The following is a 135,553-nucleotide window of genomic DNA, read 5'->3' on the forward strand; positions in this document are numbered from 1 at the left end:
CAACTGACTTTTTGTAACCTGCTAAGAGTGAACACTGGCACAAACATGGCGCATGAGTCAGTAGTAGAAACACAACAGGGTTGTGACACCCTTCATTTAAAACAGAAACACAACGCCATCTAGTGAGTATTTGTTGTAACACCACCTTGGCGCTCACATTTTTCATATAGCGGTATGATCTACTTCCGCCCTCTGCTGGTAAGACATGATATCACATGCCTTTTCAGCACCTTGGACAGCAATACTCTAAGACGTTGGGGCGTTTTCATCAATTTAAATATTAAAATAAATATAAAATTGAATTAAATGTAACATTCCTATTTGTTTTCAAGAATTTAAATCTAAACTATTAATCAATTACAAACAAAAAATAATTATTGTTTTAAAAATAATTATTGTTTTAAAATATATTTCAAAACAACATAAAACACACTATGAATACAAAATGTTAAATCATAACAAACCTAAAACAACACATTATTTGTATTGCGGTATATTATGGAATATGTCCCTTTTGGGACTAATAAAGACATATCTTATATATACAGTGGTGTGAAGTGTTTTCCCCTTCCTGATTTCTTTTTTATTTTGCATGTTTGTCACACTTAAATGTTTCAGATCATCAAACAATTTTAAATATTAGTCAATGACAACAAAACAAAACACTTCTTATTATTAAGGGAGAAAAATCCAAACCTACTGTACATGGTCTTATGTGAAAAAGAGATTTGAGACTCCAGCAAACCACAGTGAGAGCCAAGACCCCACAACATCATTCAAAGAACTGCAGACTTCACTTGCCTCAGTCAAGGAAGTGAGTATATATATAAATACATATAGACACACACACACACACACACACACACACACACACACACACACACACACACACACACAGACACTAGGGTCAGAAAACTAGAAAAATCATGTTGAATTATTCATTGAATATTAAATATTTCTGAAAAATCAGAGTTCATTCTGGGGTTTCCAAGAAAAAAATGTTTTGACTCACGGGCCGCATTGCTTTAATAAAATTTATGGAAGGCTAGACTATATATTTTACATGTAACAGTCCACCCGGAAGTTTTATATCGTAAAAGTGTGTGTGTTGTGTCCCTTTTTTCCAGGAGCACTTTGTAAACAGCAGACCACATCAAATAACAAAAGTGATAAAAAAGCTACGTAAACCATCAAAAGGTTGGCTCAAGCCATGATGCCAGGTTATATGTTAAGTTTAAATTAAATACTTTGGCTGTGATTGGCTGGCGACCAGACCAGATGGGATAGGCTCCAGCAACCCCCGCGACCCTCGTGAGGATAAGCGCTAGAAAATGAATGAATGAATGAATAACTACTTTGGAAAGAACTGACGGGCTGTATGGCCCCTGAGCCATAGTTTGTTCACCCCTGATGTAGACTAAGCTTTTTGTGCTACGTCAAAGCTAGGTACACTGACACAATCTAATAGGATCCAGTCTAAAAACAATAATGTCGCTAAAAAAGGTGACCAAACATCCTTCCATCCATCCATCGACTTTCGATGCCACTAACTCAGGTGACCCAACATCATTGTGCATCAAATTTGCTGTGCTTGAAGTTGATGTCAAATGTGTCAGTGTGGTCGTCATACACTCACTTACCTGTTTGTCCCTCAAAAACAAGAAGAAACAAACACACCCTCTAGGCAACAGGGTGGTTTCCCCTCTCTTTTTATTTGGATTGCACACTTCAGTAAACAGATCTTCACAGTAACAATGCAATAGCGGGAAAACAAGCAAATCACTGTGGCGTGCTGCTTGTTAGGTCAACAAAGTACTTCTCTGTATTTACACTACAATAAAAATCTAATAAAACATCAGCCCCCGGTTAGCGGGACCTACCATGTGTTTACGGTATGTCCCTTTAATTGTATTTCTTTGACTAGCATCCCTCCTTAGCATTCAAGTACTCATCACTGGCATTGCACACGTCAGCCGTGACTCTTAAAATGCAACACTTTGAAATTTAGATGTAAAAACAACACAAAATAAAATAAAAACAGCATCCATCTTAGTGACTGACTAATAAATACTCTTTTTTTTTTGTATGGAATGGATTTCAAGTGCAAATAATAAAGCTCATACTGTATGACTGCTTTCCCGTTGGGAGTATTTTTGGTTCATTTAAAGTGAATTAACATTTGAATAGTAGGGGACATACTGTATGTACTAATAAGGCAACGTCAAGTAATGTTTCAGCAGTAGAACTGTAAGTATACTGTAAGTGGTACCATATTATTTATACCGTAAATGCTCCAATTAACGCCTCTATTTAATAAACCTCCGATGCTGCTCTATAGTGGCAAAACAACAACTGGGGTCTCTAATTAGCATTAAAAGCTGTTCATGAACTCAACAGGATGACAGTATGTATTTGAAGTACATACAAGTAGCTTTATGTACCTCTGCATGCGCTATAAAATGTTGGCTGTTGGTGTGAAAGCATGAGTTTTTTTTACAATGAACTAATCAGCGGTTTTAATCCTGGCTGAGCAGTTTGATGCTAACCTCTTACAACATTGGTTTCAATGCCACTTTCTCATGCACTCCAAATCATTATTAAGTCGAAAAATGAATTCCAGAAATACCAGAAAATGGAAGGCCCCGGCTATAATGAGAGCATTTACGGTATTTGGTGTAAAGTGGGAATAGACACTAGTTCCTAAAGTTGGGATAAAACATTGAAGTTTTTCCCAACATGAATTAATTTAGTACATTTAAGAACATCACACAACATTTCCCATAAATGCGCGTGTACTGATAAAAGCTTATTTTCTGAGCCGCCCCGCTGTGCATTTGCTATGTACTGATATAATCAAACATTTATGACGTCTCTTTTATCTCTTCTGCAACACAAAATGTCAAAGTCTGGCTGTATGCGTAGATCTGTGTCTTATATAAACACACTTCCACAGAGGCATGGGTGTTTACAGTCTCGGAATTCACTGAATTCAGCGTGATATGAAAAGTGGGATTCATCCCAGCTGTCCCCCACACATCACTTTGTTCCTGTTGACCTTGCCCCTCGCTCACTACCTGTGATCGGAGCCCCTGTGGGTACTGGATTCGCCTTCCAGGTCTTCCTCCACCACACTGGTATAGCCTTCTTTCGCCATGCAGTCGGCCAGGACCTGCAGCACCAGGCCCAGACGGCGATCCATGGCCTGAAGGTGAGGCTGGATGAGGATTGGGGACAGGCGGTCCTGGAGGAGCGACTCCTCCATCAGAGAGCTCAGCTGGTACTCTTCCTTCGACAGCAGCTGGAGACGGAGATAGGTAGACTTCCTCACCCTAGAAACAGAGCATTTTTTTTATCATGTAAAGACAAGATACAGTACATTGGTACCATATGCAGATACTATACATCGGGGGAGTGCAAAGTCTGGTCAAGGGGCCATTTGTTGTCCATGGTTGTTTTTTTTTTGTTCGCATGCAACATAAAGAAAGAAAACTAAAAAAACAAAACAACTGCAGAAATGGAAAAAAACAGGAACAATATTACAAGAGGGGCTACACGGCGGTCCAGTGGTTAGCGTGCAGACCTCACAGCTAGGAGACCAGGGTTCAATTCCACCCTCAGCCATCTCTGTGTGGAGTTTGCATGTTCTCCCCGTGCATGCGTGGGTTTTCTCCGAGTACTCCGGTTTCCTCCCACATTCCAAAAACATGCTAGGTTAATTGGCGACTCCAAATTGTCCATAGGTATGAATGTGAGTGTGAATGGTTGTTTGTCTATATGTGCCCTGTGATTGGCTGGTGACCAGTCCAGGGTGTACCCCGCTGGGATAGGCTCCAGCACCCCCCGTGACCCTCGTGAGGAAAAGCGGTAGAAAATGAATGAATGAATGAATGAATATTACAAGAATGAAAAAATGGTGTAATCTAACAAGACTAAGGCCGGCTCTGGTCCTGATCCAAGTGCCACCCATGCTGACTCCGGCTGTGGATATGTTCACGCCAAAAGTTCTCGTAAACAATAGCAGTATTTGCTAGCTGAGCCGCGGTGTCATCGATTTTTGTGTGGGTCCTTTGGTGCCTTTTGACTTTATATAAGCCGTCTCATTTTTCAAATTAATTCCTATTGTGGCCAGCTGTCCCAACACTTTTGTTCATATAGTGAATAACAAGAAAAAAAATGTTCATATTAAAGAAAAGTATCGTCTTCTGACCTGCAACACTGACTGAGAGGCACCAGGATGGACATCTCATCATGGGAGTGTTTTCCAAACCTGCATGGTGATATACATACAAACATATATTACACATAATAATACATACATGCACTCCATAAGGCTACATATTGTATTGACTGTGGGTGTTCGGTAATGCTGCCAAATACAATGCAATTGTGCCCATTAGGGACTGTAAACATCACAACATAGTCATTTTGTTGCTAATCTGTCCATGAACTCACCCATAATCAAGTGAATAGGGTCCCCATATACTTTATATATTCATATACTGTAGATACAGTAGCAATCAAAATGTTTTTATTCCATATTCACTACGGGTGTCACAAGATCTCCTGCCACAAGATTTCTCATTCCGGAAAAAAAAAGTCTCATGGTTCACTAGGCCGGACAATAATAAATAAATGAATTCATCACATTTTGCCGCCTCCAAATAGGCAGGGGGAGAGTTCACTTTGTGCATTGGTTTCAGCACCATAACAGGTTAATTGCATAGAACAACAGCATGAATGGAGTGAGCCCATTTGTCAGTCAATGGGGTCGCTGGCATACACCCACAGTGCAAAAGAGCATAAAGTAGTAGAAATTAAATTAGTAGATGGCCATACATTGTCATATATTTTTTCATTGTAGTTTTAAAATCCAAGTCTCATGTAGACTCAGTCTCATGTAACATCTCGTCTTGTGAACCGAGTGTGTTCTGACACCCAATAACAGAATATATTGCTATTCTCATACTATTATCTTATTCTGCAACAAACCAACGCTCGGTATTCTTAATTATGTAAATGTGAAGATTAGAAAAAGGAATAAGAATGTGAAGACCAAATCTAATTTTTATTCCCATTTGAAGAAGCTTTCACATTACCCTCTTCCGTTGTCAAGGTGAATAATGAAGGTGTCATTTCCAAACTTCTCAAACGTCTCGTAATGATGCCGATCCATGTTACCTGGAGAAGGAAATGGACATCAAAGGTCACACCTGCACGAGTTCACAAGGTCACATTCACACTGCACTACACAACGTTTACACTTTATTCACTTCATCATTCAAAGAATGAATACAGTATATAAATAAATTGAGGGAGCGATTGCATTGATTGTATGATATATCTACTGTGTACCACGTGAATGTGTTTGTGTATGATCAAGTACACTACAGTACTGTGAGCTTTGACTTTGTGAATTACTCTGAATCTTCTTCCTTTTATTATGCAAGGTGGTGGTTATCAATAACAACTGGCAGGATGACTAAAAAGTGTCTCACGTCTGGAAACACAGCACGCAGGATTGCATGGTTTATAGTGCGGTGTTCTGTGTAAACATTGCATGTTACAACATTGACACATGCGGCTTATAGACCTGTGTAGCCTACACATGTACAAAATGTACTTCAATGTTTCACATCATCAACCAAATTTAAATATTAGTCAATGACAACACAGCAAGGCTGCATGGTGGATGAGTGGTTAGCACGCAGGCCACACCGCTAGGAGACCCGAGTTCAATTCCACTCTCGGGCATCTCTGTGTGGAGTTTGCATGTTCTCCCTGTGCATGTGTGGGTTTTCTACGGGTACTCCGGTTTCCTCCCACATTCCAAAAACATGCTAGGTTAATTGGCGACTCCAAATTGTCCATAGGTATGAATGTGAGTGTGAATGGTTGTTTGTCTATATGTGCCCTGTGATTGGCTGGCCACCAGTCCAGGGTGTACCCCGCCTCTCGCCCGAAGACAGCTGGGAGAGGCTCCAGCACCCCCGCAACCCTCGTGAAGATAAGCGGAAGAAAATGAATGAATGAATGACAACACAGCAACAGTGTTTAAATGAAACTATTCATTACTGAGGGAGGAAGCACATCCAAACCTATATGGCCCTGTGTGAAAAAGTGGTTGCTCCCAGGTTAAAACATAATTTAACTGAGATTAATTGAGATCTGTCAGTCTGGAAAAGGTCATAAAGCCATTTGTAAAGCTTTGGGACTCAAGCAAACCACAGTGAGAGTCATTATGCACAAGTGACGAAAACATGGAACAGTGGTGAAGCGGCCGGCCATTCCAAAAGTAACCCAAGAGCGCAGCAACGACTTATCCAAGAGGTCTCAAAAGACCCCACAACAACACAACATCCAATGAACTGCAGGCCTCACTTGCCTCAATTAAGGTCAGTGTTCATGACTCTCACCATGAGAAAGAGACTAGGCAAAAACAATAGAGTTCCAAGACCAAAACCACAGCTGAACAAAAAAAGACTGATCTCAATTTTTCCAGAAAACATATAGATGTTCCCCAAGACCTTTGGGAAAATACTCTGTGGTCTGATGAGACAAAAGTTGAAGAACATCATACCAACAGTAAAATATGGTGGAGGTAGTGTGATGGTCTGGGGCTGTTTTGCTGCCTCATGACGTTGGAAGACTTGTTGACTATTTGTTGATTATTTCTAGTCTTTCCGTTTACTTCTATTATGCAAGGTTGGAGTTACCATTAATAACTGGTGGCAGGAGCAATCACATTCATAATATGACATGTCTACATTATGTATGTGGATGGGCTTGTTTATTAGTGCGTGGGCTTTGACTTTGTAGTTGATTTTGAGTCTTTCTATTCATTTGTATGATGTAAAGTGGTGGTTATCATTAATAATTGACAGGAGGAGCGAACACAATCCCATTCATTTCAATCATATGCAACACAGGTTGCAAAACAAGAGTTACAGGTGTGGGCTCCTACCCATGAGGAAGTCAAAGATGGTCATGTCCATGACATCCAGCAGTCGAGTGCCACGGTCATATGGAGGTGTCTGCTTCACCTCGTCACAGTAATCTGGATCAACCTCCCACCTGGACACATGAACGGCAAACAATAAATAACTAATCGATGAACAGCAGAGCTGTATGTATTGACTGTGCTTCTCACTCTGCCTTCTTGCGTTTGTGGTAGGAGCGTCTCCATGGGTTTCTCCACGTCTTCCGTTTGGCCAAGTTGAGGTCGGGCAGAAAGGCAGCGAGGGAGCCTTCGATCTGGTCGGGTTTACCGCACAGAGCGTGCTCAGTGGAGCAGTAGTAGGAACATTCGCCGTAGAAGCAGACATTGTTGGCTGTGGAAGGACATTGTGTCGTACAATCAGAAAACGACAACAAGATGACCATCTCCATTCCTGATGTTTCTACCTGGCGAGATGAAGAATGTCCTCCAGAGCTTTTTGTCGCGTGTCACGTCTCGTATCTCCCGAGTCATGTTGAGCAGCCGCCCTGCCACTGGGGGAACTCTTCGGAAGTCAAGGATCCTAGAAGGAAGGTAAATACAGGAAGTGATGATTGTAATCATTGTTAAACGTAGTGTATACGTTAAAAGCAAACAACTGGCATCCATGTTTTTGTGTCCAACCAGTTCTCCAAACAACAATGTAGAGGGCATCCCACAGCAGCAATTCATAACTGCCACGTCTGTATTCTTTCAATGTGCTTTTTACGTAAGAACGCTCTCTCTCTTTAGTCTTCCCAGTGACCCGTTTGAGACTAAGCCTCGTGGGAGCAGAAATACACACACACACACACAAGCGAGATTGACGTGTTGATCCGAGCAGCCAAGTTGATGAAACCTAAGCTTACAGGGGACGCCATTGTTGTGGAGCTGCAATCTGCACCGTCATGTTGGGCAATGTTGACAAAGGAGAAACTGTGTGTGTGTGTGTGTGTCTATGTATTTGAATATAGGATTACCTACATTTAGAGCTAAAAACGCTAGAAGTAATGGTACCTCGGTTTTCAAGTATTTAGTGCTAATTCACTGTAAACATCTTGCATGATATCATGTACTATAAATGGTTAAATTCGGGAATTATTATTCTATTTACATCAATTTACATGCAATTTTTAAATAATAACCAGCCAACTTGCCAAATGTTGGATTCATTCATTCATTCATTTTCTACGGCTTATCCTCACAAGGGTCGCGGGGCGTGCTGGAGCCTATCCTAGTTGTCTTCGGGCGAGAATCGGGGTACACCCTGGACTGGTCGCCAGCCAATCACAGGGCACATATAGACAAACAACCATTCACACTCACATTCATACCTATGGACAATTTGGAGTCGCCAATTAACCTAGCATGTTTTTGGAATGTGGGAGGAAACCGGAGTACCCGGAGAAAACCCACGCATGCACGGGGAGAACATGCAAACTCCATACAGAGATGGCCGAGGGTGGGATTGAACTCGGGTCTCCTAGCTGTGAGATCTGCGCGTTAACCACTCCACCGCCGTGCAGCCCCAAATGTTGTAATTTTTTCAAAATTGTATTCTAATTTAATTCTGAAGTCTCAGATTTTATTGGCTGATTTTTCCTTTATGCTAGTTCACTGGGCCGGCGCCAGTTGGTGCCAGTTCGCGCCAATGCAATTTGCTGTGGTGCCTAGTGTCGCCAATAAAGTGCCTAGTGGCGTGCAGTGGCTCAAACTGCCTCCCAACTGCCTCGTGGTGGCCCGTAACGGCGGCAAAAATTTAGTTTAGCGGCAAAAAAAATTCAAAATGTTTAAAATCTTCGTCACTTTGCTTGCATCAAGCAATTGGCACAAAGTGTCCACCAAGTGGAACCAAATGTCACAAACATTCCGCCTATTGGAATCCACTGGAATGTAATGACGCAAATAATCCGTCTATTGGAATCCACTGGAATGTAATGGCAGGAGCCAAGTTGCGCCAATGATGCTAGGAGTCCACTGGGCCGGCGCCAGTTGGTGCCAGTTCGCGCCAATGCAATTTGCTGTGGCGCCTTGTGTTGCCATTAAGGTGCCTATTGGCGTGCAGTAGCTCAAACTGCCTTCCAATTGGCTTGTGGTGGCCCGTAATGGCGGCAAAAATTGAGTTTCGCTGCAAATTTTTTTCAAAATGTTTAGCATCTTCATCACGCTACTTGCATTAAGCAATTGGCACAAAGTGTCCACCAAGTGGAACCACATGTCACAAACAATCCACCTACTGGAATCCACTGGAATGTAATGGGGCGAGCCAAGTTGCGCCAATAGTGTCATTGTGTTTTGAAAAGCGCTAAGGAAATAAAGTTATCCAATACTATTACTACCGCACACTACTACGCACACACACACACACACATACAAATGTGTGTGTTGCCAAACTCACCTGTCCAAGTGAAAAGCGGCAATCTCCGCGTTGTGCCTTTCAAAGTCAGAGAAGTAGAAGAAGTCCGGAGGTGTTTCCTGCTCACGGGTCTGCCTGAAAAATGATGAAGATAAGTTGTCAACACAAGTTGGATTTCAAAAACAGGGCTAGGTTCCCACGGCTATGTTGAATAATAGACTTGTAATATTATGTAGCTGCCTGTCAGTCACTATGTGCTGACTCTGCAGGTTCAAAGCTCTTACATGGGCTCAGACTTTCACCGTGGATGTTGTAGAGATGGAGAACACTGGCAAATGTAAAGGATGCAAATACATGTAAAAACACTAGGATGCATGTTTGCTGGTGCTAAACCCCAGAGGTCAAACTGACTTGAACATTCTCACACAGCTCTACAAAAGGCTGTTGGGGTTGAATTGCCACCAAATTTGGTACACAGACAAGATTGGTTGAAAAACATGGCCGCCATCAAGCAAAACGTCATTCCAGGGGCACGGATGGAACATACTGTAGCAACTAATTGTCTATAAGTCATCGACCATTTGTTGAATGATTATGAAGCATTCAGGATCCCTGTCCCTGCTGAACAGCTAAACCAGCTATCAGCGTGACCAGCATATGTTGCGTTTTCATCCCGGTAGCTGGTCTGAAGACCAGCTCCTATTGGTCTAGAGACCATCTACGAGCATGACCAGCATATTTTGTGTTTTCGTACTAGTATGCTGGTCATAACGTACGCTGGTCTATGCTATTTTTTCACAGCATGCTAGCATACATGCTAGCATAGAATGCTAGCATGGATTTGTGGGAGAAGATGAATTAAAAATACAGTGAATGTATTGATATAATAGAAGTTTGCAATCTTGGTAGACATGATCCTGTACCAGCTCCAAACACCATCTTGTTATGGGTTACCAACTTCAGAGCTACTGGATCTGCATTGAAACAAAAATCAACCTAGCATAGCATGCTAGCATGAATTTGTGGGAGGTGATTAATTCAAAATACAGCGAGTGTATTGATAAAATAGAATAAAGTTAAACTAAACTCACTGTTTTGCTTCTGTTGCCTCTTTTTTTGGTTGTGCTAATAGCAGGGGTGGGCAAACTACGGCCTGGGGGCCACATGTGGCCCACTAAGCGTTTAAATCCGGCCCGCCAGTTGCCATGAACTGGACTGGTGAGCATTGCGCTTTCATTGTGGAAACGTTTATCAAAACAAACAAATCTGGAACTGCAACACAACGAGCGTTCCGTTTGCACTTCGATCTTGGTAGACATGATCTCGTACCAGCTCCAAACACCATCTTGTTATGGGTTACCAACTTCAGAGCTACTGGATCTGCATTGAAACGAAAATCAACCTAGCATAGCATGCTAGCATAGATTTGTGGGAGGAGATTAATTCAAAATACAGCGAGTGTATTGATAAAATAGAATAAAGTTAAACTAAACTGTTTTGCTTCTGTTGCTTTTTTTTTTGATTGTGCTAATAGCAGGGGTGGGCAAACTACGGCCCGGGGGCCACACGCGGCCCACTAAGCGTTGAAATCCGGCCCACCAGTTGCTTTTAAGTATTTCAACTTTTAACATACCAACTGGCAACATGACTTTCAAGTCGGATGTCCTGTTCATTAAAAAAAAAAATTGACAAATAATTCAAGGGGGGGAGTTTGCATGTTCTTCCCGTGCATGCGTGGGTTTTCTCCGGGTACTCCGGTTTCCTCCCACATTCCAAAAACATGCTAGGTTAATTGGCGACTCCAGATTGCCCATAGGTATGAATGTGAGTGTGAATGGTTGTTTTTCTATACGTGCCCTGTGATTGGCTGGCGACCAGTCCAGGGTGTACCCCGCCTCTCGCCCAAAGACAGCTGGGATAGGCTCCAGCACCCCCCACAGCCCTCGTGAGGATGAGTGGTAGAAAAGGAATGAATGAATGAATTCAAGGGGGACTGTTAGAATTATAAGCATAAAATCGTGTGTGTTAAATATATGTTATGGCCCCCCGCACAATTTTGTTAACTCAATGCGGCCCACGAGTCAAAAAGTTTTCCCACCCCTAGCCTATAGTAACGAAAATATGATTCATATTTTTGAAAATGAATAATTTCAGATATTCTTGTCCATCTGACCCCTCCACTGCAAAAGATGCAGGGGGAAAGCGAGGTCTTGAATTTGACTTTGAGAGGGGGGGTAGCGGGCGGGCCTGCAGGCGAGGTCACTATCTATAAGCACCAGAGCCTCCCTGGCAGCCCTTCACAGAGAACACAGTAAATTGTAAGCACAGGGTTGAATCCCGATCAAGAGTCGGAAGGCTGAGAGAAAGCGAAAGAGAGAGAGAGATGCTCTCATCTGGCCAGATGGCTTAGAGTCCTTGTTGGAGGATCAGGCCAAGGCTTAGGGTCTGCAAAGCCCTGCTGCTCTCTAACTACCCTCCTTGTGGACAGTTTATTACACAAGTGGACAAGACGTGATTATAAAAAAAAAAGGTTAGGATTTAGGAGTAAGATGTGCACGCTGAAAAAACTTCCATCCAGAAATATTTGATAAAAAAATGAAGTACTGATTGAAAACCCTGACAAGGATTAGCGGAGATAGAATAGGAACATTAAGTATATTACTTGTACAAAGGGATTTCATAAGATCATTGCAGTGCCTTCACCGGATTTAGCTTCAACCATCATTTTAATGACAATAGCTCCACAAAATTCAGTCTCCACACATCCCGAAGAATCCAATTCCTGTTTTCAATCTAGCTGGTGGTACAGTGGGAAATCACTTTACAATAAACAAGCAAAAGCTTTGACGTACGTATAATTGGGCTGGCGGATGAAGTCCTGATGGCTTTGTTTAGTCCCACATACACACACACAATTGGAATACAACAAGTTTATATACCGTAATAATCCAAATATAAGAAACCCTGTATAAGACAAACACAAAAAGATGAAATCCATGACAAAAAATTGCAAAATCATCATTACCAGAGATTCTGGGGCTTTCTGTCAATGTGATGATGACTGAATATACAGGGTCAGCCAAAATGATCTGACACATTAGTAGGTTAAATAAAAGGCAAATAAAGTAAAGAAACAAAAAAGTGTTTAAATTTTCGAAAAGTACATATAATGCCATTTTTTTCATATAATGGAATTTTGGAAGTTTCTTTATAATGTCATTGTTTTTCGTTTCTTTTTCAGTTGCTGCCATGAATTGGACTGGTGAGCATCACGCTTTCATTGTGGAAACGTTTATCAAAACAAACAAATCTGTAACTGCAACACAACGAGGTTCCATTTGCACTTCAAGCTTGGTAGACATGATCCCGTACCAGCTCCAAACGCCATCTTGTTATGGGTTACCAACTTTCAGAGCTACTGGACCTGCATTGAAACGAAAATCAACCGGCCGACCTCGCACCGCCAGAACTGATTTAATTTTTAAAACATAATGTAGTTTTCAAATATAAGAACACTTTTTTGTTACTTTACTTTATTTGCCTTTTATTTAACCTACAGATGTGTCAGATCAAGTGCACTTTAGTTTTAGTTTTAGGTACAAGTGACAGGAAGAAAAGCTCTGACTCTCTTGAGGAGAACTTGCATGTATAAATCTCTGGATCACAAATATAAAACAACCAAAACGATCTTTTTCAGACTTTTTTGTAGGGAAAAACAAATCCTGTCTTCGGGTCTAGAATATTTGTTTGACGGCCCAACTCTTAAGTGTTTCTGACCTTTTATTTTGGGAGTAATTGCAATTGGGTTTCAACATACACTACATGACCAAAAGTATTTGCTTCACTTGCTGTGACTCACATATGAACTTAAGCGCCATCCCATTCCTAACCCATAGGTTTCAGTATGATGTCGGTCCAACTTTTGCAGCTATTACGGCTTCAACTCTGCTGGGAATGCTGTCCACAAAGATGAGAAGTGTGGTTATAGGAATTATTGACCGTTCTTCCAAAAGCACATTAGTGAGGTCACACACTGATGTTGGTGGAGAAGGTCTGGCTCTAAGTCTCCGCTCTAATTCATTTCTATCAGGTTCAGGTCAGGCCAGTGAAGTTCATCCATACCAGACTCTGTCATCCATGTCTTTATGGACCTTGCTTTGTGCCCTGGTGCATAGTCATGTTGGAAGAGGAAGGAGCTGCTCCAAACTGTTCCCACAGGGTTGGGAGCAGGGAATTGTCCAAAATGTTTTAGTATCCTGGAGCATTCAAAGTTCCTTTCATCGGAACTAAGGGGCCAATCCCAACTCCTGGAAAAACAACCCCACACCATGAATTTCACATTCGGCACAATGCAGTCCCAAATGTACCGTTCAACAAATGTTGATTTTATACACCTGTGGCCAGGCCAAGTCATTAGGATACCTGATTCTCATCATTTGGATGGGTGAGCAAAGACTTTTGGTCATATAGTGTAACTGAAACGGCTTCAATAGTTCCAATAGTTTCCAGATCTTTCCAATCCACTGCTAGATTTCAGGTAGACGAGTTGACTACTTCGAAGAACAGTTTGATCCCTCTTAATAATAAGAAAATAGCCTCTATTTAGAGTGCTGGTTGAACGCAGGACTGGAGGTGCATATTCTGGTCTGCAGAACGACATGCATGTTGTTTGTATGCATTAACTAAAGGGATCAGGAGGTTTTATATCCTTGAATGACAGAACCTGTTTCTCGCATCGCTCCCTCTTTCTTTCCATTCCTCACAACAAACAAACAAAAAAAATCATATTGGTTTATCCTCAACAACCAAGAGTGTTCCAGCAATGCTCATCCACACTTGGTCATATTTACATATCCATCCACAGAGGATTAACTGTTTTCAATAGCGCTGAAGAAATCCTGCGCAGGGAGTTTTTTTTTTTTCCCTCAACCGGCTTTGCATAGAATACCGACCGCGAATTGCATACGGCGTGCTGAGGGTATTGTCGGGTCAGCTGTGATCAGATGTCAAAACACAGCAGATTGGGGATGTTTAGAACAATAAGCTTTCCGGCGCTTATGTTGTTGCTGTACACCGACTCACCAATTTTTGCATGATCCCTTTTTTGCATTCAGAGCGTTTAGCGCCAACTTTGACAGCATATCTAACTGTAAATCCACACGCTGCTGGTTTTTCATTGCTAAATATGAAACTAGAGAGGTGGTAAATTGCTTTGTTCGTCAGTCTTGGGCACGCAATCTAGTCCAGATTCGTCTGTCCCTCAAAACACAAGGATAAAGTTGAAGGTGACTTGAGAATATTACCTTGAAGGACACAAAATGCTGAGATTTGAACAGATGAATGAGGGGGGGAAACAGGAAATGAGTGTGTTGACACGCATGCTCTTAGGTCAGCATATTAAGACACTTGAAAGGCAACGGGAATCAATGAGAGGGGGGGCGGTTTAAAGAGCTTTTCCCTGGGTGTTTTTGTTCCTACCCACGCATGAAATGAGAGGGCATTATCATGAGTCATCACACGCCAGCTGAGTGACGTGGAAAGTGATGAGAGGGGAATAAAATCCTGTCAGTAAACTCTAAGAACTGCCTGGTTGGCAAAAATGGGCTTCAGAGGCTTAAATTGTAATATTACTATTCTGAAGTGCACTGTCGTCATTTCATAGTTTCATTAAGAATGCAAAATATGGTTGCTATTTAGTCATATGTACTCTACAAACCAGTATAGTGCTATTTTGAAATTGCATAGTACGTAAAGTAAACCTCACTACACGACACCTACTTTTAACCGCCTGGCTAGCATGCTTGACACTCATTTAGAGGAGATCTGTGTTCATGGGATTGAGCCTGGGTAGTGTGCAAGGCTGGACTGCACGAGATGACCACTGTTACATAAAGTCAAACTCCATATGTTGGTATGGAAGTCCCAAAATCAGATGTACAGTTTCATTATTTCCAATGGGGGAAAACATGATTCTAAATACAAACAAGTAGGAGGTTGACCCGTCAGAAATAGCTGAAATACCCCATTAAGTAATCACCTGTAAGTGGAATCTCCCCGTCACAAAATGTGGTGGGATTCATACAGAATTAATTTTCCCAAAATAGTATTGGGGAAATAGATTTGGACAGATCTGTTTCCCCAGTCGGGCGGCACGGTGGACGAGTGGTTAGCGCGCAGGCCTCACAGCTAGGAGACCCCAATTCAATTCCACCCTCGCCCATCTCTGTGTGGAATTTGCATGTTCTCCCCGTGCAAGCGTGGGTTTCCTCCCACATTCCAAAAACAAGCTACGTTAATTGGTGACTCCAAATTGTCCATAGGTATGAATGTGAGTGTGAATGGTTGTTTGTCTATATGTGCCCTGTGATTGGCTGGCGACCAGTCCAGGGTGTTCCTCACCTTTGCGACCCTCGTGAGGATAAAGTGGTCGTCTTCCATCCACAGTTAACACAAATCTTACATGCATAATCATAAATTACAGTAGTCCTTGGTCTATGTACACAGAAATGAAAACCTACTTTAATCACACCGTACACATGGAGGACACACTGGCTCAGGCCATTGTGCAATGGGAAGGAGAGATAGCCTTATTGGGAGGAAGACGTATCAATGAGACCACTAGGCTACTAAGTTGTCACCGTCCATTTCAGAGGATAACATCTTTGATGATGGTCAGCATGCAGACAATATCGTTTTGCCTTTTATGAGCATTATATGATGTCTAATGTCACTTTTCTTTTCTTTGGTGCACTACGACCAGAACAGTATGCCTAAAAAAACATTTTTAAAGTACATTTTTAGAGTGCAGCTTCAGAAGGAAGGGACATAGACGAGTGAAGTGGGAGCTTATATCATGTTTTGTGGTGTTATGCAGTGATCTCCGACAGATCTTAAGTAAGTTTGATCAAATGTAGAATTACTACAGCAATATGTTTGGAATACCTGGACCTGAACTACCCACTATCACTATCAGGTTTGGAAAGGCTGGACTACAGAATTTTAGATCAAGCTTAATGGCTTGAGACAAAAATAACACAAAAAGAGCGAGAGAGGCTGACAAAGTGTGTCACAAAGGAATTATACAATTAAATTCAATTGTGATGCTTGTCAATACTTGTGAGTGGTTTTAGTTCCCAGGAGGAAGAGGAGGAGGAGGAAGAGGAGGATGGCTTAATGGCATATAAATGGCATAAATGACTTTTATAGTTGGTTACTAGCCACACGTGTAGTTCAGATTTTCAATCAAAAGTTTAAAAAGTAATTCTGTGTAATTTAAATTTAGTGGGCGTGACTTCCATACTGTACCGGTGCCCTCTATGGTCTGGAAATTTCCGTAGTAGGTAATGGTTTTATTTCATTTGAACATGCATCAGATTACAATTGAATGCATCACATAATCAGTTCACAGTTCCACATGTCCAAAAGGAGTAGGAAGAAGCAAAGCTTATTAAATCCTACCCCTCCATCTGGTACTTTTACAATCAGTAACTGTTACATTTGTTCACTTCCTGCTTTCCATAATACAGTTTAAGGTTTTTTTTATTGTATTTTTTTTAATAATGTACCTGGTGGCACAGCGGTCTAGTGGTTAGCATGCAGACCTCACAGCTAGGAGACTAGGGTTCAATTCCACCCTCGGCCATCTGTGTGGAGTTTGCATGTTCTCCCCGTGCATGCGTGGGTTTTCTCCGGGTACTCCGGTTTCCTCCCACATTCCAAAAACATGCTAGGTTAATTGGCGACTCCAAATTGTCCATAGGTATGAATGTGAGTGTGAATGGTTGTTTGTCTATATGTGCCCTGTGCCCGAAGACAGCTGGGATAGGCTCCAGCACCCCCGCGACCGTTGTGAGGAAAAAGCGGTAGAAAATGAATAAGAATAATGTACCTCTTGTAGTTCTCGCTTTCTTTTTCTACTTTATAACACAAAATGACATAAAACGACGTTTAACGACGTATCTTAACAACATATTTTGGAAAATTCCAGGCTTAAAAATTTGTGGAAACCCTCTGGTTAAATTTTTGTTCTAGCATGACCCAAGTAAGGTCCATGGTCGGATGTGTTTGGTGTGGAAGAACCTGAACTCAACTCCATCTAAGACTACAACAGAGATTGATTTACTATCTTGTTATTTTTCTCCAGTTACTTAACAACAACGTGGATGCAAACCAAAAACTCCACCAGAGCTGGAAGCCGGTCATTACTTTATGTTGATCTTCCAAAAATAACCCACACTCAACTTCTCCTCCAAAAACAACCAAAAGACAATCTAAAGAGTCTTTCCGGCGAGCGAGTGCTGCCAAATGGAGGCAAAGGTGTTTGTGTGCTTGGACTGAGCGCTCCTGTTTGGAACTGTCAAAGTGTTGTGCTCGGCGGCTTGTGGTCGGCTGGCGTTTCCTAAATAGAAACCATCTATCAAGAGGCTAAGTGGTGCTTGAGAGATGTCATTGTGGTCAAGAGTGGGTGACGGCGCTGGAGGGGGAAGTGGTGTGTAAAAAAAAAAAAAAAAAAGTTCAGAGGGTTTGCATTTATGCAGCAGCTTAAGCACCAAGAAAGTCCACTGTAAAGGATGAATTGAATTAATACCCTTAAGAGATCCACGGGGACATTTTGTGCGGTTCATTTTCTCCCACTTTCAAGCCATTTCGGCTTTGCTGAAGGAATGTAAGTGAAACTTGCCAGATGATATTCATTTTTTTCAGAATTGTCATTTACTTACCTTAGCCTAAAATTGAACATTTTGAGGCATTTGTCCAATAGATGGCGCTACTTTTTTCCAAATCAATGCAAAAACAACCTCATATCTTTAACTGTTTTCTGTCTCTACTTAATGTTGATGTACCTCCTTCTTCTTCTTTCTCATTTGGGCTTTTCCCTTCAGGGGTCGCCAGAAGCAAATCAATCTCCTCCATTCTGCATCTGTCTCTCTCACACCAACTACCCTCATGTCCTCCTTCACTACATCCATAAACCTCCTCTTTGGTCTTCCTCTACGCCTCCTACCTGGCAGCTCTAAACACAGCATCCTTCTACCAATATATTCACTATCTCTCCTCTGGACATGTCCCAACCATCTCAGTCTGGCCTCTCTGACTTTATCTTCAAGGCCTCTAACATGTAATGTCCCTCTGATGTACTCCTTCCTGATCCTATCCATCCTGGTCACTCCCAATGAGAACCTCAGCATGCTCATCTCTGCTACCTCCAGGGGCTGCACGGCGGTCGAGTGGTTAGCGCACAGGCCTCGCAGCTAGGAGACTGGAGTTCAATTCCACCCTCGGCCATCTCTGTGTTCTCAAAAAAATGCTAGGTTAATTGGCGACGTATGAATGTGAGTGTGAATGGTTGTTTGTCTGTATGTGCCCTGTGATTGGCTGGTGACCAGTCCAGGGTGTACCCCTGGGATAGGCTCCAGCACCCCTGCAACCTTCGTGAGGATAAGCGGTAGAAAATGAATGAATGCTACCTCCAGTTCTGCTACCTATCTTCTCCTACTTAAAATATCAAGCTTCTGTATCTCTTTTCCCTGTAACCTCGCTCTTCCACTTGGGTCCTTCTCATTCACACACATATTCTCCGTCTTAGTGTGGCTAATCTTCATTCCTCTCCTTTCCACAGCAAACCTAATATAAAGCATTAAAGTCACTGAAAATATAGTAAAGTATCTGTTGCCATAAGGACCTCAGTAAGTGTGTAAAAATCTAACAATGCATAGAAATCACAATCACTGACCCATCTTTTTGAAAGACATTTTATGGAAATTATTTTCGTATTTGTATAGAATCCGATACCATTCCATTCCAGTCTGTAGGTGGTGCTAGTACAAGGTACAATTTCATTACTACATTACCACAATTTCTTCTATCTTCTACTCATTGATTCATTACAGAGTCCCTACTGTGAGCATCACTGCCACCCAGGGCTATAATAAAAGGCTACTAAATGGGCTAGGTGAGGTGAAACCGGGCATGACCCTGGATCAGATTCCGGCCTGGTTGGTGTTGGTGATACCAGACCTGAGCGCTTCCTGCCCTGACACTAGAGAGCTCTACTCCGATGTAATTGATGGACAATGATGACATTCTTCCCTCACACACAGTCCTAATTGTCACCTAGCATGGGACAGACCTACAATACAAGCTGTTGTGCCCAAAACAACCACAAAGATCTCTCTCTTGTTCTGTGTGAGCTGTTGTTTCATTCATCTCCTCTGTGATCCATCTACCTCGGAAAGACTTGAACGCTGGAGTATATGTGGTCCTGTTAATTTGCGCTGTTTTAATTTGTCTAGCCTGTTAACTGCCTTTCAACCCGTCGTCCAATTAAATATAATTGTGCAAATACGCAATGTGTGGTGTTTTGTGAATCACACACGTCCCATAAATCAAATGTTCTGCTTTTCTTACATCTAAAAAAGGACACACTCAATTTGGGTGTCTAGGATTCATCTCCTGGAGGTACATTTTTAGCATTCCAGACAAAAAGCAGCAGCAACATTCCTTGTGGGAAGCCTGGGAAATGACCCAGCCCACATTTGAGACTATATATAATAACATGGATGGGATGTCTGAGTAAGCAAACCATGCAGAGCCGTAACGTAGACATGGTCAGGAGCCACAAAAAAACAAGTGCATTACATAAATATGAATCCTGTTGACACACGTAGGGATTGCAACTCTTGGTGCGATGTAGTATCCCGTTTTAATGTCTTGGATAGTGTCTCTCCCCCACTCCCTCCCTCCTTCACACTGTGCAGGCATGCAGCAGCAAACCCAATATGTCTGCCGTTGTAGCACGTTAAGTGGCCTTAATTAAATTGGCAGGAGTATAGTAAGTTGTCGAGGCTCATGGTCCCGCATCAGTCAAACAGCAGCTAACGCCGTCAGCGCTAGGCAAAACTCGCTTGAATGTGTGTGACAGTCAGAAGTCTAACCAGGATATGAAAATAATTGAATTCATCAGACTAGATGACTAGCTTTTCTCAGCAGGGGAAGACAAAGACGCCGGGCTAGGCCGACTGCTCTCTCATTGGGAGCCCAGATATTTGCTACCTGGAAGTCCTGCCATGAAAATCTTTGTACTCCGGAAGGCTTTTATTATATCTTTTCAAGGGATAATTATAGAAATAGATATAAAGTAGTCCATGATGCTACTTTATCTTGTTGCTCACTTGTGTTGCCAGCTATTTAGCCAAAAAGGTCAGTAAGGATAATTCATAATGCCGCCTACAGAGAACATACTAACTCCTTATTTCTAAAATCACAAATACTTCAACTTGCTGATATAGTTCATCTTCAAACAGCTAAAATAATGCATAAGGCTAAAAATAACCAATTACCTAAAAATGTCATCCAATACTTCTCTACAAGAGAGGAGAAATATGATCTCAGGGAAGAACTACATTTGAAACACTTATATGCTAGGACTACGTTAAAAAGCCATAGCATTTCAGTATGTGGAATCAAACTATGGAATGGATTGAGTAAGAACCTCAAACAATGCACAACGATGAGCCAATTCAAGAAACAATACAAGCAGTTGATGTTTGCTAAATACAAGGATGAAGAGTCTTGAACCAGTCATGATGTGCTATACATATCACTATATTGACACTTACTATGGTACCCATTATGTCATTAACTGACTCTGCTTAACTGACTCTGTACTCTTGCTGCTGTGCAATACAAATTTCCCCACTGAGGGACGAATAAAGGCATATCTTAATCTTAATTGGATGGTCATATCACCTCGGACTTCAGTATGTGACAAAAAAAACTATTAGGAAAGCAGGAAGTGAACAAATGTAACAGTTACTGATTGTAAAAGTACCAGATGGAGGGGTAGGATTTAATAAGCTTTGCTTCTTCCTACTCCTTTTGGACATGTGGAACAGTGAACTGATTATGTGATGCATTCAATTGTAATCTGATGCATGTTCAAATGAAATAAAACCATCACCATTACCAATAATTGCTTTGTGTTGGTGCTGTTCAGTGGATAGTAAGTATATAATATTATACAAGTTGTTTCATTTCTTTAGTATTGCTGCTTGACAATATGTTGGCAACTTTAATATAAACGTCTGCTGAAATGTAAGGTGTATACTCCCTTTAGTCAGACACTATATTTACACCTGCCAGAGAAATGTTACAATTAGTGGAAAATGTAGCTTTTCTCAACATTCCAAAAGTTAAAAGATGCATTATGACACAAAAAAGCTCACCTGAGGTCCGTGTTTTGCTTTTTCTGTAGCTTTTATGCCACATATCATGAAATACTAAGACAAAAAGTTCTACCTTGAATCTGATTAATTCTCTTCTAAATGCTTCCAATGGGGGAAAAAGTGAAACAAATCAGGTCAACCAGCATCTGGAATGCTGCACTCCATCTTTAGGGTGTTAACATAACGAGTAATATAAAATATGTGACAGCTAGGTTTTAATTAGCATAGCACATAGCTTGAACTACATTCATTCTAGTATCATTAGCTTCTACACATCAACCTGACAGTGTATAACGTATTTATGAAGTACGATGACAATGATGAAAGAGCGATGGACGCATAGGAGGAAGAAGGGATGAATGGAAGAGAAAAAAAACACCCTCATCTTCCTCAGGAGTTGACCCAGTAAAACATTCATGAGAGATGTCTCCATGTGAAGTGCGCTAAGGGAGTTGAAAGCTTGGGACTCTAAAATAAGAAAAGTCTCTCTCTCTCTCTGAATCGGGAGTCTGCCTGTCACAAAGCAAGTCATCAGAGATTTGAGATGACACACGCTAAACTGTCGACCCCCCCCCTTAAAAATCAAGAATAGACTGAGCTGAGACGAGGGTGAAGTCGACAAAAGAGAGACAATGACAGAGAAAGACCTCATTTTCTTTTGACAGCTGTAAAATAGAACAGAAGAATGTGTATATATAAAAAAATAATAATGGGATCACACAGGCGTGACTTGGGGTGGGGTCACACATGTTTGTTCATTTGGTCCCCAACTAACAAAACTAACCCTGAAACTCAACTTGATATGGTATGCTGGAGCCTATCCCAGCTGTCTTCCGGCAAGAAGTGGGGTACACCCTGGACTGGTGGCCAGCCAATCACAGGGCACATATAGACAAACAACCATTCACACTCACATTCATACCTATGGACAATTTGGAGTCACCAATTAACCTAGCATGTTTTTGGAATGTGGGAGTAACCCAGCTATTCCTGATTTCCTGACTGTGTGGCCAACATGCTAACCACTCAGCCTGTGTGACAACAGCGCTCTTTAAAAGTATATTTTAGAAGCTTTTTGTAAAATCTAAGCACGCAAATAAAGCACAATATGTAAATAAACTATGTATTCCACCAGTTTTGGAATATTTGAGTTACATCATCTGTCACAAAACCTGCCCAAAAATCAAGTCGTGCGAGAGGTGGGGTACACCCTGGACTGGTCGCCAGCCAATCACAGGGCACATATAGACAAACAACCATTCACACTCACATTCATACCTATGGACAATTTGGAGTCGCCAATTAACCTAGCATGTTTTTGGAATGTGGAAGGAACCCAGGTAGTCCCGATTTCCTGACTGTGTGGCCAACATGCTAACCACTCGGCCTGTGTGACAACAGCACTCTTTAAAAGTATATTTTAGAAGCTTTTCGTAAAATCCAAGCACGCAAATAAAGCACAATATGGAAATAAACTATGTATTCCACCAGTTTTGGAATATTTGAGTTACATCATCTGTCACAAAACCTGCCCAAAAATCAAGTTGTGCGAGAGGCGGGGTACACCCTGGACTGGTCGCCAGCCAATCACAGGGCACATATAGACAAACAACCATTCACACTCACATTCATACCTATGGACAATTTGGAGTCACCAATTAACCTAGCATGTTTTTGGAATGTGGAAGGAACCCAGGTAGTCCCGATTTCCTGACTGTGTGGCCAACATGATAACCACTCGGCCTGTGTGACAACAGCACTCTTTAAAAGTATATTTTAGAAGCTTTTTGTAAAATCCAAGCACGCAAATAAAGCACAATATGGAAATAAACTATGTATTCCACCAGTTTTGGAATATTTGAGTTACATCATCTGTAACAAAACCTGCCCAATCAAGTCGTGCGAGAGGCGGGGTACACCCTGGACTGGTCGCCAGCCAATCACAGGGCACATATAGACAAACAACCATTCATACTCACATTCATACCTATGGACAATTTGGAGTCGCCAATTAACCTAGCATATTTTTGGAATGTGGGAGGAAACCGGAGTACCCGGAGAAAACCCACGCATGCACGGGGAGAACATACAAACTCTACACAGAGATGGCCGAGGGTGGGATTGAACTCGGGTCTCCTAGCTGTGAGGCCTGCACGCTAACCACTCTTCCGCTGTGCAGCCACGTGACCAACATAATATCTGAATATTTCGCCGGATATTCCATAATGATTCTCAGAAGTGATTCCACTTCTCGGTTTGGTGTGTCACATGGTTCCGAGGGCGTATGTGTTCACAGCGCCATACATAGGTTTGCCTTGTGTATTACATCATTTTCACGTAGTTATCGGTTCCCACCTCGATTCAACTATTCCTCCGTGTGGACATCGTAAATGCATACAGTATGTTCTTTGCTGCACAACCTTTAGTCCACTGACCAAAATACTGAGGGACCTGCACCTGGTGCCGACCAAAAAACTTGTCCAGAGTCCCAAACCACAACACAGCAAAGTTTGCCTGCACCACAATGACTACTAACTTTATTCTTTTATGTTTAAAAGAGGCTCTCCAACAAACACACACTCTTCTTCCTTCAAATCTATCCTGATTTCTCTCTCGAGCCACTTGTAAACAAAGCGCACCTGATCTCTAGAGCTTGTCATTGATTTGGACAGGCGGCTCAGACAAATTGCTTGATGTCCTGAGAAGCTAACTTTCACTTTCTCCGTTTGTTTTTCCTTAAGGCGTGTGATTGTTCTTTTGTGTGTCTGTGTGGCACTTGACTGAAGTGAAGAGGACAACGGCCCATAAGAAGGGAAGAAGCGTGTGATGGGGGTGCAAAAACTGTTTTTTATCATCTTACCAGTGATGAAATGAGGACTATAATGTGTTGATTATTAGTTATTCTATAACACTGGTTTATAAATGTTTGGACTCAATCTGCTTCCGAGGTAAAAGCAGCTCAATTTTATTTATTTTTATACCTGAAAATCAATTGATAACTGAGCTGGTTTGCCACCAGCTGCTTATAATTATCTGCATTGTAGTTACATTTGGACTTTTCCAGATTAAAAAATAAAGACAATCCTTAACCAGGATGTAAACTATTGGATAAAATACTGATGAGCCATCAACAAGGACCATGTTGTGAATGCTGTGTGCAGTCTGCAGACTCGCCGTCAACACCTCCTGTGTAATTCATCCTCAATCTATGATTGAGCGGCCACAGCTGTGGCGGCTTCGGCTTGGCTCATTGATGACTCCCAATTCTCCAGCACCACCCACCCCTGAGTGGACAGAGGAGAGTGCTTGAACTCTGTCAACCCTGTAGGACTTTGTGAGACTGGGTGAGACAGCTGTGGTCAACACCTGTCTTCTGTAGCATCCAAGTCACCATACACACTCCAAGGTGAGTGGTGGCATTGTACTGCAGAACTCTGTTAGTACTGTAACTCACTTAGCTATGCTAGTGTTGCTTGATGTTATATTGTTATGTGAAATATGGCATCTAATACGTTGGAAAGTGCAGAGTTGCAGGGTATCTGTAAAACGTAGATGCAGAATATGCACAAAAAATGCACAATAGCACTTCTGGGAGCCACACACTCTGTTGGAGACAGATGTGGACAAACAGCTTGTTAACATAAAACATGTACATATACACAGAACAGTATTTTCCCAGAAGGACTTACTAAAAGCAGTAGTAAACTGTCTAAATTCCAAATTTTACACACTTCCAATACACTAATGTTGGACCTGTAAGACACAAAATTGGGATGCAGCATCCATCCGTAAATATGTAAACATGGTCGTGGGTATGCTGGAGCCTATCCCAGCTGTCCAGCTGGGTACACCCTGGACTGATGGCCAGCCAATCACAGGGCACATATAGACAAACAACCATTCACACTCACATTCATACCTATGGACAATTTGGAGTCACCAATTAACCTAGCATGTTTTTGGAATGTGGGAGGAAACCGGAGTACCCGAAGAAAACCCACGCATGCACGGGGAGAACACGAAACTCTACACAGAGATGCTCAAGTGGAAAATCAAACCCAGGTCTTCCCGATCTTCACGTGCTAACCACTCGTCCATCGTGCAGCCCTGAGATACGGCATATTACTGTAAATTCTGATGTATAAGTCACACCCACTAAACTTAGAGTAAAAAACTGATTTGTGCCTTCATTTCGAGGTAGCAAAGGCAGACTTTGAGCCGCATTAACATGAAATAATTACTGTTGCGGGACATGGCTGGGTGCTGTCATTCTCTCTCTCCCTGTTGCTGAAATAATCCTCTATGAAGTCACGTCACCATTCTAATATACTGCCACGCATTTGACAGTCGTCATAATTAAGAGAAAATAAGCCCTCCGCATGGCAAACGTTATGTTAGTGAGGTATATTAACCTTAATCTCACTCATTTGCACTAGGTTATGTTTACTTTGTTGCAGATCTTCCGCTTCAATCGGGAGGAGATGATGCAAAACGTCCTGCTGTGGTGTATGCAAGTGCTGCGTTACAACAGATACATATCACGGTGTACAACTTGCTGCTTAGCCACACTTATATTGAGCTTTCCATCTCTTTCATTGCCTTGGTGCATTCTCAACTCTCAGATTCCTTCATCGTCTGCGTGTGCGACCTAAGCTTGTTGGTAACGTAAGCTTCGGTCAATTATTTTTTTTAATCAAGGTACTGGAATTATTTGAGGAATCGTTGCACCCCAATTGAACTCATCACACAGCAACTTAACACTCAAAATGTTTACCTAAAAATATACCAACATGTATCAATATGAGTTTGAAATTATTTTTTTTAAATGATTTAATCAGTTGTAATGCTGCCTCTGTCCACCAGAGAGAGTCCGATGAGCCCCAAGGGAGGCGGATGTTATTGCAATACCCTAATGAATGCATTGTTCAGATGGAATTAATAATGGGAAAACTCTAAAAGAGCTGTTTTACCCCCATTTTAAAATCATATTGGCACATTTGTATAATTATTAGGTATAACTTTTGAGTATTAAGTTGCTGTGTGATGAATTTAGCGTAAGTTGTGAGATGACGCCATGAGTCAGACTGTTACATTGTTATACTATGATATACGTATAGTGACATCCTGCAACTTTAATTGAGTTGAAAAGCTAGTTTTGAGTGCAGTGATGGCTCGTGATTGGCTCCTGTATTTTAACAATTTGTAGTAGTTCTGAAGTAAAGGAGATGTCACAAGATTAGACTTTAGCCATACATTTGCTGCACTTTTACAAAAGTAAAAAAATATAAATATAAATAAATATATAAAAACGGCATCGAGAAGCGACAGTTTGATCCTGGAACTATTTCCTTTTCAATTACGCTCCATGGGGAAAAATTGCTATAAGCAACTGATTTTCTTTGATCTCAGAGGTTCCACTGTAATTTTCTCATGGGGGCTCTTTAAGAAAACACTTTTATAAAAGACCTCTATAAGAAGGAGTAAAAAAAAAATCTTGGATATGCTTGGATATGACATAAGCTGCACTACGGTGAAAAATTCCTGAGGGGATTTGTGCATGTGTCTGTGTGGTGCATGCCATGAATGCATACATTTACATGCTATTAATTTACAGTTCACCCATATGTGTGTTATCCATGTAGCCTAACGTTTAGGTTCTTACTGCAGGGATTTTCCGCAGCTCAATGTGATGAATGTGATGCTATTATCTTCCCCTCGCTTTACATTTCATTGCCTTTCAATTTTTTCAGTCAACAAATGTGTGGCACGGCGTAACACTGACAGCTCAATCTGTGACTTTTTTGTGTACCAGCAGATGCTTGTTATTTGTGTCGTAAGTCCCTCACAATGCTGTGGTTGAAGATGATAAAACGGCAATTCTTCTCTTTCGATGTTCGCAAGCAGATGGAATTGAACACGAGTCCCACTTTTGTATTTACATGGAAGCATTTAAACCGCTTTATACAGGATATAATCAGAACTTTGTAGCATGAGAACAGGAATAGGAAGTAATGACAAAGAAATGACAAGACACACTGCATCCATTCAAGAAGTATGCTGGAGCCTATCCCAGCTGACTTCGAGCGAGAGGCGGGGTACACCCTGGACTGGTGGCCAGCCAATCACAGGGCACATATAGACAAAAAACTTTTTACACACACAATTTTACACACTTCCAATACACTAATGTTGGACCTGTAAGACATAAAATTGGGATGCAGCATCCATCCGTAAATATGTTTTCTATGCCGCTTATCCTCACGAGGGACGTGGGTATGTTGGAGCCTATCCCAGCTGTCACTGGGGTGAGAGGCGGGGTACACCCTGGACTGGTCACCAACCAATCACAGGGCACATATAGACAAACAACCATTCACACTCACATTCATACCTATGGACAACATGGAGTCGCCAATTAACCTAGCATGTTTTTGGAAATAATGTTTGACCTGCATTTTCCACACACCACAGACAAACTACAAATAGACTACAAATCCAATGTAATCCTTCCCACATATAAATAATACAACTGTTTAGGTTTTGGCTAGTGCTATAAGAGCCAAGCTTGTACATGCAGATGAGCTCCAACAGGAAGTCAGAATATAATGTCTTGCAGGATGCTGCAGCATGGCCACGGTGTGATGATGTAACATATAATCACTCCAGTTACACAAACACATGAATATTTGATCTTGTGAGCCTTAAATAACATGAAGAAGCAGTCTTGACCCCATAATAATATCCATTTGGCAAGATGTAATATTTGCATGCGGACGCCATACTCAGGATCTTGGCAGGGAGTGTGTAGGATGGGCACTAGGGACATGAGCCAGACAGACATGGAAGTCTGGCATGGAGTCTTTATACTGGGCTTAGAACAAGGATCCAGATGGACGGACTATAGTGCTGCTCCCCAAAAACCTTTTGGACGACTATATCTGCTTCTTCAATTGTATTTTGGATATTCCTGCATCATTTAAGCAACAATAACAAAAGATAATATATATATATCTTTATATAAAAGATATAGGCTGCACGGTAGTCGAGTGGTTAGCACGTAGACCTCACAGCTAGGAAATCCGAGTTCAATCCCACTCTCGGCCATCTCTGTGTGGAGTTTGCATGTTCTCTCCGGGTTTTCTCCGGGTACTCCGGTTTCCTCCCACATTCCAAATTGGAACATTCATAGGTATGAATGTGAGTGTGAATGGTTGTTTGTCTATATGTGCCCTGTGATTGGCTGGTGACCAGTCCAGGGTGTACCCCGCCTCTCGCCCAAAGACAGCTGGGATAGGCTCCAGCACCCCTTGCGACCCTTGTGAGGATCAATGAATGAATAAAAGATATATATTTATATATAAATATATATATACATATATCTTCTATATAGCTTCTCTGTTCATGCACACACACCTACATTACAGACATTGCATATATATGTATATAAGCTATATATTTGAACACTTTTCATGTATTTCTTGTAATTATCATTTGTATACTAAAGAAAATATCATGATACTTTGTTATTCCAAGACGCTTCAGTGTACACGGCAATATGTATTCTAGGCCATATCTCCCATCCATAATGTACAGTATAGGAGAAAGTAGTTTGTCTGCTCAAAGTAGAACTGAAACATCATCCCTCTTTTGGAGCCCTCACTCTGAACTACTATAACCCACGCCGTACGCGTCTCCAATAAAAGTGGGACACACCGACAGTAAAACAAAGGTTATTTTTCATCATGTTCACTGTGATATTTTTATACCAGCGGCGCTCTCTGGGCTGTCTGATTTCTATCTTTTATTGTGGCAGTCAGAGAACCTGATTTCCTTATCATTTCTCAAGCTAAATAAAGACTGATAGTGATAGACATGTCACATTTCAGTAAGCACTTTATGACACTATATTCTCAAGGGGACAAGGCCTTTGACATGAAATGAGTAGTCAGTGTGCAGCTTGTATAGCTGGAGAGGTTGGTACTTGTGTGCATTTCGTGTTACAATGTTTTGGGTTAGGTTTTGTGGTTATGATGCACTCCCATAATTGATTAAACTGTACAATAAACAAAGAAAGAACTGCTTACCGTGTATGCATACAATTAATAAATATGTAGTCACGCGTTGCCAGATGGTGTCTTTGCCATCACAAGAACGGATCTAATACTATGGAACGGAGAGTGATATCTAAGTAGCATATTTGTCTCACGAGGAGACCGTCTCTCCTGCCCTTGCAACACCCCTTCCAGTGTGCAAGACAACAATACGGATACAAGTAAGTAAGAATGCGCCATTTATCATTGATAAATGCCTCGCAATGGCGATCACCTGTGGCTCGAACTATTGCAGCCTGTAGCGGTCCCTTGGGTATCCTCCCTGGCTCCAAACAAACATGTCTGCAGTGTGAAATTTATTTGTGAGAGTGATGTAAAATTAGCATCCGACAGCACATGTCACAAAAATATCTTGCGGGGGTAGCACATTAAAAAGCTTTAATGCAGGGGTCTCAAACTCAATTTACCTGGGGGTCACTGGAGCTAGGGTCTGGGTGAGGCTGGGTGAACATAAAACAAAAAAAAAAGAAAAAAGTGTCTTCAATGCTTTTGCTTCTGCTCTACACTCCACTTTTTCAGTGCTTTGGTTCCGGTTTTCCACAAGAAAAGCTCTGAGAAAAGCAAGAAATCTTCTCAAATATAAATTTTTTTATTTACTACACAAAATAAGATGAAAAAATACATAAATCAAAATAAAGAAAAAAATCAATCAGTAATAAATAAATAAAATAATAATAAAACAGCAAATAAGAAAAACTCAAGAAACCACATATAGTTGGTGGGTAGAGAAATTATTTAAATTATTGAATTAAAAGATGGCTGGATATTCTCCGTCAGCAGAATTCATGCCTCCATTTATCACAGCAAGTCTTCCAGGTCCTGAAGCAGCAAAACAGCCCCAGACCATCACACTACCACCGCCATATTTTACTGTCTATATATGATGTTCTTTTTCTGAAATCTGGCGTTTTTGCCCAGTGTCTTTCTTATGGTGGAGTCATGAACATTAGCCTTAACGGAGCGTAATCTTAATTGGGCAACCACTCCTGGGAAGGTTCTTCACTGTTCCATGTTTTCTATTTGTGGACAATGGCTCTCACTGCAGTGTGCTGGAGTCCCAAAGCTTTATAACCTTCAGGTGTAATAAAACAAGTTATGTTTTTTCACGCCTTTAATAATTAAGTTTAATTTAAAAACTGCATTTTGTATTCAGTTGTATAATATTTTAATTTGGTTGATGATGATTTGACAAACATGCAAAAATAAGAAATCACGGAGGGGGGCAAACACGTTTCCACACCACTGCATGTTCTCTTTAAATGTGTTTATGTCTAAATGAAGGTGATTTCATTGTTCCTTTTTCATATATAGCCAATAGCTAGGGTGCAGCACACTATTTGTCATAGTATTGTCAAAATAGCGAGCAACACAAGGGTGTAGCAACATAATTGCCGTCATTTTAACACTGGTCCAAGTGTTGTGTTCACATTTGAGTTCAAATGTTGAGTTCAAACTGAACCGCACCACAGTTCACTTGCAGGTGGACTAAAACCCATCTATCAAGCGATCTCGGTCCACTTGCTTTTTGTAGCTGAACCAAACACGACACTCTTAAACCATACTCAGCACTACCTTTGCATCACTCCACAGTCAGAGTTGTTAGAAAAACACTATTTGTCTTTAACTCTCCTAGAATCCAACACTCCACACCAGCGAGGCACTCATGTAGAAAACCATTCTGCATTTCACAGCCGTCAAAGGGAGCTTCTGAGCAATTACTTTTGATCACAGCCCAGTTGGCCCGGACGCTGTTTATCCGTGTTGGCGGGGGAATTCAACGGGACAGCAAAGAGAGACAGAGAGAACGGGTATTTCCTTTTCATGCCTTTGCTAGCACATACGTCTCCCCAAAGACAAGCGGTATGATGGCCCACTGCTCATGTTAATTAACACATAAGCCTGTTGAAGTTAATTAAAAAGCAGGCAGACATCAGAAGAAGATCACACAGAGTAGAGCTATCTATTGCGATGCATCAGAAGATGCGGATGAATCCTGTGAGATTTATTTTGAACATTAGAAGTAGTTTCAATGAAGCAAATGTACTTTTTTCTTTGTACGTGCAGTTTCAAAAACGGACATTCATTCATTCATTTTCTACCGCTTATCCTCACGAGGGTTGTGGGGGTGCTGGAGCCTATCCCAGCTGTCTTCGGGCGAGAGGCGGGGTACACCCTGGACTGGTCGCCAGCCAATCACAGGGCACATGTAGACAAACATGTAGACAAACCATTCACACTCACATTCATACCTATGGACAATTTGGAGTCGCCAATAAAGCTAGCATGGATGGGGAAAACTCACATGCAAACATCACACATAGATGCCCAAATGGGGGAATCGAACCCAGGTCTCGTAGCTGTGTGGCCTACGCACTAACCACTCCTCCACTGTGCAGCCGTAACATGTTTATTGTCTTTAAAATCAATGGTGGTTAGTGGTTAGCACGCAGACCTCACAGCTAGGAGACAAGGGTTCAATTCCACCCTCGGCCATCTCTGTGCGGAGTTTGCATGTTCTCCCCATGTATGCGTGGGTTTTCTCCGGGTACTCCGGTTTCCTCCCACATTCCAAAAACATGCTAGGTTAATTGGCGACTCCAAATTGTCCATAGGTATGAATGTGAGTGTGAATGGTTGTTTGTCTATATGTGCCCTGTGATTGGCTGGCGACCAGTCCAGGGTGTACCCCACCTCTCGCCCCAAGACAGCTAGGATAGGCTCCAGCACCCCCGCGACCCTCGTGAGGATAAGCAGTAGAAAATGAATGAATGAAAAATCACCCATGCGTCTGCTTCTACTGCTGCTTGAAGCATTGACATGACACTAACACATATCCATGTTATGTTGGATGATAAACATGAGCTAAAGCCACACAAAAAGCTCAGATTTGCCAATCCACACACCAATGAATCTCTTGTCTGGCCGGAGTTTTCCAAAAAAACTCAAAATAAAAACTTATGCACTTACTTCATAGGTTTGAACAGAGCCTGTCCGTAGTTCTGGAACGTCATGATCAGCTTTAGTTGGGTGCCTCCTGATTTCATAGCTGCAAAAGACAGAATTTATGTACATATGTCAAAAAGCATGCAGATCCACACTCTAAAAAGAGTCTTGCATGAATGTAATCACAAGGCAATCAAATCTGCTGACCACAATGAGCAATCACAGCGTAATTGTCATATATTCTGGAAAAAGTATACTTGCAGCATTATCCATGGGTGGGGAAAAAGACCAAAAAAGCACTATGAGCAATGTTTTGACACAACAAAATAAAGTAGCACAGGCAGACATCTTTGTATTTATGATTAAAAGTGAAAGCGTATTCCTACTTTCCTACTTCTTTTCAGACATGTTGAATTGTGCAACTGTAATCATGTGATGTTGCTTAAACCTGTTAAGTGTGTCCAAAACAAATAAAACCAAGGCCATGACCAAATCACATGAAGGATATCAAATGGCACTGCCAATCACCATTTACACCTGAAGGCACCACAAACAGCAAAAACCAATAAAAACATTGACAAAATGCTCATCATTTTATTATGTTTACCTGCTCAGTTTAATAAAATCCAATACAAATGCTGTTTGATTTTTTAAAATGAATTCAACAATAAAATCAGCTTGAACAGACGAGCCACCTTTGCTTTTGACAAATTAAACATTTAATCACAATCATAGCAATAATAAGCAATCTACTTCAGTCTCAGAAATAAGGTTCTTCTAAATGGCTGCCTATTTGGCTCTTAATGGACAGGCTTTGGGGGATTTGCTCATTTATTACAGCGCATTAACTCGAGCGTCTCACGGCACTGCGCTGCTGGCGAACTCCTGTATCCAAATAAACCCCCCCCCTGCGGAGAACCCACTTACTATCCCACCACCTAGCATGCATGAGCTGTCTTTTATTGTCTCTTCTCTCTCTTGCACACTTGGTTTGCATGCACACTTCAGCCTTTTATTACAACTTCTTGGGTCCCAGAGGTCCAATCGCCACTGTCAATTTTCCCGCTCAGACAGATGTTCGCATTATGCATGTGCAGTTGCAGCCAAAATATTCATACCATAGCCAAATTGTAAGGTATTGGATGGAACGGTGCAACCACATAACATGCTTTTGTTGTACTATGTAACTGTTCATTCACATATAAGACAGTTGAGACAAAGACAATACACAACCTGGTCTGTACCTCTTTGGATAAAACATATAACATACTACATAGATATAAAATCTAACCAGACAGTTTGTGTATTATGTCCAGTTAGCATTTGCTATCAAACATTATCATATTAATTAATTCATTCATTCATTTTCTACAGCTTATCCTCATGAGGGTCGCAGGGGTGCTGGAGCCTATCCCAGCTGTCTTCGGGCGAGAGGCGGGGTACACCCTGGACTGGTCGCCAGCCAATCACAGGGCACATATAGACAAACAACCATTCACACTCACATTCATACCTATGGACAATTTGGAGTCACCAATTAACCTAGCATGTTTTTGGAATGTGGGAGGAAACCGGAGTACTCTGAGAAAACCCACACATGCACGGGGAGAACATGCAAACTCCACACAGAGATGACCGAGAGTGGAATCAAACTCGGGTCTCCTAGTTGTGAGGCCTGCGTGCTAACCACTCATCCGGAATTGAAAATGATTATGCACAAAAACAATGCAGCCAAGTTCAAGGCAACATATTCAAAAGGTTTCGTCAATTTATATGTTTTTATACGTGTCTTTTACGTGATTTTGTGTGAGAGGCACACATAGGTGATGATGTAACTTCACAATAGAAGAAATTATGTTTGGTGCAGTTTAAACGGCCACATCTTGGCAGAAGTGCATTTTATAAGAGCTCAGCATCTCTCATGTAAAAGAGCGCCCCACAGCAACCATGAACTCAAAAAGCATAGAGCCGTGTAGCGTTCAAGAGGTTAAGCATTGAAGAGGAATTTATTTGTGTTTCAAACGCATGCGGGCACAAACACAGTTCAGTTCCAAATGTCCATTTATCCACTATTTTATCTAGTTTCATCTTTGTTCTTGTATGTACCATGTTTATAGCAACAGAACACCATATTCTCAATTTGAAGTCTACATAACAATAATTATGTCTTTGTGATGCAACTGAACTGGCGACCCCGCCTCTTGCTTGAAGTTGGTTCGCTCCTCAACTACCCATTACTTCTGGGTAAGTGTCTCAAGGCAATACATTTGAAAGTCCATCTTCTGAAAGGAGATTTGCAGTTCAAAGCATTCCAGTAAACAGTGCAGCAGACAGCAAACACTGCACATTAGGAATTACTTAAAGGGGACCTATTATGCTTTTTCCACTTTTCTGACCTATAAACGTAGTTAGAAGGTTTTATTGTCGTGTTAAACCATGCCAAAGGTTCAGATAATGAGGTTTGCGCATTTGGAAGTGAGTCCTGATAGAAGTTTGGGATGGCTCAAAACACTCGGTTTCAGAAGGCGTGGTAAAACTGCCCCTTTGTGATGTCACAGAGGGGCGGGCTTCCTTATATGGTTCATAATTAGGAAGCCCTTTGGGGCTTGCCCGGAGGAGGGTCGTGGGCGGAATAATTTAAATTAAATACAGCTGGAATAGGTGCAGATTCTGGAGAACCTAAAAAGTTTACTGTGTCGGTTATTGTGTGTAGCTGCTCTATAGGAGTCCACAAAATGAGCTTCTCAGTAAAAGTACCATTTTATAACCGCACTACAAAACAACAATAACCGGCACCTACAAATATTCTATTTATAGGATGTTGATGCCTCTGGGACCATACAGTCAACTTTGAAGAAAAGCCATGAGGTCAACTCACGAAGCAGATTTATTGAAGTCAGGTCAACTGGGATGATGCTCTTGTGTAGCTTCATTAAGTTTGAAGATTAAGCCCTGCCACAACAATGCATCCATAAACCCTGCCTGAAGTATGTTTGAACAATGCGATTGTAAGCCACGAGTGACCTCAATTCAATGCTCTGTGCTGCTCGCTTTATGTTTTTAATAAAATAAAAAGTACCTCGGCGGTGGAAAAATTTCCCGCAAATCTCTGCTTATTGTTTCCCCGCTCGCATGCAACGACATGACATCAGCATTAGTAAACTTGGACAAGACACTCTCCAACAGCCCATCTGTTTTCATATTAGACAGATAATACATGTGTTTCTCTTGACCCATAATCCATCTTTCGCTACACAAATTAATCATGCCCTTCTGCTTCTTCTTCTCCTCCGAGCATCCCCCTTGCCCGCACCGTCACATCAGATTCACGCTTTACGCCGCAATGATAAATCCACCTGTGTCGCGTCACCAGAAGTGCGTGTATGATTTATGAGCCTCACCCAAGCCTGAACAAAAGGCCGCCTGTGCAGACAGAGACACTCCGGGGCAGAGAAAGCAACATTAACCCCTCCAGCCGGAGGAAATGCTGCAACTTTCTGTCTTTGCTTTACACTTTTGGCGAGACGGATAAGTGGTGCATAGGTGTAAAATTCATGTAAATAATTAGGGGGTGAAGACGCTTTTCGTGCAAGCTTGCAGGCACTCGCTAGACTGCATTTTTACAGGCATGATTCAACACAAATGAATCATTTGTTAATTTTCTATACCGCTTATCTTCACAAGGGTCATGCTGGAACCTATCCCAGCTGTCTTCGAGCGAGAGGCGGGGTACACCCTGGATTAGTCGCCAGTTTGGGATGGCTCAAAATGCTCGGTTTTAGTGGGCGTCGGAAAAGTGTTCTTTTGTGATGTCACACATGCCTAATTTTTAATTAATCGATTATATTGACCATCCACACCACATCCACAACATGTGACTTATGGAAGCAACTCAATCAATAATAGGTGTGTTAATCCCTTGTTTTTTGGTTAATTGGCTCCAGGAATGACCGTAATAAGTGAATTCCTGGTAAGTAAGATTTCTTTCTTTATAAATAACTAGTTTATTTCATTCAAAATGTGGTTTCCTAACATTAGAGCCTGCTACACATGAAATAGCACCCACATATTCACCTGTAAACTGATATTACCCAATACAGTACATAAATCAGACAAAATAACCAAATTAAGACAAAAATAGTGCTTATGTGTGTTGCAATAATGTGTTACGGATGTGTGACTGGGAACTCAGGGGTTCAGAGTTAATCTTACATAATCTAATAATAATGATTAAGTAAGATTACATACTCATTTATTAGTGATGAGTACCTATATATATTATCGTGAAAAATGCATTTTTTAAAAGTGTGAGGCATGTTTAAGAGAGAAAATGATGGTCCTGGAGGTGAAATAAATCTAATAATAACAACACTTTTATCGCAAATGTTGATCCGAAATGAGAGAACATCAAAATCCACCCTTGCAGAATGGTATGGAGGGGGAAGAGAAGCGAGGAGGATGTCAAAAATAAAAAAAACATCAAACTTTAAGACATCAATTCATTATCTACCACCTGAAATGCCAGCATTGCTACATCGTCCAGGGCCCGGGGCTTGTTCCTATTGCCGTGGTTTTTGAAAATAGCAAAATGTTTGGTGTCGATGAACTAAGGGCTAACTAAAAGTGGGGCCCTGTGATTTCCACGTTAATGAAATGGCGGATGGTATTGTAGAAATGACTAATATGGATGGGTGGAGCTCAGTGGCTTTTGCAGCACCAAAATGGAGCACTTGACTCGCTCATGCTAGCCCACCTACAGCACAGTATAGGTAATCTCGCCTCATTGGAGGTTTTTTTTACATTTATATCAGAGCCATGTGTAAATGTTATTGGATTATTGTATGACATCAGAATTATTGTGCACGCCTACAAAAATGTATATATAATTAATTACTTGCATATTTTCATCGGTGGCTACACAGCGGTCAAGTGGTTAGCGCACAGGTCTCACAGGAGACCTGAGTTCAATTCTGCCCTTGGACATCTCTGTGTGTAGTTTGCCTGTTCTCCCCATGCATGTGTGGGTTTTCTCCGGGTACTCCGGTTTCCTCCCACATTCCAAAAACATGCTAGGTTAATTGTCCATAGGTATGAATGTGAGTGTGAATGGTTGTTTGTCTATATGTGCCCTGTGATTGGCTGGCGACCAGTCCAGGGTGTACATCACCTCTCGCCCAAAGACAGCTGGGATAGGCTCCAGCACCCCCCACGACCCTCGTGAGGATAAGCGGTAGAAAATGAATGAATGAATGTTGGTCACGTGACGGCAACAACAAGGCAGTGGTGAGTCAATGACGACATTGATCTCGTAGAGCGTTTTTAGATCAAATTCTGGATATCCCCAAGCTGGGATAGGCTCCAGCACCCCCGTGACCCTTGTGAGGATAAGCGGTAGAAAATGAATGAATGAATTTTCGTTTTCCCGGATGTAAACACCCGTAAAAAGTGGAGATCTATTTTATCTAGAATGTCTGAAGCGCGGCCTGGGGGGCATTTGCAGGCTGTAGTAAATTCTAAATATATAATTGAACAAAAAAACTGCAGTAAATAATGATAAATGTATTGAGAACAATTAACAATGTTGATTCACTAATAATAAAAGTCTTCTATAGCATAACACAGAGCTGAGATGCATGCTTTTTTTCTTGCCATATATTGGATTGCTTTTTAGCTTAAAATAAAATTAACACTTCCAAAATGTGTTTTCCATGATGTGGCCCTCGGTGGGAAAGTTCAGTCACTCCTAAAGACATCCCAAAACTTCACCTCAATCCTTTCCAGCATTGTTCTAACCCAAGACGGATTGCTCATATACCTTTACTCAACAGTCTCCTGTAACTGTAACTTCTACTTCCTCTGACCAACAATGGCGTGACTATCAAGTGATCCTGAGAGACTCACCCACGCTGGTGATCTTCTGGTTCACCAAGTCCTTGAGCAAGGCATCCAGCACTGGATTGTGTCTGGCGTACAGCTCGTAGCGGTTGATCCCGATGTGGAATCGCAGCCAGTTTGGGTACGACTCCGCGGTGGCTTCGGCTACCGGTGAGTTTTCCTCCTCGTCGTCCTCCTCCTGGTCGTTGCCACCTTCATTGGGCCTGGAGGAAAGCGGATGATTGAGAGGAGAAGATACTGTTTGAATGAAGCACAATCTAATAATACAGCAGTATGATGAATCAGAAGTAGCATGACCGGAAAGAGGATGTCATGACAACAGGAGAAATGAATGCGTGCTACTATTACTACACTTTTATGACGCTTTCTTCTATTTTGCCATCAAACATCCTCACTTGCCACAGAGTAGAATTACTCCAAAAGAGTCTCATTTTATGTGTACATTAATACAATATAACCATTTCACCTTTGACCTAATATTTGCAATCCTAACATTTCCTGCTCAGACAAAGAAAATGAAAGACATAAAGATCAACTACCCCCCAGATTAAACCGTTTTTAAATTAAATTTTGACATTTGATAGATGTACAATAGTAATGTAGGTACAGTAGATAGAAAGATATAGTTGATAAATACCATTCTTGGTTGCCAGTTGCTCTGGGATAAAATCTGATGTCAGTGTTGACATTAAATAAAGTGTCCCCGTCCGTAAGACCCGGAAGTCCAATCTTGTACAAAGGATGCTGAAAGAGAGCCGACAGTCGCGATGCAACGGCTCCATTCACCGCCCGACCCCCGTTCGCCTCTCCAATCAGCGGCTTGTGGTCCTCAGCCTTCCCGCCTGACACTCCCAACCTCCGGGGAGCCTCCACTTTGTCCCCGACGGCGGTGCTCTTTTCCGGTGACGTATGGTTCGAGTTGGGCTCGCTACTGAAATCCTGCAGGATTCTGAGCGTGTGTTTGTTGGGCCAAGAACCGGCTTCGGCCCCCGACCTGGCGCGCTGCTTAGCCCATCCTTGCGACTCCGCGCCGGCGTGGTGGGCGCACTGGCAGCCGCTATCCGCGCCGTCCGTTCCCGATGCTCTCTTCTCCAGTTTGGGCAACAAGTCTATCATAATGTGCACGGTGCATGCCACCAAAAACACCATGAGGAGTAAAAGTCTGAATTTACGAAACATGATCATCTTTTTGATGTGTTTTGTGTGTGTGTGCACACAAAAGCTTCACCTTGCAGCAGCTTAAATGTTAAAAAAGTCCAGCGTGTGCTCCTTTTTTTCTTATTTGAACGAAAATAGTCCAAAGAGTTCATGGACATCGTGAATGGTCACATCTTCATCCATTGTGCAAGTTAAAAGTCAAATAATCATTAAAAAAAGAAAATTTATATGTAAATATACCGATATAGTCCACACAATGAAAGCTGGCAGTTGTTTTGGATAAAAAATATTCCTGGTGATAAAGCCAAAAAAATGGTGATCCGTTTGGGTGCCACCTGGCCGGAATCAGCGACGCGGAGCCCGGCCGACAGGTGCGAGCATCCCGGCCATCGCTGGAGGTCTTCCCGCTGCCTTGTCTCTCCTCCAAGTGTGCATCCTCCGTGGGTGTGTGCAATAATACAATCGAAGCCCGGTGGAGTCCAGCCTCGGTGGCGTCATGAGGAAGCGATTGGCTGCACAACATGCAAGCAGCGCTTGTGACATGCACGTCGGAGCTTGCAGACAGGAAACCCTGAAAGGGTGCAACGCCATCATTCGCCACCGGGGAGCGCTAATACTAGGAGTGAATTTACTAGGAGGTGAAGATACAGTACTGTATAGAGTACTGTATATCCGCTTGTTTCCTTTGCAGTGGACAACGGTAAATAGTGCCAAATAATGATTATTTCATCAATGATCTTTTCTCAGTTTACCTTTACTTGCCTATATTTTATATATAGTATTCCATTTTACAGCTGTAAAAATGCAAATTAATAAAAAATAAATACAAATAAATTAATAAATAATAAATAAAAAAGCAAAAATTCAACACGCAAGTTGAATTTTTGTCGGTTGTGCAATTAGTACTTGGAATAGCTCAAAACACTCGGTTTTAGAGGGTGTCGCAAAACTGTTCTTTTGTGATGTCACACATGCCTAATTTTTTTAACAATCACTTAATCGATTATAATGACCATCCACACCACATCCACAACCAGTGACTTATGGAAGCAACTCAATCAATAATAGGTGTGTTAATCCCTTGTTTTTTTGGTTAATTGGCTCCAGGAATGACTGTAATAAGTGAATTCCTGCTAAGTAAGATTTCTTTCTTTATAAATAACCAGTTTATGTCCTTTTAAATGTGGATTCCTAACATTATTAGAGCCTGCTAGACATGAAATAGCACCCACATAGTCATCTGTACACTGATATTACCCAATACAGTACATAAATCAAAGAAAATAAGCAAATAAAAAAGACATAAATAGTGCTTATGTGTGTTGCAGTATGTTTTCATACATGCAAGATGTACTTCATCGCCTTAGTTACACACATGCATTTCTGCATTATTGGTGAATTTGTTGCATCCACCACCCTGATCATTTTCTATGAAAAGGTAGTAGCAATAGGTCCTCATGTCCACTGTGGAAGACGTTGGAAAAGTGTGTTCAATATTTGTTGGCAAGCATAAATAGACACAAGGAAATGTATCATATTGCTAATCTGCAACAGTGACGTTCGGTGAGGGTGATGATTGGTGAGGTAATGACTCCTTTAGAGTCTATTTGGAGAAGTTTTGAGCTTGGATCGATTTTTATCCCTCATTTATCGCTGTTAATTGGTTTTAATTCCTTATTTATAAATTGGATATTTTCGTAGTTAGAGCATAGATAACCTATTCACAGGTTTTTTAACATTAGAGCCCTCTGTAGATGAAATAACACCCCTATAGACACTTTTACACTGGTATTACCCAAAGAAGGTATTATAAAAATAAGACATACTGTAATATAGACTCACAAATGTAGCATCGGCAGAGTTCCTTGTTGCTGTTTCGTGTTTTTACTTCTGGGACTTCTTGGTGGGTAATGTAATATGGCTGACACCCACTGACCAGTGAGGAATACTACATATTAATGTGTCTCAATGCATTTTCTGAAAGTCTTATATTTGTATTTTATTACATTTAGTAATTTTTATGCTTGAAGATGCTTCATGTAGGCCAAAAAGGAGACTTATTATGCTATAAATGTAGTTAGAATGTTGTATTCTTGTGTTAAACCATGTCAAAGTGTCAGATAATGAGGTTTACACATTTGGTAAGTAAGCCGTAAAAGAAGTTTGGAATTGCTCAAAACTTTCAGTTTTAGAGGGCGTGGCAAAACTGTTCTTTTGTGATGTCACAGAGGGGAAAGGCTTCCTTATGGGTGTTTCTGTAGGCGTGATACGCAGTCTGCCGAGTTCCCACAAGCTCTGCTTCTCTGTTTACGAGAACAGGCAGAAGTCATTGGAGTTGGTGAGTCCCAGCAAGAAAAAATATTTTCATCTGTCAACGACATTTCACATGGGACTGTTTTTGTCAACTGTTGCTGGTGCCGGAATCTCTGGCAGAATCTCCCGAAGGAAAGGTGCATTAATGTCAGACATTCTCAGCACCCACGGAGGTGCTCACTGTCTGCAACACGGTAGTCCCACAAAAAACATGTAATGACCACATTTCCACTACCGATGTTGTGCCAAGATTACCTGCAGTTAGAAAACGTGGAACCCTCATGCCTGGCCTCTGAGCTTCAGTGGTATCTCTCACAAAGTGTGTCCGACAATGAGTGCTCCTCCTCGAGCAGCCGAGGTTGGAGGAGCACCAGCGGTGCCTACCCTTTGAGTTCACACACAGTAAGTCAGGGGTCTCTAGCCAGTAGCTCATGAGCTCCTAAACACTTTTCAATTAGCCCTCTCAAGACTTTATTCATTTATTAGAAAGTGTTGTTTACAGTAGTCAGGAAGTAGTTTGGGAGTGTGATCAATCACAGCGGAGTGGACGTGGGGTGGAATAAATTAAAACAGACCATTTTGGCGGGTAGCACAAATCCAAGGAAATAAAGCCGGAATAGGTGCAGATTCTGGAAGATCTAGAATGTTTTCTGTGCGGTTTATTGTGTGTAGCTGCTCTATAGGAGTCCACAACTCAATACAAAGGGTCAAAAAATGACTATAATAGGTCCCCTTTAACATGCATATTTTAGTAATAAGAGCAATAATTTATTAATAGAATTTGAAACACCATGATAAAGCGAAGAATGTTGCAAGCGATGACTGTACAATCCTGCATCTTGGCACTCGGATCCATTTTGCAGAGCATCAAAGTATCTTTATTGCACTTGACCTGTTGCTGACTCTACCTGACACATTGACGCTGGCGCTGCTGTTTGTGCATTTCAATAAAATAAAAAAAAGCTGTTGTCACACTGACACTGAATACCTTTCACAGGTTGCAGATAGTCATGCTGTATGATAAACGATTGCAATCATACCAAAAATATATTAATAACACTACAATTCATGACACCAGCCTATTACCGATTTGCATTAGTCCCATAATAAAGAGTTGCTTTTGGAAATCTGTATTTAATTGGCTATTTATCCTTCAAAAATTGGTTATTTTGATCAAAGTCTCCCTAATCAGGTTATTTATCATCTGTAACTTTAATCTTTCGTGTATTATTAGTGTTCTCTGCGGCTATTTGTGTTGTATTTAGGCAAAACACGCTCTTTAATAAAACCACACAAGGTAAAACACTTGCAGCAATTGGCTAAAGTAGATTACTCTGAGATTTCAAAGAAAAGCAATCATGACTGGCACTAAATCACAATGCTGCGACGGGCTCAGGTGCACAAAGTAATATAATGAACAACAATTGTGTCGTTCTGTTGTGAGTGTGTGTTTGTTAAGCTTGATAGCGTACTGAGACTTGTGCATAAAGATGAAACAATATCATCACGCTAACAAACAACTTCTATTGAAGGTGACTGATTCATATTACAAACGTTCAAATCTGTTGTATACCAGAGCATGGATAATATAATTTGTCTCACTTCAAAGAGTCACAGTTCAAAAAGTAACAATAATATGTTCCAATCGATAGTGCACGCCACTATGCTGCACTCTTAACATTGAGACATCCATGTTCAATCCCAGTAAACAGCTGATGAGACATTCATTCATTCATTCATTCATTTTCTACCGCTTTTTCCTCACGAGGGTCGCAGGGGTGCTGGAGCCTATCCCAGCTGTCTTCGGGGGAGAGGCGGGGTACACCCTGGACTGGTGGCCAGCCAATCACAGGGCATATATAGGAAAACAACCATTCACACTCACATTCATACCTATGGACAATTTGGGAGTCGCCAATTAACCTAGCATGTTTTTGGAATGTGGGAGGAAACCGGAGTACCCGGAGAAAACCCACGCATGCACGGGGAGAACATGCAAACTCCACACAGAGAGGGCAGAATTGAACCCTGGTCTCCTAGCTGTGAGGTCTGCGCGGTAACCACTAGACCGCCGCTGATGAGACAATGTATCAATAATGTGTGCAATGTGTAGTTACGGTTTTGTGTGACTCTTAATGTAGCTGAAGTCCATATTGTACAGCTTCAGGGACATTTGAGATCACATCGTCATCTTATTCCTGAGAGGTTCATTCTTCTGTAATCTCAAAGTGGAACAATTGCCATGGCAACTCATTATTTCAAAGTACCATAATACAATTTCTACTTTTAAAGCACCCAAAGCTGTCTCTCAAAACCACAGGTATTCCATTCACAATTGATGACCTTTGACCATAAACTATCTAAAGTTCCACTGTGCTAAGACAAGTGGAAAAATAATTCCACTCAACTTTCAAGTTTGACTTTACCTTTCGAATCCACAGGGAAATATTTTTGTGTCTGTCAGTAACTGCATATTTCGGCCTGAACCATTTTAATTTCTTTAGTTATTATTTGAACTGAGTATCAAAGTGGTTTGCAATTATGATGGTTCATAAGGCAACAGGACCAAAACACATCTTTAATTGTGGATTAATCACATCCTAAAGGGGACCTCCCACTTTTCTGACCGGTAAATGTTGTTAGAATGTTGTATTATTTTGTTAAATGATGCCAAATTTTCAAAATGAGGTTTGCAAATGAGCTCTGAAAGAAATTTGGGATGACTCTGAACGCTCGGTTTCAGAGAGTTTTTTTCTAACACTGGCTCACTGTGATGTCACAGTGAGCTGGGGATGTCATCATATGGGCGTGCTCAGATACAAGCTGTACAAACAGAAGCAGGCCGTGGTTGGAATAAATTAAAAACAGATTGTTTTAGAAATGGGCTGCACAGTAGTCGAATGGTTAGCACGCAGGCCACACAGCTAGGAGACCCAAGTTTGATTCCACCCTTGGGCATCACTGTGCAGAGTTTGCATTTTGTCTCCGTGCATGCGTAGGTTTTGTCCGGGTACTCCGGTTTCCTCCCACATTCCAACAACATGCTAGGTTAATTGGCGACTCCAAATTGTCCATAGGTATGAATGTGAGTGTGAATGGTTGTTTGTCTATATGTGCCCTGTGATTGGCTGGCGACCAGTCCAGGGTGTACCCCGTCTCCCGCCCAAAGACAACTGGGATAGGCTCCACACCCCCTCGTGAGAATAAGCGGTCGAGAATGAATGAATGTTTTGGAAATCCAAGGACATACAGCTGGGATAGTTGCAGATTCTGGAAGCTCTAGAAAGCCTTCTGTGTAGCTGCTCTATAGGAGTCCACAACCCAATACAAAAGGCCGAAAATTTGCATAATTGGTCCCCTTTAAAGCAAGTATCAGCTGTCACCAGCAGAGGCGTTTTGATTCAGTCTCAAATAGTTTGTAGTATGACGACAAACGCCATAATGTCTTGAAGTAAAGATAGGGTATCTACTATGTGGAAAAACAGATAATTCATGGAATTTTCTGACAATTAATTTAAGATAAAAATAGAATAAACTATATCAACCCAAATATAAAACATCTTCTATTTTTCAAGGCTGGATTTCAAGGCTCAACAAACAATAACAACATAATTGTGGGGAGAAATTGTGGAAAAAACTGTTATTTTTAGAGCTGAATTACACACAATTTTAGAAAGTCAACCCCATCAAAGCCCCATTAGGCAGTTTTACGAGCCGCGTGATTTAGTGTCAGCTAATTCCAAGCTGAGAGGCAATTGGCAGCGTGTGTCAGAAACACAGAAGTTATAATGGGGGAATGATTTGAAACCGAGCAATAAAGATTTTGACGAATGGCCCGTCACTAGGACAGAAGGACTGACGGGGTCGCACAAGTCTGTGACGGAAAAGGAGAAAGTCAATGAGTGTTACGCAATGATTCATTTATTCACTTGACTAATAGGGAGCTAGAAATAGACTTATTTCGATGTGGGTCACATCGAAAGAAAGACAAATACGGTGGAACCTTTGACGGTGCTTTTAATTTGATGTTTTTTCTGTATTTATTCCAAATGAAGTAGCAGCCTCAACAGGATGAAGAAAGCTGTCCCAATACTTTGTTGCTGGACAAAGATACGGTTTAAGATCTTGGTTCTGTTCATGCATTAGAGTAATTGACTGAAGTAACCATTACTATGTGTTACAGGGGAACTATTATGATTTTACCACTAAAATGTAGTTAGAATATTATATTCTCATGCCAAAGTTTCAGATAATGAGGTTTGTGCATTTGGAAGTGAGCCCTGAAAGAAGTTTGGGATGACTCAAAACGCTCGGTTTCAAAAGGCGTGGTAAAACTGCCCCTTTGTGATGTCACAGAGGGACGTAGCTGTAACCCCTCCCTCAAGCTGGGCTTCCCACGCCCTCCCTCTGTTTACGAAACAAGCTCAGGCAGAAGTTATTGGAGTTGGTGATTCCCAGCAACAAAAAAATATATTCATCCGTCAACTGCATTTCACACGTGAACATAAATGTGAAATATCCGCCAAGTAGCCAATGAAATATACTGGAATAGGTGCAGATTCTGCTAAATCCAAATAGTTTTCTGTGCGGGTTATTGTGTGTAGCTGCTCTATAGGAGTCCACGACTCCAACAGAAGTTGAAAAATGAGCATAATAGGTCCCCTTTATTTATACACCTTTTATGTTAGAACCTATAGCCCGGGAGTCATTCATCCAATGGGTCTTTTGATGACTGATCTGGCTCCTAGACATTTGTCAACATAATAAAATGTTATTGTACTGTAATTTTATTTGTAGTTGACATTTTAGGGTAAATCAGGGGTCTCAAACTCAATTTACTTGGGGGCCACTGGAGCTAGGGTCTGGGCGAGACTGGGCCACATCAGGTTTTCCAAAAAAAAAAACAAAAAAAAAACCCTGCATTTAATAAAAACAGAAAAATATACAAACTTTTTCAGTGCTTTGGTTCCGATTTTCTACAAGAAAAGCTCTGATAAAACATTCCACTATTCTCAAATATCTTAATTTTTATTTTTCTGCACAAAATAAATATGAAAAATAAATAAACAAATCAAGAATAAAGAAACTCAACCGATCAGTAATAAATAAATAAATAAATATAATAATAATAATAAAACAGCAAATAATAAAAACTTAAGAAACCACATATAGTTGGTGGGTAGACAAATTATTTTTTTCAGATTCAAATGAACAAAGCATTATTAGAGCCCTGTAGACATGACAAAACACGACTATAGTCACATTTATACTTTTTTTATTTACAACATATTGCGCAACTGCAGGGTCTTGAGACACATGCTAACTCGCAAACTAGAGATCTAGCGACCTAAACGGTAGCCTCCAAGTTATTTCCTTTAAACTTAAAAAAGCCAAAAACTTACCACTTCCACACGGATAGGGAGGATAACTATTAACAGTTATTTAACCTTTAACATGAACATTAATCAAACGTAATAATTTTTTCTGGATACATGATACCATACAGCATCCATATCAAACTTGCGCGGGCCGCACTAACATTAAACTTTAATATCAAGGCGGGGGGCCTCAAACTAGTGTCCTGCGGGCCACATTTGGCCCGCGGGCCGCGTGTTTGGGACCCCTGGAGTAAATGTTAAAAATAAAGCTCAAAATTTAAAACTATAAGACAGAGCTTTGTTTATTGTGTGTTTTTAATATCAACATTTCAGCTTCTTCCCTTTATATTTTGATTTTTTTTTATCTATTTTGTGGTTTAATTTTATTTCTGCAATGTGCTGCGGGCCGTAAATGGACCCCCGGGCCACACTTTGGACACCCCTGCTTTTGATGGTGACAGTTTGACTCCGGAAGAGACAACTTTTGTTTTGAAATACAAACAAGGTAGAAGAGCGTATATAGCGCCACCTCATCAGCTTGTGTTCATGCTGCGACTTCAAATTAAAACCTACAATTGACTAAATTACAATATTTCACTTTCAATTACTGGCTGACAGGATTTAAAATTGGAATCAGCCCCACTATATTAACGCTATGGCCCATAGTCTTTTTAATGTGTAATATGAATTTCAATACAAAGCTGGTACATGAACTGTATTAGTCTTTTCATTTTGCCAATCACAGCGAGACACGATGGCGGGAATAATGAGAGTGGTGTGCGGCACAGTGCAGTGGTCCTGCCGCGTTGATCACTTTATCTCAAACACTCACGGGGTAAATTGAGCTGTGGGATTTGAAATTAGGTGGAAGTAGGGAGTGTGACCTTGAAAGTTGAAGCATGGGCTGGATGCTGGTTTGGAGACTTTCACACTCGTACTTCAACTCATAGAAGGTGAAGATCTTAATTACCTGTACATGAGTGTCGCAGTCTGACAATTGGGTGCTCTCATTCCTGCTCCAACGGCATGCTGGGATGTGAGCCAGCCCCCGCCCCTGCCCTGCCCTGCCGGCTGCCTAAGTGGCAGAAAACAACATGTGATGCCCGAGAGTCACAGTAGATGTTGGAGTTCATGTTTCCCCTCAATGAACTGCTGCTCCCCAGTGTTCATGCAGCCTGAGACCACAATGCCAGCACCACTACACTTGAGTAGTGACACTTGTTTACTGGGTAGTAAATCCATATGGTTATGCAAGCTGTACACTGACTTCTCTAATGTATATCAAGGTTTATTTTGTATAGAATCGTCCAGTGGAACCGTCTGTAGCGTCATTAATGTGTTCCAGAAGGTGTGGCGGAAACGTACACTAACCAAATGCATTTTTCCCATAAGAAATCTGTTTTTTTTTAATAGTTGTACAATTATAGTTTTACAAACATTCATTCATTTTCTAGCGCTTATCCTCACGAGGGTCGTGGGGGTGCTGGAGCCTATCCCAGCTGTCTTTGGGCGACAGGTGGGGTACATTTTGCATTATATTTTGCTTGCTTTGCTATCATATTTTTGATATTTTTGCTCTTTACTGTATTTGCCATTTGTACCTTATTTTATTTTATTAATTTTATTTTATTATACTGGTCGCCAGCTAATCACAGGGCACATATAGACAACCATTCACACTCACATTCATACCTATGGACAATTTGGAGTCGCCAATTAACCTAGCATGTTTTTGGAATGTGGGAGGAAACCGGAGTACCCGGAGAAAACCCACGTATGCACGGGGAGAACATGCAAACTCCACACAGAGATAGCTGAGGGTGGAATTGAACTCGGGTTTCCGAGCTGTGACGCCTGTGTGCTAACCACTCGACTACCATGCAGCCCAGTTTTACAACTGTATACAATTTTATATAAACTAAGGCTGTCAAATGATTAACAAATTTATTCAGATTAATCACAGTTGTTAATTTAATTAAGCATAATTCATCACAACTAGCAACTATGTCTGAACTATGACAGGACAGAATGAAATATATTTGGATGTATTCACGGCTCAAAATGAACTGAATATGTCAAACAAGCTAAAGGATATCACACAAATTAAAAAATCTCTTGTAGACCACAGACGCAATGAGGGGTTGCGGTCAAAGACATCACGTAATTTAAAATGTACTTGTTTTCAGTGTATTTTCCAGCATACTTAAATATAGCAAATTGTTATCCACTTCATGCATTTCTTTATCTTCCTATTTATTCACACACACATGTATAAATAAAAGGGGTGCTCGGCCACAGATCGGTATCGGCCGATATCAGTGTCAAAAGGACGGTATCAACATCGGCCAATAGTAGCTTTAAAACGCCGATCAGGTCCGACCACGCTGCAGCATCCAGAACCTGCAGTGTGCGGGATTTCCTGTTTCAATGTAATAGCAAGCTAATAGGCTGCTAATAAGGACGTTTTGTAATAATAGTAATACAATCGGTCACATGCACTGTATTTACAACATGACAAAATGTGCGTCACATTGTATGCTAACTGGAAAATATAGCAAACAGAAGAAAACTTTTTTTTAACGTTAACCAAAAAAATATGCCAACCCGGGCGTACACTAACCAAGGTTCCACTGTACTTTTTAATGTTAACCAAAAAAACATGCCAACCGGGGAGTACACTAACCAAGGTTCCACTGTACATTTTTAACGTTAACCCAAAAAAACATGCTAACCGGGGCGTACACTAACCAAGGTTCCACTGTACTTTTTTAATGTTAGCCAAAAAAACATGCCAACCGGGGCATACACTAACCAAGGTTCCACTGTACTTTTTTAATGTTAACCAAAAAAACATGCCAACCGGGGCGTACACTAACCAAGGTTCCACTGTACTTTTTTAACGTTAACCAAAAAACATGCCAACCGTAGCGTACGCTAACCAAGGTTCCACTGTACTTTTTAACGTTAACCAAAAAAAACATGCCAACCGGGGCGTACACTAACCAAGGTTCCACTGTACTTTTTTAATGTTAGCCAAAAAAACATGCCAACCGGGGCGTACACTAACCAAGGTTCCACTGTACTGTCATAGAAATGATCGCTGAAATGTGAGGAGTGAAATACTGGTTCTAAGTGTTAATAATGCTAAGAAATTCCACAAAGTCTTTAGGCCTTTATGGTTGAGAAAGACCAGTTCCCGTACAGGAACAACAAAAAAACCAAATTACAAGTATATGACAAAAGATTTACCAGCTTAATACACATGCTGCATAAACACATCCATGAACTTTGCCCGAAGCTTGGGAATAAACTCAGCAAACAAACCTGGAATCCTGCAACAAGGGACAAGAATACAAATAATGAATATAAAACAAATAAGAACTCCAACAGAGATCTTGTTCCTCCCCCGCACCGACCACTTTACTGTTATTAGCCTCCAGTTGGCCACTCACTTTTAATGACACTTGTGAACATATTGGATAGAACTTACCAAAAACTCTACTGTTGGTAGATTTTAAGTCAGGGGTGTCCAAACTTAGTCCACTGAGGGGCGGATATAGTAGAAAGTCATCAAAAACACAGTCTCCTTGCAGTACTACTCAGGGAACCTTTTGATGTCTTCGTATAATTTATATCCTCTTCCTGACTTCTCAACTGGTGACTTTGCACTATGTGACCTGGAAAACATTTTGGGTGCTTGAGGTTGTCGGACAAAGGCGTCGGACAAGCATTTCATTTTCTCAAAAAACGACAAGTTCCAAAATTTGTAAAAATTATATTATGCTACTTTGGTAAGCACTCTGTTTGATTGACGGTCAGACCATTTCCCTCTGGCAGCAATAAACCAATCACAGAACGTGATGTAATATATACAGTATGTACATCGGCAATGAGAAACCAATCAGAGAACAGTACATAATACGTACAGTACGTACGCTTTACATGAAGCAAATTAATTCAGAGCTGGACATGTAAACAAAGCGAAGAGCGATGGATTAAAGACGGCGAACACGGAGGCAGCGTCGGGTGAGCTACGCCACCACATGTGAATGAATTGTGGATGCTTGGGCTAAGGCCTCTGCTTTAATTGGTTGTCCGAGCTTTGGCCGCCTAAAAACGAGACTGAATCCGACAATGATGAGAGGGAACCCAGCATGTTTGATGGCAAAGTTCCCCAGCTGTTCAATTCAGATGCAGAAAATGTGGACTTTGATGGTGGGATCTGTGCCATTTAACGTTCTAATGCGAGCTGTGTTCAATTCTGGACCAGTGGGGGCCAGTAAAAAAAAAAAAAAAACGATCTGTGGGCCGCGAATGCACACACAATCTAAGAGGTACACCACATTTACAGCATCACAACCGGCCGTGTACCATCTATATGGATTACTAACATGACAATAACAATTACTGAAGATGAAATTCAGTGGCGCGGAAAGCTTGAACTATACCACTTTGTTGAAATATACGGCAGCAACAATGAGCTGTGACCGCACACACACTGTAGCAGAAAAACAATCTCCCATTGCCTTACCCAAGGTCATCGGTAAACTAGGGCTGCAGCACTCGTACAGTAATATGCTGTCATATTAGCTTCTCTAGATGCCTGGGGAGGCTACACGGAGCATATTCCCTGCAGTCAGGCTGAAAGTTAGATCACCGCTCATGCCCCTGAAAGTAATTCACACAAATACTGATAAATAAGTTGGTGAGGTGTCACTTCCAATATTGCGTTAGTTGGATATTACCTCCTAAAAAACAAGTCTGGGTTGTCTTTTTTAGGTGTGAATGCCTAAGAAGGGAATACTAGGACTAATGAGGAATCGTATCTTATCATGGCAAACAGCAGATGCAGTGCAAATTGTATGCTTTGATCTTCCGGCAATGCCGTGACATCATTGGTTTTTGTCAGTGATCTCATCTCTGATCCTGCATCTGGTGTTTTTTGACTGAGCAATGAGTAGCTAAAGCATCTTATTGCTTTGCAATATAACATTAGATCAATCCCGGTCTCTCTCCAATGATGAATTGTTCCCAATAGCCGGGTAATCAGATCAATGTTAAAATACGGCATGGAGGTAATTATTGGATTAGAGACGCCTACTCCCTGACTGTGGTCATGATCAAATTAAAAGTCAGAAAGGTCAAGGTGGAGGAAACTTGTTAGGAATATTTTAATAAGACCTTGAGATATGATTAGCACTTTCAATATGTTGCTTTGGCTGCACAGTGGACAAGTGGTTAGTGCACAGACCTCACAGCTAGGAGACTAGGGTTCAATTCCACCTTCTGTGTGGAGTTTGCACGTTCTCCCCGTGTATGCGTGAGTTTTCTCCGGGTACTCCGGTTTCCACCCACATTCCAAAAACATGCTAGGTTAATTGGCGACTCCAAATTGTCCATAGGTATGAATGTGAGTGTGAATGGTTGTTTGTCTATATGTGCACTGTGATTGGCTGGCGACCTGTCCAGGGTGTACCCCGCCTCTCGCCCTAAGACAGCTGGGCTAGGCTCCAGCAACCCAGCAAAAAAGCGGTAGAAAATGAATGAATGAATATGTTGCTTTTATAATATACAATATACAAATGTCTTCAGACATAACTGTATTAGCTGATCTAAGACTAATCTAATAGGGTTCAATACAAGTGATTTTATTTCTACAATATTAGCACACAAGCTAAAATCTTGGTACTTTACAAAAGTACCAGGGGTGTCATTTTGCTGGGAGTTTTAATTTGGTAAACCAACCCATGTAGATACTAACTGGTTATACAGTATATTTACACAGAAACAGCCCATTTTTGTAATTGTAGGCCATACGGTGTTCGAGTGGCCACACGGTCAGGAGATTGGGTTCGATTCTCTGCTTGGGAATGTTCTCCCTGTGCTCCAGGTACTCCGGTTTCCTCCCACATCCACCCTTCATAGGTATGAATCACCAGTCCAGGGTGTACCTCGCCTCTCGCCTGAAGACAGCTGGGATAGGCCAAATACTGCAACTTTATTTTTATGTTGCTATAATTATTTTGGAAATTATTATTATTTATTATTATATATAAATTTTATGCTTTTAAAATATTTTTGGCATAATGTAATAATATTTTTTCTATTAATGTTATGACTTTATTCTAAGAGTTCTACTTTAGTCTTGTAAAAGTACTGCTTTTTGCCATTTTTCTTGTTGTTTTTCTTAGTTGTAATGTTTAATTGTATCTTTTAATTGTACAGAGGGCCGATAAAAAATGTTTTACATCAAGTTAAACTCAATTATTTCAGGCAGAATTATTTAGGCTAATCAAAAATCCTAAAATTGTCCCTCGGTTAGCATGTTTTTCGGTTAACATCAAAAATGTATGTTATAATTTTGCCTCGGTTTGTGTACATTGTCCGGTTAGCGTACAATACGGTGCACGTCTTGTTGTGTTATTAATACACTTTGTAAGTCCAACTGTGTCTTCATGTACATATATTTAATGACAAAACATCCTTGTTAGCAACCTATTAGCTTGCCGCTACATTGAAGCAGGAACGGGAAGTCATAATTCAATAGAGTTTCTTACCTTATTTATAACAATTTTGACTTTCATTGGCTCCATTTTGGGTTATTGAGGTAAGAAATAGAGACGAGAATCCAAGAAATAACTCATGGCAAAACAGGAAGGTGGTGTTGATCATGGTCCACATTCCCACATTCTTTGGGAACAGTAAAGTTAAAAGCCCCCTTAATGTTATGTTTGTGTTATATGTGTTTGTATAATGTTATGTATGTTTGTATAAGCTGCACGGTGGAAGTGGTTAGTGCGCAGACCTCACAGCTAGGAGACCAGGGTTCAATTCCACCCTCGGCCATCTCTGTGTGGAGTTTGCATGTTCTCCCCGTGCATGCGTGGGTCTTCTCCGGGTACTCCGGTTTTCCTCCCACATTCCAAAAACATGCTAGGTTAATTGGTGACTCCAAATTGTCCATAGGTATGAATGTGAGTGTGAATGGTTGTTTGTCTATATGTGCCCTGTGATTGGCTGGCGACCAGTCCAGGGTGTACCCCCTCTCTCGCCCCAGGACAGCTGTGATAGGCTCCAGCACCCCCGCGACCCTTGTGAGGATAAGCAGTAGAAAATTTGGAATTGTTTTATGCAAGTAAAAATAAATGAAAAAACTATAAAAACATGTATTTTGCTAACATTTTTGGCTTTTTGGAAAAATTAATTGGATTTACAGTATTTCTTATGGGAAAATTGATTTGGTTAGCATCCATTTTGGTGACAGGGCTGGGCCGGATTAATGACGCTAACCGAGGTTCCACTGTATTATGGACAAGCTCTTCAGTAATAACTCGTCAACACTGTTGCTGGGTTGCGATAACCCAAACCCGGTGTCTTCATTGTTAGGTTAGCATGACATATTTAGAGGTCATGAGGCAGACATAGTAGTTCCGATGATGTTGCGCATTTAACTTGCCGCACACGTCCGAGTTGTAATTTCACCAATGACCCTCGCTAGCTCCTTGTAGCTTGTGTGCAGACTCCAGTGTTACACAATACTTTTTGGCACAGCTGCTATGTCGCCCCCACGGGCCACATCCTGTTACCACACACACACACACTTGTTGACACACGGGTCATCGGCTGTGCTTCCAAACACACGAAACAATGGCACGGATGGAAGACGCACAAAAACAACAGCGCAACAAGAGGCAGACATTTCTCCCCTCATTCCAGCGTCAGTGTGTGCGTGCTTGTAGGGTGTGTTGTCTTTGGCCATGACTTTTCATCCTGTGCGTCCATAATTAGACAGCTGCTGTATCTGGATGATGCCAAGAACGGATGAGGTTAAGGAGTGGAAGGTTTTTTTTTATTTTTTTTGTTACCCTCACGACTAGGCGAGCGAAGGTTTAATTATAGAGGCGACGCCCCCGCTGGCCCCTGATGAAACATTTCCTGTGATTAGACAAAATGATCACTATTGATTGTACGAGCAAGAGAGTCATGTTTAATTGAACTAGAATAATTGCTTATTGATGGCAGAGCTGCTTGCCGCCTCTGATGAAGGCTGCACGGAGAAGGTAGAAGGGGGTGGAAATCCTTGCCTGGTGGATGGTCAACACATGTGACTGAGGAGAATCCCAATTCCTTCAGAAATTGTGCAAAAATGCTACTATATAGTGCTACTATAATGCTTTATAAAACATCACAGAACATCATATCAATCCTTTATGTCAGTAATCCCTCGTGTTTAATTTGTGGTTGACTGACTTCAGACTTGACCGTAATAACCAAAGTAGGATTTCTTATTTATGAAATATTTTCACAGAGCATAGAAAACCTGTGGGCTGCACAGCGGTCCAGTGGTTAGCACGCAGGCCTCACAGCTAGGAGACCAGAGTTCAATTCCACCCTCAGACATCTTCCGTGTGGAGTTTGCATGTTTGCATGACTGTGCATGCGTGGGTTTTCTCCGGGTACTCCGGTTTCCTCCCACATTCCAAAAACATGCTAGGTTAATTGGTGACTCCAAATTGTCCATAGGTATGAATGTGAGTGTGAATGGTTGTTTGTCTATATGTGCCCTGTGATTGGCTGGTGAACAGTCCAGGGTGTACCCCGCCTCTCCCCTGAAGACAGCTGGGATAGGCTCCAGCTACCCCTGTGATACATACAATGTTTATGTATGTTCTGAATACCTTTTAATTTGTATTTTAGTTAATTTAGCCAATTTGTTGCCAAGTACCACCAAGTGCCCCGTGAATATATTTTGCTTGATGGCGGACATGTTTTTTCAATCAATCTTGCTCAAATTTGGGGTGATGCATCTCAACATCTTAAAGGGGAACTGCACATATTTATTTCCCTTTTCTGTGCATTATAACACAAGAGAACAAGTTAATTTGACTTAGCTTACAATGCTGTCATTGGGATATGCTTATTCCTACGTTATAATGCACAGAAAAGGGAAATAAATTACCACACCCCCAAAACCCCCCTTTAAGCTATAGTTGGTGTTTTGTAGAGCTGCACTTTAAGTTGTGTGAGAAATTTCAAGTTAAGCTCACCTTCATGTTTAAATTTGTTTTTGTATTTGTCCAAAAAATACGAATGAGGGTGCCCTAATTTCTTCACATGACCATGGCTAGTGGCAATAAGCATTACATGGATGCCATCAGAGCTTTGATGAATGCTATGACATCACCGGCATATGCTGCGAAGGCCACAATTATCATTCATACCATGGCCAAATTTTGAGTTAGAGCAGGGATTTTCAAAATAAAGCACATCTAGTGGCTTCCCACCAAACATAGCTCACTAACCCACTAAACTCTCTTCACAGAATACCTCCCAATCATGCCCATGGTTCCACTCAGTGATGGTGTGAATGTTTTGCTGTGTCTTTTGTCAATAAAGTCTTTATTTCTCTTAAAAAAAGGCACATTGAGCCTCCCATCAGAGAATATAATACAGTATTCCCCCTAAAAAGTGATTTTCTGGAGCTTATATTGTGGTGTTTTTCCACTCATACTGTAGTAACAATCTATCCATTTCCCAACAAAACTAAAGTTGCCTTTGCGGTTTGCAAAAAGATGCTTTATTTTTCGCAAGCTGCTGAAGTCATGCACTTGACTTAGAGGGAATTTGCATTTCTTTTAGCTGTAACATACACTGTATGAAGAAAAAGTCATTTTCTTTCCAATCACGTTTACTGTATCCATTACTAGCGTACAGGGCATGATCGATAACTGTATCACCTGGTGACCCGCGGGTCAACTTGGGTAAGCGTCAATATGAGTTCCCTATTGCACTACGAGTACTGTACATCGATCTTGTCTCATTTCGCTCGGGAGAAATAACAGCAAAAGTGCTAACTCCAGCAATCTGTACTGTATATTCTGCTGACTGGGCCGTTACTTACATATTTCATATCAACACTTCTGAACCAAGAGCCTATATAGTCATCATGGAAAATACATAAAAGGTAGACCCTGGATCTGAATGCATATTCACAAGGTTGCAGTGATTTTTTTTTTTTTTTGTATGTCTGTCTCATTGTGTCACACTGCTTGTGTTGTGAGTGAACTCAGACAGCCTTAAAGTTACGCAATAGCCAGTGGTTACAGGGCGGACAAGGCTACAAAAGGTTATCCTGCCCTCATGTCACTGTGGTAGCCAACATGTGATCACTCGGTAAACAAGGTTGTTTTGGGAGTCATGATAGCCACTAAAGTATGGATGGTGCTGACTTAAATGTTCGGATGAGAAAAATAACACCAGGGGTGGAATAATTGCATTAAAAAATCTGGTAAAGAAATTACAAAAAAAATAGTTATTATCTTTGACGCCAGCTTCTGCAATTAAGTTGGACGACCTGATATTAAAAGTAAAACAAATGAAATCGAAGCACGGATCAATCTAAGTCAGTCCGGGGGCCATTTGTGGCCTGTAGCTTTGTTTTAATTAGCCCGTGCCATATTGTGAACATTAAAATAAAATCAACAAAAAAGGCTGAGAGGATTGTTCCCAGTATTCACACTAATAACTATTTGTTTTGGCACTCATTACACAAAGCTCAAATGTGGACTGTTTATACAGTATATACATTCAAATTAAATTGGAGGGGAAAAACTCGAGGATATCAAAGTGGCCCCTGCTTGTGGCCTTGCTGAAAAAGGTTCGGACTCTGATAAGCTACAGCAAGATAGAAAGCTAATAAATAATGATTATCATTCCACGCAATGTAAAATAAAAGTAATAACCGCCACTATTTTTGCAGGATTTTAAAATACGTCATCATTCTTTATGTTGTCATCAGCGGTTTTAAGCTTGGGCAATTAAAACACAACTTTCTTGGGCTTTGATGACATCACCTTCAACTTGTGTTGACATTGATGTTATAGTGTCTCTGTCAAGGAATGGAACCCGCGAGTCTATTCAAATCCGACAGCAATTTGACGCATTTGATGTTATACCATGTTTTGGAAATACATGTGATTATCGTGGCTGGATACGATCCTCGAGATACACACATGATGAAACAACATGGATGATGACATGCTTTCATCCTCTGACAGCTATTCAGGTGCGTTACATCCCATAAAGATCTTCACGTCGGAGAAACTTAATCATCTTCTCCCGCTAATGACAATTTACTTTATCATTTATTTGGAATTATTTAGTTTCCATATGTACACAAATGATCTAATCGGTTTTATTCCTGCATGGGTAAGTACCGCGCCATCTTTGTTTATTGGAATTGGTTTCTGTGTTCTTACCAAATATGTTGCCATCAACTATAATTCGGCATCTGTAGTTGAATTAATTGTCTTTACTTCATGGTTTGCCTCAATGTTAACTTATATTTTTAAGTTACTCCCAGCAATATTTTACAAATGTTTTGCCTCCATTTCTTATCTAAGATGAGTTGATAAAGTGTTGAATCATTTTAAAGTCTTCAGTTGCTTTGTTACTGCATTTTTAGTTGTCATATAAACCAGGTTTACATAAGTTTTTTTGTTGTTGTGAGGGAACGCTTTATGCAGTTTCCATTTCCTATTTTGGACTGTTGCATTGATGCTCTGCACAAATTAAGCTCCTAACAAATATATAAAGTTAGTTAATTTGCATAGTTTTTCGTTGTTTCTTGAACTTTCTTCCCTTTATGATGGACTATTGTGACTATTGTTACCATTTATGTGGCATTTTCCTTATGATTTCACTTGATGTCTCACTATGAGCCACTGGACGGGACATGCGATGAAGAAATAGACGCTGGGATGTTAATCTCAGATAAAAATATTATATATGTTATATTTCTTTCAAATAAATGTAGTGGATGATATCAGTTTTAACAACACATCTTCTAGCACAGTGATTCTCAACTGGTGGGTCGCAGAGCAGTTTTCAGTAGGTTGCCAGTCGTGCCTCCCCAAAAAAAGTGTGCAATGACCCGATGTCCCTGAAGGCATCTCACATCCACAAGGTGTGTGACATGTTGGAAAAACATCAAGTGTGAACATAACATAACTAGATTGCCTTTATATCCGCTGGAGGGGCGCTATAAAGAGGCAAGTGTCTCACCGCTCCAGCACACATTGTGTCACATTGGGAATTCCGTCCACGATGAAGACTCGCAGGTACACTTTCATGCCCAATTTCATCTATTTACCCAGGCACAGAAGAAATTGACCTCCTGTTATTATCAAACGTACCTGCTGAGTTAATCAGAAAAATGTTTCCATTTGTTTATGTTGGATTGTACTTTTTGTTTATATTAGTAGTTGACTCGCAAGGTGGACGAGTGATTAGCACGCTGGCCACACAGCTAGGGGACTTGAGTTCAATTCCACCCTCGGCCATCTCTGTGTGGAGTTTGCATGTTCTCCCCGTGCATGCGTGGGTTTTCTCCGGGTACTCCGGTTTCCTCCCACATTCCAAAAACATGCTAGGTTAATTGGCGACTCCAAATTGTCCATAGGTATGAATGTGAGTGTGAATGGTTGTTTGTCTATATGTGCCCTGTGATTGGCTGGCGACCAGTCCAGGGTGTACCCCATCTTTTGCCGCAAAACAGCTGGGACCCTCGTGAGAATAAGTGGTAGAAAATGAATGAATAATTTAAAAAAATCCGCAATTTGGGTCAGTATTGTTAGGTCCCGCAGTCAAACCAGTTGAGAACCACTGTTGTAGTAGATCATCTTCTAAATCTAGACAAATGTCCCATTGCAGGGACTTAACTGAAGGACATTGAGCTGAATAACAATCACTAAAAGTTGTGCTAAAAGTCTTAAGCATTGTTTATCTTCCAGTATCTCATGTAAAAGTTGTTTCTCTCACTTGTAGAAAACAGAGAAATAACCCCCTGGGTGGAAGATTGCGGTGTGGGGACACTTAGCAGTAATGGCACACCACCAAGTACCAGTGATCGCCAAGATGCAGCAATTGATTGTGGACAGGTTGGAGAGACTAAATGGAAGGCTGATGCAAAGACCTTCACTAAGACGCACAAACTTCATATGTCCGTGAAGGCAGCGCCGACTAAGGGTGCAAGACAGATGGGAACAAAACCACATATTGTCACGTTCAGGGACAGGGACAGAGGTAAAGGTGTGTTGAGGAAGTGGACCAGGAGTAAGTCCACTGGAAAACTGTTTGAGGGATCAAAAAACGCCTCAGAGTCTAGTACAACGAAGCACAATCAGCACCAGAGTAAACCATCAGATGGGTGCTTGACGGTCAAAAAGACAAAGATACTCACAAAGAATCAGAAAGAAGAAACAACTGAAGTGTCAATGAATGCTGTTAGAACTACACGGAGGAGGAGAACGTCCACCACAAAACCAGAGACTCCCACAAAGCGACTGAGGGGTAAACACAATAAGGAGTCTATGAAATCAGCGCCTTCTGAAGGCACCAGGAGCAAGTCCATCACAAAACCAGTGACCCTCAAACAGAAACCAGGAGAGAAACATTCTGGGGGCTCTACGAAGACAAATAGAGAGTCCAACCCAAAATCAGCGACCGTCACACAGAAACCAGGAGCGAAACATTCTGGGGGCTCTATGAAAACAAATAGAAAGTCCTACCCAAAACCAGGACCTATTCAAAAGAAGCAGCATTGTGAACGAACTGAGGGACTTGTGAAAAGTTCTTTAACTAAAGGGATCAAGAGGAAGTCCGACACAAAACCAGAGACAATCTTAAAGAAACAAAGGACTCAATCTATTAAGGTGTCTGAGGAAGGAGACACCAAAATAACAGATACCCTTGTGGACAATCAGACAGAGAGGTGTGTGAAAACTGTGCCAGCAACACTAGAGCCCCTCTCAAGGGACCAGAAGGGAATACCCACTGAGTTATCTGTGTTGTTTTTTGGGGGGAAGAAGACGGACACGTTGAGAGAGACGAGAGGTGACATCCCACCCTGGTTCAAAGGCCAATCAACCTCCCATCAAGCCGCAACCAGTCGAGGTACAACAAAAGCAAGAGTATCATAACTACACAGCCCTTAGCCGAGGATAAGCTTGCTATTAAAATGTCATTGTGTCTGTGCAGACTTGTTTGCCCAGAAATATCAGCAGCTCGATAAGCTCGGTGAAGGAGGCTTTGGATCCGTTTATGCTGGTTACAGGAAGACGGATTATTTCCCAGTAAGCACTATATCATACAAAACAAAACAATTGCTTAATGTGCTAACCGAATATCTATAAATCTCATTTATATCTCATAGGTTGCAATCAAGTACATACCCAAAGAGGTAAAAAGTGTCCCATTGGTGAGTCCTCATGTTGTTGGCTTTGGTAATACTTTTCATTTTGTTACAAGTAACATTGGAATACATACTGTAACTTATTCATTAATTCATTCATTTGCTGGAGCCTATCCTGGACTGGTCGCCAGCCAATCACAGGGCACATATAGACAAACAACCATTCACACTCACATTCATACCTATGGACAATTGACCAAGTGGTCAGTGCTCAGGCCTCACAGCTAGGAGACCCGAGTTCAATTCCACCCTCGGCCATCTCTGTGTGGAGTTTGCATGTTCTCCCCGTGTATGTGTGGGTTTTCTCCGGGTACTCCGGTTTCCTCCCACATTCCAAAAACATGCTAGGTTTTTATTTTGCATATGTAACCTGGCATGTGTTTTTGAGAATGGGGAGAAAAAAAACATGCAAACTCCACAAACATACGTATGCTATAATGGAGAATCTCATGTCTGTGAGGTGGACGTGCTAACCACCCTATATGGAAAAAAAATAGGAAAAATGTATGTTTCATATATTGTGCATCATATGAGCCTTGCATCAATCCCACCCTCGGCCATCTCTGTGTGGAGTTTGAATGTTCTCCCCGTGCATGCGTGGGTTTTCTCCGGGTACTCCGGTTTCCTCCCACATTCCAAAAACATGCTAGGTTAATTGGTGACTCCAAATTGTCCATAGGTATGAATGTGAGTGTGAATGGTTGTTTGTCTATATGTGCCCTGTGATTGGCTGGCGACCAGTCCAGGGTGTACCCCGCCTCTTTCCCCAAAACAGCTGGGATAGGCTCCAGCACTCCCGCGAACCTTGTGAGGATAAGTGGTAGAAAATGAATGAAAGGTTAATATGTCCCTATGAGACGAATTGTATTGTGTTTTTGGGTAGGTTATTGTTTGAATTTAAGTAATTGGGATTTTAGGAATTAAGATTTTGTATGTTTTATATAATTGGCATTATGTATTATCCTAATTGACCTTTTTAGCAGCACAGTTAGTGAGTGAAGTGTGTTTCTATAGTTATTTTCCCATATCACCCCACTATAAGTCAGATATAGTAAAATCAGAGAACAATAGAGAGCGATTTTTCCATTGTTGGCTAAAAGTGTTGTATGGATATTGTGCATCTCGTAGAAAATCAATGGATTGAAGAAGGACATCCCTGTCGAGGCATTACTCATGATACAAGCATCGATTAAAAAGAACTCCAACGGACAGTCTGCAGTTGTGTCATTGTTGAACAAATACGATATGGAACATGAGATTGTATTGGTCATGGAGAGGCCAGTACCATCTGTGGACCTGTTCACGTATGTTACTCGATGTCGGCTCGGCACCCTGCAGGAGAATGAGGCCAAGGTATGAACACACGTGCGGTACAAATTACCTTCCACTATGGAACCATTTTGTTGGGTAATGGTAGTACTAGTACTCTGTATGTACTCTAGTACACTGCATGTCTGTGTATCTTCTTCTCAGAACATCATGAAGCAGCTGGTGGATGCAGCCATTAATATGCACGCTGTGAATGTTTTCCATCGAGATTTAAAACAAGAAAACATTTTGCTGGAGGCCACCTCTGGCGTCCCGCGAGTGCGAATCATTGACTTTGGTTGTAGCTGCTTTGCATCCAATGGTCCTTACCAGGACTACAATGGTAGGATTCCATTTTTGAAAAATCATCTATTGACCTCTCTGTTGATTAAAATTCCCAATACCATGTCTCCATGTATAGGAACCTTATGTTATGCTCCTCCTGAGTATGTTCTAAGACGGACATATAGCGCCGGTCCAACTACTGTGTGGCATCTGGGTGCGCTTCTCTTTGAGTTGATGGCTGGAACAAAACGGTTTGACACCATCATGTTCCTCTCCCAGATGCTACGATTGACTCGGGTTCTATCTGAAGGTAAGATATGCTATGCAGTTCTTCTTCCAGTAAACAATTTCACCTGAACTTAATTTCTTTTGGTTTAGAATGTGAAGATTTCTTGTGGAAGTGCTTAAATTTGGATCCAGAGAAGCGTGCGACCTTGGAGCAGATGCAGGAGCACCCTTGGCTCATATGATACTGCACAAAACCCTTTCCTCAATGCATGTCAACAATGTCACTGGTAATGACAGTTGCTTTGTATGATGCACCCATATGGGAAATACTTCAAAGAATACATTAGAATGAAAGTTCGGTGCATCACATTTAGTGATTAGGGACCAGCTCAACAAGTCACAGAGTTAATATGAAGTTAATATATCCCAGTATTGCTGTCTGGTATGATTCAGGACCAGCCATCATCAATTTGAAGCTTTCACAAAATGCATTTTCTGCATAATCTAATAGTAATTTCCAGGTATTTGTATGTACTATATTTGAGGACTGTATCACACTCTCTCATGCATATTCACTTTTGTATGTTACCAAAAGCACCATGACTAATGACATTGCTATGATTATAAATGAACCTGTAATGCCAGTAGACATTATGATGGTGTATTCGCTGCCAACTGTAGGAAATGCTGCATGGTGCCTTATTTGTATAACGCCACCACAGGTCCAGTTGTTGATTAAGATTACCTCTTGCACCTTATTTTGCCTTTAACTGGAAACTTGGTTTCAAGCATAATTGTGTAGTTGTACATTGTAAATGGTGTTTCATATGTTTAAATAGATCATTCCCTTTTTTCAAAAAAATTTTTTTTGGCTGTCTTTGATTATTGCGTGTGTTTTTGTGCTTTCAGACAAATCTAATCAAAGTAAGAGCGAAGAGCCAGCGGTGTAGCCAAACTACGTTATCACTCACTTCGCCACATTATTTTGACATGACATACAGCCTATTCATTATATGCATGTTTAATATTTCATACCAATACTGCACAGTATACATATTTCATGCAGAACATTCACAGTTTCGGAATTCTGAATAATGAGGAGGAAGTCAAGTATAGCACTTTCTGACAAAGTAGGGGATGACCTCCACCATTGCGCTCAAATGCCCTTTCCTGAGAGCACGTACCTGTCAACATCTGCATTTGAAAATAAGGTACATTTTCCAAAAAAAAGTGTTTTCCATGCACATTTTCCATGTGCAACCCAACAGCTTTACAGGACACTTTTGGTTTGATGGTTTGAAGATAATAGATTGTCCTTGAACCCAAGTAAAACTAAAATCATGTTTGGTAGATGGTGTAATCATAGATGGTTTAGACATTGAAAGGGAGAATGAAAATAAATTTCTGGGGATCACAATAGATGAAAATATGAGCTGGAAACCTCATATTACAAATATACAACATAAGGTGGTCAGAAATATTTCAATATTGAACAAAGCAAATTTTTTTCTCAAACAGAAATCACTCCACACTCTTTATTGCTCTCTGGTTCTACCATATCTTACTTATTGTGTGGAAATATGGGCTAATAACTATAAAAGCAATCTTCACTCGCTAAATGTACTGCAAAAAAGGTCAGTAAGGATAATTCATAATGCCGCCTACAGAGAACATACTAACTCCTTATTTCTAAAATCACAAATACTTAAACTTGCTGATATAGTTCATCTTCAAACAGCTAAAATAATGCATAAGGCTAAAAATAACCAATTAGCTAAAAATGTCATCCAATACTTCTCTACAAGAGAGGAGAAATATGATCTCAGGGAAGAACTACATTTGAAACACTTATATGCTAGGACTACGTTAAAAAGCCATAGCATTTCAGTATGTGGAATCAAACTATGGAATGGATTGAGTAAGACCCTCAAACAATGCACAACGATGAGCCAATTCAAGAAACAATACAAGCAGTTGATGTTTGCTAAATACAAGGATGAAGAGTCTTGAACCAGTCATGATGTGCTATACATATCACTATATTGACACTTACTATGGTACCCATTATGTCATTGGATGCTCATATCACCTCGTACTTTGGTACGTGACAAAAAAAAAAACGAAAAACTTAAACTATATTAGGAAAGCAGGAAGTGAACAAATGTAACAGTTACTGATTGTAAAAGTACCAGATAAAGGGGTAGGATTTAATAAGCTTTGCTTCTTCCTACTCCTTTTGGACATGTGGAACTGTGAACTGATTATGTGATGCATTCAATTGTAATCTGATGCATGTTCAAATGAAATTAAACCATTACCATTACCATTACCAATGGGGGAAAATGCCAAACTCAAGGAGTTTCCTGAGGGAAAAGGTTGACAGGTGTGTGAGAATATAACCTCTAAAAAAGGCCGTTTATGGTTTGTATCCTTTTATGACTTACAACCCCGGAGAGCGAGCTGCACTAACGCTTCCCTAAACCCAGCGGGAGGAAGTGGGATAGATTGAGCAATGAGTCAGCCATTAAGAAATGATGTTCATCTAGGGAAGAGCTTGCTGTGCAGACGTTATCAAATGATGGGGAAGGAGTATAATGAGTCAGTGTCTAGCTAGTCTGACATGGGCAGAGATATTCTTACTCTATAAAACCTGAAGACAAACTGTATCAACGATTTCTCTCAAATTAGGTCATTTTTATTTTTTCTAGATTTTGTATTGAACTGAATAGATGAACCAGAATGGTAGACAACCTCTACTTGACAAGACCCACTTTTGGAAAAAATATTTAAAGGAAAACTGCACTTTTTTGGTGTGTTCTAAAGATATAAAAACTTTTCCATCTGTGAAGCCTTATGAAAAAACCTCCAAAAACCGCCAACAGTGCCCATTTATATAATGTGACCTACATATTAACTAAGCTACACAGAGATTATTGTTATGGCTCTAAATGTTTAAAAAGTATATGTGTGTGAATGAGAGGGACCCAAGTGGAAGAGCGAGGTTACAGGGAGAAGAGATACAGAGGGTGGATAATTTTAAGTGATTAAGGTCAACAGTTCAGAACAATGGAGATTGTGAAAAGGAAGTGAAGAAGCATGGACAAGCAGGATTGAACGGGTGGAGAAAAGTGTCAGGCGTGACGTGTGATAGAAGAGTTTCAATGAAATGAAAGGAAAGGTATACAAAACTGTGGTGAGACCAGCCATGTTGTTTGGTCTAGAGACAGTGCCATCCAGCCATCCATCCATCCATTTTCCTACGCTTATCCGGGTCCGGGTCGCGGGGGCAGCCGGTCCCCGGCCACCTCCCCCAGCGCCACCGAGAGGACACCAAGGCGTTCCCAGGCCAGCTATGAGACATAATCCCTCCAGCGTGTCCTAGGTCTACCCCTTACCCCTCCCGGACGACTGAGCTCCTCACCCTATCTCTTAGGGTGAGTCCAGCTACCCTACGGAGGAAACTCATTTAATCCACCTGTCCGCAATCTCATTCTTTTGGTCATGACCCAAAGCTTCTGACCATAGGTGAGGGTGGAAACATAGATCGACCGATAAATTGAGAGCTTTGCCTTCCGGCTCAGCTCTCTTTTCACCACGACAGTCCGGTACAGCGACCGCATTACTGCCGAGGCTGCACCGATCTATAGAGACAGTGCCACAGAGGAAAAGACAGCTGGATGTAGCAGAGATGAGGATGCTGAGGTTCTCATTGGGAGTGACTAGGATGGATAGGATCAGGAACGAGTACATCAGAGGGACATTACATATTGAAGGCACTTAGAGAGGCCAGACTGAGATGGTTGGGACATGTCCAGAGGAGAGATAGTGAATATATTGGTAGAAGGATGCTGCGTTTAGAGCTGCCAGGTAGGAGGCGTAGAGGAAGACCAAAGAGGAGGTTTATGGATGTAGTGAAGGAGGACATGAGGGTAGTTGGTGTGAGAGAGACAGATGCAGAATGGAGGCGCTTGATTTGCTGTGGCGAACCCTGAAGGGAAAAGCCGAGAGAGAAAGAAGAAGAATATGGGGGTTCACTTTCACTACTAAAGCCATGGGAGTGACCAGGATGGATAGGATCAGGAAGGAGTACATCAGAGGGACATTACATGTTAGAGGCCTTGGAGATAAAGTCAGAGAGGCCAGACTGAGATGGTTGGGACATGTCCAGAGGAGAGATAGTGAATATATTGGTAGAAGGATGCTGCGTTTAGAGCTGCCAGGTAGGAGGCGTAGAGGAAGACCAAAGAGGAGGTTTATGGATGTGAGAGAGACGGGGTTGGATGGAGGAGATTGATTTGCTGTGGCGACCCCTGAAGGGACAAATGAGAACCAAAACCATCCAGCCATACAGCTATCCAATGCATTTCACCCACACAACACATGCTGGATTTTCACAGTCGGGACTTCCCTGAAACCAAAACCCAAACACTTCACTGCCTGAATCTATTTTCAGTAAACCATGACTCACTAATCAGTAACTGAAAGTGCATCAACAAGTTGCAGTAAGTTTGACTTGACTTTTGCTGAGAGTTGCTTATGAGCGATGTCGCTGTCCTACACCTTCTGTTGAGTCGCTGCGAGATGTTTTTGAGATATGTTGCTGTCCTGCACCTTCTGTCGTGGCAGTTAGAAAAAGAAAAGAAAGTGAAAGTGAATGTGGGTGTATGAGAATGAGGGAGAGTGGGATTTACATTGCTGTGTGTTCAGTTCAGTTTGTGTCCTCTTGTCACCGGAATGTCACTAGCGCGTCAGCATCGGCGTGTGCGGCACATCACGCCGCAGATAATGAACACATTAATATGTACATACCCAGTCAGGTTAATGCCCACCTGGCACTGCAATTTCACAGCCAGGTCCGGGAGCCAGCCAGGCGGTGGTTTCTTTCCATCTGACGAAGAAAGAAAAAAATATAGTTGTGAATTATTGAACACATACATGAGTGACAGGCCTGCTGATGAAAGTGAAGGAGATGGAAATAGGGAAAAAATAAAGAACAAAAAATTGCCGCAGTGACGTTGACTGATGCTGATGGTAACTTTAGGCGAGGGACTGATGCTAAAAAATACTGACACAAAAGTGCAGCCATGAGGGTTGTGGCGGTCGACCGAATTGGTGAAATTGCGCCTCTTATGTTGTCTTTCCGACCCTTTCAGAATTCCAATAGCTATTTGTGGATGAGTTGAAATAAGTGACCTTCAAACAAGCTCATGTTATCGATTTGATTATTGTTGTTGCTGCTTAACGGCTTTTTTTTAGGCTAGGACGGGGGTCGGCAACCCACGCCTCCGAAGCCTTGTCTTCATCAAGCTCAATGATTTTTTTGGTGCTTTTTGATTTCATACAAGTACAAAAATGTTTATTATTAATAGCGTCTATGCCGCCTGAAAAAAAAAAGTTACAACCTGAACCGATTCTTTCCGTTTGGTCGACGGTGCTAGTGTGAGCCTACAGCAGCCATTTTAATATCTTCAGGAATGCTTCTGGCGGTCGGGACGGATCCAGTGTGAGTTGGGGCTGACAGCAGCTCCTGTGTGAATGACTGCTCCATCGCAGTAGTATTCTACTACATTGGTTACTATGCTGATGGTAACTTCAGGCGAGGGACTGATGCTATAAAATACTGACACAAAAGTGCAGCCATGAGGATTGTGGCGGTCGACCGAATTGGTGAAATTGCACCTCTTATGTTGTCTTTCCGACCCTTTCAGAATCCCAATAGCTATTTGTGGATGAGTTGAAATAAGTGACCTTCAAACTAGGTCATGATATCGATTTTTATTGTTATGCAGTTTCACTGCATTTTTTAGGCTAGGACGGGGGTCGGCAACCCACGCCTCTGAAGCCTTGTTGCGGCTCCCTTTATCAAGCTCAGCAATTTTTTTTTGGTGCTTTTTGATTTCATACAACAAGTACAAAAACAGATATTTTTTAATGTTTATTATTAATAGCGTCTATGCCGCCTGAAAAAAAAAAGTTACAACTTGAACCGATTCTTTCCGTTCGGTCGACGGTGCTGGTGTGAGCCTACAACAGCCATTTTAATATCTTCAGGAATGCTTCTGGCGGTCGGGACGGATCCAGTGTGAGTTGGGGCTGACAGCAGCTCCTGTGTGAATGACTGCTCTATCGCAGTAGTATTCACTACAACGGTTACTATCAGGAATGTTACATTGATGAGACTATACCCAGCAGGTATCCTGTTCATGCTAACATGTGAGTCTATGTACAATTTTTTTTTCAGGGTTGCCGCCCTTCTGCCCCTCAATGGGGTGTCCTGGCAGACCCCAAAAATGGCAGAAAAAGGCACTTTTCAGAGGGGTCTTTGTTATATTTTGTCATGGCTATCAAATGATGTCATGTTATTCTAGGCTGCTTCCACTGCACCTTTCTGGTCCAGGGATTTGGGGTAACTTCCTGTCCCTCATCAGGGTGTCCAAAAAAAACCTTCCAGAGGTGACAATTTGTGGCATATTAAATCATGTTATTGAGGTTACTGCTTATTAAATCAGGATGTTTGAGAGACCCCGCCCAATACCAAATATTGTCACAATGATGGTAAAAATTACTGACACAAAATACCCACCAGGGTTGTGGAACCAAATTGGTGAAATTGCTCCCTGTTGTGTTGCCTTTTCTCCCCTTTCGAAACCCCCAAAAGCTATTTGTGCCCGAGTTGAATTGAAGTGACTTTGAAACTGGCTCATGATATTGATTTAGTTGAGACTCTTATGTAGCTTGGTAAAACCGTGTCCTACAGAACAAGTCAGTCAATACAGAAAATACTTTATAAAGTTTTCCGACTGTGCCATTGCAAATGTCACTCAGATAAGAGGATTTCAATTGTGAATGCAGGCTGCACGGCGGCCGAGTGGTTAGCGCGCAGACCTGACAGCAAGGACACCCGAGTTCAATCCCACCCTTGTGGAGTTTGCATGCTAGGTCCAAATTGTCCATAGGTATGAATGTGAGTGTGAATGGTTGTTTGTTTATATGTGCCCTGTGATTGGCTGGCGACCAGTCCAGGGTGTATACCCCGCCTCTCACCCGAAGACAGCTGGGATAGGCTCCAGCACCCCCGCGACCCTTAAGCAGTAGAAAATGAATGAATAATTGGGAATGCACCATATGCCTAAACAATGCAGGGAATGTGTATCAAAGCATGTCTCATTCACATGAATGGATCACATCTTGGAGGAAGTCAAAGGGAATTCTCAAGTAAACCATTTTTGGTCACGAATTGCGTGCCAAGTGTGTAAACAGTGCGCAAACATCTTCAACCTTTTCAGCCGTGCCATCTAAATGACACACATTGCCACGGTGAATTCCGAGACAATGAGGAAGCAAATGCTTTATTTACTGTTATTATGTTTGCTATATTGGTATACTTCAAAGGTGACTCTAGGGGTGTTATTCATATCCAGAGAGCACTTCCAACACATTTTCTCATCCACATTTGTCATTTCTGCATGTTTTCTGCTGTCATTTTAACACTGGTCCGCGCCTTTGAGCTGTGTAACATTTACAACATTCACAATTTGAACCAAAGGGCACCAGTTCACATGCAAGCGGACCAAGGTCCATCTCTCAGTCCCAGTCTTCTTGACGAGTGCGCACAAGAGGTTGGACTTGTTGGAATTTTGCCCATCATTCACAATCCTCATGAGAAACATGCATAATTCTTTCCATTTTCTGTGCATTATAACGCTCAAAAACAAGTTAATAGGAGCTAGCTAACAATGCACGTCAATGGGACACCAATTTCGAATATGAAAAAAAACATTTTATTGTTTTATATACATGCTGTATGCATGCAAGAACAAGTATATTGATGATAACATACTTACGTACAATACTTACAATATCTCGATGATTTAATACCGGAACGTAATGCGCATTGATCAGAACTTACGCTACTTCCCTCCAACAGGCAGAGAATACTTTTGCTGTGGGCTAGACAGATTAGGCTATAGTGACACACACACACACACAAAACAGTTACTTACAATGTACGCCGAGGAATGCCGACTGATGGGATAGCTGTATCTTGCAGCACACGACATGTGCCCTCTGTGTTTCTTTGTTTGTTTCTTTTGGCTTTTTCCTGATTTCGGAGTCACCACAGCAGATCTTTTGATACACATACTGATTAAGATGGTAAATTCAAAATAATCCTCATATTTAAAAACAAAAAGCGCAGAAAAAACAAGCATCTTGCTGAGTTTATCCAGTGTATCCAGTGTATCCACTGCATCGGTCTGCAAAAAATGCGGACTCGGATTTGGAGGGCTTCAGTGACTAAGTTTGACTTGGGCCCCCAAATATAAATATAACCCTGGGCACTAATGTTAATTTTAATGGAAGCCAACAGATAAACCCTGGCTTGTTTCTTAGTATCTGTGGCACTATATTGAAAGTGAACCCTGTACTCTGTAGTGCAAACTTTGCAATAGCATGTTAAATGTGGCTGCAGGTAATTTGGTCCATGCCAGAGACAGCCTTGAGTAATAATTTGCACATCTGACACATCTGAATACTGGTTTACTGTTTGTTATGTTTGGGAAAGTCAGAAGAAGTGCAGTGTTGTTGGATAGACTGTGTCTTTTACAGCAAGCAGGTTACAAAGGTGACTATTTCTTTTTTATTCAGACCGCCCAAACAAATCGTATGATCAAAATCAGTGGTCGAACCAACATCTTGCATTAGAAATCAAAGCGAAAAATCAAAAAAGAAGGATATCTCTGTGAGCCATTCAGCAACAGAACAAAGCAGCAGTGTTTATAGTTGTAGAAGCTTTTGGCTCTGACCTTTCACAAAGCTCCTCTCCCACTCATGTATTTTACACTTCAAAGTCAGCGGGTAAATTATTCCAATTAGTCCTGCAGCGCCATCCAGGCAACCTGCTGATGAAAGAACTCGCCAATTGCCAATCACGGCACCTCAAAACAATTATATGCAAGTGGCATGGAGTTCATATTTAATCAATGTTTTGGAAAACGGTCTGGTTTGCATGGTGGTGTAATTGCTTGAACCACTACTATCGCTAAGTCGGTGCACTCGTGCACAGCCCCAGACGTCAATGAAACAACTCGACAGCGTTGAGATTCAACATAAAGATAATACATATTTTTTCCAGAAAAAACAACAAAAAAGTTTTGTTGTTGAATAAGGCCTATTATTAGTAAAATGATGCTTATTTAAGAAATTTCACACATCCCAACATGATCAGCTGTTGCGGCCAGAACCCACACCAAGCTAAAATTCAACTCTGAACCTTTGTACAGCACTTCCTGTTTGAGCAACTGGAACACATCTACAGTAACACAAATATGAGCCTTATTTGTGTTTTCAATGGCTGATTTTCTGTTGTTATGTCAACTAAATTGGCGAAAACGCCAAAAATATCCAATTTACAAAAAATAAATTATACTTCACGGAAAGTAATTTATCACGGCTGGTTCTCGAACCAATTAACTAATTCGATACCAGAGTCATACTTTTACACAACATGAGTAAACACTCCACTGATGGTTTTCACTTCAGAGCAATTTTAAGTCATAAAAACGGCCACAAGGTGGCAGACGTCACAGAAAACACATACATACATGTTGTTGCAAAGGAAGTGAGAGCACATGGAGGAGTATAGCATGCAAAAGGTGACCCACATGCAAGTCAATTTTAACGCATGCGCGCACACACACACACACACACACACACACGCACACACACACGTGCAAACAAACTGTTTCAAATGTGAAAACTATAAGTAGTTTATGTTGTTGTATTGTAAATACATTATTTGATTAAAATTAAAAAATCTGTTTTAGTTATTAACTGATATTTTTCTGAAACTTTACTATGTTTTACTGCTGATTAATAAAGATCAGAAAAAGGGAATGACAAACTATTTTTCTGATGAATGACTGGAGTCTAATCTTTCTTTTGGTAGGTTCCATGTTTATATAGCCATGGAACGCGGTATATCTGTGTGCCTTGAAAGATCAGTCAAAATGAAGGGGTTGTCTTTTGAAAAATGTCTGCCATAAACAACGGACTACTGTATACTCAGACAGGATCATAATTACTTTATAAGGTCAATGGAACAACTGGTTGCTAGGCAGAAACCAGAGAGTAATCCGAACCGCCCAATAGGTAAATAATTAAAAAAAAGGCCACTTGTTGCTATTCAGAGTTCAAAGGGCCCACTCATAAGCCTATGGAAAAAATGGCCAACTGTTGCTAGGCAGAGTTTAGGGCTAAAATTGTAATTGCCCCATAGGTTAATAAAATTGGTTTAGTTCATCAAGCTCAATAATGTGTACCCTGCAGGCCAATTAAAAACAGATGGCCACTTGTTGCTAGGTAGAGGTCATTGGGCTCAGTCATAATTACCCCATAGTCCATTAATGGATAATGTCATTTAGATAGTTTTCCATGCTTGATGGAGGTATATTAATTTCAAATCATTTTCATGGCTGATGGATTTTGAAGCACTGCCACTTAAAAAAGCTTGTAAAGAACACTGGTCAGCAAGAATCTATTCAAGGGTTTTTATTCCTCCCATGGATTTTGGACAACCCTCTGTTGATTTTGTATGCATTGTGCCTCTGCACTCTGGCAGGCCATCTTTTTACTAGCTTTGAGAGAGGACAAGTAGGGGGATTTACACGGGGGGCAAATTGCTATTACGTCTGAAGTAATACCCATTTTCCACACGGTAATGTCAAGAAAGGGATAATGAACAAGAGTGGAGGGGTGTTGCTTCAAATCTGCTCTCTGCAACCTGACTCACTTTTATATGTGCAGTTTTATCTAGTTGCGGCTGCTCCACCAGAAAAGGTGACAGTTATTGTGTGGCCCTCACAGCTTCTTCATTCAGCATGAAAAATGACTATTGCATTGCTTTAAGGACAATTGTGTCTTTTTTTTTTTGCACAGCGTCCCTGCCCATCATTCTCCATCTGTGCTTCTCAGCTCTACAGCAGCAGCAGCAGTAGTACTTCATGGAAGGTTGTAAATAAAATATGAAATACTGAAGAAAACTTCACTCTGAATAGTTGCTGACAGAGTTGCTGCACACACACAGTCGATGTTGACATGCAGTTCACACAGTTGGTTACGAGAATATGGCAATGGTTGAGTTTTATTTGGACATGCATGCAAGCATGATACATTTTGCTGGTTGATTATTGTCCTATTAATTATCTCCCAATATTTGAGTATTTAAAAAAAATATTAACATTATCATTCAAAGATCATTGCGTCATGTCACATTTGAGCCATGAGATGGTATTCAAGTGTAGTGTACCTGTGTGAGCATATACAGGGTCAGGCAAATAAAGTAAATAACATTATTTTTGGAAAAGTACATATAATGCCATTTTGCTTTGTTTCTTTATAATGCCATTGTTTTTTGTTTCTGTTTTTGTTTTCAGTCGCTGCCATGAATTGGGCTGGTGAATATTGCATTTTCATTGTGGAAACGTTTATCAAAACAAACAAATCTGTAACTGCAACACAACGAGGGTTCCGTGATCTTACTACACTTGATCCCGTACAAGCTGGAAACACCATCTTGTTATGGGTTACCAACTTACTGAACCTGCATTGAAACGAAAATCAACCAGGCAACCTCACACCACCAGAACAGATTCAATTTTTAAAACATAATGAAACAAAATGGCATTATATGTACGTTTTGAAAATAAAAACACTTTATTTGCCTTTTATTAAACCTACAAATGTGTCAGATCATGTGTCCTGACCTTGTATATTAGCCATTACACCATTCCGAGTTGTGGTGTCAAAACAACCACACACAGCAACGCAATAGGTGGATAAAACAGATAAGACACTACCAACGTATAATGCAGAATATTAACCAACTACTATGCGTATGTGTGCTTTCCAGCCATTTACAAAAACCTTAAAAAAAGAACAAAACACACAGGGAAACTGAAAGTCCTTTCAGCAACGCCACACTATATAGTGTAACTGGTGTTAAGACTCCCATCAGGGCTGTATATATATATATGTGCAGTTCTTTAACTGACTGTTTTCTGTTCTAAAAATCCCATGCTAAACGCTTTAATTCCCATCCTTTGAGCAGCTCTAAAAGCCCCACTACACGTGAGATTCTGAGTGGGTTTGGACAGCACTTTAGGGTGCCCTGCTGTCTCACCTCTGTGGAGAAGGCGGCACTGTGACATTTAGGCTGCAGTGTTGTGCCGGCTCTGGGCCTGTCTTGTGACAGCGGGGGTAGCGAGTGGAAAGGCCAGCGATCAAGCAGGTGGCATGTCACCATCAGTTAGAGAAGATAACCTCCTACCAAGAAAACATACAGTACATTCACTTTAACTAAGCTGTCTTTAAAGTTGTGCGCTCCTATAGAGCTGCTACACACAATAACCCACACAGAAAGCTTCTATTCCAGCTGTATTTTTAAAACGGGCTGTTTTGATTTATTCTGTCCACAGGTTGCCTTAGAGCAAGCACACCCACTCCGCTGTGATTGGTGATAATTCTAAGCGCTCCCAAGGACTTCCAAACTACTGCCGAAACCTACTTTTCGATATGCAACTCCAACCACTTCTGCTGGCGTCTTTAGGTAAGTTAACTGTCCATCAAATCTGAACAAAAATATTTCCTGGAAGCCATTGTTCCATGCTGACACGGTGAAAGCAGAGCAGGGAAACAGTGCAAGCACAGCGGGGATGGCCTACAGCTTGTATCCAAAAACACCTATCATAAGGAAGTCCCATTTACTGTGACATCACAGTGAGCTGTTGTTTGAAAAAACTCTGAAACCGACTGTTTAGATCATCCCAAAATTCTGCCAGGGCTCATTACCAAATATGTAAACATAATCTGAAACTTTGGCATCGTTTAAAATGAGAATACAACATTGTAACAACATCTATAGGTCAGAGAAGTGGAAAAAGCATAAATATATTATTTTTTTTACTATAGGTCACATTCATCCACAAAATAGGATAGTTTGTGAAGTTTGAAAAACAGTGTTTGAGTGAAGTTATGAAATTCGAACCACAATGTGAACCATATATACCTGGGCTAAAATGGGCACAGTTGAGAATCTTTTTATCTGTCCATCCACTGTCTGGGCAGGGTACACCCTGGACTGGCCGCCAGCCAATCGCAGGGCACATATAGACACAATAATGCACACTCACATTCATACCTATGGACAATTTAAAGTTGCATGTTTTTTGCAGACTGCACGGCGGAAGAGTCGTTAGCATGATGGCCTCAAAGCTAAGAGACCCGAGCTCAATTCCACACTCAGCCATCTCTGTGTGGAGTTTGCATGTTCTCCCCGTGCATGCGTGGGTTTTCTCCGGGTACTCTGGTTTCCTCCCACATTCCAAAAACATGCTAGGTTAATTGGTGACTCCAAATTGTCCATAGGTATGAATGTGAGTGTGAATGGTTGTTTGTCTATATGTGCCCTGTGATTGGCTGGTGACCAGTCCAGGGTAAAACCCACGGGGAAAACCCACGCATGCCCCGGGAGAACATGCAAACGCCCCAAGCGGATATTCAAACCCTATTTGAACCACTGTACTGGAGTAAGTAGTAAGTAAGAATATACTTGTATGCTGTCCATTTTGTTGCATTTTCCTGGTTTCAGTTTCAGTTCAGTACAGTATAGTACATATAAACGAATAGATATGACAAGCTCATCAACATTTCTGTCCCTTATGGGAGCATAACAGAAAATAACCACTACTTTAAGGTAAAACACCACATATTGTTGCTTAAAGTATACGGAAGTTTACATAATTTTGCCTCCGCTGTCACAACCCACAGAGGAAGTAAAGCAACTAGAGCTTTTCTTTCAAGTGCCCAGCGTCTGTGCAGAGCGACAGTAGTGTGTGAACGTCCCACTTTTGACCATCATAAATACAGAGGGGAAAATCCACACTGTACCACAGCTTGACCACACACACCCACACGTCTGAATTCCTCCTCTTTATACTCCAGACCTCTCACATCAACACGGGGCAGACACACATGGCACCGGAGTTGATTTCCCACGTAAGCCACAACGCCTGTTGTGTGTCCATGGATTGTAACATTGTGTTGTTTTCTTCCATGGTTGAAACTTTTTTCAAATGGAATTTTTTTTGTGAAATGTGTCGCCCCCTATGGGTTATAGTCATGCTAGCATACGTGGAATACCAATATCCTCAAAGATTTATAATCATTAGACAAATACTCAATGAATTATGGCCAATTTGATAAGACATTTTGCGTGATGGTGGCCATGTTTTTCAACCAATCTTGTTCAGATTTCCTACACATGTACTCGTCATTCTCCTAAAGATGTGTACCAAATTTGGTGGTGATTAGGCAAAACAACCTGAATTTATAGCAAAGGTTTTGCAGAGATGTGGGAAAGTTTCAAGTCATTTACTCATTACTTATGGGGTTTAATAACAGCAGCACTATGTAGTGTATGAGTCAGCAAAATAGTAGGGGTTCGTGTTTTGACAATTGTTGACCTTTTTTGGTTCAACGGTTCAGAAGTAGAAGCAAATTGGTGTCCCAATTTTTATTTCATTCTTCTTTTGTTGTTGCGAATTAAGACCCCGATTGATGTAACCCCTTGATAAAACCCTTACATTTGTCATCCATCAATATGAGTCATCTCGACATGACTAAATTGACTCATTTGTCGTCTGACTGAGTGACGCTGTTTTCTGCTCATTCATGCACAGCATTTACAATTTTCACACATGCAAGCATTTTTATCTCCAAATAAAAATGACACTTTTGTGATACCAAGTGAGTCGAGCTCTGTGTGGAGTACTACATAATATAATGTCTGTTTTCTGAATTTTTAATGCATTAATCATGATTAATCACCATAACCACTAATTCTGAAATATGCCAATTTTTACTATATTTAATGAATAGAAAGATATATGATGATATATATCATTATGTATTAAGAGCTCCAAATGAATTGAATATGCCAATCAAGCAAATAATCCATTTGTCTAACACTAGTTTTTTGAATTGCTGTAGAATGTTTGAATCCCTCTTACGAAAATGGCCTCTTACTAGTCCAGGCTAGCCATAGCCTCTGAAAGGTACACCACACCATGAGGTTGAGGGCTCTTCAGGTTTATTTTGACAATCCAGCAGTATTTCCCCCAGCACACACAACAGTCCCCCCCCCCCACCTCCTCAACAATTTACCCAGCTCGTTTTACCAGTGAAAGTCCAACCTTAAATCCCCAATTTCTATAAAAGGTACCATAATTTACATTTTAAACACCCTTCCTTTTTGCGATCCAGAGCACGGTGAAATTTTGTGAACTGTCATTGCGGGGAGTCGTGCTGCCGCTAAAGAAACCGAGCGCTTCAGTGTAGCGGCACTTGAATCTCATGAAACTGCTTTTAAGAGTTAGGAAATGAGCGATAAGAATATCCAATTCAAATTGTTTATTTCCACACACACGTGCCTGCGTTATTAAGCCGTGTTTGTGATGTTCGGAGTGTGCCTGAATGCATCTGGCATTCTTGTACTGAGAATATGAACGGAAGAAAGAAGGAAGTGGAATGGAGTGTGTTATGACGACACACCCATCGGACCCGAGACGTGCTTGCTCTGATGCACATGCGTTAATTACGCTGAAAATTTTAACGTTCATGCATTCATTCATTTTCTACCGCTTTTTCCTCACGAGGGTCGCGGGGGGTGCTGGAGCCTATCCCAGCTGTCTTTGGGCGAGAGGCGGGGTACACCCTGGTCTGGTGGCCAGTCAATCACAGGGCACATATAGACAAACAACCATTCACACTCACATTCATACCTATGGAGAAGTTGGAGTCGGCAATTAACCTAGCATGATTTTGGAATGTGGGAGGAAACCGGAGAACCCGGAAAAAAATCCACGCATGCACGGGGAGGCCATTTTTATTTTTTAAATAGCTTGAAACCAACTCATGCCAAAGCTATATACGGTGTAACCTTGGTTAGCGTCATTAATCCGATCCGGAACGTCCGACTTTAAAACAAAAATGTGGAAAACCCTTCGAAAAGCAATTCAATAACAAATGAAAGGGATATTTTAACATTTAGGTTGACTGATTGTTGCCAAAGACAATGTGGCGGCAAGATCAACACAAACATTACCTTTGTGGTTTGCCAAGTCTCTGCTTTTATTTAGAATATAAATTAATATTATAATTAGTATTATAATTAATACAATTGACCTAGCATGTTTTTGGAATGAAACCAGAGTACAAACTCCACACAGAGATGGCCGAGGGTGGAATTGAACCCTGGACTCCTAGCTGTGAGGTCTGCGCGCTAACCACTAGACAGCTGTGCCGCCCAAAAAATTTATTTCTATATATATAAAAAATATATATATATATATATATATATAAATTAATTAGTTAATTAATTAACGCGTTATTTTTGACAGCCCTGATTTTAGCTGATTCATGCATTTTTAAGCTTGGAAATGTTTTATTTTGGTAAAAATACACATAATTTGCTTAAATATGCTTAGTGAATAACTTTAGGTATGAGTAGATTCAGCATTAAGAAGAAAAGACACATCTTTTGCCTTTGTCAGTCCAGAAAATGTGCACGATTCAATCTTTTCAAGAGCTTCTTATGGAATAAAAAAATAAGGTCAAGGGATACAGATGAGCAGTGTGGTGATTGAACCAGCAGGTCATGTGACTGAACATTATCAAAACTGTGCCTTTTTATTTGTCCTCTTCCATCAGACTTATTGGTCCCCACCTCCTCTTCCCGCCACATACTCGTGAGCCCCCATGAGGCATGAAGGTAATTGGTTTTATTTGTGCAACACAAGCAAATTTTCAATCAACTCAAGCTTCTGACCTTTGAAGTGTGAAACACTTAGCTAATTGCATCAGCATCCTAGCAGGGCTGCGTGCAAGCGTGCAGAGGCCTGTTAGTCCTCCACCATCCACACAATTAGGGGTTATCAGCTTAGCCAGCTAAATGAGGTGAAAAATGAAATCACACTCGGCTTGTTTTCGAGATATTTACTCTTATTGCTGAAAAAGAAAGTAGCTGTGTTTGCTTAATGAATCTAAGTTGCTATGTTTACAGTTTTTTTTTTCGAGAATAGAAAAAGAGTTGCTCGCTACTACAAGAAGCAAGTGCACTTTGCATAATGGGATACGTTTGTGCAGAGGGCCTTGCTAAGTGAGCTATTTGCTGAATGTTCTTTTAAAAGTTGAAATCCCTATTGTCATGGATTCTGGACCACCATTAAATATAATCACAATATGGGCTGGATCCTGTAAATATTTCAACAATCTTGTTGAACAATATTATTACTTTATTCTCATATTATGACTTCATTGCCCTAATGTTATAACTTTCCCCCCCACCTGATTTTATCAATATAGCAACATTTAATTTGTTTGTTTTTCTTAATATTATGACAAAATTACATATTTTAGTCTTTAATATTTCAACATTATGCAGTTTTTTTTCCAATATTATGACTTTATTCTCCTAATGTCTTTATTTTTGTAAAATTACTGCTCATTTTTTCCCAGTTTACATTTCTCTTCTTAAATTTTGTTCTTTTAAATGTGCCGATGACCAATTACAAAAAAAAACAGTTGCAGGCTGTAAATGGCCCTCAGCCTCACTTTGGACACCCCTGATTTACGGTATACAGTATAAAACTTTCCAATGTAAGAGGCAATGAATATATTGTAGTGTTTAGTAGAAAAAATATGACGAGATTTCATAGCTTTGAGATGCTTAGTGATGTATTACTGTGTACTTTGTACATGCAAAGCCCTTCACGTCATTCTAATGTATTGGCTTCGGAAGTACAACAAAATAAAAGCATGAAGGCCAGACCTAAAAAGGTACAAACATGGAAAGTGTTTGTGTTCTACGGAAGGTTTTATATTGGTTTACTGGAGTTTCTGGTCAGTATCAAGCCTACGTTTTTACGGTAGGAAGTTAAATGTAAATATCTAAAATATCAAGAAATGATATGACTGCATTTTTAGTTCTTCTGTGTGGAGTTTGCATGTTCTCCCCGTGCATGCGTGGGTTTTCTCCGGGTACTCCGGTTTACTCCCACATTCCAAAAACATGCTAGGTTAATTGGCGACTCCAAATTGTCCATAGGTATGAATGTGAGTGTGAATGGTTGTTTGTCTATACGTATGTGCCCTGTGATTGGCTGGCAACCAGTCCAGGGTGTACCCCGCCTCTTGCCCAAATATTGCTGGGATAGGCTCCAGCGACCCTCGTGAGGATAAGCAGTAGAAAATGAATGAATGAATGAATGAATAATCCTATTAAATTCACTTACCACAGTCTGGTCTGGTACAAATTAACCTCAAAATCAAGTAGGGATTACTCTATTAACAAAATTCTGTAATTTGCACCTACATCTTGTGCTCAAATCGTTTTTATCCAATTTAAAAATGGAATGGTGGACCATTACTAGCCTATTTTATATCCCTAAAGATTGACTAATAAAAATATCAAGCATTTTTAAAGATTCTCATCTAATTTTAACCCCGCTTTAAACTATTCACATCAAAAAGGTCAAGTGATTCTCTAAATATGGTTGTCTCTACCATCCTTTTTTCAACTCATTCCTAATTTCAGTTCATATACAAGGTGACTGCTAATCACCATCCCCTCCTCTCGCCCGAAGACAGCTGGGATAGGCCCCCTGGGACCCTCGTGAGGATAAGCGGTATAGAAAATGGATGGATGGACAAGTTTTTAAAAAAGGCATGAAATTGTATTTCTTGTATGAAAAAAATTATCAAACTGAACTGCAAATTTTCTGCAATGCATTTTCTGCATTGTCATTATTTTGGAATTGAAAGTTTACCACCATTTTTACCACCACGACTATTTTTTTTTTTATTCAATAAAGGCTTTGTCACTTCATTCATTCATTTTCTACCGCTTATCCTCACGAGGGTCGTGGGGGTGCTGGAGCCTATCCCAGCTGTCTTCGGGCGATAGGCGGGGTACACCCTGGACTGGTCGCCAGCCAATCACAGGGCACATATAGACAAACAACCATTCACACTCACATTCATACCTATGGACAATTTGGAGTCGCCAATTAACCTAGCATGTTTTTGGAATGTGGGAGGAAACCGGAGTACCTGGAGAAAACCCACGCATGCACGGGGAGAACATGTAAACTCAACACAGAGATGCCAAAGGGTGGAATCGAACACGGATCTCCTAGCTGTGTGGCCTGAGCGCTAACCACTTGTCCGCCGTGAAGCCTAAAGTATTTTATATCAACACAAAAACATCCCACTTGGCAAGATGTGTAACCAGGAAGATTTTTCAGCTGTGGAATGGGCAGGTTATGCATTTCCCAGCATGCTTTGCTGTAGTGAAAATTATCACGTTTGGACTGTCATGTCTCTTTAAGGTGTTAACTTGTCCAGACAGAGAGTAATAGTTAAAGTACTACTGTTGGTAGTCGTGTACAGCACGGTTACAGCATGGTTACATGAACTGGTGACATGATCACGGGCGGACGAACCCACAATCTTCAGCATAGGAGACTCCACACAGATGGCCAAGGGTGGGATTGCTGTGAGGTCTGCGCTCTAACCACTCAATCGCCGTGCAGCCCCTGCTTTATCACTTATAAACACAAAAGTTAAGATGCCAATGTTTTCTTCAACTCGCTTAGCATATGTTGACCGATTGGTTTTGGCATCAAATGTAGAAAATCTATGAAAGTGACCTGCCGCATCCTCCAATTTGTGTACAATTTGGAAAAAATATGGTTATTATGGAATCTATCAATTGTATATAAATACAAAGTACTACCTGTAATGGGCAAAACAATATCACGGCTTCCCACAACGTCAGCTTTCAGTGGTGGATCACCGCGATGACGGTGTTGTGGCCATCCTGTCATCATGGGTGCCACTTTGTGGTTATGATGTGCTATAAAGCCATTAATTCTATCTGGGTGACTTAATTAGGAACATAATGGATCTACAGCACATCTGACAAGCCTAATTAAGCCCGCCTGAAATGTTTGGGATAATTGGGTTTTCAGTTCAAACATATACCACCCTAACCCTCTGCATGACCCTTGAAGGTCTCCCCCCATGGCGTACGCCACACATAACAGAGTCAGTATATCATTTGTTGCTATAGATACTGTGTGTGGGCTTCACACCCCTCTGATACCCTTTGCTTGGCTGTAGGCAAGACGTTGTTATTTTGGTATTTGTGTTGCCAGTTACTGACACAACAATGGATATGTGTCAATCTATACTGCTATATCAGCTGTACAGTGACTATTCTAAAGTATTTACCCGTTTCATTTTGAAATCTGATGAAATAAGGATGTGAGGGAGCTAGTTTCAAACAAAAAAGAAGACGTGCGAGTCAACGAGGGAACAAACACGACGCAGAGCAGTTACAGTGTGAGATGGATGATTGTGTAACAGGCAGCGACAACAAAAGGAGATAATCACAGCAGCCGGGATGAAAGCACGACAACATTAACTCCGATGACCCAACACTTTATGAGCCTCTCCATAGACAATTAGTCCTCCTCCTACACGCCTCTCTGGGGGCCATGCATGTGGATTTAACCTTCATCTTCCTCGACACCACTCAACCTATTTATTTCTTGCTTTCGTGGTGTTTCATTGTTTCTCTCTGAAAGTAAATCGGTCTGAGAACTTGACGAGTACGTCCGTTATCTGTAAATGTCAGCTTTGTTTTATTCTTTCCTACAGGGTTGGACACACACTTTTTGACCATTTTCTAAAACACTTAAAGGGATAGTTCAGATTTTTTCCACATGCAGTTGTACTATGTGTACTGCAGTGTAGTGCATCAGTGCTGGTCGGATTTCTGTGATGAAGAAAGTAGTTCCGGGTAGTAAACAATAAAATGACATCGCTTCTGTAAAACTGCTTTTGTGTATGCACCACGTGAATCCTAGTTATTGTATTTGGGACCAACGACAATTTACACGAATTTGTATGTAGTTTAATTAATTAATTGATTAATGCATTTTCCACTGCTTATCCTCACGAGGGTCGTGGGGGGTGCTGGAGCCTATCCCAGCTGTCTTTGGGCGAGAGGCGGGGTACACCCTGGACTGGTCGCCAGCCAATCACAGGGCACAGATAGACAAACAACCATTCACACTCACATTCATACCTATGGACAATTTGGAGTCGCAAAATTAGCCTAGCATGTTTTTGGAATGTGGGAGGAAACCGGAGTACCCGGAGAAAACCCATGCATGCACAGGGAGAACATGCAAACTCCACACAGAGATGGCAGAGGGTGGAATTGAACTCTGGTCTCCTAGCTGTGAGGTCTGCACGCTAACCTCTCATCCGCCGTGCAGCCACATAATTGTGAAACATATGGACACTTTTACTGAACCTGTTGGTAACATATGCTCGTCTTAAGCCAATGACATACATCCGCTTTAAATAAATAAACAAACATGTAACAATATAAATGATTCAGTACATTGTTTTTGCGGCTTTTGAAGCACAAAGCGGTGTAATATTTTAATTGTGTAAATTGCGGTTTTATGTAGCAGTTTCAGACAGACTACTTAATAATTTACACACTCCTTAAACTGAATGGACTACAGCAATACAGGCAATTGTCTGATAATTGAAAATGCCGATTAAAGCACATTGGAACACAGGTTGACCTCTTCATTATAATAATCATTTTTCCATTTGGAAATAATGGAAATGTAATTAAACCTGTCCAGGCAATGCTAGTAACATTTAAAAAAAAATTGTGTGTGGTCCTACACGGGTCGTATATTTGATTTTGTTAATACTTGTGTTGTTTATTTTGTTTATTTTTCTATATTGTGTATTTTGCACTGCTTAACTGATTCTGTACTCTTGCTGCTGTGCAATGCAAATTTCCCCACCGAGGGACGAATAAAAGCATATCTTATCTTATCTTATCTTATCTTGCAAACTGTATTTGTATATAATCCTGGGTAGAATTGTTAATTTTTTAATAGCTCATAGGTTGTTTATTTGTATATTGTTTATTTTGTACTGTTTAACTAGTTCTGTCCTCTTTGCTGCTGTGCAATTGAAATTTCCCCACTGAGGGATGAATAAAGGCATATCTTATCTTATCTTAAGTAGTGGGTATGCCTTGGAGGCATGTTTTTTCACAACATAGACACAAAATCTGCTTCTATTAATAATGTCTGCTTATTACTTCTTTATCCAAACATAGAGGTGTGTACTACTACTTTAGCAAATGAGTTGCATTTCCGGTTCTATGGTTATCACACTTTTCCCATCATTGATACCCTGCACCAAAAATAGATTTTTGATGGCAGATGATTTTTAAAAGGCATATTGTGCATGAAAATGTCATGTTAGCTAGTTTGCTGCAGTGCCACGAGAGTTATTCACTATGTTTGTGGGGGTGAAGAACTCAAAGTATGCTCAGAGCACAAAAACAAAACACTTGGTAGCGACTAGCGAGACAACGTGGCTTGGTTGCCATGGTTACAGTAACACTACGACACACACACACACACGTCTTGATGGGAGAGTTCTGTGACAAACAGGTGACTCACACAGTGTAAGAAAAAAAACTAACAACTGTGTCACACATACACGAGTCCACGACTTGAATAACAAACACATGGTGTACCGTCGCTAATCCGTGTATGTCCGAGTCATGACAACACATCTGTCACTCCAATCATTGCAGGCAAACACACCGTGTCAGTGTCTGACTTGTAACAGCATGTAATTAGCAGGGTATTGACTCTCTCCCCGATGGACAGATCGACAAGATGAGGGATGCTTTTCAATTGGGCATACACTCTGTAGATCATGTGTGTCAAACTCAGTGCTTAATTGGCATCATTTTGGCGTGGCATTCACAACTGAGATGGTCGAGCGGTCGTCTTCTATCCTGAAGATTGTGAGTTCGTCTGCCCGTGATCATGTCACCAGTTCAAAATAAAGACCAAGACCAGTTAACCATGCTGTAACCTTTCTGTACACAACTAAACTATTACACTCTGTCTGGACAAGTTAACACCTTAAAGAGACACGACAGTCCAAACATGATCATTTTCACTACAGCAAAGCATGCTGGGAAATGCAAAATCTTCCTGGTTACACATCTTGCCAATTGTGATGTTTTTGTGTTGATATAAAATACATACTTGAGAGGCTGCACGGTGGAAAGTGGTTAGTGATCAGGCTACACAGCTAGGAGACCCGAGTTCGATTCCACCCTCTGGCATCTCTGTGAGGAGTTTGCATGTTCTCCCTGTGCATGTGTGGGTTTTCTTCCTCCCACATTGCAAAAACATGCTAGGTTAATTGGCGACTCCAAATTGTCTATAGGTATGAATGTGAGTGTGAATGGTTGTTTGTCAATATGTGCCCTGTGATTGGCTGGCGACCAATCCAGGGTGTATCCCGCCTCTCTATGTCCACACAAAGACTTATTCACCAGCTGTCCCCACCTGAAAACGCAACCACTGGGGTGCATTATATTGCTATGTTCCAACCCCGGAACTGGTCACGCGGGGAACCGGGATAAAAAAGGTGTGTACGAATGACACATTTTCTCAAAACCTGACCATGCTAAATGAAACTTTTCCAGCCTGAATTATTGGGACATGTGCTGTCATGTTCGCAACTTCAAACAAGCACTGATGATGCGTATGAGTGTGCTTCATTCACCAATTATGTTGGTTAAAAAGGACAAGAAGGTTGGAAGGATTTTAATACTTTCAATATGTATAAAAATACGAGTGTTGAAAGGGGACCTATTATGCTCAGTTTTCGTCCCTTGATGGGTGAGTTGGACTCCTATAGAGCAGTTACACACAATAACCACCACAGAAAGCGTTCTAGTTCTTCCAGAATCTGCACCTATTCAGCTATATTTCTTTGGTTCGTGTTTTCCACAAAAACTGTCTGTTTTAATGTATTCCACCCCCATGCCCACTCTGCAACGGGGTACAAAATTATGGGGTGGGGTGGGGAGTAATATCCAGTTCAGCCCACAACTCAAGTTTTCAGTTTTGGTCCCGATTGACTTTGACACCCCTGCTGTGGACCCTACAGATGGGACCTTGTTTTGCAATCTACCACTATTATTTAGCATTTTACTTCATTCATTTTACTTTATTAATTGGAGTGAGTGTGTATGAGTGTGTATGTTATCAAACGATGAATTCCTTCAGACATGTGTTTTCATTTTTGTCCGTGAATAGAAAAGGAAGTGAGCGAAGAACATAGCAGATTGATCTGCAGCAGGCAGATGCTTAATAATACTGCAAACTAGGTGTCCAACAAAGCCCGGTGGGATCACATGAGAACTCCACAATATACAGTGGAGCTTGTGTCTTTGACATAAACAATAAACTGAATATGTGTGTGTGTGGTCACTCAGGACCAAAAGAATTAATGGCATATTTATCAAGGGTGGACACCAAGGAGAAAGTAACAAGCTCATCTGACCTGAGCATCCTTGGCTGTTATTATAAACAAGTACATCGCCTGCAAGTCTAATGACCACTGGATAAAATATTACTCTGCTAATAACCTTCAAACTTAGTCCCGCATTGATAAAGTGACAAATATGTTCTTTATGGGAAGTATTGAATCATCCATATAGAAAGATATTATGAATACATGTACATGCTTAACATATTACAAATAAAGGCTAAATATCTTCCTATAAAATAAAATCCTGTAAATAAGTGAATAAATAATCATAACAATTAGGGGTGTCAAAGCTGAAGTTTCCTTAGACGGGCGATTAGCATACGCACGTCCTGTTTGAGCTGTTTGAGGAAATAGCAGTGACTGTGGAGCAAATATTGAGCAGATATGGACAAAGAAACTATACGTTTAGTTTTATTGGCAAGTTAAGCTTCAAAGTCCTCTCACAACAAGACCAAAAATGTACATTTGTACTTGCCAGAAAGAAACGGTTGGTACTTATTTTTCACTTGGTACGTTAGCATACAAGTGTCCCAGCTAACAAGTGTTTATTTTAAATGCGAGTCATCTCTCAGCTGATTTTTTTATTTGAACTGTGAGCTAAAATTAGGGTACAACCTGCTCGTTAACGGTAGGCATAACTGAGGACAGCTATTTAGGGGCTTATGTCAATGTGACCATGGCTGAAGAGCTAGCAGTGCTAGCATTAGCAGCGCACTAGCATGTCATCAACACATCTTATTTAATATGTATTGTTTAAAACGATGAAACGTGACAAGATATCAGAAAAAAATAAAAATTTCTCATAAGCAATATATAAATAAAAATAAATAAAATGAAAATAATAATTTTGCCTGATTTTGGCATGTGTGTCTGTTTCCTTTAAACAGGCAGTTTAGTCTTTTCATCACCTTGGCATGTTAGTTCCATAAAACAACTACATGAATGGAGTGAGCCCCTTTGCCAGTCTTTTTGGGTGGAGGTGAGGATACTAGCATACACACCGAGTCTACAAGAATGAAATATATTTCATATTTATTTTTTTCCGTTGTATTCTAATTTTAAAATCTCGTCTCATTCTTTTAGACCAAATTGCGTGTATCATGTGACACCCTTCCTTATCTTAGCTACTCCATTGGGTAATGCAAGTGTAAAGGTGAATATAGGGGTGTTACTTCATGTCTGGATGACTCTAATCACATTAAAAAACATATTTAGAGGGCTGTGAAAATATTTCAATTTAGAAATAATGAATCCTATTAAAAGGTTACACGGCGGTCCATGTGGTTAGCACTCAGGCCTCACAGCTAGGAGACCCGAGTTCGATTCCACCCTCGGCCATCTCTGTGTGGAGTTTTTAGCATGTTCTCTCGTGCATGCGTGGGTTTTCTCCGGGTACTTCAGTTTCCTCCCACATTCCAAAAACATGCTAGGTTAATTGGTGACTCCAAATTGTCCATAGGTATGAATGTGAGTGTGAATGGTTGTTTGTCTATATGTGCCCTGTGATTGGTTGGCCACCAGTCCAGGGTGTACCCTGCCTCTTGCCTGAAGATTGCTGGGATAGGCTCCAGCACCCCCCGCGACCCTCGTGAGGAAAAAGCGGTAGAAAATGAATTAATGCATGAACGTTAAAATTTTCAGTGTAATTAATGCATGTGCACCAGAGCAAGCACGTCTCGGGTCCGATGGGTGTGTCGTCATAACACACTCCATTCCACTTCCACTAGTCGCCAGCACACCCCCACCCGCGACCCTCGTGAGGATTCATAATGAATGAATGAATAATCCTATTAAATTAACTTATCACAGTCTAGTCTGGTACAAATTAACTAGGGATTACTCTATTAACAAAATTCTGTCATTTGCACCTATATCTTTATCTCTAATTTTTATCCAATTTAAAATTGGAATGGTGGACTATTACTAGCCTATTTTATATCCCTAAAGATCGACTAATAAAAATATCAAGCATTTTTAAAGATTCTCATCTAATTTTAACCCCGCTTTAAACTAGTCACATCAAAAAGGTCAAGTGATTCTCTAAATATGGTTGTCTCTACCATCCTTTTTTCAACTCATTCCTAATTTCAGTTCATATACAAGGTGACTGCTAATCACCATCATTAAACACTAGGCTTGGTTTTTAAGACATCATTACATTTTAATGTGTTTATGCATTAGTCTGTTCTCCAGGAGCTGCGCGCATTCTCAGAGCACTATCATCTCTCTAAAATAGAAGCCTGGAGCTAAGTGCTAGGGAAAAAAAACCATATGTAAATGCACAGATCTAGAGGTAGTTCATTGCCAATATATTCTGTCAGTACTCCATAAAGAAGCATTGTGAAATCATTGCAAGCTATGAAGGCAACAATAATGTGTAGAACCTGCAAAATGACTGGAGGGAAAGACAAATCTTCACAGTATGTACTAATATGACCCAGTGGGAACATAGGCGGATTGGAAAAGGTTTGAATGGACAGATATGTTATGTGGACTCAATGCACCCACTGGATCATCTACTGTCTTTACTGCTGCAGAAGGTTATTGACTCATTGAAGAATGCCTTCAAATTAAGGCAAATATTTGTCTCTTTGGGTCTATTAAAGATTTTTCATTTTGAAATGGAAATTTTGATTGTAAGACAAAGTAAAGTCAATTATTTCAAGGCAAGTAATTCCCAGTCACGCACAGTCATTCTGATAGAAAATGCATTTATGAGAGAGTGAATAAGGGAAAAAAGGATAAAAGGCAGTCAGAGTTGATGCCGCAAGCATGGTTGCTCCCTTTCTTACATGGACGGTCCATTCCCCAAAGTCTGAGCGTCGCCATATTAAGAGGCTGTCAGAAGAAGTCAGTTTCCACCAGATGAACTCCTATGTACACCACTTTGGGATCGACATAAATAAACCAGCCTGCCTCTGACAGCCTCCATAAGAGCCACACACACACACACAAGGACACATGCGTTGGTTGAACTGTCACAACTGCTTATTTTTGCAACAACAATCTGACTTTTATCTGATTCCAAAATTGTTTGGCATGACACAGTACTAGTCACGTATACATGGACCCAAATATTCTGCTTGCATTCGGTTTATTTGCTCAAATGGAAAGAATTTAAGCTCATTCCGAAAGAAAATTGCCAATCCCAATGAACATATAATCGGATTCACAGGGGTGGAATATTCCTTTCCCCAATCCGATTGAGTTATCTTGTACCCGCTCAATTGGAAAGTTGTCATGGTGCGTTCTTTCAGCACATGCTCAGCTGTGACGTAACATGTAACCGTGGTAATCACACTCATGTCCGCCATCTTCGATGAATCACGTGATGTTGTTTTACATTTTACTGCGCATGCCCCATTGACTATTCCGTTTATAGTGGTGCAGGAGATTGGAATATTCCTTACCAATTATACACTGTTTTCTGGTACATCATTCGGAAAGATTCCATTCGGAAAGAGGAAAATCTCCTCATGTAAATGTGGCTAGTGTTATGATCTTGAAGTTTGAAAAATTCTGAAAAACATTCATACTAACATTATTAGAGATTATTAGAGAATCGCTGCATTGAGAGGAGCCAGATGATGATTGGTCATCTGGTCAGGATGCCTCCTGGACACCTCCCTGGGGAGGTGTTCAGTGCATGTCCGACCGGTACAAGTCGTCGGGGAAGACCCCGAACACGGGGACACCGTGTCTCTCAACCGGCTTGGGTCACATCCACCCAATGGAGCTTCCCTGCGACACGATGGCGGATAAGCAGTAGGAAACGGATGGAAGGAACTTGTAAGTCAACCAACATCACAAAATTAATTGTATTATTCAATGCCTTACCTTGAGTGCTATACATATTTTGCATTAATATTTAATTCCGCTGATTTTTAGTCAAGGAGAGCGCTGCAAGGACTACACATGAAAGGCCTTTTAGTACAATATGTTTCTTTGCCAATGCACAGTGGATGTTGACTCTCCTGTGACCCACAGTGCATTCTTCTCTTTGACAGCTTATACTAGCAAAAAAAAAAGCTTAAGGCACACCAGTCTAAACCTTTTTCAATAGACTCAAATTGTGAATATATGTATCAAGCAGGTCGCACCATTCCATCTCTTTGTGCTCACACTGAATCTTGCTCGCCCTAAAACATTTACACAGGGGAGCATTTTTTTATTTTTTTGATGCATTAACCACAAAAGGGTTTCTGCCCGAGAGGCTGGTGGCCAGGTCAGACTTCTGTTTCATTTTTATAAGTGCGTGCTTGAGGTTTTAAAATGGCCCTTCCAGCACTGCTGCTGCTGTATGACGTGCACATATACTGTCGGCCTAGTCCTCATTTAATCAGCCTAGCCTGGAATATTGATGATAACTCCTCCATATAATCAGATTAAATCTAAAAGAACATTTGCATATACACTACTTTTCCCTCTTCGATGCATGCATAGCACATTCATTTTGCTGCTACCTCTATTATTATATGGAAATGTCCTTGCAGAATAAGGTAAGATAAAAAGTATGAATATCTACCTTTATTCCAGGCTTTTATTTGACATAACTGTCCTTACAATGAGGGTGTCCAAACATTTTTCACATGGGGCTGCATACTGAAAAACCAAAAGGATATGGTGGCTATTTTCATTCATTCATTCATTTTCTATACCGCTTATCCTCACCAGAGTCTCAGGCATGCTGGAGCCTATCCCAGCTGTCTTTTGGGCGAGAGGCGGGGTACACCCTGGACTGGTGGCCAGCCAATCACAGGGCACATATAGACAAACAACCATTCACACTCACATTCATACCTATGGACAATTTGGAGTCGACAATTAACCTAGCATGTTTTGGAATGTGGGAGGAAACCGGAGTACCCGGAGAAAACCCACGCATGCACGAGGAGGCCATTTTTATCTTTTAAATAGCTTGAAACCAACTCGTGCCAAAGTTATATACGGTGTAACCTTGGTTAGCGTCATTAATCCGATCCGGAACGTCCGACTTAAAAACAAAAACATGGAAAACCCTTCGAAAAGCAATTCAATAACAAATGAAAGGGATACATCAACATTTAGGTTGACTGATTGTTGCCAAAGACAACATGGCGGCAAGATCAACACAAACATTACCTTTGTGGTTTGCCAAGTCTCTGCTTTTATTTAAAATATGGCTGCAAAATAACCAAAAATTAAGCTAAAGAAAGTTGCAAATAAACAAGGAAACACTCCTGAATTCAAGAAGGTGCCGTCCGTGTTGATCTCGCTGCCAGGTCACATCTTCATTGGAGGTGAAAGTAACAGACATTCATTTATGCCTTTCATTCATTGATATCCATTTAGAATTGTGTTCTGTAAAACCAGAACAGTCAACCTCTAATGACATCATAGACGAGTTTGGGTTCCTGGTTGCATGTAGTAGCCTTGGTAGAGATAATTTCTCAAAATCCCCCAAAAGTATAAGCATTTTTGGAGTTGTCATTTTTGTAAAATAGACTAAACTCTCTCCAAAACATGTATAGACAAATTTCATTGAAGCTGATCTCACCTCAGACGGGAAGTTCTGAATATTTCATATAGCAAGTATAATGTTCTACCCGAAAGAAGCATTAATGAGGAACAATTGAAATAATTGCAGCTCCTTTGTGCACAAAGGCTTTTAGCAGCATTTTCTATGTGAAAGAAAAGATGAGGCTGTCTGTGTGATTCAAAGGTGGTCCTTAAAAGCAAGAAGCACTAATGGTTATGCAATGGATTACGAATTTAATTGTATGTAATGATATAGAATATGTCCATTAATTCTGCTTGTTTGAGCTAATTTTGATGCCCTTCTGTCAAGTTCTGTGTTACAAGAAACCCGTCATGAGAAGAAAAAAGTGTTTTGACTAATGTAGTACACCTTGAAAAGCTTATCTGGAGACAGTAAGAACTATATTATGTAGTGTACTGGATAGACTCTTTAACTGGTAGACTAGTATTCTATGTTGGGGATGACAGATACAGTATACTTCACAAACTGACACTCCAGATGTATTGTTTCACATGTCCAGCAGAGAAAGAACTAAGAGTTGCTAGAATGTGATTGGGCTAACATTCTGTCTGTCACTTCCATTAGGGACAATTTCATAAACAAGCAGAAGGGTAACCAACATAGTGTAAAGAAGTACACGGTGTCTAACATTCACCAGCTCCGCCAATGATGTCATCATGACAGAGTGAAAGATGTCCAAGAGGATTAAGGCAGTGCTAAGAGTGCAACTGGATGATGAACTGGACTGGTCTGCCATTCTGGTGTCCTTTAACTGATACTAGAAGCTGCTACAGATCTTCTACCAGACTGTGGTAGCTAGTGCTCTCCTGCAGTGGTGTGCTCAAGAAAATGGATGCCACATCGATGAGGTGGAAAAACCGGCGAGGAAGGCAGATGCTGTCATTGGCTCTGAGCTGGACAGCTTGACATCTGTGTCAGAGCAAAGGACACAGAGGAGGTTCCTTTCCATCATGGACAACCAGCATCATCTCAACAGAAGAGCAGTTACAGTGGCAGATTACTATCACTGTCCTGCTACACCGAAAGACAAAGCACGTCATTCCTCCCCCACGCCAACTTTTCAACACAACAGAAGGGGAGCGATAAAGACACACACGGGACTTTGCTTATTAACTTATTATTTCTTTTCTTATCTCTCCTGTCTTGCCTTGATTGTTTAATTTTGGGATGAAGTGCTTAGGGGCCATCCATAATTTTCAACATTTTCACAAGAGTACAAAGAGTAAAAATGAAAAAATGAAAAATGTTGATAGGTCCATGACCAACTGACCCAATACAGCCAGGAAATTCGAATATGTCCAATCCAATAGTGTTCTCTGGCTGTATTTTGGGACTCTGGTCAATCAGTCACTGCCCATCAACATTGTATTGAACATGAACAAGATAAAAAATTATATCAAATGCCTCTTTTTTGTATTTTTCTTTCAAGAAAATACAAATGTATTACAAATTTGGTCTTTTTGTATTGTTCTTTCTATCAAATGATACATGTAGAAAAGTCCTGATGCAACAACTGTTTTCCACAGGATTTTTTAATCAAGGGAATACTTCTTGTATACACACATGATTACTCAAGGAGCAGAAGAGTTGCCCCCGGTTTCCAAAAGCCTGAGGAGATAAAATCTGCTTTGAAATGATGGACACAACCCTTGAACTCAACTCTATGCGAAGTATGCAATAAAGATGCCACAACTGTTTTGAAAAGGCTTAACAATCACACCTATAGTCTAGTCAGTGTATCACAGGAAGTGAAAACCACAATGATTGTTACTGCACTGTCCACTAAGTCAAATTCACCACCACAGAGTCATTCAGAAAATGGCAATCACAGCCAGGTCCATGCCCAAATATAGAAAATAAACACAGAGCTGGCGAATAGATTCAGGATGGTCGGTTTAGTTTTGATCTTCCCCATTTTCGCAACGGCACTTCGGAACAAATCCGCCCTGCTCGATTCCTGGCCAGCCGCGACAGCGTCCTTCCGCTTTTTTTCCGAACGCACAAAGCAGTAAACATTGATGTATTGTTCGTATGCATTGCTCGGTGAGCGATGAATGGCAGCAATTCTCTTTTTGATGAACGAAAATAGGTAATCGAAATCACCGGGGTCGGCCATTGTCTGATTGCTGTGTTGGAATGCGAAGCACGCAGAGCTATGTGGAGTATCGCGTGGACTGGTACGCTCTCGCGCTAGCATACAACGACAGGTGACCAGTCTATTCGCGCTAAAATTTGACTGCGTCCCGCGGTTCGAACATACAGACATCGACATTTTCTGGTTTTCAAAAAAGCGTACGTTGATGTCTTAACCCCCTCCCCCCCTCGTACGGTTTGTACACTCGTGAAAATGTTGAAAATTATGGATGGCCCCTTGACATTTTTGCGGAGAACATAACATAAATAGGAAAGAAGGATCATGTGCTCATTCATTCATTGCACACGTTTTAACTTGACATTGGTTTGAGGAAAGAGCTGCTGTCAATATCGCTAGTGGTAATGAAGTGCCGGTAAAAATCCAATAGAGGCTCTTTAGTGCTCACTTATGTAAGATAGTCCATGTTCACAAAACAACTGAGGAACTAATAATAATAATAATGTCAGGTCAAATGAAACATCGAGGTATCAGACTTCTTGAGCATTTTACTTTGAAGGCCTTTACGGCGGTATTGTCAATTCCTGGCATGATGCACCTTATTTACTTCAGCATCACCGCACTGTATATAAATAATAAGTGGTGAATGTATGATGTGTATGGGTGGCTTCTTGGAAGATGGGAAATAAAAGGTACCGAACTGGAGATATGAATAAGCGGCGGCCCGGGGGAATCCAAATGTTTTCATCTCGATGTATAGGAAATGTAAATATCTAGTGACATGTTAGTGTTGTATGTGTCACTGCTTTTTGTGCTGATCGGATTGAATGACTAAATGATTGAAAGTACGTACATATATATAGCCCATCATTCACAATCCTGCTGTGAAACATGAATTTCTTTCCCTTTTCTGTGCATTATAACACAAGGAAATTAGTTAATATGAGCTAGCGAACAATGCTGTCGTTGGAACATAATTATTTCGCCCTCTAAAAAAATAATTTTTTTGAGGCGCATTGATACACATACTTATGCTAGTTCTGTCAACAACAACAACAGCATAGATAGAGCGACACCACTTACGATGTCCACTCTCATTGGGATGGCTGTATCTTCCAGCACAAGACATGTCCTCCAGTCCTCAGGTAAAAAATGCTGACGGCAAACCAGCATCTTGTTGAGTCTTTGTTGCGAAATTGAGAGCTAGGTATCCACTCTTCCATCTGTGAATGACCCTGAGACTAGCGCTAAGCGAGGTGTCGTGTTAGTCCGCCAGATAAAAATTGTTTTTCATGTTAGCTGCTACAATAATAATAATAATAATAATAATAATAATAATAATAATAATAATAATAATAATAATAATAATAATAATAATAATAATAATAATAATAATAATAATATCATTGTAGCTTGGTTAATATATAAAAGTCAGTTATGAAAATGGAACACTGTTGGTGTTTTCAGTTTTTTCTGTGAGGGCTAAAAATAGGTATTTCCAAATGATGTGCATTGTTAGCTAGCTCATATTAACTCATTTTCATGCGCTAGAATGCACAGAAAATTGAAGAAAAGGATTGGCAATGATGGGCAAAATTCCGGTTTAGAGCGGATGAAAATGTGAGTAGATTAGTGACCAAAACACAAAAATTATGTGTAAAGTAGCTTTTTGTGGACGACATTAATAATTACAGTAGTGTGAGAAAGTGTTTTCCCCCTTTTCGATTTGTCAAATGATTATTGTATTATTAAAGGAGAAAACAAAATTCCACACACACACATACAGGCCTAGAAGAAAAAAAGGGGGGGGGGGTGAACAGGAGGGTGATAACTCACACACACACATATATTCAAGGAAATGGAGGTAAAAGGGAGGGGCAGTCACATGGTCGTGATTTATGAATTATGAATTATGACTTTTGACCTCGGGGTGATCTCATGATTTCTAGAAGTCCGTTTATGATTTCCGGCCCTTTGGTCTCAGTCACGTGATCTTTATTTATGAGTTCTTACCTATGAAATATGGCCTTATGAAGTATAGAATGTGACCTTTGGGGTCAAGAATCACATTTTATTTTACTAAATCTGGTATTCCCTACCTCTTATCACATTTTGTGTATTAAGAGTGTTTCCATTTGTGAGTGAGTCCATTTATACACATATTTGTGTTCTAATTAATTCCTGCACATGTTTTATCATTGGCTGTATGTATGTTTGTATTTCGGATTCAAACTGCAATCAGTGCTTTGCTAGCTTTTTCTAAGAGTGGTGCATTCAGGCGCTTCACATAACATCTCAGGCACAGACACTTGGAAATGAGAGTAAACACACACAGCCACTTGTTGCTCATAATTGTACAGTGAAGAAAATAAGTATTTGAACACCCTGCTATTTTGCTATTTCTCCCACTTAGAAATCATGGAGGGGTCTGAAATTTTCATCGTAGGTGCATGTCCACTGTGAGAGAGATAAACTAAAAAGAAAAATCCAGAAATCACAATGCATGATTTTTTAACAATTTATTTGTGTGATACAGCTGCAAATAAGTATTTGAACACCTGTGTATCATCTAGAATTCTGACCCTGAAAGACCTGTTAGTCTGCCCATTAGAAGTCCACCTGCACTCCATGTATCATCCTGAATCAGATGCACCTGTTTGAGGTCGTTAGCTGCATAAAGACACCTGTCCACCCCATACAATCAGTAAGACTTTAACTTGTAACATGGCGAAGACCAAAGAGCTGTCCAAAGACACCAGAGACAAAATTGTACACCTCCACAAGGCTGGAAAGGGCTACGGAGCAATTACCAAGCAGCTTGGTGAAAAAAGGTCCACTGTTGGAGCTATCATTAGAAAATGGAAGAAGCTAAACATGACGGTCAATCTCAATCGGAGTGGAGCCCCATGCAAGATATCACCTCGTGGGGTCTCAATGATTCTAAGAAAGGTGAGGAATCAGCCCAGAACTACACGACAGGACTTGGTCAATGACCTGAAAAGAGCTGGGACCACCGTTTCCAAGGTTACTGTAGGTAATACACTAAGACGTCATGATGTGAAATCATGCATGGCACGAAAGGTTCCCCTGCTTAAACCAGCACATGTCAAGGCCCGTCTTAAGTTTGCATATGACCATTTGGATGATACAGAGGAGTCATGGGAGAAAGTTTTATGGTCAGATGAGACCAAAATAGAACTTTTTGGTCATAATTCCAATAAGCGTGTTTGGAGGAAGAAGAATGAAGAGTACAATCCGAAGAACACCATCCCTACTGTGAAGCATGGGGGTGGTAGCATCATGCTTTGGGGGTGTTTTTCTGCACATGGGACAGGACGAGTGCACTGCATTAAAGAGAGGATGACTGGGGCCGTGTATTGTGAGATTTTGGGGAACAACCTCCTTCCCTCTGTCAGAGCATTGAAGATGGGTCGTGGCTGGGTCTTCCAACACGACAACGACCCGAAGCACACAGCCAGGAAAACCAAGGAGTGGCTCCGTAAGAAGCATATCAAGGTTCTAGCATGGCCCAGCCAGTCTCCAGACCTGAACCCAATCGAAAATCTTTGGAGGGAGCTCAAACTCCGTGTTTCTCAGCGACAGCCCAGAAACCTGACTGATCTAGAGAAGATCTGTGTGGAGGAGTGGGCCAAGATCCCTCCTGCAGTGTGTGCAAACCTGGTGAAAAACTACAGGAAACGTTTGACCTCTGTAATAGCAAACAAAGGCTACTGTACCAAATATTAACATTCATTTTCTCAGGTGTTCAAATACTTATTAGCAGCTGTATCACACAAATAAATTGTTAAAAAATCATGCATTGTGATTTCTGGATTTTTCTTTTTAGTTTATCTCTCTCACAGTGGACATGCACCTACGATGAAAATTTCAGACCCCTCCATGATTTCTAAGTGGGAGAAATAGCAAAATAGCAGGGTGTTCAAATACTTATTTTCTTCACTGTAAGACAATGTTAGAAAATGTTCTATTTACTTACTACTTATTGTGCAGCAGTAGGGGGTACATGGCTTCAGTCCAAATGTCTAAAGGGGTACGTGGGCTGTAAAAAGTTTGGGAACTACTGAACTAAAGCATTTTAACCACAAGCCATAGAGCAGGGGTCTCAAACTCAATTTACCTGGGGGTGACTGGAACTAGGGTGTGGGTGAGGCTGGGCCGCATCAAGTTTAAAAAAAAAACAAAAAACAAACATTTATTAAAAACTGAAAAAATGTATGTACAGTTTTAGTCCAAATAATTTTCTGCATTTATTTGTAGCCAGCATCATAAGCCTGTAGCTTCACTGCTAATACAATGTTGGAGTTGTTGTTGAACCAGACTATTTATCGATTTGGACAACAAACACCGTTATACTCACCAGAGACAGGTGGACAGGCACTTAGCAGCTGAAATAAAGCGCCTGTAGTTGGTTTCCTGGCGCTAACCTGAGCTAGCAGGTCCTCAAACTGAGCCTGAAGTACCGCTGGAAGCCGTGTCGACCAGGCGGAGCTCCGGTAAGAAACGTTGGAACCAGGCGAGCTCTGTGCCCCTCCAGAGGGTATCATGTACCCAGAAATGGCAACGGAGCTTCGGACTTTCATAGCAGTACAAGGTGGTGATCTCCGTCATGGATGACGAGAGAAAAAGCAAAACAGGTGTTCTCGCTCACATATGGGCGGGGCCAAATTATTAATGGGGCGGGGCAAAATCATGTCAATTGTGTACACAGTCATTTCTGGGTACATGATACCGTACAGCATCCATATCAAACTCGCGTGGGCCGCACTAAACATTAAAATTTTCGCATTTGGCCCGAGGGCTGCAAGTTTGAAACCGCTGCCAAAGAGGGTCTCTTGGTTTTCAAAACCCAATCACGACTATCAGACTGGTGGCATCCTTCCTCCAACCAATGCTCGGCATTGCACTTTGTGATGCAAGGTTTGCATGCCAACTGGTGCACGGCCATTGAAAATATGAATACTTGTGTAAAAATATTTCAGAATGTTCTGCTTATTCTGTTTCTTAAGATGCTTTTGGAAATGTTTTTCCTTTCATTGCAAGGGAATGATTTACTACAAAAAAATTGAAAGAGGGTGTTCTTGTGCTTCTCAGAGGACAGGCTCAAGGCTAAGTGGTCAGCCAGGAGGACTAAGTCCCTGGAGAACATGCAGGGGGCTTTAAATGGTGAAGGTTGTAAGGCTGGAAAAACAGATTAAAAATTGTTTTCCATAAAAGCAAAGCCATGGCAGGCCTCAACATTTCTTATAAAAATGTCAATAAAACCATAATAACCAACCACGTATTGTTGTGCTTGAACACGTTCATTTTTCTAAGAATGCAAATAAAGAACTTGAACGTCAACCCGTTCAGATGACGTGAGAATCAGCACCACTGTTTAGGTCCGGTTATCACCCAATGAACCGCCCGCATTTTACCAGCGGGTGGCGCTACAGATGAAGTACTCGACTTTATTTACACTGCATTACCCACAAAGCATTGCGCACACTGTAACAATTCAGCAATTCTTACAAAAGGGGCCGTTTATGCTCATTGTTGGCACTTTGTATTGAGTTGTAGACTCCTATAGAGCAGCTACACACAATAACACAGAAAGCTTTCTAGAGCTTCCAGATTTCTGCAGAGTATTTCAATTGATTTTCTGCTTTTGTACCCTGGCCCTCGTCTAGGTACGTCAACTTCACTGTGATTGGTCAGACTCCCGAGGACTTCCGGATACATAACTCCGCGTTTATGAATTGATTTCATGTCATGAAACAACACTTTTCTTTGCTCATTCATTCATTCATTCATTCATTTACTACCGCTTTTTCCTCACGAGGGTCGCGGGGGTGATGGAGCCTATGCCAGCTGTCTTTGGCCGAGAGGCGGGGTACACCCTGGACTGGTCGCCAGCCAATTACAGGGCACATATAAACAACCATTCACACTCACATTCATACCTATGGACAATTTGGAGTCGCCAATTAACCTAGCATGTTTTTGGAATGTGGGAGGAAACCGGAGTACCCGGAGAAAACCCACGCATGCACGGGGAGAACATGCAAACTCCACACAGAGATGGCCGAGGGTGGAATTGAACCCTGGCCTCCTAGCTGTGAGGTCTGTGTTGCTAACCACTCGACCGCTAAAAAGCATAAGTAAAGAAAACCACTTTCTATTCAATATGGTTTTCCAATTCCACTACGACAATATGTAATTGTAAACAGCAATATATTGCTATTTCGTCACATTCCTGATCTTTATACTGTATTGTTAGAATCTGCTGCTACGTCCTGTGTCACTTCCCCATGCTTTATAGATTTTAGTCTATAGCGGCCTGTAATGTCTGAACACAACAGAAGAGGTCATATCCAACTGTACACACATCCCAACCCAAATTGGAGACTCTGTTGAAGCGTCACAGGCTCTGCCTCCATTATCCTCCCAGCAAAAGGTCAAAAACTCTCAGAGGGCCCAGTACGGGTCTATGCAGCATCTCTTGTCAACAGTTAGTCAGTAGCTTGTGTGGTATTTGTCTAGAGCATATGGGCGCTGGTATTTTCCTGCAGCTCCCCTTCCAATGAGAGATGTGTCTCCTAGAAGTCTTTGGAAATGTACAGCCATTGTACACAAACATGCTCAATACAGACATGTCCTTCCAAATACACATTCCTCTGCATTCCCACATCGGCTTGGAGAATGCACTGAATGCTCTGGAGCATCCAGATAAAGTTTCTAATTTCGCGAATCGGTGCACTTTGTGTGTGGCCCACTAATGGCTAATGGAGTAAATAATTATAAAGCTACCCTGCGATGAATCTGATTGGTTTCTCTGTCTCTTCTCTCTGCTTCAAAAAGAGCCTGAGGGGGTTTGAAGCTGCTTTATAGTAATGATTAAGAAAACCTAATGCTAATCCATAGGCTAAACTCACAAACAAACGCGGGGACTCTAGTTCATTATCAGAGTGCTCCAAAAGTACTCAAAGAGCTAAATTCATGTGATGACTGCATAAGTGGATTTATAATTGCCAATGTTATTGTTGCCAAGGATCTTTGCTCTCTGCTGGTTGTTTATTATGAATGGAATTCCTGTTATTGCCATTCAACGATTACTCTGCTTATCCTCACTAGGGTAGCAAGTATGCTGGAGCCTATCCCAGCTGTTTTCAGGCGAGAGGCAGGGTACACCCTGGACTGGTCGCCAGCCAATCACAGGGCACATATAGACAAACAACCATTCACACTCACATTCATACCTATGGACAATTTGGAGTCGCCAATTAACCTAGCATGTTTTTGGAATGTGGAAGGAAACCGGAGTACCCGGCGAAAACCCACACATGCACGGGGAGAACATGCAAACTCCACACAGAGATGGCCGAAGGTGGACTTGACCTCGGGTCTCCTAGTTGTGTGGCCTGCGCGCTAACCACTTTTTTTGCAGAAAAAAAATGGTTGGTCAAAAAGTAGCCCAGTGAAATGTCTTTCATCGCCGTCTTCCTGAGTCGTCTTCAGTGTCGGAATTCCTTCATCACACACTTTGTCGGTCTTTCTTTTGTTGTAGCTGTCAGTGTCACTTTCATCTTGAGGCAACCCTTGAGCTTGTGATGTTCTTTTCATTATGCAGCATTTCGAAACACATCGGTGATAGCGGAGTTTTTGACACTGCTGTGTATCCACTCATCCACCATGCAGCCCGGCCTGGATGTTCATTTATTCATTTATTTTCTACTGCTTAGGCTCACGAGGGTCGCAGGGGTGCTGGAGCCTATTCCAGTTGTGTTCAGGTGAGAAGCGGGGTACACCCTGGACTGGTCGCCAGCCAATCACAGGGCACATATAGACAAACAACCATTCACACTCAAATTCATACCTATGGACAGTTTGGAGTCGCCAATTAACCTGGCATGTTTTTGGAATGTGGGAGGATTTGTCATTATGAAAAAGGACTTTCAGGGTTAAATACTAGCTCTCCCCCGGCCGTCCTCTACAGAAGTGTATGCTCTCCACTTACTTTCTCATCAATGCACCAAACTCCACTGATCGACTCTCCTTAGCAAAGTCAATTGGAGTCTATATTTCAAAGGGTAAAGCTGCATTGTGTTGGAAACAATTACAAACAAGCCTCTCTTTTCTCCCTGAAGATCTGCCAATAAGCTTGGCTTCTGTCAGCACTTTTCCTGTGGCCTACTGGAGAGGAGAAGCAAAGTAACTCCTTACCAGACTGATCTCCCCCAAGTTTGTCTACCTGCCCGAGGGCATGAAAGGGAATGAAGAAAAACTCTCACCAAGTATTTATCCCGTGTAACAATAAAGGATCACATCGCTTGAAAGCTTCAGAGAAGTGTTGAAGTTAGGGGGAAACAACGGAGGCTTCAAAGGCTGCCTGGGCGAAGCGGGAACGCCGCAGCCTAACTCTGGTTGCCCTCAAGCCGGAGAAGAAAGCAGAGGCAGTAGGGAGCCATTATTAATTCACAGTGGTGCATTTCAAGTATTTATCACCTTTTAGTGGGGCTCTTTATACAGCGCCCACATGCAGGGAAACGTTTACTTGTTTTGATGCCCACAATCTCAGGACCCTTATTTATATTAATATATATATATATATATATATATATATATATATAGATAGATTTTTTTAACAGTGTTAAATAATGCCAAACTATTGGAGTGGACAAATAGAGTTGCATTTAAAAACAACGCCTGCATGGTGGAGAGTGGTTACACATCGCAGAGGTCACACATCGATTTGGGGTTCGATTCCTCGCTTGACCATGTGGAGTTTGCATGTTCTCCCCGTGCATGCGTGGGTTTTCTCCGGGTACTCCGGTTTCCTCCCACATTCCAAAAACATGCTAGGTTAATTGGCGACTCCAAATTGTCCATAGGTATGAATGTGAGTGTGAATGGTTGTTTGTCTATATATGCCCTGTGATTGGCTGGCGACCAGTCCAGGGTGAACCCCGCCTCTTGCCCAAATACAGCTGGGATAGGCTCCAGCACCCCCATGACCCTCACGAGGATAAGCGGGATAGAAAAAGGATGGATGGAAACAATTGACCTAAGCATGATACACACTTTTTTTTTACACATTAATATTTACTATATTATTTCTAGAATTAATTTATTACAATATTATTTTCTACACTAAGATTAAAGTCTTTATTTTATAACATTTAATTAAAGTTATTTGTTTGTTTTTTTACACATTAAGTTTTTACTTCCAACTTATTTTTATTTTATATTTGTTTTTTATTGTTATTTTATCTTTTATACTTCTAAGTCAAACCAATGAAATGATTGTTTTTCAAATTTATCAACACATGAATACATTAAACAATAGGAATTTATTTCTGTAATTGCCTTTGTGTACTTTTATGGCGTTCAGGCCAAGAACCAAAATTAAAAAAAAAAAAAAAAAAAAAAAAGACACCTGAGGTGCTCTGAATTGGAAGAAAATGAGCAATTCTCATTAGCATTCTAAATAAAAAGGCACCCTTATTGTTACAGCCGGTGCTGTTGGGCCATTAAGTGGCTCTTAGGAGCCCTGAGATTGCATCTGTGATGTGATGGCAGCCTGGAAGTTCAACCTTAATGCAAACAAATACAGGGAACTAAGACTCTGTGATATAGTTCAGGGTCGAGGTCTGCATGCTTTAAGCTCCAAGAAGCCATAGATTTGGAGCTTTTAGTTCTTTTCCACTCCACTGCTTCAGTCAATTCTTTATTAGCAATTAGACTTTACAATGATCGATTCCAATAAGCGCTTCTGTCCGTAGGAACTATCTGCCCAAAACTGAAGTCAATTAAGTAAGTGTTTTTCTTTATTTTTCTTCAGAAGCTGCACCTGCCCTGAAGTCCTACAGTGCATGGGAAACCAGTTTCACACTTGAAAATATTCCCAATTGGCTTCAGTCGTGTAAGGAATACATAACATTCACTAAAATATGGATATTTTGCGTGATAGGCTGTAGTCACTATAGACCCTTACATTAATATTATTATGTAGTGGATACAATCAGAGAAAATAAGCCTTACATAACTTGTGTTGCAATTAATGTGTGCCTGATGTGTGGACAGGAAGTAAGTTAGTTTAGTTAAGAGTTAAGTTTTAGCTCGGTGTGGATTATGGCCACAACACGTTCATTCATTCATTCATTTTCTACCGCTTATCCTCACGACGGTCGTGGGGGGTGCTGGAGCCTATCCCAGCTGTCTTCAGGCGAGAGGCGGGGTCCACCCTGGACTGGTTGCCAGCCAATCACAGGGCACATATAGACAAACAACCATTCACACTCACATTCATACCTATGGACAATTTGGAGTCAACAATTAACCTAGCATGTTTTTGGAATGTGGGAGGAAACCAGAGTACCTGGAGAAAACCCACGCATGCCATTTTTATTTTTTTAATAACTTGAAACCAGCTCATGCTAAAGTTATATACAGTGTAACCTTGGTTAGCGTCATTAATCCGATCCGGAATGCCCGACTCAAACAAAAACGTGGAAAACCCTTTTTAAAGCAATTAAATAACAAATGAAAGGGAAACATTTAGGTTGACTGATTGTTGCCAAAGATAATGTGGTGGCAAGATCAACACAAACATTACATTTGTGGTTTGCCAAGTCTCTACTTTTCTTAAGAATATGGCTGCAAAATAACCAAAAATTAAGCCAAAGAATGTTGCAAATAAACCAGGTCGGAAACACTCCTGATTTCAAGAAGGTGCTTAGACATTCCCTTTCATTCATTCATATACATTTAGAATTATTGGAATGTGATGGGATGGCGGAGGGTGGAATTGAACTCGGGTCTCCTAGCTGTGAGGCCTGCATACTAACCACTCTTACACCGTGCAGCCACAACATGTTATGATTGTTATTATTGTGCCTGTTGTGAGAGCCCAACCTGTTTTAAACATTCAATAAACATTTGATACTTGTCTCACCAAACAATTACGGACAACTAGTGACCAATGTAAAATATTACATTCACATATAGCAGAACTTGAGGTAGCAGAAATGAGGATGCTGAAGTTCACATTGGGAGTGACCAGGATGGATAGGATCAGGAAGGAGTACATCAGAGGGACATTACATGTTAGAGGCCTTGGAGATAAAGTCAGAGAGGCCAGACTGAGATGGTTGGGACATGTCCAGAGGAGAGATAGTGAATATATTGGTAGAAGGATGCTGCGTTTAGAGCTGCCAGGTAGGAGGCTTAGAGGAAGGAGGACATTGGACAGGAGGAGTTGGTGTGAGAAAGACGAGTATGAATAGAGGACATTGATTTGCTGTGACGACCCCTGAAGGGAAAAGCTGAAAGACTAAAAAAAGAAGAACTGATGTATTTTTTATGCTGGAAAATGCATAATTCTGTCTCCCAAAAAGTGTACAATTTGCATATTTTAACCAAATAGGTTGTATTCATTCATTCATTCATTTTCTACCGCTTTTTCCTCACGAGGGTCGCGGGGTATGCTGGAGCCTATCCCAGCTGTCTTCGGGCGAGAGGCCGGGTACACCCTGGACTGGTCGCCAGCCAATCACAGGGCACATATAGACAAACAACCATTCACACTCACATTCATACCTATGGACATTTTGGAGTGGCCGATTAACCTAGCATGTTTTTGGAATGTGGGAGGAAACGGGAGTACCCAGAGAAAACCCACACATGCATGGGGAGAACATGCAAACTCCACACAGAGGTGGAATTGAACCCTGGTCTCCTAGCTGTGAGGTCTGCGCGCTAACCACTAGACCGCCATGCCACCCAAATAGGTTGTATTCAACTACGAAAATTGATACATTAATAAACGTGATAGATTGAAGAGGTGAAATCCAAACGGCGATGTGGCGAGGCCCGAGTGTACATCAGAGTGCCAAACTGAACCTTCAGCTTTGCTCCATGATTCATGTGGTCCTTCCACTGTGGGAGGTTAACAATGAATTTGGAATGACAGGATGAGTCTTCTCGATTGGCTCATCTTCAATGAGTCCATTTACCTTGGTGTAAACATCCCAGGAACCACCATTGCGTCCGCTACTAATCTGAAGACAATGTGGAAGGGATAGGACATATTTTCAGTAGGCAGCAATGCAAGGACACTCAAATTTAGGCGTTAATGTAGCGTCACCCCCCTAGTGCAAAATGATATTGCGGCAGCAGGCCCTGCCGGCTGTGTCGGCCATTAGGACTCATTTTCCGCTCTGAACCGCCCAGGCACCTTGTTTAATAAGCATGGATTAATGTTCGTAAAGAGTGATGGGGCATGGCCGGCCACAAAGGTTGGGGCAGGGCAAAGGGTGGAACTGCAAAGTTCTTCACCTTATGTTTTCATATCCATAGGAAGATTTATATGGGGGGGGGGGGGGGGGCACCAGTTTGCAGCTTACAATCAGTTCATTCAATTCATGATGCATTTTATGAGGCTTTTCAATTTGCAGCAGCTCATGAAATTAAAACAAATAAAAACATATTGTCCATGAAATATATACAGCACTCGTGAAATAAATTGGTCACTCAATAGGATCAATGCAATTATTAATATAACAGAATAATTGTTGAGATCAAGTTAAGTTGAATAATGAAATAGTCAAAAAATCCTTACATAAAAAATTAAATAAAAATTAAAATAAAAACCCAATAATTCAAAAAATGATGTCACTTTTGTACGTAAAACAACATGTTGAAAATATACTCATCCAGTCTAAGTCACACACACATAGCCACACGAGCATGCTAAACTAAACTAACCCCGGTAGCTTCCATTCACACTCCGTAAGAGGAGTTTCTGCCAACTTTTGCCGGGCGTTTATCGCCATTTCAACAGGTTTAGTGTTTGTTACTTCCCCTCACAATGACAGCATTTCATTTTTAATATGTCGCTTACTGAGAGATTCCACATGTAACATGTACTGTTAACACGCAAAATCAAAAGGGCCCCAACTATTGCTTTTAAATACCATACTTTTTCAAACATTACCTTTAATGATATTAAATAAAAGCGAGTGTTCCACTTAACAGATTATTACTTTAGAGCAGCGGTGTGTGTCAGGGCCAGCAAAGCCTCCTCTGCTGGCCTAAACACTGACCAATATGTACAACTTAGCCTACGTATATTTAAGTATTTGTTCCATGAAATTGTATTAATTTATTCCAACATCAATTCTTTGTGTGTCTCTTGGCCTCACTGCTTCCTGTAGTGCATTTTTGATGCCATACCAATGTAATAGTAATCAGTAGTGTAAGCCCATGTCACATACAGTACACAGTATTAGCAAATGGGCTTTATTTTAGTCAGACAAAAGCCATGTTTAGATGAGGAGTTTTTCTCTTTCCGAATGGAATCTTTGCAAATGACCTTTCCGAAAGCAATGGTATCCATGGAAAGGAATATTCCGATTGCATGTCTACATGTGCCGCTATAATCAACCAGAATAGTCAATGGAGCATGCGCAGTAAAGCGTAAACACCAACATCACGTGATACCGACTTCCTCCAGTTTTTCTTTCACTTGTTGGAATAACTCCGTATTGCCAGTTTTTCCTTCGTCCAGTCTTGAAATTTTGTTTTCCAAAAACAAAAACTTTCCGCAGGAGTCCAGTGCCGATTTTTTATTTTATTTTATTTTTTAAATCAAAGAACGTCTTGAGCTGCGTGTTACGTGATCAGGAAAAGATCAAATTCAATCTTGCTAATATTTTATAATTAAGCTGTTTTATATAGATATGTATTTTCTTTTTTAATAAAACTGGACTTGTGAATGGCGTATAGAAGGGTTTAGATTCTGTTCCACAGATGGCGCTAATGCACACGAAAGCTGCTTGCCAACTGCCAATAAACAACAGAAGAAGAAAAACACCACGAAGAAAAACGCAGTCTGACAACTTTCCGTTTGAGCGGGTACAAGATACCTCAATCGGATTGAAAGGAATATTCCACCCCTGTGAATCCGATTATATAGTCATTCGGATTGGCACTTTTCTTTTGGAATGAGGTGTATACAAAGGATAGATTCTTTCCGTAATTCCGGAATTGGAATATTTGGGTCCATGTATATGTGGGTAATGACATCAGAATTCTGTCCACTGAGCAAAACTGATCAAGTCAAGTTACAGCCACAATGGCTAACTGATCTTTATACGCTTCAGATAATGTTGTAGTGTAGCTGTTTGAATTTGTCAAAATCCGTAATCACTGATTGCTAGTTGAAATTAGTCAGTAATAACATCATTAATTTAAGTCAGCTCTATTGCCGAGTATGTACTTAGAGACAATAGGATTCATTAACTAGCTAGCTAACTGCTAGCATGGATCTTCTCGTTAAAACACCTGAATAGTGCAGTGCTAACAAATGTATTGCTCTGGTTGATTTTTGCCAGAGCATTGTAAGCTACATTTCAGAGTTATTGTATGGAGCGTACTGGTAACAAAGTGTACTGAAGTAGGTCACAACCATCTTTTATGTTGCCATTTTCAAGTAAGTAGCTGACTGCGACTCAGCCTTCTAAACGTCTTTGCTTCTGTTTAGAAGAGAAAAGAATTGATCCCAGCAGAGCGACTTCTATGGCTTAATGCTGACACTCCTATATAATAAAAGTACTCACACATATTCCTGATTGGAGTCTCCAGAGAAAAGGAGACATCAAATAAGTAAAATCCCTCAAAAAAAAAAAAAAAAACTTACTTCTGCCCACGTTTAGTGTGTTCAGCACAAAGTGTTGATCAATGCTGTTAGATTTTCCCGCCTTATCTTCTAATCCCTGGCAGTGCTTCAAATCAGATGAAAGCAATGTGGATTTGCAGGGAATCGGTAATTAGCTACATCCACAACTTTGGCCAATTAGTGGACCTCAAACTTTAGATGTCATTCCAAAATGGAATTTCTTAGTCATTCATTCATTCATTTTCTACCACTTATCCTCACAGGGGTTGCAGGAGTGCTGGAGCCTATCCCAGCTGTCTTCGGGCGAGAGGCGGGGTACACCCTGTACAGTCGCCAACCAATCACAGGGCACATATAGACAAACAACCATTCACACTCACATTCATACCTATGGACAATTTGGAGTCGCCAATTAACCTAGCATGTTTTTGGAATGTGGGAGGAAACCGGAGTACCCGGAGAAAACCCATGCATGCTAACCACTCGACCGCCGTGCAGCCCTATCACATACAGCATGTGGGGTTTTTTTTTGCAGGAAAAAAAAAAAAAAAAGACTACGGTGGTACGGTGGAGTGCGTGCAAAATGGTTGGTTAAACAGTAGCCCACCAAAAATGTCTTTCATCGTCTTCCTGAGTCGTCTTGTCAGAATTCCTTCATCACACACTTTGTCGGTCTCAGCTGTTGTTGTAGCTCTCAGCGTCACTTTCATCTTAAGGCAACCCTTGAGCTTGTGACGTCTTTTTCATTATGCACCCTTTCGAAACACATTGATGATAGTGGATTTTTTTTTCAGAATCCACTGGCACACTTGAGCAAAAGTTGCTTAATTTGAAAGCCACATCATATGCATTTCTTTGGGTGTTTTCCATGATGATGAGATGAGTATGTGACCAAAATTTACCCACATATCACTGGATAAGGAGCAGGGTTCAAAGCGTAAGAAAAAAAGGAGCGATTTATACAGTGGAAATCATGGTATTCCACCCAAAGTAGATACAAATTTTACCAAAAAACGGCAAATTTGTGGGACCAGGACAGGAGTGCGGAATCGTGAATACACTGTCAATCTCATGTGTGTAGAATTTTAGCAAGATTGGTCACCATCATGCGACAATATCTTTGCAGTGGCAACTAAAATGACCATAAGTCAGTGATCATGTGTAATGATCATGAAAATTTGAGGATGCATCTAGTATGCTGCATGTCTTTCAAAGCATTCTGATTACCACGCAAATATAATTATACGACCCCGGTGAGAACACCAGGGCAGGTGATGCCAAGATGCTGATTGGCTTGGTTGAAAGATTGAGGATAGGACAATCTAATTGAAATACAGTAAAGTCTCGTTATATCGATATCGGTTATAACGAATTACTGCTTATTACGATACTATTTTCATTTCCCGGCAAATTTCTAGTCTTTTATGATATAATTAGTTCTGTTAGTACGATACCTGGTTATTATGATAATCCGGTTACTACGATGCCCTTTTCATCTCCCGCCAGCCAATTTGGTCTGCTTATATCGATACAAAAGCAGCTTAAATCAATCTTTGCTTAAGGATTTCAATACCAAAAAAGAACACGGCGAACGGCTGCTTCCAGTCAACTTTATTTTTCACACTTCCACCACCAGAGCACAGCACACACACCGATTCCCGCACTTCCTGCAACAGAAGAACCAACTGACATAGCATACACACCTATTCCAACAAAGACACAAGCGTACTAATACATGTATTTAATTGTGTTGTATTCAGATATCTTTTTATCGCTTGCAATAATCACTGTTTTTCATATGTACATGCTATAGAATCTAAACACATGAGAGAAACCACAAACGCAGTTGGTTCTTCTGTTGCAGGCATGTGTTTGGCCAGCTATGTGGGGCGGGTTGAGCATGACCTGTGAACCAGGAAGTGCGGGAATCGGTGTGTGTGCTGTGCTCTGGTGGTGGAAGTGTGAAAAATAAAGTTGACTGGAAGCAGCCGTTCGCCGTGTTCTTTTTTGGTATTGAAATCCTTTAGCAAAGATTGATTTAAGCTGCTCGACATTGTTCTATACTATAGAACAATGTCGAGTGCATTATTGCCCACTTTTAATGCAGTTCGGCGCAGGATCGGATATATCGACAGTCCGGTTATATCGATATTTTTTCCGACTCCCGACAGTATTGATATAACGAGACTTTACTGTATTTACATTACTTCCTATGGGCAAAAGGATTTCCACGTGGAAGGTTGACCAGCAGATTGAAGCTTTTTATACTGGCATCTTTCTTTGCTCTATACTGTGAAGACCTCTTCTGCCAAGGCTGTGTAGTATTGGTCCTTATTAAGTGCTGCTGAATAAGTAATGCCTGCATATAAATAATGAGTTAAATATGATGAAATGAAGTGCAGGGAAAAAGTCATATTCTTTCATCAATTATTCTATTACATTTCCCGCTCTTCATGGGTTTTTCAGTTTCCAGAGTGCTATTTTGATATTTTACACTTATTACAAGCAGAGTCCATAAAAGTATGGCGCTTGCTAATGGAGCAAACAATGAGAGCTAACACATAAGAAAAGATATTGATATCATGTTCCTCTACCCGCAAGCAGAGCATATTCTAATCAGTCTGGAGCCTGGGGATTCACACAGTGTGCAGAAACAGAGCTGGCGAGTCTGGATGTGTGGGGATCAGACTGACAGGGAGCATAAAACAGTCGGTATTCCCCAGTGGATGAGATGTACTGTATAGAACAAGCTTGCTGAACTCAAGCTGGTAACATACTTCCTGCCCCATATTAAGACATTTTCTCACAGTTGTCAAAGTTTAGGGTATAACTGCATTATGCATCTGCGCTGTGGAAAATGTATGCCATGGATGGATGGATGGAAGCGGGTTCTAGAAAAAGAAAAAAAGACTGGATTGTCAGTGTTGCAGGAACCCCAGGGACCAGCTGCAGAGAAAGCTTTAATGACTTTCCACCATTGAATTAAGCCACATGAACGCTCCTGGGGTTGCACAATAAGGAATTCGACCACAATTGTGTCGATAAACATAGTTTTCAGTTCACCTACCACCTCAACTTAGTTTGTGGGGCTTTAGCTCAGTGAGCGTTGATTGATTAAGGCCCTTTTTATGCAATGCCACCACAAAAAAAGCACCAATGATGGCAAACATGACCAGAACTTGGGCTAATGGTACAGATGTCTGTTTTGGCTGCTCAGTACAATATGGCTACTCTAAAAAGACAGCAAAAGTAGTAATCTTCCCCTAAACTTTTGTTACTGTGTCACTTGTCTTCACTGAAAGACACTGAATTATAATAACTTAAATAAAAAATACAAATAATTATTAAAAAAGGGAAATAGGATATCATAAGTCACAATGTTTCTTTTTAAGGAAATATAATGATGCAGCAGTAAGAGTTTGAACAGTTTGAAGTATTACACAGTATTTGTAGGAAATTATTGCCTGAAGGACAGCATTGATTGCGCCCCGCTCCCTATCTCTACTCAACAATTCCAGCACACTGCTGGAGTGAAAAAAGTTTGAAAGTGGATCCTGTAGCCTGCAGTGATCCCGTCACCTGTGCAATGTGGTGTAAACAAAGAAAAATAGGAGTGTAAAGGTGACTATAGGGGTGTTATGTCAGGTGTACAAGGCTCTAATAATGATTAAAAACTGTATGTAAAACATCATAAACAGTTTTTTTATGCTTTAATCATGAAAATGTTCAGTTTATTAACATTGAATGCAGGAACCAATTAACCGCGATAAAGTACCGTGCCAAAAAATCTGATTACGCATAGACAATGTGTACTGTCAAACCTCCCCTGTTGGTTATCATCACATTTTCCCCCACTACTACCCTTCTGTGGTGGCTCCACAAAAGAGCCAAAAAAAAAAACATAAATTTGTGTCCTTTGCTGAACCACCCTGGAGTCTAAGAAAAATCAACTGAAGCTCACAAAAACTTGTTGTCTTTTTTTTTTTTTTTTTTTAGAAAAGTGATACTTTAAAGCCGAAACGATCGACCACTGCGTACTTGATGACTCATTCTGTTTGCTTTCATCATATTACATTTTACCGACTGTCTGCCTCAGAACAAGTAACACGGCGCCGCAATTCCCTGCTCATATTTTTTAAGTCCAAACAATCAATAGATTCTTATGAGGAGGAGTGTTTGCTGCAAACGTGTACAGTACAACATGTGCGGCCACTCTCATCGGAGACGCTTGAGTATGATTTATCCTTCTATGCTGGGTCATTTCCTGAACGTTCACCTCGGTGCCGCCTGTGTGATCGGAGCCAAAGGGTAGAACAAGGTCAACTAAAGTACACTGTATATCCTCTGCTACGTAAACATGAAAATTCCCCCAGAGGATAGACCCAAGGTGACATCCTTTTTGACTTTGAGGCACTACCAAACACCCCTGGGAGTGGGTCCCAAGGACATGCATCACAGCTCCACTGAATATGGACTTTGATTAGAATACAATACAATCGAAGTGGCCTTTTATTGTGGCCAGCCTAAGGTACACCTGCACAATAATCATGCTGTGGAATCAGCGTCTTGATATGTCACACCTCAGAGTTGTCTCGCCAAACCATAATTGCTGAGATTTTGACTTCGATTTATGAACAATATCTGAGATAAATAGGCCTGTTGTGGATGAAAAAAAAACCCAGAATGACATTTCCTTGTTGATGAGAGGCTAAATGCAACTAGCCATGAGTGTGATTGGTGGATAATGAGGTAGTGTCGTGTTGCTGGTATGGACTGTGATGAAGAAAGGTTTAAAAGTTTAAAAAGCGCCAGACTCTGTGTACATCTGTCGGGATGCTACATAAGAAAATAAGAAAAAGCGGTTGCCTCTTCACCCCAGAAATGTAGGTTCCATGAGATCCTGCAGGTGACCTGAACACCTCATTGAGGTGTTTACGTCATGCAAAAATGTGTTGTTTTTAGCACATGTAAACATATCCTGTAAACATGTTATATGAACATTTTGAAAAAAAGTGGTAATTAACAGTGCAGAACACAACTAGTTAAACAGTGTCGAATTCCTTCATCACACACGTTGTCAGCTCTCTTTGTGTTTTCAGTGTGTCCTTAACTGGCAGTAGTCCTACACAAAGTATATATACTTTATATATATATATGCAGAATATGTATTTTAATATAGGCTGCCCAGCGACCAAGTGGTTAGCGCTGAGGCCTCACAGCTAAGAGACCCGAGTTCGATTCCACCCTCGGCCATCTCTGTGTGGAGTTTGCATTTCTCCCCGTGCATGTGTGGGTTTTCTCCGGGTACTCCGGTTTCCTCCCACATTCCAAAAACATGCTAGGTTAATTGGCAATTCCAAATTGTCCATAGGTATGAATGTGAGTGTGAATGGTTGTTTGTCGATATGTGCCCTGTGATTGGCTGGCGACCAGTCCAGGGTGAACCCCGCCTCTTGCCCAAATACAGCTGGGATAGGCTCCAGCATTTTTTGGAATGTGGGAGGAAATTGGAGTACCCGGAGAAAACCCGCGCATGCACGGGGAGAACATGCAAACTCCACACAGAGATGGCCGAGGGTGGAATCGAACTCCGGTCTTCTCGCTGTGAGGCCTGCGTGCTAATAATAATAACATTTAATCATTTAATTTATATACATGTACCCCGCCTCTCGCCTGAAGACAGCTGGGATAGGCTCCAGCACACCCGCAAACCTTGTGAGGATAAGCGGTAGAAAATGAATGAATATCATAATATATTTGAAATACACATGATCAATATTACCTGTATTCATATTCCAATCATATTAAAAGGGAGGTAGTATAGTACTTAATATTCCGCATACATACTTTAGAAAAGTGCTGATCCCCACAGGTTTGGTTTCCTCCTTTGTCCCCCTTATCTGTCCATTAACTAAATGAAGGAGAGGTGACTCCTGTGTGCAGACAGCCCTTTGAGGTGAATGCACTTTGACGTTTGAATACAAATGCCACCTTTCATCCATTGTAATGCCCCGGGATTATTATAATGATGCCTTTTATACATTCAAACTTGACAAAAGGTCTTGTGAATACATTGCACCTTAGTAAATTATAAGAGACCAGATGAATATTGCAATGCAGGTGATTCTATACAAAAGAGTTTGACAGACCTGGCTGGATTAGTGCAGTATATACACATAATGTGCATCAGGGTATTGATTTCATTCTCTCTTGAAGTATTGGATTATATTGTCCTCTTCCCATTCATACAGCATACACGACATCCATGGCTATTAAGCATGACTGTTGGGTTTCTGTACTCAGTCTGTGGCTAAAAGCAGTTCCATTTATCAACAAACTCAAACAAAAAAAAATATAGTGTTTTATTTCTGTCAATGAGAGAGTAAACGTGCTCTGTGGTGAGCAGTACACAAAATATGCTCTAGGAATATAGATATGTATTTTCTTTTTTAATAAAACTGGACTTGTGAATGGCGTATAGAAGGGTTTAGATTCTGTTCCACAGATGGCGCTAATGCACACGGAAGCTGCTTGCTAACTGCCAATAAACAGAAGAAAAACACCACGAAGAAGAACGCAGTCTGACAACTTTCCGTTTGAGACTTCAATCGGATTGGGGAAAGGAATATTCCACTCCTGGGACCCCTCCGGACTTTTTCTTTTGGAATGATGTGTATACAAAGGTTACATTCTTTCCGTTTGAGCAAATAACTGAACGGAATTGGAATATTTGGGTCCATGCATACGTGGCTAATGTCTCTAGACCAAACAACATGGCTGGTCTCACCACAGTTTTGTATACCCCTCCTTTCATTTTAGCTGAAACTCTTCTATCTTCCACATCACGCCTGACACTTTTCTCCACCCGTTCCATTCTGCCTGCACACGCTTCTTCACCTCCTTTTCACAATCTCCATTGTTCTGAACTGTTGACCCCAAGTACTGAAAATCTCCACCATTTGTATCTCTTCTCCCTGTAACCTCACTCTTCCACTCGGGTCCTTCTAATTCACACACATATACTCCGTCTTGCTGCGGCTAATCTTCATTCCTCTCCTTTCCAGGGCAAACCTCCTCTCTTCTAGCATCTCCTCCACCTGTTCCCTACTCCCAATACAAATAACAATGTCATCTGCAAACATCTGAATCTCCTCATGTGCTGCCATATTAAGGCAAAACATCCAAATGATGTGCAGGAACGGACATATGCACCCTATACACAACATACTATAAGATATACTAACTGTCTTTGTGACGTTGTGCAAACTAACGAGACAAAAATTCAGTGGGAAGACCAAATAAATATCACCCACTGCTTGTATGGCGCTATCCACACGCCCACACTAGATGGAAACTGTGTGTGCGTGTGTGACTCACAGTCAGCATAGCTAGCTGGGTCACGTTGTCCCCCAGTGGACAGGTGAGGGAGGGAGGGCCATTAGCCAGTAACTAGATCCCCAGCTGAGGTGCACGGGATGGAGAAGGGACGAAAAGCTGACACTTGGCGAGAAACCATGCTGAAAAACAACGACAGCATGGCGACACATAAACAAGGTCAGACGAGGCTAGTGCCGCACACAACAACGGTCATACACTTTTGGAAGAAAGTACACACACATACTGTATGTGTTGTTGCAATAGAATACAATAATCATACTAAGTGTGGGCTCATCGAGGTAGGCCCCAAAATAATGGACATCTTCTACAGAATAGGATAATAAACACACAATGGGTGAATGCATAGCAATTGTTGTCCCTACCTTTGTAACTTTGTTGGATTGTTACATGAGACTTGGGAGATCCATAGTGAAGGGCTGTCATGAAAGCTGTGTACTCGCAAGCCAGTGATCCATAAGAGCTGGCTGCTTATCAAAAGCCATTTGATGCACGGAGTGACAGCGGAAGTCAGTGACTGCACAATTCAGAGGCGATTGTGTCATCGCCGCTTAAGTGGATCGTAGCAGGTGCGCACACAACCATGAAGAAAGACAACATGCAATTGGACTCTTTAGATGCAGGTTTGCGGCCCGTTTAATGAGGATTTGAGGTAACATTTGCATAAGATGATAATATGAGACGGGAGGGACTCATTACCTGTTGTTGTGTGGGTGGGAGCGTGGGGAGGTGTACGTTTGTTTTACGAGCCTGGTGTTAGCGTGTTCAGGGGTTTTATTTGTGAGCAAGATGGAGAAGAGGAGGGAACATGCAAGTTATGGTCCAAGTGGCAAAAGCAGGTACTATTTTTAGAGATGCTGGTTTCTTATTGAAATGAACATTTGAGGATACATGGCTGGCTTATCCTGTTTCTACTGCGCAGTTTCTTAGTTTGCATGATCCAAATATTATTTCATGTGGACCATCAAGGTGCTACAACTGTTGGGATGAGGCCAAGTGTGGAGCTTGGCCTGATGTTCATTCATTCATTCATTTTCTACTGCTTATCCTCAGGAGGGTCGCAGGTGTGCTGGAGCCTATCCCAGCTGTCTTCAGAAGAGAGGCAGGGTACACCCTGGACTGGTTGCCAGCCAATCACAGGGCACATATAGACAAACAACCATTCACACTCACATTCATACCTATGGACAATTTGGAGTCGCAAATTAGCCTAGCATGTTTTTGGAATGTGGGAGGAAACCTGGAGTACCCGGAGAAAACCCACGGACAAAAGGGGGTGAACATACAAACTCCACACAAAGATGTCGGATGGTGGAATCAAACTCGGGTCTCCAAGCTGTGTGGCCACTCATCCACTATGCAGCCCGGCCTGGATGTTCATTCATTCATTCATTTATTTTCTACTGCTTATCCTCATGAGAGTCGCAAGTGCGCTGGAACCTATCCCAGTTGTCTTCAGAAGAGAGGCGGGGTACACCCTGGACTGGTCGCCAGCCAATCACAGGGCACATATAGACAAACAACCATTCACACTCACATTCATACCTATGGACAATTTGGAGTTGCTAATTAGCCGAGCATCCTTTTGGAATGTGGGAGGAAACCGGAGTACCTGGAGAAAACCCATGCATGCACGGGGAGAACATGCAAACTCCACACAGAGATGGCTAAAGGTGGAATTGAACTTGGGTGTTCTAGCTGTGAGGTCTGCACGCCAACCACTCGTCCACCGTACAGCTGGTCTGGAACCAATTAACCACAATAAGCAAAGGATCAATGTACCCATTTTTGCTGTATTGTATTCCTTGTCTGTCTGCAATTCCTCTGTACTAGGCTATGAGTGCTATGTCCAGTCTGCCTCAGTTCGTATCGTTTCTCTGCATTTCTGTATTCTTATGACATCATCTGAACAGTCGGGTTGTTTCCTCACCTATTTTAGTGTTGAGCCGAGCTCCGAGTCATATTAGTCTGACACAATGGTGTGCAGACAGCATCCAGTTTTGGCTCATGTACACTCAATTTAGTCCATTTCAATACCCTTCACTCATATTCCTGATGAGGCTGTGAGAGCCAGACGAGGAGCTGTGCTACATGGAGATGAGCAGCGCACTGAAAAAAAAAAAAGCTTCGCTTTGATTAAAGCCAAGTGTACTTGGTGTCAGGGCAAGGTCACGGCTCAGTTATACATCTTTATTTGGCATGTGGCCAAGAAATCTCGTGGAAATGTACATTTATTTGTCTGGCTAGATCGGGGTCATAACAACACATTAAATTAGGTTCTTTTTTTTTCAACCCGACATTATCTAACATCATCTTTAAAGACATGAATATGAATGTATCAGTCAAGCTCAGTACATCATTCAAATCTCAGGGGAGTCTACTAGGCCTCACACTGCATAGTTATGGGAAGAGTTGGAGGGATTCATTGAGTGACGTCTGCTTAATTGTGAGCAATGAACATAACGTCTGGAAAATGTCAAAATGTGGTTTATTAACATCCAGGCCGTGTGGCCACACAGCTAGGAGACCAGGGTTTGATTCCACCATCTCTGTGTGGACTTTGCATGTTCTCCCCGTGCATGCGTGGGTTTTTTTCCGGGTACTCCGGTTTCCTCCCACATTCCAAAAACATGCTAGGTTAATTGGCGACTCCAAATTGTTCATAGGTATGAATGTGAGTGTGAATGGTTGTTTGTCTATATGTGCCCTGTGATTGGCTGGCCACCAGTCCAGGGTGTACCCCAACTCTTGCCGGAAGACAGCTGGGATAGGCTCCAGCACACCCGTGACCCTCGTGAGGATAAGCAGTCGAAAATTAATGACTGGCCGGGTTGCACGGTGGTCGAGTGGCCACACAGCTTGGAGACCCAAGTTCAATTCGAGCATCTTTGTATGGAGTTTGCATGTTCACCCCTTTTTGTCCATGGGTTTTCTCCAGGTACTCTGGTTTCCTCCCATATTCCAAAAACATGCTCGGCTAATTAGCAACTCCAAATTGTCCATAGGTATGAATGTGAGTGTGAATGGTTGTTTGTCTATATGTGCCCTGTGATTGGCTGGCGACCAGTCCAGGGTGTACCCCGCCTCTTCCCCCAAAGACAGCTGGGATAGGCTCCAGCACCCCCGCGACCCTCGTGAGGATAAGCGGTAGAAAATGAATGAATGGTTCCAGATCCGACCAAGATAAGTGAAGTGGGATTCCGTCTTCATAAATGGAATATTTATATTTATATATTTATGGCATACTTGAAAACCTGTTCACGATCTTCAAAAAAAGGTTTGATATAATAAATATAGTCACATTTACATTTGTATAATAGATGTAATCACAGAAAGTAAGACATAAATAAAACTTTCTAATGTGTGTGGCAGTAATTGTGTTCCGAGGGGAACTTAGCGGCGGGCGGACAGATGTGTGGAAAAGAATTAATATGAGTAGAGTTGTATTTTTGGGTTTCCGCCCCCTCGTCCTTCTCATAAACTGCATTGCTTTGACTCCTGGTGATGCGAGACTCTCATTTGTCATAGCACACTTAAGAACAGCCACCCCAGACGATAATCCTTCCAGGGGGGATGTCTAATGAAGCCAAACGCTCCGCGAGTAAAGTATCCTGTCCGGAAGGAATGAAGTATCGGCAAGTAGTGCAAAAGAAGCAGTGAGGTGATGCAGGGATGATAGGAGGCTCAGAGCTGAAGGTCCAGTGCGCTAGCTGAGGAGAATGAATAGTGACTGGCACTCAGCCCAGTGGCGGCTTAATGACTTGCGGTCAGTTGACTCTGTCTCAATTAATCAGACTGCTCTTTCCCGTTCGCCTACTTTGGTTTGTCCTTCTCCCTCTGGCTTTAATTCCTCCCTCAGTCGTTCTCCCGCGGGCAGGGAGAGGATGCTTTGTTCTTGCTATCTTTGATTTCTCTTCTTTTGCTCTTTCTGCCGCATCGTTCTTCCACTGTCTTTGACAGCAACCTGGTTTCTTCTGCAAAGTCTTCAGAGTCGCCTACATTCAGACTCCCAATGCCTGCGGTGGAGTCGAAAACTATGACCACAACCAGAATTATGACCCATGTGGATGAGGGTCAATATTCAGAGGCGTGCCAGCACAACTTGTTAGGTTCCGGAGTGGAGTGCGAGAGGATGAGTGCAAGTGCCAACTCCGCTCTCTCATGTCAGTTGGTATCTGCTTTCCTGGTGGTCCCAGAGGGGCTCCCAGGGTGGTGCTGACATTTGGAGGACTGGTCCGCGATGGCCTGTAGGGTAGCTATGTGCAGAGAACAGTCTGAGCTTCACTCGCTTCTCTCTTTGTCTCCACAAATTTACATTGTGGTTGTCAAGTCTGTCTCTTCCTCTCTGGTTTAACTTTAGCCCGACTCTCTCAGTATCTCGTAAAAGGGAGATTTTCTTACGTCTTCTCAAAGTACAATGCTATAGAAGTGAAACTTTGATATACTTTAGAGTAGTCGGTGTCCAAATTGATTCATTCATTTCTACCGTTTTTCCTCACGAGGGTCGCAGGGGTTGCTGGAGCCTATCCCAACTGTCTTCGGGCGAGACAGTACACCCTGTACTGGTCGCCAGCCAATAACAGGGCACATATAGACAAACAACCATTCACACTCACATTCATACCTATGGACAATTTGGAGTCGCCAATTAACCTAGCATGTTTTTGGAATGTGGGAGGAAACCGGAGTACCCGGAGAAAACCCACGCACAAAAGCGGGTGAACATGCAAACTCCAAACAAAGATGCCCGAGGGTGGAATCGAACTAGGGTCTCCAGCTGTGTGGCTACTCCCCACCATGCAGCCCGGCCTGGCTGTTCATTCATTCATTCATTCATTCATTTATTTTCTACTGCTTATCTTCACGAGGCTCGCAGGGGTGCTGGAGCCTATCCCAGTTGTCTTCAGGTGAGAGGTGTTGTACACCCTGGACTGGTCGCCAGCCAATCACAGGGCACATATAGACAAACAACCATTCACACTCACATTCATACCTATGGACAATTTAGAGTCACCAATTAACCTAGCATGTTTTTGGAATGTGGGAGGAAACCGGAGTACCCAGAGAAAACCCACGCATGCACGGGGAGAACATGCAAACTCCACACAGAGATGGCCGAGGGTGGAATTGAACCCTGGTCTCCGAGCTGTGAGGTCTGTGCGCTAACCACTCGACCACCGTGCATCCTAGTGTCCAAATTGTTTCCAAATATTTGATATGAGTGCAAAGTCTCTTGGGAATTTACCGGAGCTACACAGGTTGATAACATCACTGGTGGAACTGGTGGATGTTTGACACGGTGAGGATGCCCCACAGGTGCTACCTACGCAAGTTGTACACTCTAAATGACATCCTGTATAATAAATACATTTGTAGTATTATCCCTTGAGTAGATTTGCTCTTCTCTAGGCTGGGGTCACAGTGCAACACTGGGCAACTGCCCACAGCATCCCGACGACTGCGCCTCTTACATTTTTAAGTTGAAGGAAGCGAGAGAAGAACTCCGCAGTAGCCACACTCGTCCCTCATCTTCCTTCAGGGCTACTGAGCAGTCAGTGGGACAGAGGGGGCAGCAAGAGGTCAAGCGCTCCAAGACGATGATGTAACAGTTGTGATACGGGGTGACACATGTTGGAGCATCGTTCATCAGAATTTTTATCCTCGCACATCTACTAAATCACGTCGCTTTGTTGATGTGCTATAAACTTGCAATGCCCACCAAAGCCTGTGTGTCATTGTCATATTGTGGTTATAGGGAAATAGTATAGTTGTGTTAGTCTTTGGCTCAAGCCATTTCAGTGGGTGCAAAAAATGGAAGTATAGTTCTAAAATGTCCAATAGCGAGGAACGTGTGACTGTTTTTTTCCATCAGTTGAACAGCACCGGGCGCCACGGCGGTGAAGAGGTTAGCGCGCAGACGTCACAGCTAGGAGACCAGGGTTCAATTCCACCCTCGGCCATCTCTGTGTGGAGTTTGCATGTTCTCCCCGTGCATGCGTGGGTTTTTTCCGGGTACTCCGGTTTCCTCCCACATTCCAAAAACATGCTAGGTTAATTGGTGACTCCAAATTGTCCATAGGTATGAATGTGAGTGTGAATGGTTGTTTGTCTATATGTGCCCTGTGATTGGCTGGCGACCAGTCCAGGGTGTACTCCGCCTCTCGCCCGAAGACAGCTGGGATAGGCTCCAGCACCCCCGCGACCCTCGTGAGGATAAGCGGTAGAAAATGAATGAATTAATGAATGAATGAGTTCTAAAAAGTCTGATAGCGAGTAACATGTGACTGTTTTTTTTTTCTATCAGTTGAACAGCGCCGGGCGGCACGGCGGTCGAGTGGTTAGCGCGCAGACCTCACAGCTAGGTGACCAGGGTTCAATTCCACCCTCGGCCATCTCTGTGTGGAGTTTGCATGTTCTCCCCGTGCATGCGTGGGTTTTCTCCGGGTACTCCGGTTTCCCCCCACATTCCAAAAACATGCTAGGTTAATTGGCGACTCCAAATTGTCCATAGGTATGAATGTGAGTGTGAATGGTTGTTTGTCTATATGTGCCCTGTGATTGGCTCTCGCCCGAAGACAGCTGGGATAGGCTCCAGCACCCCCACGGCCCTCGTGAGGAAAAGCGGTAGAAAATGAATGAACGAATGAATGAATGAACAGCGCCGTTTCCGCAGTACAAATTCGACATAAACTCAACACAACGTAATTCCATAACATGAGTACAGTAAATCCTTGCATAGATATTGATTTGTTTGCTTCCAATCTGTAATTGCACTCTATTTTAATCAAATCACCACCGTATAAAAAAAAGCCAGATACTGCATGTGCTGCATTTAAAGGCCTCCAGAAACAGTACAGGAAAGTTAAAAGCTCCATTTCGTCCCTCCAGTTATCTCACCAGGATGGGCTTCCTTCCTTGGTGTTCAACCTAAGCGAGTGTGTTTGCCAATTTGCTGTGTCAATTAGATTTTGGTCCAGGTAATAATCAGATAGGGGAGGGCTGGGGAGCATGGATGCTAGTAACGATGAAAAGGGAGAAATAATTACAGCTTTTTGAGGGGGGGGGGGTGCAGCTGCTCTATGCTGCCACCCTGGCAGCCCTGTCGCATTTAATCACATTTATTGGAATTCACAGTGCTCCCGCTGTCTTTCTCAGTAGGAAAGTAGATTAGACCTTAAGAGAGATAACTGGCAAACACATTTTACTGTGCACCTCTGTGTACTATCTGAGCATTATGACGGATGACAGCGCTCGAGTGTCGGTAGTTAGTAGGATTATTATTGTGTGAACGCTCAAAGATGCACATTCATTTTCCCCATAAGAATGAATGGTAATTATAATGGCCTTTATGGTAATGTTTTAAGTAACATTCAATTCGGATTTGTCTTGTGAGTGCAAGTTCAATCTATTAATTGTACAACTTCTAGTTCCTTTTTACCCCCAAGTATAAATGGTATTCTTCTGAATAAAATGTATAAATTCGGGATGTCCAATATTGGCTTTTTTTGCTTAAAACCAATATGCCGATATTGTTCAACTCTCAATTTCCGATACCAATATGTCTAACATCACATATCCCCTGTGGTGGAATGCGTGGCTAGTGCAGGCCACACAGGTAGGATACCCGAGTTCAGAGACCCGAATGACCTCAACACCTAATTGAGGTGTTTACGTCAAGCAGTAATTATTTTTTTAGCACATGTAAACATATCCTGTAAACATATAACATGTAAAGATGTTATAGGAAAAGTGACAATTAACAGTGCAGAATACAACCAGTTAAACAGTGTTGAATTCCTTCATCACACATGTTGTCGGCTCTTTTTGTCTTTTCAGTGTGCTCTGTGTCTTTAACTGGCAGTAGTCCTACACAAAGTATATATACTATATATATTCAGAATATATATTTAATATAGGTTGCATGGCAGTCAAGTGGGTAGCGTGCAGGCCTGACAGCGAGGAAACCTGAGTTCGATTCCCCTTTCAGGCATCTCTGTGTGGAGTTTGCATGTTCTTCTCATACATGCGTGGGTTTTCTCCGGTTTCCTCCCACATTCCAAAAACATGCTAGGTTAATTGGCGACTCCAAATTGTCCATAGGTATGAACGTGAGTGTGAATGGTTGTTTGTCTATATGTGCCTTGTGATTGGCTGGCGACCAGTCCAGGGTGCACCCCGCCTCTCGCCTGAAGACAGCTGGGATAGGCTCTAGCACGCCCGCGAACCTCATGAGGATAAGCGGTAGAAAATTAATAAATGAATGAATGATACCAATATTGCATTTTTACGCTGATATCGGGCCGATAATTATTGGTACATCAGACATCCCTATTCTAAATACAATATTTGATTTTTTTTGCAGTTTTTGTAGCCCACTTGCATTGGGGTTGAATACATGACTGATGCCTTTTATCTTACTAAATTTTCATTTGGATACTGGATTTAAAAAAAAAAATGACACTTTACAATAAAGACTCACTCAAATTTTAAGTAGGGATGCTCCAATTGATCGGCCACCGATCAGTATTGGTCGATTTCACATTATTGCAGCCTGCAGCGATTCTTCTGTGCAGTCTAGTGTCTTGCCCCAACTACATTACACAAAATCCATTTGTATTTTATTTTCCAATGAAACGCCTCAGTGAGTGTTGACTGGGTTGGAGCCATATGTTTTTTTTGTTTTAGTTTTCTTTATGGTGCCACCACTTTTGAAGAAATTTGACATACTGGTTCATTGTTGTTGACGGGCTCACCTTGTTTGCATTTGGCATTTTCTTTAGCAGTATTTGAAGTATTTGGTGGAATCAAACAGAAAACCGAGAGTTCGACTTCAGTTTGTCAGATGGACACAGACCCAGGAGCATAATTTGGCAGCGCTTGGTGTCTTACTCTACTACCAACAGTTGGCTGTCCTGACTGCCCTTGTCAAAAAGTGACACCTTCGTAATCCCAGTTGCTCCCAACGCCACCCCACCCACCCGTCATCTCAACATCCTGGCAGCCGGGCAGACATTTGAGACCGAGCCAAACTCTGTCCAGATGTAGGACATACTCTAACCATTCCCACGGGTATGTCCTTATTATTATCGGCGCTTCCCAAGATGTGATTCAGTATTTCCTGGACAATGTAGAGTCTCAATCTTGATGGTAAAATAAGCGACATGAATATGCAAATGATAGACACATTCAGTTTTTAGTTTAATTGGGGGAACGAGCAATGTTCTACTCACATGTGTGCCATTTTTAGGGAGGTGAGGCCCCTCCTTCTCTTCCTTGGGGTGTTGAATATTCATGAGTGCAGTATTCATGAGTGCAGAAGGTGGTCTGTCAGAGGAGGTGGGGGCTCATGCAGGTTCACAGCTTTGTCAACTAGCAAACCCTCCAGAGGTTTATGCAAGGGAGAACTGAAACTCCCCTGTTGGGTCGAAGGGTCACTGACCCTGACAGGTGGTGGGGGGGGGGCAGATGGAGCCAAAGGCCTATCGAATTATTCCATCTGGCAAAGGCGAAGGGCTAAAGGTCAGTTTTGTTTAGGTTTTAGTTTAAGTCAGTATCCCCTCCCAATTGTATCGTGGCCATTTGTTTGCCCTTCAGCTGTATTATATTGTCAGCTTGAACGTACTAGCATGGACATTCATATACTGTACAACTCTTATACTCTTAGGATGATGAATGAGTCAATCCCATCATACAAAGATATACTGGTAGGGTGTTAAACCCTATTAATTTGCCTACAATCTGGAGATTGATTAATGGACTTTTTAATGATGTTTTGACAATGTGTCCCTGGGGCAAGGGTGTCCAAACATTTTACCGCATCCAAAGGATGTAAGGAGCCACTTTGATATGATATATTGTACATATTTAATTATTTATTTGTGCATATTATTACAATTTAACTCTTTTTTTACATAATTTTGCCAATGATTTTTTATGTCTGCAATGTGTCGTCCAAACTGCAACTGGACATCCCAGCCCTAAAGCCTATTTGTGACCACCAAAACATGAGAAAAATCTATCAACTCCTTCACCTGTTTGCTCCACTTATAAGTGGAGAGGTGCTCAAATTCTCAGCTTTGGATTTGAAAAAAAAAAGCTCACCACTGCATAAAAGACGGGCAGCTGACGTCAATGCAGCACCCCAATAAGCTTATGCTCAAGTTTATGAGAAAACTTGAATTTTAAACCCATATTGGGACATGTTTATATATTTATATATAAACCCTTTAGGCGTTAAATTGCTGTGTGATGAATTTACATATATAATAATGACTTGCAATTTCCAATGGGTTGTTGACAAGCTCGTTGTGAGTGCACTGATAGTCCTTGATTGGCTCCTGTCAAAGAAAGCAATTCAAAATCACATTAGAATTCAGCATATATTAGCCATACTATTGTAACGTTTAAGAAAAAAAGTAGCGACTTACACATCTTAATTTACGGTACTTGTCAGCAAATGGGTCGTTGCAACTGCAATTTCATAAAGTTACCATTTGTAATCTGTGTATGCCTGATGTTTTAGCGCATGAGTGGACTGTTCCATGCAGTATTGTCATACAAGCTTTCCGGATTTAAAGGATTTTGTAGACAGACTGTTGCTTTATCCCCTGTTTACTGAGTGTTTGGAGTCAAATAAATGTGTTCCATCCAAAAGAACTTAGCCTTATCTGCTCTTTCAATTCCATTAAAGTCAAGACAACAGACTAATTGGTGCATTAAAGGAGACTGAAACTTTAAAAACTAAACAGGCGGGGGGCTTGCATGAGGATTAGAAGAAGAAGAAAGAGATAATGAAGGCTAGTAATGACAGGCGGGGGTTGGAAACATGACGAGCAAAGAAAGGCGTAAACAAGACACAGCCTTGTGAGCTTGTGCTGAGATGTGTGTCGTTAAAGTTGGATGTTTGCTGCAAGAGAAAGCGATGCAGCCAGCTCGGATCAAACGGTCAAAGAGACAACGAAGCGCAGCGGCGGTCGCATCAGACCTGGCGGGAGCTTCCCTTGACATCCCATAGTATTACATTGTCTGAGCCTTGTTTGTTTTTGCCAGCTTTTCTGTTAGCACCCTCTGTGCACCAAAACTACAACAAACCACAGCATCGTTTTTCTACATGGCATCCCCCCCCCTTGTTGCCTAAAGGGTTTCTATTCTCATTTCATAAATGTTGCATTAATTTAGTATTTGAGTCATGCAATGCAACAAAGACACCACTTGCAATAGAAAATCAAGCATTGCATTAGGAACCGTACAAAACAACGAAAGCCTGACAGCTCCTTCATACAATAGTCACACACTGCTGTGGGATGGCATTCCACTCTGTAATGTGGTTGTGTTGATTAAGGATCGACCGATACATATTGGGACGATATTTGCATTTTTTCCTTGTATCGGTATCGGCCGATACGCGCGTGGGTTCACCGATATATTTTTGCACCGCATGATTTACAGTCAGGCAGCTTTGTGTTGCCCCGGCGGCAGAAGACCCCGCAACCCCACTGTTGAATCACATCAAGAGCGCGTTTTCACAAGTAATAGAGTTAGCTTGCTTTTAACACTTTACCAAGCCCATCACAATTCACTGGGTGATCGCTAGGCATAACAGTTGAAGTCACGGTGTGGCAACAAGAAAGCCCAAAAACATCACATACCAACGCAAACGACGAATAAAAGCACTCTCACTAGTTGAGCAGAACAAGAATGAACAACTATGCAACTTTAAATGCGTGTCATGTTACGTGTTACACACAGAAGGAATTGCAGCAGCCGTGTCTGCTTATGAGAGGTCTTTATCGTTCACAACACGAACTTTAATGATGAGAGAAATGTTTTATACATATATCGTACTAAATTGTGTCAGTGTGATGCGTTTGTGTGTGTGGAGACGGGGTGGGAGTCACGCTGCGGAGGAGCAGTCATCATATTGATGCTAGATAAATTTAAACTACGGCAGAAATGGTTGAATATTTATTCCTTTTAAAGTTGATAATGGCGTTTAAATGTGTGTTTAAGAAAGCTGAATGCTACTGTGTTCAGTGTTTACATTTCAATACATTTTTGTTTAAACATGAGACCTGTAATATTTGTTATCATGGTCATTTTTGCATGTAAATTGAGGGATCAAAAGCAGTATCGGCCACAAATATCGGCCCAAGCAAAATCGGCCATCGGCTGAGGGTGATGGAAAAAAAACGTTATCAGCATCGGCCCCCAAAAAAACATATCGGTCGATCCCTAGTGTTGATCACTCTAACAAAAACGGTACGACTTGAGGTCCATTTTTACTGTTCCCAAATTCTGGACAGCGGCACGGCAGTCGAGTGGTTAGTGCGCAGACCTCACAGCTAGGAGACCAGGGTTTAATTCCACCCTCGGCCATCTCTGTGTGGAGTTTGCATGTTCTCCCCGTGCATGCGTGGGTTTTCTCCGGGTACTCCGGTTTCCTCCCACATTCCAAAATCATGCTAGGTTAATTGGCGACTCCAAATTGTCCATAGGTATGAATGTGAGTGTGAATGGTTGTTTGTCTATATGTGCCCTGTGATTGGCTGGCGACCAGTCCAGGGTGTACCCCACCTCTCGCCCAAAGACAGCTGGGATAGGCTCCAGCACTCCTCGTGAGGAAAAGCGGTAGAAAATGAATGAATGAATGAAATTCTGGACACTGTCTCTGATAAACACAATACTGTGGGACGAGCATCTTAGAAAACTTTGGTCAGAGTAATTTAAAGAGTATTACTCAAACATCATGATGGCGTTGTACTCCAGCACACCTAAGTATCAACCACAAGTATCAACCACACAAATCCTGGCGTCCTCATACCGGTCACACACTGATGTGGGATGTCATCCTACTCCTCATCCATACAGTATTCCAGAGAGTCTTGCATCAGCGTATCCAAGGTGATGCCTTCAGTTGAAGCATTCAGTTGGGCTGATATGAGTTGCCTTCAAAAAAGATATAGGTCATATTTTTCAAATAACGTAGATGCCATCCCACAACTACATCCAACAACACTGCGCCCAAAAGCGTCTCCGGTTTGGGACATTTTACAAGGCTGCTATATAGTTATTCCGTCATGCGGCGTAAAATGAGGTTTATTCCCAGGTCATGTATGACGTATATATCCATTATGTCCACCGTGGCCGCATCAGGGCAACCTAATGGACGTCCTCTACCACATCCGTTGGACGGCTGTCTTGTGGATGTATGTCAGCCCTGAAGCCGTACGCGGTCATCATCACAGAGCATCTGACGTCTTGATGTATTTATGACTCTATTAGAAAGACGCACAAGGACGAGGCTGTTGTGCAGAACGGCGATCTATTCTCCCTTTCGACTACTCCCCACCTCGCTCTTTTTTTTTGTCCATTTGTGTCAGTCATTATCTCAGATTGATGGAAAATAGATACCTGTTTGTTTCACTCAGTATCAACATCTATGTGTTGTTATTCACAGCAAATAATTGTGGTGAATGGTGTTGATTTAAGAATGGAAAGATAAAATCAGTATAATTACTTCATTATAGCTGTATTCTTAACATTGTTGTGTCTTAATTACATAATGCCTTTGGTTTTGAATGAGGGACACACATTATGACGGAGCATACTTTATCCAAATGGTGGACCTCGGTCCGGATCCAGTCCCAGTGATGGCCCTTTACGGACCCATGACCAATTAAAGTGAATTGTAAATATTCATTCATTCATTTTCTACTGCTTATCCTCACCAGGGTCGCGGCAGGTGCTGGAGCCTATCCTAGCTGTCTTCAGGCGAGAGGCGGGGTACACCCTGGACTGGTGGCCAGTCAATCATAGGACACATATAGACAAACAACCATTCACACTCACATTCATACCTATGGACAATTTGGAGTCGCCAATTAACCTAGCATGTTTTTGGAATGTGGGAGGAAACCGGAGTACCCGGAGAAAACCCACGCATGCACGGGGAGAACATGCAAACTCCACACAGAGATGGTTGAGCGTGGAATTAAACTCGGGTGTCCTCACTGTGAGGCCTGCGTGCTAACCACTCGTACGCTGTGAAGCTTTGAATTGTAAATATAATAATAACATTCATTCATTCATTCATTTTCTACCGCTTTTCCTCATGAGGGTGACGGAGCCTATCCCAGCTGTCTTCGGGCGAGAAGTGGGGTACACCCTAGACTGGTCGCCAGCCAATCACAGGGCACATATAGACAAACAACCATTCACACTCACATTCATACCTATGGACAATTTGGAGTCGCCAATTAACCTAGCATGTTTTTGGAATGTGGGAGGAAACCGGAGTACTCGGAGAAAACCCACGCATGCACGGGGAGAACATGCAAACTCCTCACAGAGATGGCCGAGGATGGAATTGAACTCGCGTCTCCTCGCTGTGAAGCCTACGTGCTAACCACTTTTACGCTTTGAATCGTAAATATAATAATAAAATGTTATCATTTCATTTATACACATTTAATTTATATACATGTACCCCGCCTCTCGCCCGAAGACATCTGGGATAGGCTCCAGCACCCTTGCGACCCTCATGAGGATAAGCGGTAGAAAATGAATGAATGAATGAATTTATATACATTTCATTTATTTTGTGCACAGATAGGACTGCCATAATAATATGGCCCAAACACAAACAAGTACGATATGTAAAAGAGTGTCTGATTAAGATGACCACTGACGTTGTGAAAGCTTAACATGAAGTAAGGACGACAGGCATGAACTGGGGAGGCACTTTTTTGACACCCCACTTCGTCTTGCCATCACACATTACGACCCTTCAAGAGCTCAGTAAGCGCTACGAGTTTCATCCTGTCTGACTGCACTGAAGAAAATATGTCTCTGAGAAAAGTAACTTTCAACAACTTTGAATTAAAAGCACAAAATTAAAACAGACTCAGCATCGGTATGAGCTTGAAGTTTGTTTTCCAAAAAGAAGATTATCACTTTGTTGTTTGATGTGTGGGTGACAGGCGGTGTGCTGTGTATGAATTAACCGCTTGAACACAGACATAATGTCACCAAACTTCACTTTAATGCATTCACACAGAGCATTGGCATTTAGGAACAATGATTAGGTGAAAGAAAAACAATATAACAATAGAAGTCTATTTGTGGCAGCATCTGAGAAAATTATATGTAACTTTCACTGAGAGCACACAAGTATGGCGCATTAAAGGACAGCCGAAGAAAGTGGAAATAAATGCTTGGAGAAACACAATGAAACAAAACAACATAAGAATTTAACTGTGGGCTGTCCAACAGTATCCATCCATTCATTTTCTATCCTTGCGGGGGTATGCTGGAGCCTATTCTAACAGTATATTATTTTTAAAATAATAAAATGAATGAAGAGGCGGCACGGCGGTCGGGTGGTTAGCGCGCAGACCTCACAGATAGGAGGACCAGGGTTCGACTCCACCCTCGGTCATCTCTGTGTGGAGTTTGCATGTTCTCCCCGTGCATGCGTGGGTTTTCTCCGGGTACTCCGGTTTCCTCCCACATTCCAAAAACATGCTAGGTTAATTGGTGACTCCAAATTGTCCATAGGTATGAATGTGAGTGTGAATGGTTGTTTGTCTATATGTGCCCTGTGATTGGCTGGCGACTAGTCCAGGGTGTACCCCGCTTCTCACCCGAAGACAGCTGGGATAGGCTCCAGCATCCCCCGTGACTCTTGTGAGGAAAAGCGGTAGAAAATGAATGAATGAATGAATGAGCTCTTCTTTCCAAAATTGATATGCATTTGCAGGCTGCACAGTGGACTAGTGGTTGGCATGTTGGCCACAGGAAAGATCTGGATTCAAATCTCCATTTGGGCATCATGTGGAGTTGCCAGCTGTGTGCATGTTCAGTTTCATGTTAATTGGTTAATTAGCAACTCCAAATTGTCCATAGGTATGAATGTGAGTGTGAATGGTTGTTTGTCTATATGTGCCCTGTGATTGGCCGGTGACCAGTCCAGGGTGTACCTATCCGTTTGCGTAATCTTGCAGTCAAAACAACAAAGTTTTAATGTACTCTTAAAGGGCCCATGACATGATTCATCAACCTATTATGCTTTTTCCACTTTTCTGACCTATAAATGTAGTTAGAATGTCGTATTCTCGTGTTAAATGATGCCAAAGTTTCAGATAATGTCGTTTACGCATTTGGAAGTGAGCCCTGAAAGAAGTTTGGGGTGGCTCAAATCGCTCGGTTTCAAAAGGCGTGGTAAAACTGCCCATTTGTGATGTCACAGAGGGCCACAGAGGGATGTCCTTATATGGTTCATAGTTAGGAAGCACTTTGGGCATGTGACCAATCACAGCGGAGTGGGCATGCCCCGAGGCGGGGCGTTGGTGGAATAAATTGAAACATACCGTTTTGTCAGGAAACACAAATCAAAGGAAATACAGGTGGAATAGGTGCAGATTCTGGAAAATCTCAAAAGTTTGGAGCTGCTCTATACGAGACCACAACCCGATACAAAGGGTCTAAAAATGAGCATAATAGGTCCCCCTAGAATGTATTTTTGTAATTATGTTCTACCTTTGAAAGTGAATGGTTAATTGGCCAAACTTATGTTCATAGTTCATGGTTGAAGCCATGACAAAGTATGTCAGCCATATTTCCGGAAGTGACATCATCTGAGGACTATCACTCAGGTAAACAAACATGATAATGTATGAGACAGAGGATGTTTACAGTTATATAGTGAAGATATGACATTTGGAGATGAAATAGAGAACTTGCAGAATATGGACTTAAGCTTTAATATTTGTTGCTTTCAAAACACAGAAATTGCTATCCTTCTTTATAGCCTGTTTTTGTTATATGTTGCTGCAAGATGAATGTTTGCTGCCACCACCGTCCCCACGCCCCCACATTAAACAAATCACATTATGTAACTAAGACATTACTTACTCTCCTGTGCCAACTTTGACGTAGTGGTCATTCGTTGATGTCTTGTTTTTTTCTTGTACAGTGGCAGAACTGCATGCTTTTTCAAAATGTATTTATACCGTATTTCAAGCCAAATGCTTCCTGTGAAAGTGTTATTTCGAAGCATTGTCATCTTAGACCTCCGTCTTTTGTAAAAGAAAATAAATGTATCACTCAGATAAAATGAACATCCAGCAGCAACACAACATTTTGGCATGACTTTAATTTTGATGAAAAAATATATTAATCAAGTCGATGATCTTCCTCAAAAAGCTTTTGTTACTCTACTTTATCTGAGAGGTGAAGCCGCAAAACTCAAACCGCGACATAGCAAAGGACGACTGTCAAGCAATTTTATAAAATATGAACCACATATTTTGAAAATAATAATCAATTAGAATAAATATTTATCACAACAAATTCTTCAGTGAATCAGTACATTGGGCTGAGTTCCATCTTTGTAATTTTACCACCAAATCCGCCCACAAAATAATAGGGTCACATTTGGGTGAACGCCTCAAAAAACACATAATGATAGGGAAATATTGTGTACCAAATAACCAAACTTTTGTTAACCTTTCACTTCACCTGAATAAGTTATGCATTATGAAAGTGAAACTGTCAAAAAAATATAAAATCTATGAAGTTTCTCCAACGACTCCCACCCACCAGAGTGCTCATTAGGTAGAACGCAAACACAGAGACACTTAACAATGTGCAGAGCTCCACTTGATGCAACTTCAATGGCGTGTACTTGCTGTCACACATTGCGGTGTCAAACATAGGACTATTGTTACAGGGAGGCTTTGAAATATGAGAGCTTTTCAACAGCAAAACCAAGATGTGAGAAAATAACATTTATAGGGGAAAATATGTAAGAATCACCTTAGTTGATCCACACAGATGGTAATGGAAATGGTTGGGGGGGCTCAATTCAGATATTGATAGTGTTGTTGCTGTATGTTGATGTTATGGTGTTCACATACAC

At 41.4% G+C, this 135,553-nt stretch overlaps 2 protein-coding genes across 2 annotated transcripts; one reads left to right on the plus strand and one right to left on the minus strand.

Annotated features, from left to right (window-relative positions):
• Positions 1-1,681: 1,681 nt before the first annotated feature.
• On the minus strand, positions 1,682-40,113 carry fam20ca (FAM20C golgi associated secretory pathway kinase a). The gene is made up of 10 exons (XM_058049022.2): positions 39,140-40,113; positions 38,509-38,705; positions 32,632-32,710; positions 9,372-9,464; positions 7,402-7,517; positions 7,148-7,328; positions 6,962-7,071; positions 5,097-5,178; positions 4,208-4,267; positions 1,682-3,329 (listed from the first exon to the last, which is right to left on the minus strand). The coding sequence occupies exons 1-10, from the start codon at positions 39,685-39,687 to the stop codon at positions 3,071-3,073; spliced, it is 1,725 nt and encodes a 574-aa protein (XP_057905005.1). The 5' UTR covers positions 39,688-40,113; the 3' UTR covers positions 1,682-3,070.
• A 20,867-nt stretch (positions 40,114-60,980) lies between these two features.
• Positions 60,981-64,131, plus strand: LOC131103089 (serine/threonine-protein kinase pim-1-like). Its single transcript, XM_058049020.2, has 7 exons — positions 60,981-61,304; positions 61,389-61,483; positions 61,564-61,608; positions 62,731-62,955; positions 63,076-63,253; positions 63,332-63,505; positions 63,574-64,131. The coding sequence occupies exons 4-7, from the start codon at positions 62,776-62,778 to the stop codon at positions 63,663-63,665; spliced, it is 624 nt and encodes a 207-aa protein (XP_057905003.2). The 5' UTR covers positions 60,981-61,304; positions 61,389-61,483; positions 61,564-61,608; positions 62,731-62,775; the 3' UTR covers positions 63,666-64,131.
• Positions 64,132-135,553: the final 71,422 nt, after the last annotated feature.

The sequence above is a fragment of the Doryrhamphus excisus genome, linkage group LG16 (genome assembly GCF_037039965.1).
Source record: "Doryrhamphus excisus strain RoL-2023G ecotype Guam linkage group LG16, RoL_Dexc_Guam_v1.1, whole genome shotgun sequence".
Classification (NCBI taxonomy): Eukaryota; Metazoa; Chordata; class Actinopteri; order Syngnathiformes; family Syngnathidae; genus Doryrhamphus; species Doryrhamphus excisus.

Bases quoted from the DNA above. Each gene is read 5' to 3' on its own strand.
- fam20ca (XM_058049022.2), bottom strand. From the start codon at position 39,687: ATGATCATGTTTCGTAAATTCAGACTTTTACTCCTCATGGTGTTTTTG. The intron at 7,072-7,147 runs GTGAGAAGCACA...TCATGTGTCCAG, and splicing joins CACAAACGCAAGAAGGCAGA to GTGGGAGGTTGATCCAGATT. The intron at 4,268-5,096 runs GTAATGTGAAAG...ATCACCATGCAG, and splicing joins CACCTTGACAACGGAAGAGG to GTTTGGAAAACACTCCCATG.
- LOC131103089 (XM_058049020.2), top strand. From the start codon at position 62,776: ATGATACAAGCATCGATTAAAAAGAACTCCAACGGACAGTCTGCAGTT. The intron at 62,956-63,075 runs GTATGAACACAC...TCTTCTTCTCAG, and splicing joins TGCAGGAGAATGAGGCCAAG to AACATCATGAAGCAGCTGGT. The intron at 63,506-63,573 runs GTAAGATATGCT...CTTTTGGTTTAG, and splicing joins GACTCGGGTTCTATCTGAAG to AATGTGAAGATTTCTTGTGG.